Here is a 142406-nt window from a genome sequence, read left to right on the forward strand (position 1 = left end):
GGGGCCTCCGTGTAAAGAAGGGCAGCAGCAGCAGGTTAAGAAAGGCACAGTTGTGTGCATGAAAAGGGAGCCGCCTGAGAGTAGCTGGCGTTGACGTGGACGCCCTCTGCAGTGTAGCTGCAGCCGCAGGTCTTAGAAGGAGAGCTGGACAGATGAAGGGTGCGCAGCCATCAAGAGTGCAGAGGTGGTGGGCCTTGTGTGTTGGTTATAAGTGGGCTGGAGTACAGCCGGGTGAACAGAGAAAGAGGCTGCAGGTCTCTTGGGTAATGATCATCTTGTCATGGTGATTGGAGCAGCAGAGAGGGCTGCTATTAGGAAGGGTACATGAGATGTGGCTTTGGGCTAGATATCTGAGGATGCTGCGGTGAGCAGTGGGTTGTGGTGTTGAGGATTGTGCGAAGCTCTGGGGTTGGTGAGACTGCTGGTCACGACATACAGAGAGTGGGAGCTGCTGAGTGAAGGTTAGCTGGTGTGGGCGCCTTCTGGAGAGAGTAGCTGGTCTTGTGTGGGCGATGATTGCAGGCAGTGCGTGGATGCTGACCAGAGAGAGAGCCTTGGGTTTTTGTGTGGGTTGGATGCAGAAGTGGTGCTGATGTGTGGGCTGGAGACAGTGGGGCTCGCCTACGACAATTGGCAGGTAGCAGCAGACAGAGAGTAGCCAGGCTACAGAGAAAGTGAAGAAGGGTTGCTAGCGTGGGCGCCCTTTGGAGATTGCAGAGATCGGGAGACAGAGGCTTGGTCGTCAGACGCAAGGGTGTACTCCCTTGGCAGTAAATCCTGGCCGGAGTCCTGGTCTTTGGTGTATTTGCTGTGTTTATACAGTGTGTATGGTGTTGTGTGTTTGCTGAATATATCATCTGTTCATTGTGGTTCTGAGCTGTCTTATGGTGTGGGTGGGTGGCGAATGTTGAGAGAGTGTTCCAGCCGGTGGCTGGTGGTGCCCCGTTCGTGGTAGTTTTTCCAAGTTTGGGAGGTGGAAGAGCTATAGAGGCAGGTTCTTTCTTCTTTTTTTCACCTCACAGTGAACTCTTAGAGAAGGGTTTAGTGTTGTGCAACCAAGTTCCTCGCCATATTGTTCACCCGTTCTTCTTGTGCAAAAGAAAGATGGAACATTTTGTATGTGCCTAGATTATAGGAACCTCAATAAGATAACCATCAAAAATCAGTTTCCTATTCTAAGTATTGATGATATCTTGGACAAATTTGATTTTTCGTCATGTTTTAGCATTAAGGATTGGCTAGAACTTAAATCTCTACATGAGATTTGCAGTTTTCTTGGTTTATGCTCATACTACATGAGGTTCATATTTAACTTTGCAATGATTGCCTTTCCATTGCATGATCTAACCAAAGAAATGGGCTGCGTTTAAATGGACACAAGAGAAATTAATGCTTCTCATCAACTCAAGGATGTCATTATGATTGGGCCAATCTTGGAAATTCTTGACGTGCAGAAACCATTCATTGTGGAATGTGATGCATGTGGCAATTGCATAGGGGCTATCCTAAATCAAGAAGGACATGCCGAGGCATAACAGAGAAGGATATTGCATTATGTTGAGCTTTTTCTTAGCGTCTATGAGAAAGAGCTATTGGTTGTAATTCGTGCTCTTAGAGTATGGAAACACTACTTATTGGGAGCTAAATTTATAGTCAAGATGGATCACCAAAGTTTGCGGTATTTCTTGAAGAAAACTAAGCTTTCAAAGAAGCATATGAGGATGGCCAACGTTCTCTCTATGCTTCATTTTCAAAATTTTCACACCCCAGGAAAGAAGAATGTAGTGGCAGATGCATTGTCACGAAAGCCATATGTAGCAGCTATTTTGGTTGCCTCCCATGGAGATTTGTGTACCATGCGTGATTTGTATCATATGGATGCTGATTTTGCCACTATTTGGGCTGATTTGATGTCTAGTCATGCACATGCGTCATATGTGATCAAAGAGGATTAGCTTATGAGGAGAGAATTGCCTGTGTGATGGCAAACATGAGGCAAAAGGTTTTGGATAAGTTCCATGCTCCTCCATATTCTCGTCATAGAGGCATAATGCCTACCACACACATCATTGATCGGTAATCTTTTGGCCAGGTATTCGAGAGGACATAGAGGCACATGTACGTACATGTATCACCTGTCAAAAGGTGAAATTTGATAGGCAAAAGGCTCTCAATTTGCTTCAGGCTTTGACAGTTCCAAACCAACCATGGGAAATCATTGCCATGGATTTTATAATGGATTGGATTAATACACACTATTGGCAATGATGCAATATGGACTATTGTGGAATCATTTAGCAAGCAAGCTCACTTATTTTTATGGATTTTATAATAACGGATTAGATTCATACACACTATGGCAATGATGCAATATGGATTATTGTGGACTCGTTTAGCAAGCAAGCTCACTTCTTGCCTGTCAAAAAGACCATAAAAGCTGAGCATATGGTCAGAATATGTTTATGTCACAGGTTTTTAAGCATCATGGTATGCCCAAGTCAATCATAGGGGATAGAGATCCCAAGACAACAAGTCTCTTTTGGAGAGCTCTTTTTGGAGAGCTCTTTTTGACAATATGGGCAATCAGCTTAATTTTTCATCAGCATATCATCCTCAAATGGATTGACAAAGTGAAGCTACAAATTCAGTCGTATTAGATTTGCTTAAATGCTATGTGGCTGAACAAAAAAAATTCTTAGAAGTATTTGCCACTTGTGGAATTTGCATATAACAACACAGTGCATGCTTCTACAGAAAAGGCCCCATTTGAGGTCATGTATGGCAAAGTGGTATTGCCACCCATCCTTCGTAAAAGGATGAGATATTTGCTGAATTTGTTAGGGACCTTGATATTGCCTTTGCACAGCTAGCGGAGAGCCATTGAGCATTTTCAAAAGATGCATAAAAAGGTTGTAGATAAGCATAGAAGGCAATTGGACATCAAAGAGAATGGTTGGGTATTGCTGAAGTTCGCAAAAGCCAGACTTAGAAGAAAACCTGGAAAAGAGGTGATGTGTCCTAAGCTCTCTACTAGGTACTATGGACCATTCAAAGTCATTGAGCACATCAATGAAGTGGCTTTTTGCCGAATCATTGAGAAAGACATACAATATGTCTCTTGTAAGCCTCTTGCTGCGCAAATATGTGGACGGAGCCTAAAGATTCGGTTCTGGAAGATCCACCTCCTGAAGTGGATGAGTTCAAAGAGGTTATAGCCAGAGCAGATAAGAGCTACTTGTGGCAAGACACTGGGGATTAGGGAGTAAGATTCTTCTTCGAAAGAAGTAGTGGATTCATCCTCTTCAATGACACAACTTGTTTGAAGATGTTTTCATGTGCATGGATGTGATTGGAAATCTTGCAAGCATTTCCCATGAAGCTTATATGTAATCTACCTTGGTAATACAATCAAGTTACAAGGGGCATCGACCCTTTCCAGCCCTATTGCAGTGTCATTTAAATTTCAACATTGCTATCTCATTTGGTTTTGTGTCATTTCATCCTGTTTAATAGTATTAATAGTTTAAGTGTGTGATACAAGATTGTGCTCCTCCCTACTTACGGTTATTTTATGGTATTAAATCCTAGGATCTTCCTCATTTCTGTGTGGAAGACAATCCTATCTTGCATACACTAATTGTTAGTGCTTTTAAACACTATGGCAAACCATACAGGCAATGGAGTGAATGTAAACTCAAGAAGGCAAGCCCGTGGAGAATAGGTTGTCAAAGATGTACACCATGGAACTCAAGAAAATCATGAACACTATGCTAAAAACAAATAGACTTTCTTTTATATACAAAGGCCAAGAGAATCTTATAGATGCAGGCGAATTGGGTGACACTATTCCCATTGTATCGCATGTACAAATCAATAAAATAATCAAAAAGAGTGTTTCTTCGTACTTGGTTTTTGTACGTAATGATGTGGAACATAGCAATGTGCATGTAGATTCTCTTACTCCTGATAGGTTGAATTTTCTAAGTTATATAGACATTGTTTTGCCGATGCATTACCAAGAGTGAAATGCCTCCTATACAGCTAGAGGATCATTGTATTGAATTGATGCCAAGTAGTTCACCTACTAATCAGCTGGCATATCATGTGAGTGCTTGCCAAAAGGAGGAGATTATATAGCAAGTTGGTGATCTCTTATAGAAGAGTTTAGTGCGACCAAGTTCAACGCCATATTGTTCACCCGTTCTTCTTGAGCAAAAGAAGGATGGAACATTTCGTATGTGCGTAGATTATAGGGTACCCAATAAGATAACCATCAAAAATCGGTTTCCTATTCTTAGAATTGATGATTTCTTGGACAAATTGGATGGTTCATCATGTTTCGACATTAAGGATTGGCCAGAATTTACATCTATGCATGTTTTACATGGCATACTTGCATGTATGAAACTGTTTTACTGCCTTTGTATGTGTAGTTTATGCATAGGGGATGCCCGCCCATGAACCGTGCACGTGAATATGTATTCTGACCTCCTTGTGGACTATAGATAGGTGGTAGGTGTGCCTCTAAACTCTTTCTTCATTTAAGAGTTACAGCAAAATTTATTGTTTGTAGGTCCACACCTCATTTAAGTGTAGGCGGACAAGTTATAAGTGACTTTCATTCACACTTCATTAAAGGATGGAGGACAGCTTATAAGTGAGTTTGGGCATGGACATGGGTTTGGGCACCTAGTCAAGACCTGGCCACCCTCCCACGCTTGGAAGAGTTATGGGCACTTAGGAGGTGGCCGAATGCCAGAATTACACTAAGGCTTATCCTCTCTCTCTCTCTCTCTCTCTCTCTCTCTCTCTCTCTCTCTCTCTCTCTCTCTCTCTCTCTCTCTCTCTCTCTCTCTCTCTCTCTCTCTCACATCAGATGGGTGTATATGTGAAACCCTAATTTTATGAGACCGTAATTTTTGCAAAAACCCACCACATCACATTCACTCACATCCCATCCATTCGGACCACATCACATTCACTCACATTACATCTCATTCATTTTACCTCACATCTCATCCTAAGTTTTAGAATTTTTTCAACAAAAATACATTACTCAACCTTTGCTTATGCTTATCTCTACATATGGTGCTGCTGAATTCTGAAACCCTAAACTTCAAAAACCCTAATTTTTTTTAAAATCCTAATTTTGTTAAAAAAAACCAATTTCACGGCCCTAGTGTTGTAGAAACCCCGAATCAGCTGAAACCCTAATTTATAAGAAAAACCCCAATTCACCTAAAACCCTAATTTTTGCTGGGAGTACAATGTATAATTATATCACTATTTCAACCTAAAGCTAGAAGGATACTGCATTTGGCAACCGTTTTTGGGTAAGAGCTTCTTGTGTTCTCTAATCTACTCTAAATCTGCGTTCTTGGCCATTAAGGTCTCCTATGTCTTGGCCTAGCACACACATTTTCATGTGCATGGATGCAAATGGAGCATAGCTGCATGTGGCAAGACATTAGGGATTGGGGAGTGAGATTCTTCTTCGAAAGAAGCTGTGGATTCAACCTCTTCAACAACACTTGTTTGAAGATGTTTTCATGTGCAAGGATGTTATTGGAAATCTGGCAAGCATTTCCCATGAAGCTTGTATGTAATCTACCTTGGTAATAAGATCAAGTTACAAGGGGGGGTCGATCCTTTCCAACCCTATTGCAGTGTCATTTAAATTTCAAATTGCTCATTTGGTTTTGTGTCATTTAATCTTGTTTAATAGTATTAATAGTTTAAGTGTGTTACAAGATTGTGCTCATCCCTACTAAGTGTATCAAATAATAGTATTAAGTGTGTCAAATAGGTGCAATCCAAGATTGATATGAGCATGGGAAAAGACGGGTGGACAGCCACCTAAGAAGGATTTTAAGGATGCCAAGGATGCCCCGAAAGCTGAAAATAATAACGAGAAGAAGCCATGTCATAAGAAGGGCACATTTGGTTTGTTACTTTACAACAAAGAGTACAATACATGCGTGAAAATGTGGTAGGAAAGAGTACAATACATGCGTGAAAATGTGGTAGGAAAGACCACATATCGCCTCATTTTAATAACAAAGGCAAGAAGGAAGAAGAGCCTAAATTGAATGTAAATATGGTGCCATATGTGCAAGGTAATACGAGCCATGAAAGTAAAGATAGAATGGTATGAAAGACATGGTGGAAGCTCAAGGATCAGCCCGCCTTATTCATGTTTGACAACTTCTCTATCGATAACTTCATCTCCACCCAAATGGTTCTCGCCTTGGAGATTGAAGTGGGAGACATGGGACCTAAAATTTATGCATGTTCAGCTTTTGTTGAGAAGGATGTCCTCTCATTGAAAAGTTGTGAATTCACATCTTGGGTTATCTCGACCACAATAACTTTTTTATTGCACCTCTCAATGGATGTGATGTGTTGCTTGGCAAACCATGGCATGCACGCCTTGAACCCCACAAGAACTACAAAACAAATAAACTTTCTTTTATATACAAAGGCCATGAGAATCTTATAGATGCACGTGAACCGAGTGACACTATCCTCGTTGTATCACATGTACAAATCAATAATGCAATCAAAAAGAGTGTTTCTTCGTACTTGGCTTTTATATGTGATGATGTGGAACATAGCAATGTGCATGTAGATTCTCTTACTCGTGATAGGTTGAATTTTCTAAGTGAGTATAGAGATTGTTTTGTCAATGCATTGTCGAGTAAAATACCTCCTATATACAGCTAGAATTGGTGCTAGATAGTTTACCTCCTAATAGTCCGTCATATCATGTGAGTGCTTATTGCCAAAAGGATCACCGTATTGAATTGGTGCTAGATAGTTTACCTCCTAATAGTCCGTCATATCATGTGAGTGCTTATTGCCAAAAGGAGGAGATTATGAAGCAAGTTGGTGAACTCTTAGAGAAGGGTTTAGTGCGACCAAGTTCCTCGCCATATTGTTCACCCGTTCTTCTTGTGCAAAAGAAGAATAGAACATTTCGTATATGCTTGGACTATAGGGCACTCAATAAGATAACAATCGAAAATCGGTTTCCTATTCTAAGGATTGATGATATCTTGGACAAATTGGATGGTTCGTCATGTTTCAACATTAAGGATTGGCTATAGAAGTTAAATCTGTGCATGAGATTCAAAGTTTTCTTGGTTTATGCTCATAGTATAGGAGATTCATATTTAGCTTTGCAATGATTTCCTTGCCATTTCATGATCTAACCAAGAAACGGGCTGCGTTTAAATGGACACAAGACAAATTCATGCTTTTTATCAACTCAAGGTTGCCATTATGACTAGGCCAGTCTTGGTAATTCCTAATTTGCAAAAATCATTCATTGTGTAATGTGATGCATGTGGCAATTGCATAGGGGCTATCCTAAATCAGGAAGGACATGCCATTGGATACGAGAGAAGGAGATTGCATTATGCTCAGCTTTCTCTTGGTGTCTATGAGAAAGAGCTATTGGCTATAATTCATACTCTTATAGTATGGAAACACTACTTATTGGGAGCTGAATTTACAGTCAAGACAGATCACCAAAGTTTGTAGTATTTCTTGATGCAAACTAAGGTTTCAAAGAAGCATATGAGGATGGCCAACGTTCTCTTTGTGTTTCATTTTCGAATTTTGCACACCTCAGGAAAGAAGAACTAAGTGGCAGATGCATTGTCATGAAAGTTGTATGTAGCAGCTATTTCGGTCGCCTCCCATGGAGATTGGTCTACCATGCATGCTTTGTATCATATACGGATGCTTATTTTGCCACTATTTGGGCTAATTTGATGGCTGGTCATGCACATGCCTCATATGTGATCAAAGAGGATTACCTTATGAGAGACAATTGCCTATGTGTGGTGTCATGAGGCAAAAGGTTTTCGATAAGTGCCATGCTCCTCCATATGCTCGTCATAAAGGGATAATGCCTACCACCTACATGATTGAACGGTATTTCTTTTGGCTAGGTATGCGGAAGGGCATAGAGGCATATGTATGTGCATGTATCTCGTGTACGTGTGGGCAGAAGGATATAGAGGCACATGTACGTGCATGTATCACCTATCAAAAGGTAAAATTTGATAGGCAAAAGTCTCCCAGTTTGCTTCAAGCTTTGCCTATTCCAAACCAACCATGGGAAATCATTTCCATGGATTTTATAATGGATTTCCCTCATACAATAATACAATATGGACTATTATGGACTGGTTTAGCAAGCAAGCTCACTTCTTGCCTATCAAAAAGATCATAAAATCTGAGCATATGGTCACAATGTTTATGTCACTAGTGTTTAAGCATCATGGTATGCCCACGTCAATTGTAGAGGACATAGTGTTGGAATTAGGGTTAGGGTTGTAACAATGCACACACATAAGATAGAGAAGCTTGCGAGCACACAAATTCACTAGATTAGAATGAACAAATGTGTGCCAGATATAAAAGATAAGTACACACCCCAAAATGAGTAGATAAAGGGGTGTATATACGCACATGGAAAAAACCTCCTAGGAGGGAAAAAGTACCCCGGCGGTCCTAAGTGTGTTCACACACATCACTACTATATAATGCTACAAATCTCCCCTGGAGTGATAATGTAAACATATACAGGGTATGGCCGATCAATCCTGAAAAGGCAATAAGCCCAAAGCTTCAAACTTTTCACGAGGAAGAGCCTTCGTAAATAAATCTCCCATGTTGTCATGTGTAGGCACATAGACCAAGTTGATCTCTGCTATATAGAGATTCTTTCCTCGACAAAGTGGTAATGCACCTACTGTATATCTGGCCTCGTATTGCATACATAGAGAAGGGATCCAATAGCCTACTGATACAAAACTAGCATTAAAAGAGTCTCCTCCATCTTGAAGACTAAGTCGAGTACCTATCTCCATAGGTGTAGCCACAGGTTTTCAGTCTTCAAGATTAAACCTCTTCAATAGCTTATGTATATATTTAGACTGCAGCATAACAATGCCATCATTGCGCTGCATAAATTGTATCCCCAAATAATAATGCAAGGGTCCCAAATCTGACATCTCAAATGATGACTGCAAATCAGCCTTAAAGGTTGAAACCTAACTTATACCGGGTCCCGTGAGCAACATGTCATCAACGTATAGAACGATGACCAAAAATGTGTCCTTACTCCTCTTCACATAGAGGATACTGTCTGTTGGATAGTTGCAAAAATCATTTGCAACCAAGTATGCATGAATCTTCTCATATCATGCTCTAGGAGCCTGCTTAAGGCCATAAAGAGCCTTTTTTAACTTGCATACTTTAGACTCTTCTCCTTTCACACCAAAACCAAGGGGTTGCGATACATACACATCCTCATGTAAATCACCATTCAAGAATGCAGTCTTAATGTCCAACTGATGTACATTCCACCCATGATGTGCTACCAAAGCAATGAGACACCTAATGGTAGTCATATGAGATGTGGGTGCAAAGATCTCATCTCATAATCAATGCCCTTTTGCTAGGCAGACCCCTTTGCAACAAGTCTGGCCTTGTAGCAATCAATGCTACCATCTGCTTTGCGTTTTAACTTGTAAACCCACTTAGTACCAATGGCTTTCTTACCATGAGGTAGATCTGTCAAATACCAGGTGTCATTCTTGAGTATAGAGTTATACTCATCCTGCATAGCATGCATCCAATGATCATCATCCTATGCTTCCTCAAAGGAAACAAGTTCCTCCTCATTACATAAAGTAGATATGAGAACATGATCCACATGAGAATAATCTGCATGATGAGAACCTGCACAAGTTCTGCTAGGTAAAGGAGCTTCCAACTTGCTATCCCTCAATGTTTGCACAAGCCATTTTGACATACGCCTAGATTCTTCTATGGCTGATCTCTCCTCATCCACTACATCATCATTGCCTCATCAAAAGACTGATTTGCAGGCTGATTTTGCACTTGCAAAGGTTGAGTTTCAATACTTGGTTGAGCATTCAATGGCTCTACATATGGCTGCCCTCCATTAAAAAAAGGTAGGAGCAAATTAAACATGTCTTGTGAGGATACCTTGTGCTATTTTTTGCATGAAAGCACGGGCTGAACTGAGTTTTCGACAAAAACAACATCTCTACTTTACTGAAATCCGCTTTGAGGCTAGATGGTAGAGTCTATATCCCTTGCTTTTAGAACTGTATCCCACAAATATGCATTTAACTGCCTTATCATCAAGCTTACTGTGTTGTTCCTTAGGCACAAGAGCATAAGCAAGACAATGAAAAACGCACAAATGAGCCACAGAAGGCTTCTTGCCATGCCAAGCTTCATAAGGAGTTTTAGACTGCAAGGCCTTGGTAGGGCATTTGTTCAACACATAGTTTGCGCACATAGTTGCCTCTAATCAAAAACCATGAGGTAAATCTTGGAATTTCACCATACATCGTGCCATCTCCATGAGAGACCTCTTCTTCCTCTCTTGGGATTTCACCATACATCGTGCCATCTCCATGAGAGACTTGTTCTTCCTCTCTGCCACACCATTTTGCTGAGGTGTGTATGGCACTATACATTGATGCCTTATGCCCTTTTCAGCCATATATGTATGAAATTCCTTGCACATATACTCCCCCCCTCGATTTGAACAAAGGGTGCCAACTTTACATTCACATGCATTTTCAGCCATGGATACAAAGTGACTAAAGCATATAAAAACCTCTAACTTCTACTTTAATGGATACACCCAACTATATATGGAGTAATCATCAATAAAAGTGACGAAGTAGAGATATCCCCCAATAGATGGTGTCCTCATAGGACCACATACATCACTATGTATAAGCTGTAATTTCTTAATAGCTCTCACAGATCCATCCTTTGGAAATGATGCTCAATGCATTTTACCAAGAATACACCCCTCACATACATGTCTAGTAGGGGTCTCAAGAGTTGGCAACTCAGACACCATATCATACCTTTGAAGGCGTAACATAACTGCCATAATTCAGATGGCCAAATCGTGTAGCATGCCATAATTCTCCGCCACTCAAAGCACGAGTCGTGGAGATGCTAAATGCATGGATGAGGTATGCTTACAAGAGTATCCGCCGCAGCTCCCAGAAGCATTGTTGGAAGCTTTTCAGGTTCAGTCAGCTGCTTAGAAGCCGAGGGGGGATGTCACTAGTAGCTGGGCATTCTCTATGCTTCCAGACCTATGGATGTTCTCAATAGGTGTAAACACAACTTTTGCGGTGGGCAAGGGATTTACAGATACACCAAGGGTCATGTGGACTCGCACCTAATTTTCAAAGACCGTATTTTTTGCAAAAATCGTAATTTTACTTATGCTTATTTTTACATATGGTGCTACTGAATTTTGAAACCCTAAATTTTAAAAACCCTTATTTTTTTAAACCCTAATTTTGTTAAAAAACCCAATTTCAGAGCCCTAAAGTTGTAGAAACCCTGAATTAAAATAAAACCCTAATTTACAAAAAACCTAATTTCAACTTCAAGTACAATGGAGAATTTTTATATCACTACTTCAACCTAAAGCTGAATGAGACTTCATTTGGCAACCATTTTTGGATAAGAGCTTCTTGTGTTTTCTAATCTACTCTACATCCGCGTTCTTGGTCATTAAGGTCTCCTATGTCTCGGCCTAGCACACACATTTTGATGTGCATGGATGCCAGTGGAGCATAGCTAGTTGTGGCAAGACACTGGGGATTGGGGAGTGAGATTCTTCTTCGAAAGAAGTAGTGGATTCAACCGCTTCAATGACACAACTTGTTTGAATATGTTTTTATGTGCATGGATGTGATTGGAAATCTGGCAAGCATTACCCACCATGAAGCTTATATGTAATCTACCTTGGTAATACAATCAAGTTACAAGGGGGGTTGACCCTTTCCATCCCTATTGCAATGTCATTTGCATTTCAACATTGCTATTTCATTTGGTTTTGTGTCATTTCATCTTGTTAAATAGTATTAATAGTTTAAGTGTGTGAGACAAGATTGTGCTCGGCCCTACTTGGGGTTATTTTATTTGTATTAGAGCCTAGGATCTTCATCATTTCTATGTGGAAGACGATCCTATCTTGCATACATAAATTGTTAGTGCTTTAAGACACTATGGCAAGCCATACAGGCAATGGAGTGAATGTATACTGGTTGTCAAAGATGTACACCATGGAACTCATGCAAATGATGAACACTATGCTAAAAACAAATAGATTTTCTCTTATATGCAAAGGCCAAGAGAATCTTATAGATGCAGGCGAATCGGGTAACAATATCCCCGTTGTATCACATGTACAAATCAATAAAGCAATCAAAAAGGGTGTTTCTTCGTACTTGGTTTTTGCACGTGATGACGTGGAACATAGCAATGTGCATGTAGATTCTCTTACTCATGATGATAGGTTGAATTTTCTAAGTGAGTATAGAGATTGTTTTGCCGATGCATTGTTGAGTGAAACCTCCTATACGGCTAGAGGATCACCATATTGAATTGGTGCCGACGAGTAGTTCACCTAGTAATAGGCCGGCATATCGTGTGATTGCTTGCCAAAAGAAGGAGATTATGAAACAAGTTGGTGAACTCTTTTAGAGAAAGGTTTAGTGTAACCAAGTTCCTCGCCATATTGTTCACCCATTCTTCTTGTACAAAAGAAGGATGGAACATTTCGTATGTGCGTAGATTATAGGGCACTCAATAAGATAGCCATAAAAAATCGGTTTCCTATTCTGAGCATTGATGATATCCTAAAATAATTGGGTGGTTTTTCATGTTTTAGCATTAAGGATTGGCCAGAACGTAAATTTGTGCATTTTCTACATTGCATACTTGCATGTATGAAACTGTTTTCACGTGCACTATTTTACTGCATGCAAGTTCTGTATGTGTAGTTTACGCACAAGGGATGCCCACCCGTGAACCGTGCGCATGAATCTCTATTCTGACCTGGCTTGTGGACTGTAGACAAGTGCTAGGTCTGCCTCTAAACTCTATGTTTCTTCATTTAAGAGTTATGGTGGCGAAATTTGTTGTTTTGTAGGTCCACACCTTATTTAACTGTAGGCAGACAAGTTATAAGTGACTTTCCTTCACACTTTGTTAAAGGATGGGCGAACAGCTTATAAGTGAGTTTGGGCATGGACATGGGTTTGGGCGCCTGGTCAAGATTTAGCCACCCTCCCACTGTTGGAAGAGTTATGGGCACTTCGGAGGTGACCCAATGAAAATATTTTGCCGGAATTACATCAAGGCTTATCCTCTCTTCCTCTCGCTCTCTCATTAAATGGGTGCATATGTGAAACCCTAAGTTTACAAGACCCTAATTTTTGTAAAAATCCTAAGTTTTAAAATTTTCTCAATAAAAACATGTTATTCAACTTTGCTAATGCTTATCTCTACATATGGTGGTGCTAAATTTTAAAAACCTAAATTTTAAAATTCCTAATTTTTGTTAAAACCCTAATTTTTTTAAAAAACCCAATTTCAAAGCCCTAGTGATATAGAAACCCTGAATTCAGCTGAAAGCCTAATTTATTAAAAAAACCCTAATTTCTATCGGGAGTACAATGGACTATTCTTTCATCACCACTTCAACTGCATTTGGAAACCGTTTTTGGGTAAGAGCTTCTTGTGTTATCTAATCTACTCTACATCCATCCGCATTCTTGGCCACCATTAAGGTCTCCTATGTATCGGCCAGCACACAATTTCATGTGCATGGATGCCAGTGGAGCATAGCTGCTTTTGGGTAAACACTGCGGATATGGGAGTGAGATTCTTCTTCGAAAAGAAGTTATGGATTCAACCTCTTCAATGACAACTTGTTTGAAGATGTTTTCATGTGCATGGATGTGACTAGAAATTTGGCAAGCATTGCCCATGAAGCTTGTATGTAATCTACCTTGGTAATACAATCAAGTTACAAGGGGGGTCGACCCAAAACAAACTATTGCAATCTCATTTGAATTTCAACATTGTTATCTCATTTGGTTTTGTGTCATTTAATCTTGTTTAACAGTATTAATAGTTTAAGTGTGTGACAAGATTATACTCAGCCCTATAAGTGTATCAAATAACAATATTAACTGTGTCGAATAATAGTATTATGTGTGTCAAATAGGTGCAATCTAAGATTGATATGAGCATGGGAAAACACAAGTGGACAGCCACCTGACAAGGATTTTAAGGATGCCAAGGTGCAATCTAAGATTGATATGAGCATGGGAAAACGCAGGTGGACAGCCACCTGACAAGGATTTTAAGGATGCCAAGGATGCCTCGAAAGCTGAAAATAATAAGGAGAAGAAGCCATGTCATAAGAAGGGCACATTTGGTTTGACACTCTGTAAATAAAGAGTGCAATACGTGCGTGAAGGAAAGTGCTTCAAATGTGGTAGCAAAGACCACAAATCGCCTCAACGTAATAACAAAGGCAAGAAGGAAGAAGATCCCAAATCACATGTAAATATGGTGCCATATATGCAAGGTAATATGAGTGATGAAAGCAAAGATAGAATGCTATGCAAGGCATGGGGGTAGCTCTAGGATCAGCCCGTCTTTTTCATGTTTGATGACTCCTCTATAGATAACTTCACCTCCACCCAAATGGTTTCCGCCTTGGGGTTGAAGTGGGAGCCATGGGACCTGAAATTTATGCATGTTCATCTTTTGTTGAGAACGATGTGAAGGTTACTCCTCTCATTGAAAAGTTACGAATTCACATCTAGGGTTATCTCGACCATAAGAACTTCCTTATTGCACCTCTTAATGGATGTGATGTGTTGATTGGCAAACCCTGGCATGCACGCCTTGAATCCCACAAGAACTACAAAACAAATAAACTTTCTTTTATACAACAGCCAAGAGAACCTTATAGATGCACGTGAATCGGGTCACTATCCCCGTTGTATCACATGTACAAATCAATAAAGCAATCAAAAAGGGTGTTTCTTCGTACTTGGTTTTTGTAGGTGATGATGTGGAACATAGCAATGTGCATGTAGATTCTCTTACTCGGTGATAGGTTGAATTTTCTAAGTGAGTATAGAGATTGTTTTGCCGAGTGAAATACCTCCTATACGGCTAGAGGATCACCATATTGAATTGGTGCCAGATATTTCACCGACTAATAGGCCAGCATATCGTGTGAGTGCTTGCCAAAAGGAGGAGATTATGAAGAAGCAAGTTGGTGAACTCTTAGAAAATGGTTCAGTGCGACCAAATTCCTCACCATTTTGTTCACCCGTTCTCCTTGTGCAAAAGAAGGATGGAACATTTTGTTTGTGCCTTGATTATAGGGCGCTCAATAAGATAACCATCAAAAATAGGTTTCTTATTCTGAGGATTGATAATATCTTGGACAAATTGGATGGTTCGTCATGTTTCAAGAGTGGCCAGAGCTTAAATCTGTGCATGAGATTCGTAGTTTTCTTGGCTTATGCTCATGCTACAGGAGGTTCATATTTAATTTGCAGTGATTGTGTCGCCATTGCATAATCTAACCAAAGAAACAGGCTGCGTTTAAATGGACACAAGAGAAATTGATGCTTCTTATAAACTCAAGGATGCCATTATGATTGGGCCAGTCTTGGTAATTCCCGACTTACAGAAACCATTCATTGTGGAATAATGTGATGCATGTGGCAATTCCATAGGGGATGTCCTAAATCAAGAAGGACATGCCATTGCATAAGATAGAAGGAGATTGCATGATGCCGAGCTTTCTCTTGGCGTCTATGAGAAACAGCTATTGGTTGTATTTCATGCTCTTACAGTATGGAAACACTACTTATTGGGAGCTGAATTTACAGTCAAGACATATCACCAAAGTTTGCGGTATTTCCTAACGCAAACTAAGCTTTTAAAAAAGCATATGAGGATAGCCAACTTTCTCTCTATATTTCATTTTCAAATTATGCACACCTTAGGAAAGAAGAATGTAGTGGCAGATGCATTGTCTCATGAAAACCGTATGTAGTAGCTATTTCGGTTACCTCCCATTGATTGTGTCTACCATGTGTACTTTGTATCATATACGGATGGTGATTTTGCCACTATTTGGGATGATTTGATGGCTGGTCATGCACATCCCTCATGTGTGATCAAAGAGGATTATCTTATGAGAAAGAATTGCCTATGTGTGGTGTCAATCATGAGGCAAAAGGTTTTGGATAAGTGCCATGCTCCTCCATATGCTCGTCATAGAGACATAAAGCCTACCACACACATGATTGAACGGTATTTTTATTTAGCTGGGCATGCAGAAGGACATAGAAACACATGTACGTGCATGTATCACCTTTACGTGCGAAAGGACATAGAGACACTTGTACGTGCATGTATCACCTGTCAAGAGGTGAAATTTGATAGGCAAAAAGCTCCCAATTTTGCTTCAGGCTTTTGCAGTTCAAAACCAACCATGGGAAAGTAGTGCGATGATTTTATAATGGATGTCCTTCATACACACTATGGCAATGATACAATATGAACTATTGTGGACTGGTTTAGCAAGCAAGCTCACTTCTTGCCTGTCAAAAAGACCATAAAAACTGAGCATATGCTTAAAATGTTTGTCACATGTGTTTAAGCATCATGGTATGCCCAAGTCAATTGTAGGGGATAGAGATCCCAAGGCAACGAGTCTCTTTTGGAGAGCTCTTTTTGACAATATGGACACTAAGCTTAATTTTTCATCAATGTATCATCCTCAAAGGGATGAACAAAGTGAAGCTGCAAATTCAGTCGTAATAGATTTGCTTAAATGCTATGTGACCAAACAGAAACGTTCTTGGGAGAAGTATTTGCCACTTGTGGAATTTGCATATAACAACACAGTGCATACTTCTACAGAACAGGCCCCACTTGAGGTCATGTATGGCAAAGTGGTATTGCCGCCCATCCTTCATACAAAGGATGAGATATTTGCCGCCGATTAATTTGTTAGGGACCTTGATATTGCTTTTGTACAGGTGCAGACAGCAATTGAGCATTCTCAAGAGAAACATAAAAAGGCTTCAAATAATCATAGAAGGAAATTGGACATCAAAGAGAATGATTGGGTATTGTTGAAGTTCGAGAAAACCAGACTTGGAAGAAGGCCTGGAAAAGAGGTGATATATCCTAAGCTCCCTACCAGGTACTATGGACCATTCAAATTCATTGAGCACATCAATGAACTGGCTTTTCGGTTACCTTTGCCGAATGATTGGAAGATGCACAATGTGTCTCATCTAAGCCTCTTGCCCAAATACATGGGACTGGAGCCTAAAGAGCCAGTTATGGAAGATCCACCTGAAGTGGATGAGTTAAAAGAGGTGTTACAATGAGAGCTGATTGTGCTTCACAAAGACACTCCCTTGTGAAGTTCAAAAGTTATTCACCCATGGATGCTAAATGGATGGATGAGGTATACTTCCAAGAGTATGTGCAACTCCTAGAAGCATTCTCGGAAGCTTTTCAGTTGCAGTCAACTGCTTAGAAGTCAGGGGGATGTCACTAGTAGCTGGGCATTCTCTATGCTTCCAGACCTATGGACGGGCTCCATAGTGTGGACATGACACCTTGTGGTGGCAAGGGATTTACATATACACCAAGGGTCATGTGGACTGCACCTCATGGTTCTAGGTTGATGTCTACACCAATAGGCTGGACATGAGAGGCTGGGGATTTTAGTCTGCGCCCATGCCCAAATTACGATATTCTGGTTAGGATGGGGATGTATTGTCTACACCCGGAATGACCTTTTTTTACAAGTTAAATGAAAGGGAGATTGTCCAATACATTCCTATGCATAGCATACTTGTAGCTGGGCATTCTCTATGCTTCCAGACCTATGGACGGGCTCCATAGTGTGGACATGACACCTTGTGGTGGCAAGGGATTTACATATACACCAAGGGTCATGTGGACTGCACCTCATGGTTCTAGGTTGATGTCTACACCAATAGGCTGGACATGAGAGGCTGGGGATTTTAGTTTGCGCCCATGCCCAAATTACGATATTCCGGTTAGGATGGGGATGTATTGTCTACACCCGGAATGACCTTTTTTTACAAGTTAAATGAAAGGGAGATTGTCCAATACATTCCTATGCATAGCATACTTGTAGCTGGGCATTCTCTATGCTTCCAGACCTATGGACGGGCTCCATAGTGTGGACATGACACCTTGTGGTGGCAAGGGATTTACATATACACCAAGGGTCATGTGGACTGCACCTCATGGTTCTAGGTTGATGTCTACACCAATAGGCTGGACATGAGAGGCTGGGGATTTTAGTCTGCGCCCATGCCCAAATTACGATATTCCGGTTAGGATGGGGATGTATTGTCTACACCCGGAATGACCTTTTTTTACAAGTTAAATGAAAGGGAGATTGTCCAATACATTCCTATGCATAGCATACTTGTATGTACAAAATTGTTTTCGCGTGCACTATTTTATAGCCTACAAGTTCTATATGTGTAGTTTACACACACAAGATGCCCGTCCGTGAACCGTGCGCGAGAATCCATATTCTGACTTAGCTTGCGGGGTGTAGATGATGTACCTCTAAACTATATGTTTCAACATTTAACATTTATGGCTAAATTTGTTGTTTTGCATGTCCACACCTCATTTAAGTGTCGGCGGACAAGTTATGAGTGACTTTCGTTCACACTTCATTAAAGGATGGACAGACAGTTTATAAGTGAGTTTGGGCATGGACATGGATTTGACGCCTGGTCAAGACTTAGCCACCCTCCCACTCTTGAAAGAGTTATGGACACTTAGGAGGTGGCCCAATGAAAATCTTTTGCTAGAATTGGACCAAGGCTTATCGTCTCTTCATGTCTCTCTCTTTCATTAGATGGGTATATATGTGAAGCCCTAATTTTCGAAGACCCTAATTTTTACAAAAATCTTATTTTTACAAAAAACCTAATGTTTAGAATTTTCTGAACAAAAATAAGTTATTCAACCTTTGCTTATGCTTATCGCTACATGTGGTGCTGCTAAATTCTGAAACCCTAAATTTCAAAAATCATAATTTTTATAAAAACTCTAATTTTTAATTTAAAAAAACAATTTCAAGACCCTAGTATTGTAGAAAACTTGAATTCAGATGAAACGCTAATTTATTTTTAAAAAACCTAATTCAACTAAAACCCTAATTTCAACAGAGTAAAATGGAGAATTTTTTCATTACTACTTCAACCTAAAGCGGAAGGAGACTGCATTTAACAACCGTTTTTGGATAAGAGCTTCTTGTGTTCTCTAATCTACTCTACATCCGCAGCCATTAAGGTCTCCTATGTCTCGGCTTGGCACACATTTTAATGTGCATGGATACCAGTGGATCATAGTTGCTTGTGTCAAGACACTGGAGATTAGGGAGTGAGATTCTTCTTCGAAAGAAACTATGGATTCAACCTCTTCGACACAATTTATTTGAAGATGTTTTCATATGCATGGATGTGATTGGAAATCTAGCAAGCGTTGCCCATGAAGCTTGTATGCAATCTACATTGGTAATACAATCAAGTTACAAGGGGGGGCCGACCCTTTCCAACCCTATTACAGTGTCATTTAAATTTCAACATTGCTATCTCATTTGGTTTTGTGCCATTACATCTTGTTTGACAGTATTATTAGTTTAAGTGTGTGACAAGATTGTGCTCAACCTTAACTAGGGTTATTTCAAATATTTCTTTGTTGAATCTGTTATTAGGTCTGCCAATATAATTCTGCTATGTGTTGGGGTAAAGGCATAATGCCCACCCTTATAGTGTGTACAAGCCCATAAGTTATAGTACATAGTACACTTAGTACTATTAATGTACTAAGTGCACTATGTGTACTAGTGCAATATACATGTGTGATAGGGGAGTCACACACTCATGCCTCATGAGTTGACTTATCCCCACAACTCTCTCTCTCTCTCTCTCTCCCTTGTGCTTCTCTGTGTATGTCTCCCACATGACCTAACCCTCCTTCTCCCACACAACTGGTATCAGAGCCAGTCTGCAGCTCTCTGCATGTGCAGTATACTTCCAACATGATGGTGGAGCTAGGCGCCTATAGCTGTCTGTGTTGAACGTAGGAAAGCGTAGCTCTTCTCTCTCTGCAACTTACGTAGGCTTGCAGCAAGGCGCCTGGCCACATAAAGCGTTCAAGCGCTACTAAGCGAAGCAGGCACACATGAGCGAAGGTAGCCAACAGCTAATTAAACCAGGAGCGTAGCTGGAGGAGTCGGGCAGCCATTTCTACGTGTAGCATAAGCCACAAGTCTGCAATCGTGTCAGCGTTTCGGCAGTACAGGCACGCAGGCGTGTCAGCGCTGGGCAGCGCACGTACGAATTTCGAAAGCGAACCATTCGGCAACCTTGAGTCGGCGGTAGCTAGGCGATTCGGCTGGCGAAAACGCGTATTAGCGCTAATACGCGTTACACACGTAAGCCAAGGACACGGCGACGGCTGCAGGGTCTTTAGGCGTTTCAACACTTCACGCCCTCTTCGTAGCTATGGAAGCTGCTGTCCACCGTGTGTGCCATGTTCCCTGCACCTCCTACGTTTTCAATACGACTGTAGAAGCCTGACGAGCAGCAGCATCAATACAACAGCAGCAAATTCAACGCCCCTTTTCTGCAGAAATTTCAGAGGTATATGCTTCAATTTTATTTTTGGGATTTGCAATTGAGCAAGTACAGTAATCAATTGAGCAAATACAGGTGTCCAATTGCTCAATTTTTGAGCAAAATTGGCAAAATTGGGTGACATTGGTCACAATCAGGATCAATTTGCAAGAAATTGGATGTCGAAATTTGGGGCTTTTGATGTAATTGTGCAATTAAGCACTCATACATGCTGTATGATGTGAAAAATCGCACATTTGGGCAAAATTGTAGCAAATTGCAGTGCAAATCAAGGAACTTTTGTGCCGATTTGGTTGATTTGCATGCAGGCAATCGCATTTGATGCTGTGGATAATGTGTTGATGCCTTACAAGCACTCAATGTGCCTGTAAATCAAGGGGGTTTCATGTATTTGATGTATATGTGGCCAGGGAAAAGCATCGTGAACACTCTGGATGCGTTCATGTGCGTCAATGTACCATGTATGATCAAAAATTGATCTTAAATCAAGGGGCTTTTCAAGTTCGTATGCTTGTTGAGCTTGGCAAAGCAACAGGCAAGACATTTATGCCTTGAATCCTCAAAAATCAGCTTGCAGTCAAGGGGCTTTTGCCCAATTTCTGTTCGGGACTGTTGTATGCAGTGTACGGGACTGTAAAAGTCTGATTTTCACTCATTTGGACAGCCAGGAGAGCATTTATTGCTATTGTACCTGCTGGTACAGATTTGGCACAGCTTTGTGCAAGTTTTGGCATGGCTGTACACTGTTTTGAGTGACCAAAATGTTCAATTTCAGCTGCTGTACTTGCCGGTACAGGTTTGGTACATCATTTGTGAGCACTTGGTACTGCTGTACAGTACTTTAGAAGGGCAACAGAGCACATTTAAGGTGCTGTCCAAAATCTGCAACAACCAGATTTTGTTGATTTCATCACATAAAGTGGGAGAAAAGTTGCATTCTTGCTTCCGCAGTGGGAGATAAAGCTTGGGAGAATAACTGTGAGCACTTTGTGTGCCTTTTGGTGCAGTGTTTGCACATTTTGCAGGGAGTCAAGCATTGACAGGTTGCATTTTGCTATGGCAACCACAGGTGAGAGCTCTTCATTGCTTCACATCAAGAAGCTTGAAGGCTCGCATAATTATGATATTTGGCAAACCCAGTGCTACAATGTGTTGCTTCAGAAAAAGCAGCACAAGCCTATCAAAGAAAGGGGTGTAATGCCCGCTTCTCTTACTGCTGAAGAGTGGGAAGATATGGATGAGCTGGCAAGATCTACTATCATGTTGTCTGTGTCAGACTCATTACTTTTCAGCATTCGTGAAGAGAAGACAGCTTGGGAAATGTGGCAGAGATTGCAAGACTTGTATGCCCAACAAAGTGCCTCAAGCAAAGTGTATTGGTTGAAGAAACTCATAGGTCTTCAGATGAAGGAAGGGGCGTCTATGATAGCCCATCTAAATGAGTTTAATGGTATTGTCAGCCAGGTCATTAATCAAAAGTTGGCAATGGACGATGAGTTCAAAGCCACTTTTTTGTTATGCACTTTGCCAGAGAGTTGGGACACATTCAGGACAGCCACTAGCAATTCGCATGCTATGCTGTCATATACAAATGTTGAGGGTGCTCTTCTTCAAGAAGAGATGAACAGGAAAAACAACTCTGTTGGAAAGTCCAATGCAATGAATGCACGTGGGAGATCCCAGCAAAGGGGGAAAAGCCAAGAAAGGGGAAGGAGCAAGTCTCGCTCCAAAAAGGATTTGGAATGCCATTATTGTGGCAAGAAGGGACACATTAAAAAGCAATGCTACAAATGGAAAAATGATCAAAAGGAAAAGGGAAAAGGCAAAGACAAAGAGAAAGATGAAGCCAAAGATGTAAAGCCAAAGGGCAAAAGTGGAGTCAAGATTGAAGAAATCAATGTGTCACATGCAGGTGGCAGTGAGGATGAGGTCCTATTTACGTCTTCACTTGATGCCCATTCACTTCTTCCAGGTGGTCATGGTATGCACTCATGGATCATTGATTCAGGTGCCTCCTTTCATGTCACAGGTTGCAGAGACTTATTTGTCAGGTATACTGCTGGCAATGAAGGAGTGGTTTATTTGGGTGATAACCATGCATGCAAGATTCTTGGCAGAGGTGATGTGAGGCTTGTGTTTTCAGATGTCTCACTGCTTATGCTCCATGATGTCAGGCATGTGCCTGAGATCAAGAAGAATCTGCTTTCTACTGGACAGCTTGATGATGCTGATTATGTTACCACATTTGGTAGTGGAAAGTGGAAAATTAGTAAGGGCTCACTGGTTGTTGCCAGAGGCTCTAAGGTGGACACTCTTTACTTTATGCATGCAGGTGTTTGTCACCATGCTAATGTAAATGCAACCGAGCTGCCGGAAATTTCTATGTGGCATAGCCGGTTGGGACTCATGAGTGTCAAGGGAATGGAGCAATTGTCTCGTTTGGGTTACTTGCCTTCTCTAAAGTTTTCAAGTTTTCAGTTTTGTGAGCATTGTATATATGGTAGGCAACTACAGTGCCCCCACAAGAAAGCTCTTGGACAGAAAGATGCTCAGTTAGAGCTTGTGCATACAGATGTATGTGAGATGCCTCAGCTTTCTTTGGGAGGGGCAAAATACTTTGTCTTTTATAGATGATGCCACACGCAAGGTGTGGGTCTATCCTCTTCGTTTGAAGAGTGATACATTCTCAGTGTTTCAGAAGTTTGTTGCTCTTGTTGAGAATCAAACTGGCAGAACACTGAAGGCTTTGCGTTCCGACAATGGTGGAGAGTATATGTCCAAACAGTTTCAGGACTTTTGTGATGCTAAAGGCATCAAGAGGGAGCTCTCTACTCCTTATGATCCTCCACAAAACGGGACAGCAGAGAGGATGAACAGGACCATTCAGGAGAAGGTCCGTTCTATGTTGTCACATGCTGCATTACCTCATGGTTTTTGGGCTGAAGCTGTTATGACAGCCGTTCACCTTATAAATAGGTCACCTAACACAAGGCATGGTGGGAAAGTGCCAGAAGAGGTATGGACAGGGAAGCCTCCGTCATACAAGCACTTGAGAGTGTTTGGTTGCGTTGCGTACGTGCACATACGCAAGGAAATGCGCACCAAACTTGATCCAAAGTCTCACAAATGCATATTCCTAGGATATGGTGACAGAGGTGAAATGGGGTATAGACTTTGGGATCCCATGAATAGAAAGATCATACACAGCAATGATGTCATTTTTGATGAAACATGCATGTATAAGGAGCCTGCAAGGCAACAGGAGCCTGGCAGAGTCATCTTTGATGATGATGGACATCATGGACAACAACAAAGGGCTGTAAATCAGCCATTGCAGCAGCAAAACCAGCTCTTAAATGGTGCTGAAAATGGTCCAAATGGACAGCCAGAGATGGCAGAAGATATCCCTATGGATATACCACAGTTAGAGGAGATACTGGGAATGATTTTTCAGCCTTATGGCATGGAACAGGAGCCACCAATGGGTGATATGCAGGCTGGACAGCAACCTGCAAATGATGGTCATTGGGTACGGAGGTCCACTAGACCCTCCAGAGCCCCTGACAGGTTTGTTCCAGGGGTTGACTACTTGATGCTCACTGACTGTGGGGAGCCCTCATGTTATAAGGAGGCTTTACAGAGGGCAGACAAGGCTCTTTGGGAGCGTGTCATGAAGTCAGAGATGGATTCTCTGCACAAAAATGAAACATGGAAGTTGGTGCATTTGCCTGCAGGCAAGAAGGTTTTGCCATGCAAGTGGGTATACAGGCTCAAAGTTGCACCAGATGCAAAGCCAAGATACAAAGCCAGGTTAGTGGCTAAGGGCTTCAAGCAGGAATATGGTGTGGACTTTGACGAGATCTTCTCTCCAGTGGTCAAAATGACCACACTTAGAGCTGTGTTGGCTTTGGTTGCGCATGATGATCTGGACTTGATTCAGATGGATGTGAAGACTGCTTTTCTTCACGGTGATCTCCATGAGGAGATATATATGCAGCAGCCAGAGGGTTATGCAGTGAGTGGAAAGGAGAAGCTTGTATGCAAGCTGAAAAAGAGTCTTTATGGACTCAAACAGGCACCAAGAGAATGGTATCATAAATTTGATACATTCATGAAATCTCAGAAATTCAGGAGAAGTGACATAGATCACTGCTTGTACACCAAGAAAGCTTTGGATGGCAGTCTATTGATCCTCATCTTGTATGTTGATGATATGTTGATTGCCGAGAAATCTCGTAAAGAGATGGATGCCTTGAAGCAGAGGCTGCATCAAACCTTTGATATGAAGGATTTGGGTGATGCTAATCACACCTTGGGTATGCGGATACTTCGGGACAGAAATCAGCATGTGTTGTATTTGTCTCAGAAGGAATACATTGTGCTATGGACAGCCCACAGTCGGATAGAGACAGGGCTGATATGGCCAAGATTCCGTATGCTTCAGCTTGTGGCAGTCTCATGTATGCCATGGTTGCTACTAGGCCGGACATTGCATTTGCAGTGGGAGTGGTTTCTAGATACATGGCCAACCCTGGCAAGAAGCATTGGGAAGCAGTGAAAGGTGTCATGAGATACCTGAAGGGCACACAGGATATGAGCATTTGCTTTGGCAAACAGGATGCATTAGTGCATGGTTACACGGATTCGGATTATGCCGGTCATCCAGATAACCGGAAGTCTACTACCGGTTATGTATTTACATTCACAGGAGGTGCTGTGTCATGGATATCCAGGATGCAGAAGTGCACTACCTTATCTACTACAGAGGCCGAGTATATTGCAGCCACAGAGGCTTGCAAGGAGGCATTATGGCTATCTCGGTTAGTGGTTGATTTGCGTTATACAGGGGATATTCCATTGTTGCATTGTGACAGTCAGAGTGCCATTCAGTTGGCAAAGAACCCTGTTTTTCATGCAAAGACGAAGCATGTGGATGTGAAGTATCACTTCATCAGAGAGGTGATAGAGAACAAGCAAATTCAGCTTGTTAAGATTCATACGGATGACAATCCGGTTGATCTGTTGACAAAGAGTTTGCCTCCGGAGCTGTTTGCTCATTGCAGACACTTGATGGGCATTGGTGGATGAGGCCAGTTTCAGCCTTGATATGGCCTTGTATATTATCATGTACATGCTGATTTTTCTTTTCCTTTACTTAACGGCACTTTGCCTTTAAGTGGGAGGTTGTTGGGGTAAAGGCATAATGCCCACCCTTATAGTGTGTACAAGCCCATAAGTTATAGTACATAGTACACTTAGTACTATTAATGTACTAAGTGCACTATGTGTACTAGTGCAATATACATGTGTGATAGGGGAGTCACACACTCATGCCTCATGAGTTGACTTATCCCCACAACTCTCTCTCTCTCTCTCTCCCTTGTGCTTCTCTGTGTATGTCTCCCACATGACCTAACCCTCCTCCTCCCACACACTATGGCCTTTTGGTCAGCCCCGTTTGTTGGAAGAACAGCTATACCCAAGCATACTTGACTAGCCTCTGCTCTTGGGCAAGTACCTTCTTAAGAAAAAGTTAACCTACAGCTCACAAGGGTAATTTTCACCACAGAATCATCATTACGAGTAAATTAAGCTAGATGCTGAGGTTGCAACAAACTTTCCTGTTCAAAGAATCAGTGACCCCTACAATCACCATTACCTTCATGCAACCTCATGCAGCCCTGTCAAGAACCATGTGGTGGTGATGTGGTCTTTGATTAGGAGGCTCAGTATCTAAACGCTCAAGTCAGGTCAAAGCAATGGTTTGATATGAGCAGACTCTTAATTTGGCACATACACTTGGAGTAAACAGAAAATGGTATGAAAATGTAAATATCTATACAAATGACGACTGTGGAAATGCAACCCACACTATACCACAATTACAAGGTGTAGTTACATCACACAATCCCTCATTATCCATTCCAAATTTAAAAACATGCTCATTGGGCTTCAAAATAAGCACTGTTCAATAAGCCTCACAAGGCATGCTGCGAAGAAATGCAGCTCTCTCTTGCCTTCCAACTCTTTCTAGATTCGGATTCTGTTCTTCACACAGGCATAGCAGAGTACCTATTTGGACTTTCTTTGCATGCAACCTGTTCATCTTTTAGTGTACAACACACAATTCTGTCAGCTCTTTGAAGACAAAATATGTAAGAGCTTTGCACGCGAGGCCTCGGTTGGTAACCTTAAAGGCCTCGTATTTTGCGACCACTTTCTCAACAAGGCTTGGGAAGGACGTTAACCCCTCATCTTCATCAATTTTTTGGATCAGCAGTTCTAGACAGGCTTCACAGTGCATCGCTCCTATAGTATTGAGTTACAACTTGAGCTACCAAAAAAATAAAAAGACTTTCCATTTTCTTCGCTTACATACATGTAACTGATTTTTTTCATGGAGACCGAGCGGCACTGTATTTAGAATCCCTAAAGATGATTGGATAGTTTCCAAGAGAACTTTATTTGTTACACCGCAAATAAACGTATGGAGGTTCTCATAAGCCAGTCATAAACAATGTAGGAACCGAACTCCAGTGATCCCCCTGTTCAAACAACCAAATGAAAAGAAAATCCAAAGGAGTGCCTTAAAAAATTCTAAGGAATCTTAACCAACACCTCTCTCTCTCTCTCTCTCTCTCTCTCTCTCTCATTCATTTGTGGGGATGAAAGCAAGCTTTAAAGCTGGGCTTTCGTTACTGTGCTTTTCACTCATCCCATTGATAAGAAATCTCCACTCACTTCTTCTCACAACACATTGAAGCAAGTCTCGTCTCTTACTCGCTTGTGCATAAACACTTTAAGGGAAAACAAAGTGGGCTTTCTTGTGTGCAAGCTTTTAAGGTGCTTCTTACAGGCTAGCTTTCATGGAGGACAATGTGCACGAACAACAGATGGCTCAAAAGCATGTGGATACTAGTGCTAGACCCACTTTTGCACAACCTACGAGTAGTTCTCAAGGAGGCACAATGGGAACGATTTAACCCGGCTTTACCCTCCCTTGAGCAAAGACACACTGAACGGAATCTTGTATTCAGTTGTGCAAATGAATCAGCAACGGGCCCTATTTTGGAGATGGAGCTCCTGTTCATGATCAGCGGGAGAGCTGGAGCTCCCATTCGTGATCAGCACCCCCACTCCTCCCTTCTCCCTTGCCTCCCCCGGCGCTGGCTCATTCGCATCCAAGCGGCAGCCCACAACCCCTAATCCCTTGTAGCCCTATATCAGATCCCGAACCTGTTACTATCTAATGCTAACCCCATAGTTGTCTGCGGGATGCATACCGCACCAACGGCATGTAAAAAATGGGAAGGTAAAAAACAATTGCGGGACGTTTTTTTTTCCCAGTCACGTTTCGTTGCAGCCGTACAAAACGGTACATACCGTACCGTTTCATGAACGCACCGTACCAGATGTGAGAAAAGAAAAATGCCCGTTTCCGACCGTTTTTTTGTTAGTTTTTTTCAACTGTTTTTTTTTGTTGTTTTTTGTAGCCGTTTGGGGCGTGGGCGGCTGGGCCTTAGGCTCTCTTATATAAGCTCTCTCTCTCTCTCTCTCTCTCCCCCCCCCCTCTCTCTCTCTCTCTCTCTCTCTCTCTCTCTCATGCTCTTGAGTCTCTCTCAAGCTCTCTCTCTCTCTCACTCTCTCAAGGCTTAAGCCCCAAGCTCGCTCTCTCTCTCTCGAGTCTCAACTTTCAAGGCTCAAGCTCTCTCAAGTTCTCTCTCTCCCCCCCCTACCCATAGTCACAAGGGACAGGGGACAATAACGGGGGACGGGGACGGGAACGGGACGGGGGACGGCCATATGTAGGGAACAGGGACAAGGGTAGGAACGGCACTTAAAAATTACTTTGTCAGTACCACCCACTCGCCCATACAGGCAAAGCTTGCATGTCCATGGCTGTGCACCACCTCCATGAGGGTATGGGGTGTGATTGACCTCATCCCACCATGTCCATCCCATCGTCCTTCTACGGAAAGTTGGAACTTGAAGAGCCACTGCCACGAGGAGGATGCCATGGATGATGGATGCCTCCTTGTCACTTGATAGCTTGAGAGAGAGAGAGAGTGAGTGAGGCTTGAGGCTTGAAAGTTGAGGAAGAACTTGAGTGTGAGGGTGGGTGGGTGTGTGTGTGTGTGTGTGTGTGTGTGTGTGTGTGTGAAGCTTGAGAGAGTGTGTGTGAGGGAGAAGTGGTGCTGCTTGTGTGTGTGTGTGCGTGTGTCGGAGGTGCGAAGAAGCTCTCAGCGGCGCCTGCTCGACCTGCCCGCCCGGCTCGCCTGCTCGCCTGCTCCCTCGACCTACTCGCCCCCTTCTGTGTGTGCTAGTGTGGTGAGGCACGTGGTTCCTGAACTTTATCGGGCCTGCTTCCTGGATTGTGTCGCCCCTCCATCCCTTATCGTCTATCAGCCCCTTTTCCTCTCTTCCGCGTCCTGTGTGCGCCTGTACGAGTGTGTGTGTGTGCGGCTGTGTGTGTGTGTAGTGTGTGTTTATGCGCTTCTTCTTGTCAGTTCTTCGCACGCCATCCTCTCTCCCCGTGCAGCTTCGCCTTCCTTTTCAGGTTCAGTTCGCATCTGCAGATTTTCTACAGTTTGAAATCAGTTTCAGAATTCCAGTGTACAAACCTTTTTTTGATTCCCATCAGCAGAAGTCAGTTTCAGCATTCCAGCAAATAGAGCTTCTTTTTGATTCGCATCAGCAGAAATTTTTTAGGCTACTGTATACAGCATACAGCTTTCATAAAAAAAAATAAAAATAAAGTTGTTTGGCAGTGTTGTACAGACTTTACTCTTGCAATTATGTCTGAGACTGTTGTGACCTATGCTCGCCGGGATAATGCTGCAGACAGTAACAAGAGGCAACATACTGCAATTGAATCTGTCACCATGATTAAGCAAGATTCGTCGGATGCACAGTTTGTATATGAGGCTTTATGTGAGGACTTTGTAGACAGTCGTGTCAAATGGAAGGACCCGCCTCCTCCTTTCAGTTATAAGATTAAATTGCCGACGATTGTGTCTCCTCTGCGTAGATACTCAGAGAAAGGGATTATCCTCTTCTTTCCGGGCAAAATGCCTTCTGCGCAAGAAGTAGCTCAATGGATTCAGTCCATTCTAGGTGGACCCTTTGTAGATGGAGTTCACTTTGCAGCAAGGGGTTTTTATGATGTTTTACTGTCTGATGGTCAATATAAGCAGCAGATGCTTGAAACTTCTCCCCTTATGTTTGGTATACAGTTGGTACATGTGTCACCTTGGTCCCCGACCAAGGACTATCAGTCCTTGATTAGGCATCGTTGTCCTGTTTGGGTCGAGGTCGTGGATTTTCCGGAATATTTGAGGGAACATTTGCCAGGTATAGCAGCCACTCTGGGCAAAGTGGTTTGTGCACCTCGTCCTACAGGAAACAAAAACAGATTTTGCATCTTGTGGGATACGGACCATGAGCAACCACCTGCAATTGCTGTTGAAGTAGAAAATGTGCGTGGCATGGGTGCACGTTATTTCAAATTAAATTGGGAAGTCTTTGCAGGTGCTTGTTTCACTTGTCATAAGTTTGGGCATATGGCTTCTGAATGTCCTTCTCTACTGCATCCTCCGCCATTATCTGCTGTACCTCCCATTTCAGCGAATGTGCAGCCTACTCAAGTTAAGGAGATACCAACAAATCAAGCCACTCGAAATACTCAAAAGGAGAAAGAGAAAGGAAAAGCTAAAGTTATTCCACAAGTTGTTTCTTCTTTGGCCGTGCCTAATCAATCCAAGGATAAAGGAAAAGACAAAATATCTTCGGCTGAATGGAAAACTCCGAAAAAAGCTACTATGGTTCGTCGTGCTCCTATTCCTTCACGTAATTGGACTGCATCTGCCACTATTAAACAGTCTTCTACTTCTTCGACTATGCTTTCTAGAATATGGTCGGATGTAGTTCGAGGTGCTTCCTCGAGTATGGATGCTGATGTAAATGCTTTGGATATGTGTGTTGATACGAATATGCATGAGTCTCTCTTGATTCAGGGCGAGGGCTCTCTCCCTGATTCAGTTGTTGTTATGCAGCATTGATTTTTGCTGGCTGTTCACTGCATATACCTTTGTACAGATTTGATGTTTGATGCTCCAGTAAAATGTCTTTCGTACAATATTAGAGGACTTTGTGATCCTGGTAAATTTAGGCTGTTTTGGCACTATGTACATAAAATGCAACCTCATCTGGTGTGTGTGCAAGAACACAATCAGCATACCTTAGTGGGTCAATCAAGTCACTTTGCTGGTTATGATATATTTTATGCGGACACTCAGCATTACTCGGGAGTTTTTATGCTCGTTAAGCATGATCTGCAACCAATGTTGGCCTACAATGATTCTGCTGGCAGATGGATGGTCATTCAATGTTCATTGTATGGACAAATTTATGAATTTGCAGCAGTTTATGCGCCACAAAGCTCAGCTGACAGGGCAAATATATGGTCGCAAATGTTGGCTTATCCCTGGCTCCATAATGCATTCCTTTGTGGAGATTTTAATAATGCTCCATCTCCTGAATTTAATTCCACTGGAAGAACTCATATGCTTGGAGCTGAACGCAGAACATGGAATGATTTGCTCTCTTCCTGCAATATTTTGGATCTATGGCAGCATGTATTCCCTCGTCTGCAAGGGTTTACCTTTAATCACAATGCTTTTCCACATATCTGGACACGTCTGGATTGCTGGTACTTGTTACATGCAGACCAATACGATGATTTTGTTTGCAAGCTATGGATTGATCGCTCCATGTTACTCTCTGATCATTCTCCTTTATGGTTAGACCTTTATTTTGATATGCCACAGGATGTTTCTATTCTTTAGAAACATAGGCTGTTGCTTTTAAACAACAGTTATCTCAGCATTACTGACCTGTACGGACAGGTACAGCATCTCCAGTTGCAGGCAGAGCTTTTCCAGAGCTTGGTTGGTGCAAACAGTCAGGTGGTTGCAGGGGGGAAGAGTACAGACAGTCGTTGTCAAGTACAGACTGGTACGAATTGCTTCACGAGTGCAGAGCCACGAGCTGATTTGGTAAGCTCTGAACTTGTCCATCTATCTTTCTTTCCATTGGCTTATGTCTGCTGCAGAGTTGTGCTATCTGGCCCCTTGTGAGACACAGAGATTGGACAGTGAATGTATGTTTGTGCTGAGTTGTGGAATCATGTACATGAGATATGCCAGATGTATGCTCAAGGCTGTCCTGCTGAATGGTCTTGGCTGATCAGAGGGAAGCACAGAGTGTTGCTTTTGTGGGACACAGATCTGTGTGTGAATCCTCTGTGCTAAGAGGTATTGTGGGCTGCCAGATTGGACATACAGGTGTATTCTCCTGACTGGTTTTGTTGTACTCAGCTTTACATCTTTTTGAAATTGAATAAAGAAATACCGCAAGGGGCGCCAAGCTTTGGGGCCAACAGGTGTCGTTTTCATTTCAGATTTGGGGCACTCTAGCTCCAATCAAATTTGTTTTTATATCTAGACTACAAGTGGAAGGGTGACTGCTAGTCTACCGCACTTTGGTTTCTACTAGAGGCCGGTTTCAAGGTTCCGTCTCCGGGACCATCATCAACTTTCTTAAGGGGGTGAGCTCGTGGTTGACTCGAGGAAAGTCATCGCTAAAAAATTCAGCAACATGTCTGATACAGAAGACGAATATTTTTATCATGAAGAGGAAGAGCAAGAGACCTCTCCTGAAAGAAATGAATCTGAGGATATTCTTGCAGGAGAACAGGTTGCAGATGATGAGCATTATGAGGATGTAACACAGCCAGAAGATGTGCTTGGTAAAGAGGAATGATGATGCTCAGTTTAAAAATCGTTTGGCTGGTGTTATGGATGTGTTTATGCAGCTCACCCTTCCTCAGGGTCATAGTGGTGCCTTCCCACAGGATCCATCTTTTGGACAGTTTCCGAACATGCAGCATGCTTATGGTGCTAACTCTCAGAGTTCCTTCTTTGGACAGCCATCTATTCCTCAGCAGACTATGCATCCAGGTTATTTTGGTGGTGGCTCGGTGTTCCAATCTATGACTGGGGGTTATCCTCAGGGAGGCATGGGTATGCCAAGGACTTTTGGAGCTAATTTTCAGCCTGGAATGCAGGGGAATATGTATGGTGGTATGCAGTCCGGAATGCAAGGAAATATGTTTGGGAGCATGCAACCTGGAATGCAAGCAAATATGTATGGTGGCATGCAGTCCGGTATGCAGCCTGGTATGTTTGGAAACATGGCTGGAATGTATAGCATGCCAAGTGTGGGAATGGGTAATGTTGACCCTATGATGGGCATGAATGTTGGGGGCAGCAATCTTGCGAAGCCACTTCCATACGATAATCTAACGCCTATGGGAAAGGCGAAGATTATAAGGAAGGGGGAGCTGCTGTGAAATTTGATACATTCAGTGGAGCCAAAGATAAATTAAAAGCACTTACCTTTTTACAGCGGTTTGATGCTGCTTTTTCTGGTGGTAATTACACGGAATCCTCAAAGGTGAGAAAAGCTGCGACTTTTCTCAAAGGCAATGCATTGCAGTGGTGGTCTACTCTTCTTCTGCAAGGCATAGCACCAACTACTTGGGTGCAATTTAAACAGGTGTTCTCTTCCGTATGGCTCACATCTACATTTGGATGTTATGACTGCATGGCACAAGTTGGATGCATCAAAGTGTGATAATCTTGAAGATTATAACAAGAAGTTTTGGGAAGCTTTACTCCCAGTTACTTCTTATCGTGCAGTGCCTTTGTCTGAGCAGGTAGAGAAGTATTGTTGTGGGCTTGCCCAAGGAGGTGCGTGACTATTGTATCAAGACTCGAGTAACGAACATGTCACAGATGATAGAGAATGCTATGACAGCTAATGTGTTACTCACTGGAGGTTCATCTGGATTTAAAGGCAGTAAGAACTCGAGCAAAAAAGCTGAAAAATCTGGGCATGCTTCACGTGATGCTAAAGGGTCTTCAGAGACGCGGTATAAGAAGTTGCCAATGCCCAAGAGAACTTCTGAGGAAAGACAGGCTTTGAGAGATGCTCGGAAATGTTTTTACTGTACAGAAGAGGGACATATGTCATTTAATTGTCCCAAAAGGACTCTGACAATAAAGGAGAGCCCAAGTCAAAGAAACCAAAACCTTCTGCAGGGTTAGTTCCTGATCTTATTGGGGAACAGCCAGGTGGTGAAGAGACAGAGTTGTGCAGGGCAAGGGGCAAAGTGAGAGATCAGAATGCCTTGATATTCTTTGACACAGGTGCTAGAGCCAACTTTATTTCACCGGATTTGGCTGGCTGATTGGGGATTCGTGTAGAGGAGATGGGGCCGTTATATGAGGCTAACATGGCTTGTCCAGGGTATGCAGAACCCGTCACTCCTATTATTGGGAAGCTTAGGCTTCATTTGCAGGGTTATGTGGACAGCGAAGAGTTTTTCATCATGCCACTTGATGGATGTGATGTTTTGTTGGGAGTGCCATGGTGCCACAAAGTACATGCGGTGGTGGATACATACAATAGGAAGATCACTCTGACTCATAGAGGGAAAGAACATGTTTTGGATGTAAAACTTAAAGGGGAATCTGTTCCTATTGTATCAGCTTCGGCAATTTCATCAGTAATGAAAAAGCATCTTTCCGCGTACTTGATTTATGTAAAGGATGCAAAAGATGATGAGTCTAAGTCTAATTTATCTATGTTAGATAAGGACAAGACTGATTTCTTATGTGGGTTCCAAGATTGTTTTTCTGAGTCATTGCCAGGGGAACTTCCTCCGGAGAGGCCAGAAGATCATGTCATTGATCTAATTCCTGGTAGTACTCCACCAAATAGACCGTCGTACCGTGTTAGTGCAGCCCAACAAGAAGAAATTATGAGTCAGGTACAGGAGCTTTTGAATAAAGGGTTGATACAGCCTCGCTCATCACCCTTTTGCTCACCCGTACTCTTAGTGCAAAAGAAGGATGGTTCTTGGCGCATGTGTATTGATTACAGGGCGCTGAACAAGAATACCATCAAGAATCGATTCCCCATACCGAGGATCGATGACATTTTGGACTGCTTACAGGGCTCCACCGTTTTTAGTCGCATTGACTTGAAAAGCGGGTATCATCAGATACGTATTAGACCCGAGGATGTGCATAAGACAGCATTTCGAACCATGTTTGGGTTGTATGAGTTTTGGTTATGCCCTTTGGTTTGACAAATGCACCTGCAACATACGATGGAGGATAGCGCTCTCACTCCCCCCCCCCCCCCCCTTGCTCGCGCTGACTGCACGCCCTCCCCCCTTTTCCCGCCTTCGCATCTGCTCCCCCCCCCCCCGCCTGCCCTCGCGTTTGCCCCCCCTCCCCCGCCTGGCTGTTCTGCACGCCCCAGCGCTGCTGCGCTCAAATAGCCCTTAGGACTTAGCCAATATTTATAAGTGAGTGCGTTCCCACTTCATTAAAGTTTGGGCGCCCAAAAGTCACTTATAAATTATGACCGCTTCCAAGTTCACACTCACTGAAGTCCCGAGGTGGACAAGACTCAATGTCCAGGACCTGATCCTCCCTTTTTACTCATAAATGGGCATCTCCCCATGTCCCTTCACCTGATTGGACCCCAATTCACTTACTTATTAAGAGAAATTCGTGTTTTCTCTTCATGAGGATTTTTGGAGGCTGAAAACTCTGTTTTTCCACCATTTCTCTCCATTTCCAAGCTCTCCATAGCCATACCCAACTTGCTAGGGTGTTTTCCAAGCTTCCAAGAGCGTTTCCAAGTGCTAATCACTCTCCTACTCACTCCCAATGACTGAAATTCAGCAAAACAGCTCTCATTTTTGCTGTAATTTCTGGTCTTTTTGCTGAAAACCCTAATTTCAGCCTTCCTTTCTCAAGTTGAACCATAGGGGAAGCTTTCCCAAGGTTCCCTTCATCCTCTTGAAGACTTTTGTCGTGAAGGATTGCGGCAAAACGAAGATATCAACACTTCTAAAGCTTCCAACGCGAAGGCTTCCGCTTGCAACAACTTCTATGAAGACTGGTAAGCTAATTGGACAATGTGTTGTCATTACTTACTCAGTAGAAGGGCAGGACTCCTTGTTTAGCTGCCCTGTGTAGTATTTCTCTTGTCCTATGTGCTCTTGAAGATGTTGCTACCTTGCTTGGTAGAACATAGAGCCAATGGTAGAGAATATGGGCACTGAAGTCGGGCCGGGCATCAAGGCAGCTCCTTTGTGATCTACATCGACATACCATTGTTTTCTAAATGCTGAATTTCATATGCATTGGCATGGAGGATTTGGCAATGGATGCCCGTGAAGCTATGTATTGAATTTCTCCAATAGTAATACAATTTACTCAAGGGAGGGGTCGGCCGTTCCGGCTCATTGTGTGCCTCTTGTCAATTCAGCAATTTACTTCTTGTATTTGAGCAAGTGTCCTTCAAATCTTAGTGTATTTAAGTGTATTGATTAGCATTGTGTTCAACCAAGTTACATTGGTATCAGAGCATACGGTTCTCTTTCACTTCTATCGTAAGAGACGATCACCGTGAACACTAACTATCTCTACACTTAGAACATTATGGACAGCCATACAATGAATGTTGGAGATGCTAATACAAGTGGCAGGGACAATGAAATGCATGCCTCCAATGCTTTACAGGATGAGCAAACTCATGTGGTGCACAATAGGGAACATGAATATGTGGGACAGCCGTCTCGTGGCAAAGAGAAGATGCAAGAAGAAGAGTCCATAGTCTTGAGAGCTGAACTTACTCGTATGCAGGCTCTTCTCCATGCACAACAAGAAGAATTGAATCTCTATCGCCACAAGGATCCATTGGTACATGATCGTTTGAAGGCCAAGAAAGCTGAATCTTATATGGATCATGCAATGGCAATGATTGCTCAAGAGTTGCACATGCAACCGAGGGATGCAGCACGTGCATACTTGGCTCGTACCGAGGATGCCTATGCAGAAAAGGCAACCATCCCACATGTCTTGGAATCCCCACAAGTGTCCGAACAAGAAGTTATGTCTAAGAGGATGAATCTCCATGCTATGGGAGAGGAACAATCAGTGACTTCACGCCATGCAGGAATATCTCATGTAGCCCGTGAAGGATACAATGTTTATGGCAGTGGTCAAAATGTATGTCAAATGCCATTGCCGGCTGAAAATGTACATGCACAACACATGCAACATGGGCTGCAATTTTCTGTTGGTGCAGGTATTCCGCGTATCTCTCATGCCACTCATGCCTTCGAGTGTGCTCGTGAGGGAGAAGCTATGGCTGAAAATGTATCAATGCATGTTGAGGGGCCAGCCATGCCTCATGCTTACAGGGCACATGTATCTATGCCTTATGCATCACCTTTTGGTCCAAAAATGATGCCAATTACAGGGACTGTCCCAATGGACAAACATGGGGGAAAACATGTTGAGATGCACACACATGCATCAAAGTCTCGTGACTTCAAAGCCGGAGACAAATGTGTGAAGTTTGACACATATCATGGAGAATATGATGCATCAAAGGCACTTGCTTTTATTGCCCAGTTTGATATTACTTTCAGTGATGAGGATTTCACTCAGAAATCCATGATCCGGCATGTAAGCATGTTCATGAAAGGCACTGCTGTCCATTGGTGGCTCACGGAGAAGCTCTCACCGAATCCTGTTAGATCATGGAAAGAGTTCAAGGAGAGGTTCTATGCTCAATTCTTGCCTCCCAATGCATTGAATGAGATAACAATGAAGTGGGATTGGGTAAAGCAAAATGAGGGGGAATCGGTAAATGCATATGTACAAAAGTTTTGGAAAGTGCTTTTGGAGGTGTCTCCATTTATGCATGTCACCGAGGCGGAAAGGAAGAGAAGGTTTCAATCGGGATTGCAACCCGTGTACAAAGCGGGATTACAAATGTATCCTGGTCATACCTTACACCAATTAATCGCAACCGCCACCGCCACCGAGCAATTGGAACTCAAATTGAGTCGATCCAATAAGGCTAAACTCTCATTTCAAGGCAAAGAGAGGGCTGTCCAAAACCTGCAAAATGATGGACAGCCACCTAAAAGGGATCAAAACCAAGCCAAATCAGGTCCAAAAGCTGAAAATAAGTTTGCTAACAAGCGCCCTTATAAGCCGGCAAACTTTGGTCTTAGTGCTGAGAAGAAGGAGCAATATATGCGTGAAGGCAAATGCTTTACTTGTGGCAGCACTGAGCACATGGCAAGAGCATGCCCAAATAAGAAGAACAAAGCTGAAAATGCTAATGTACCGAAGCCTAATGTGCATATGGTTCCGGATGTGCAGGGCAACACTTCACATGATAGCAAAGATAGGGTTGTATGTAAAGCTTGGGGACAGCTCAAAGATCAACCCGCTTTGTTCATGTTTGATGATTGTGCATCGGAGAATTTCATATCCACTCAGATGGCAGCTGCTTTGGGTATTGAAGTGGAGGACATGGGTCCTCAAATTGAAGCAGGGGCTGCCTTTGTTGGTAGAGAAGTGCAGGTCATGCCTATTTTTGGCAAGTTGCGCATACACATTCAAGGCTATGTGGATCATGAGGATTTTCTTGTGGCGCCTTTGAATGGCTGTGATGTATTGCTTGGAAAGCCTTGGCATACACGTATTGATCCGTGCAAGGCTTACAAGACTAACAGGATCACCTTCATGCATAAAGGCCGAGAACGTGTAATTGATGCTGGTGAAGAGGGTGATACCATTCCCCTTGTATCTCATGTACAAATTAAGAAAGTAATGAAAAAGAGTGTTTTTGCGTACTTGATTTTTGTACGAGATCATGTTGAGAAAAATAATGTACATGTAAACACTCTTAGTAATGATAGGCTGAAATTTTTGCAAGAGCACAATGATTGTTTTGCTGATGAGTTACCAAATGAGTTACCACCTGTACGACCGGAAGATCATCGCATTGATCTTGTGCCGGGTAGCTCACCACCTAATAGGCCAGCCTATCGTGTAAGTGCATCCCAAAAAGAGGAGATCATGAAGCAAGTGAATGAGCTTCTTGAGAAGGGTTTGGTTCAGCCAAGCTCTTCTCCATATTGTTCACCCGTCCTCTTGGTTCAAAAGAAGGATGGATCCTTTCGTATGTGTGTGGATTATAGAGCTTTGAATAAGCTTACCATCAAGAATCGGTTTCCGATTCCACGCATAGACGACATCCTTGACAAGTTGGATGGATCGGCATGCTTTAGCCGAATTGATCTCAAGGGTGGATATCATCAAGTGCGTGTAGTGCCTCAGGATGTACACAAAACTGCTTTCAGGACAGCATTTGGGCTTTATGAGTATCTTGTTATGCCTTTTGGTCTTATAAATGCCCCGGCTACATTCAATAGAATGATGGATCGCATATTCCGTGGGTACAGGAAATTTACAGGTGTCTTCTTTGATGACATACTAGTCTTCTCGAAGACCGAAGAAGAGCATAAAGCTCATTTGGCTATTGTTTTTGAAGAGCTCCATAAGCATAAACTCTTCATAAATGCAAAGAAGAGTGAGTTCTTCTTGTCAGAGATACATTATCTTGGGCATATTGTGTCCAAAGATGGAGTGCGGATGGATCCTGCAAAGATTGATGCAATTCGGAATTGGCCCGAATTGAGTTCAGTGCATGAGATCCGTAGTTTTCTTGGATTATGCTCTTACTACCGCAGGTTCATTCGGCACTTTGCATGGATTGCTTCTCCTTTGCATGATTTGACAAAGAAGAAGGCCGTGTTCAAATGGACTAATGTAGAGAGAGATGCATTCCTCGCATTGAAAGATGCAACTACTCATGGTCCAGTGTTGATCGTTCCGGATTTGCAAAAGCCTTTTTGTGTGGAATGTGATGCATCTGGAAATTGCATAAGGGCTGTCCTTAATCAAGAGGGACATGCCGTGGCTTATGAGAGTCGTAGATTGCATGATGCAGAGCTATCTCTTGGCATTTATGAGAAAGAGCTCTTGGCTGTAATTCATGCACTTACTATATGGAAACATTACCTTCTTGGGGCTGATTTCACTGTGAAGACACATCACCAGAGTTTGAGATATTTTCTTACTCAAACTAAATTGTCAGAGAAGCATATGAGGATGGCCAATTTCCTCTCTATGTTTCATTTTCAGATCTTGCACACCCCGGGAAAGAAGAATGTAGTGGCCGATGCATTGTCACGAAAGCCGTATGTAGCAGCTATCTCAGTTGCCTCTCATGGGGACTTGTCTACCATGCGTGATTTGTATCATACGGATGCTGATTTTGCCACTATTTGGGCTGATTTGATGGCTGGTCATGCACATACCTCATATGTGATCAAAGAGGGTTATCTCATGAAAGATAATTGCCTATGTGTGGTGTCTGACATGAGGCAAAAGGTTTTGGATGAGTGCCATGCTCCTCCATATGCTGGTCATAGAGGCATAATGCCTACTACGCACATGATTGAGCGGTATTTCTTTTGGCCAGGTATGCGGAAGGACATAGAGGCACATGTACGTGCATGTATCACCTGTCAAAAGGTCAAATTTGATAGGCAAAAGACACAAGGTTTGCTTCAGCCATTGCCTATTCCCACGCAGCCATGGGAAAGTATTACAATGGATTTCATTATGGACTTGCCACGTACCCAACAGGGTAATGATGCAATTTGGACAATTGTGGACAGGTTTAGCAAGCAAGCTCATTTCTTGCCGGTCAAAAAGACCATCAAAGCTGAGCATATGGTTAAAATATATCTTGCACAAGTGTTCAAACATCATGGAATGCCGAAGTCCATTGTGGGGGATAGAGATCCCAGGACTACAAGTCTCTTTTGGCGGGCCTTATTTGATAATATGGGTACCAAATTGGACTTCTCATCAGCTTATCACCCTCAAACGGATGGGCAAAGTGAGGCTGCAAATTCAGCCGTGTTGGATCTCTTGAAATGTTATGTGGCGGATCAGAAGTCTTCTTGGGAGAAGTACTTACCGCTTGTGGAATTTGCATACAACAACACGGTGCATGCATCTACGGGAAAGGCCCCGTTTGAGATTGTTTATGGTAAGGTGGTTTTGCCACCCATCCTTCGCACAAAGGATGAGATATTTGCAGCTGATGAGTATGTAAGAGACTTGGATATTGCTTTTGCTCAGGTGCGGACAGCCATTGCAAGGTCACAAGACAAGCATAAAAAGGCTGCCGACAAGCATAGAAGGCAATTGGATGTTAAAGAGAATGATTGGGTATTGCTGAAATTTGAGAAAGCAAGACTTGCAAAGAGGCCTGGCAAAGAGGGTGCATATCCTAAGCTTGCAACTAGGTACTATGGACCTTTTCGAGTGATCGAGAAGATCAATGAAGTGGCTTTCAGATTGGCATTACCTAGTCATTGGAACATACACAATGCTTTTCATGTGAGTAGCCCAGTGAAATGGTCATTGAGGATCCACTAGAAGTGGATGAGCTTGAGGAGATCTTGCAGCCAGAGCAGATTGTGTATCACAAGGAACGCAAGCTTGCTGCAGGCAAAGTTGTGAGGCGTTACCTTGTGAAGTTCAAGAACTATCTTCCCATTGATACTAAATGGGTAGATGAAGAGTTCTTCAAAGATTGCCCGCATGTGCTTCAGACATATTTGGATGCATTTCAGTTGCGGACAACTGTTTAGAAGCGGGGGGGAATGTCACCATTTGGCCACCCAAATGGTTCACTCTCGCTTTCACACTATGTACATATTGGATTGGTGTCCATGGCTTATGGAATATGCCTATGCAGGTGATTGACACGTGTCATGCTGTATAGTTGGATATGATATTCCGCTGGGACTTGATGTTATCATGCCCGGAATATCTTGAGGACTTGGCTTTCCGCTGGGACTTGTGCCTTTGTGTACATGCCCGGAAACGCCTGGAGGACTTGGCTTTCCGCTGGGACTTGTGCCTTTGTGTACATGCCCGGAAACGCCTGGAGGATTGGCTTTCCACTGGGTCTGGTATTGCGTATACTTGCCTGGAAACGCCTGGTCTTATATGGTTTCATGAACGGAAATTGCTCATGCCAATGCTGCATTGCATAGCATCTTTATGTGCTTGCCTGCAAATGAAATTGCATGCTGTTTTCATGCCTGCATGACCTATGTGTAGTTCCGGGCTAGGGGACGCCCGCCCGTGAACCGTGCGTGTGAAACTGTCTGCTGACATGGTTGTGTGGCATGTGAACAGGTGGTAAGTATTACCCAATCTAGGCTCAAATAGCCCTTAGGACTTAGCCAATATTTATAAGTGAGTGCGTTCCCACGTCATTAAAGTTTGGGCGCCCAAAAGTCACTTATAAATTATGACCGCTTCCAAGTTCACACTCACTGAAGTCCCGAGGCGGACAAGACTCAATGTCCAGGACCTGATCCTCCCTTTTTACTCATAAATGGGCATCTCCCCATGTCCCTTCACCTGATTGGACCCCAATTCACTTACTTATTAAGAGAAATTCGTGTTTTCTCTTCATGAGGATTTTTGGAGGCTGAAAACTCTGTTTTTCCACCATTTCTCTCCATTTCCAAGCTCTCCATAGCCATACCCAACTTGCTAGGGTGTTTTCCAAGCTTCCAAGAGTGTTTCCAAGTGCTAATCACTCTCCTACTCACTCCTAATGACTGAAATTCAGCAAAACAGCTCTCATTTTTGCTGTAATTTCTGGTCTTTTTGCTGAAAACCCTAATTTCAGCCTTCCTTTCTCAAGTTGAACCATAGGGGAAGCTTTCCCAAGGTTCCCTTCATCCTCTTGAAGACTTTTGTCGCGAAGGATTGCAGCAAATCGAAGATATCAACACTTCTAAAGCTTCCAACGCGAAGGCTTCCGCTTGCAACAACTTCTATGAAGACTGGTAAGCTAATTGGACAATGTGTTGTCATTACTTACTCAGTAGAAGGGCAGGACTCCTTGTTTAGCCGCCCCGTGTAGTATTTCTCTTGTCCTATGTGCTCTTGAAGATGTTGCTACCTTGCTTGGTAGAACATAGAGCCAATGGTAGAGAATATGGGCACTGAAGTCGGGCCGGGCATCAAGGCAGCTCCTTGGTGATCTACATCGACATACCATTGTTTTCTAAATGCTGAATTTCATATGCATTGGCATGGAGGATTTGGCAATGGATGCCCGTGAAGCTATGTATTGAATTTCTCCAATAGTAATACAATTTACTCAAGGAAGGGGTCGGCCGTTCCGGCTCATTGTGTGCCTCTTGTCAATTCAGCAATTTACTTCTTGTATTTGAGCAAGTGTCCTTCAAATCTTAGTGTATTTAAGTGTATTGATTAGCATTGTGTTCAACCAAGTTACAGGTCACAGATCGTATGCGTACAGTTCTTGGTGCGCCTCTTTCAGAGGTTGAGCTTGCTAAGGCCTTGAGGGTCCTGCCGCGCCATAGTTGCCCAGGGGAGGACGGACTAACGCCTGCCTTTTTTATGCGCTATTGGGACCTTTTGGGGCCAGGCCTCCACAGGGGCTTTCAGTATGTTTTGGACACTGGGATGATGCCACAGAGCTTTTCAGAGGGCTTGATCTTTCTTATCCCCAAGGGGGAGGGAGTATCAGATGATATTCGGCATTGGAGACCTATTACGATCCTCAATACTATCTACAAGGTCTTAGCAAAGGCCTTGAGTTTGAGGATCCAGCCCTTCCTGGGGGAGTTGATTCATGCTACCCAGACAGGATTCGTCAAGGAGCGTAGTATCCTTGACAACATTTTCACCTTCTGGGAGGCGACGACCCGAGCTAGATTTCTTGGTGAGGCTTTGGTCGTGATGCTTCTCGATTTTGAGAAGGCATACAATAGAGTTGATTGGGGTTTCTTAGAGGGCACTATGCTTTGCCTGGGCTTTGAGCCAGGTTGGATTAGAGGGGTGGCGGCTCTGTATTCCACAGCTCGTAGCCAGGTGTTGATTGCAGGAGGATGGGGGCCGAGTTTTGAGCTGACCAGATCAGTCCGTCAGGGGTGTCCCCTCGCCCCTTTTCTTTTTCTCTTCTTTGTGGAGGCTATGAGCATGTATTTGACGACAGAGGAGGTTGGTTTGAGAGGACTCGAGCTCCCAGTCCAGGGGGAGGACCTGCTCGTGCTGAGTTTGCTGACGACACGGGCTTATTTTTGCATGGCCAAGAGGCCAATCTTCTTCGGGCAGAGCAGTCGCTCCAGGTTTTTAGTGCAGCTTCGGGAGCATTGATCAATTGGCGCAAGACAGTGGCCTTTTGGATCAGTAGCGCTCCCACTCCGGCATGGAGCCCGGACCCCGGTTTTAGATGGATTCCTCCTGGCACAGCAGTGCGGTATTTGGGATGCCAGATTGGACTAGATTTGTCACCTGAGCAGCAGATTGCCCCGCTTCTTCTGAGCATTCAGAAGAAGCTTTTGTATTGGAGTACAGCTCGACTATCCTTGGCTGGGAGGGTGGTGGTGGCAAATCAGGTGCTGTTAGCGACCATGTGGTACATTACGTCTTGCTGGATCTTCTCGAGCTCTTGCATCAGCCAGGTACAGAGGCTGATCAGGAACTTTCTTTGGTCTGGGCGGGACGGTCAGCCAGCCCGGGCAAAGGTTGCATGGGCAGTTATTACACTTCCGCTGGCTCAGGGAGGCTTGGGCATTATAGATCCAGTCGATCAAAGTAGAGCCTTATTGGGGAAGCTTATTGTTCGGGGGCTGCTTCCAGGCGCTGAGCCTTGGAAAGAGCTTCTCTTGCAGCGGCTGCAGGCTCGAGCTCCCCCAGCAAGGGGGCACTTGGGCACCAGAGATTCGATGGATCTTCATAGAGATGAGGAGGACAGGCCTCAGTAGAGGATGGGAGGACAGATTTGCCTTGAGCATCCTGAGAGCTTGGGAGCTGCTGAGACCGGGGCTCTCTCAGCGACCTCCTTCTTGTGTTGAGGAGCAGGCCAGACAGCCGCTCATCTGGAGCCCAGCGGTTCGCACAGAGCAGGGTCATATGCTGGGTTCTCGGCCTCGTCTAGCCTGGGGACCTTTGGCGGCAGGCCCAGCACGTAGCTTTGGAGACTGGCAGGCCTTCTGCAGTCTCCCAGAGGAGATCCAGGTGGAGAGGCTGAGTCACTTCAGAGGGGGGTTGATTATGAGGGATGACATTCAGGAGGCACTCGCAGAGGAGTGGTTCACGCCTATCGAGCTAGTGGCCCCACGGTGGATGGGAGCCTTTACACAGTTGGAGATCCTGATTGCTGTCAGAGCTTGCACTGAGGATGGCAAATGCCTCTACTATGAGATTCAGGATGAGGGCAGACTTCAGAGAGTGGAGGTGGAGTCACCTTTGGTTGCAGAGTGCACCTTTCAGAGGATACGGGTAGTGACCGCCGCTTCTCGAAAGTGGCATATTGACCCAGACCCTGCAGATGTGCTCCCGGATTGGCGCATATGGGCATATGCAGCGTGCCCCTTGGCCCGGCTCCAGTGGGACCCTGGTGAGTACGAGTGGCATGATCCTTATGCATCCCTTGAGGCCACAGATAACCTTTTTTCAGTATACTGTTCGGTTGGGGCGGCATATTTTGACGACGAGGAGGATGGTCTCTCCAGCTGCAGCGGGGCACTGGCGGCTACAGGGACTCTCACAAGAGTTCCTGGAGGATTTTTGGGCCCAGCTCTGGGCTAGTCGACAGGCCCGCAGGATCTCCACTTTCCACTGGCTGGTCGCCCACAGGGGCTCAGCAATTGGCACCTGGCTTGTCTACAGCGGTCTTCCGGCAGCCTGTGTCCGATGCGGCCACCCTATGGAGACACAGAGACATTGCCTGTGGGACTGCCCTCAGGCGCAGCAGATTTGGCTGCGGATGCTGCGTATTCTGGCCCCCCTCTCTCTAGAGGGTACGTATACGTGGGGTGCCGCTGCTTGGTCAACTTCGTCAGGGCCTGCTATGGGCTATGAGACGGAGCAGGACAGCCAGGCCATCAGATTCATTAGGGGCTAGCCTCGCCTTGTTCCTTCACCAGATTTCTCGTCCGCCAGCTGGACACAGGAGAGGGATCTACGATGGGAGCTCCTCAGCAACCTCACCATCTGGTTCACCTCGAGGGCCCGGTGTTTCAGGGCCTTTGAGGGGAGACTGGAGCCACCAGTAGAGACTGTTCGGGGGATTTGGCAGGAGTTGATCCACACCTTGCGAGGACAGTATGACCGCATCCGGGGCGACTCGGATGAGGTGATCTTGCGGCGCCAGGCCTTTCACACCACCTGGCGCAGCGGCCCCTTCTATACCCTACACGCGGGGTCCCCCCGTTGGCACTACAGGCCACCTGTTTGGCTTTTCCCCCCTCCTATTGTATGATATAGCCCCTCAGTTCTTTGTACTGATACTTGTACTTTTCAACACCTAGGGAGAGTCTCCCTGGCTACCTTGCTTTGTTCTCTGCTCTGTTTTTCTTGTGAGCAGGAGAGGATCTTTTGTAGCCCTACGGGCGTTTTTTATAACTAATGAAAGGATCTTTTCTCAGAAAAAAAAAATGCACCTGCCACATTTAACAGAATGATGGACAGGATTTTCCGGCCTCATAGAGCGTTTGTGGGCACATTCTTTGATGATATGATTGTGCATTCACAAACTGAGGAAGAGCATAGAAGGCATTTGGCCATTGTGTTTGCAGAACTCAGGAACCATAGGCTGGTTATTAATGGCAAGAAGAGTGAGTTCTTTTTGCAAGAGATACATTTCTTGGGGCATATTGTGTCTAAGCATGGAGTCTGTATGGATCCAGCGAAGGTGGAAGCAATTCTTAATTGGCCAGATTTGAGGACCGTGCATGATGTACACAGCTTTCTAGGGTTGTGTTCCTATTATAGGCGGTACATACGGTATTTGCTGAAATTGCTTCGCCTCTTCATGCCTTAACAAAGAAGGCAACTCCGTTTAGATGGGCTGATCGGGAAATTACAGCCTTCAAAAAGCTCAAAGAAAAGCTTACTTCGGATCCAGTATTGGTGTTACCAGACCTCCGAAAGGCTTTTGTTGTCCAGTGTGATGCATGTGGAAGTAGCATTGGGGCAGTTCTCATGCAAGAGGGACATGTGATAGCCTATGAGAGTAGAATATTGCAAGATGCTGAGAAGCATTTACAGGTTTATGAGAAAGAGATGTTGGCTGTAATTCATGCTCTTTCTACATGGAAACATTATTTGCTTGGGGCTGATTTCACTGTGCAGACAGATCATCAGACCTTGCGTTATTTCCTCACGCAAACTAAGCTTTCAGAGAAGCATATGCGTTGGGCAAACTTTTTGTCTATGTTTCACTTCCAGATTGTGCATGTGGAAGGCAAAAAGAATGTTGTGGCAGATGCTTTGTCACGCAAGCCACAGGTCTCAACAGTTTCACTTGCTTATCATCATAAGCTTGATGAAATGAAAGAGCCATATGCCCATGATGAGGACTTTGAAAGGTTGTATGATCAGATGTCTGAGGGTCAGCGGCATGAGCACTATACTCTCAGAGATGGGTTATTATTGATGCATGGCAGACTGTGTGTTACCAGGCCATTGCGCCTCAAGGTTATGATTGAAAGTCACGCTCCACCGTATGCAGGTCATAGAGGTATTGACGCCACAGTAAAAGCAGTGGAGACTTTCTTTTATTGGCCAACCTTGAGAAGAGATGTTGATGCCTTTGTTAGGCAATGCATCGTATGTAAGAAGGTAAAGTTTGACCGTCAAAAGACACCAGGGTTACTACAGCCTTTACCTATTCCAGATAGACCTTGGGAGAGCATTGCCATGGATTTTATATTTGATCTTCCACGGACACAAACGGGCAATGATGGCATTTGGACTATCATATGTAGGTTCAGTAAGCAGGCTCATTTCATTCCCGTGCGTAAGACAATCAAAGTGGATCATATGGTGAAGTTGTTCATGGCGAACATCTTCAAGTATCATGGCTTGCCTACGTCTATCATTAGTGACCGTGATCCACGGATGACGAGTTTGTTCTGGAGAGGGTTGTTTGACAACATGGGTACAACTCTCAAGTTTTCATCATCATTTCATCCACAAACAAATGGTCAATCGGAAGAGGCCAACTCTACAGTGTTAGATCTTCTCAAGTGTTATGTATCAGAGCACAAGCAACAATGGGAAAAGTATCTTCCTTTGGTGGAGTTTGCATATAACAACACTGTTCATACCTCGACGGGCAAGGCACCTTTTGAGATTGTGGAAGGAGGGAAGAAGGTACCACCCATTTTGCATACAAAGGAGAAGATCTTTGAGGCTGATCAGTATGTGGAAAATATGGATGAAGCTTATCGCAGAGTTAAGTTGGCACTCCAGAAAACTCAGCAGAAGCAAAAGAAAGCGGGAGACCGTCACAGACGTGCTTTAGAGTTTGCATTGGGTGATTGGGTTCTTTTGCGCTTTGAAAAGGCTAGACTCAAGAAGATGAAGGATAAAGAGCACTTATTCCCTAAGTTGAGCATGCGTTATTATGGGCCTTTTCAGGTATTGGAAAAGATTGGTGAGGTAGCCTATCGTTTGAAGCTACCAGATCACTGGAGGATTCACAATGCTTTTCACGTGAGTCTCCTTAGACCTTTCCGTGGGGATGTGCCTGAGGATGCATCAGATGAGGCTCAGTCGGAAGTTGAGGAACTTGATGAGGTTCTTATTCCAAAGCAGATACTGGCACATAAGGAAAGAAAGGTACAAGGAAAAGTTTCCCGCCGCTATCTTGTGAAGTTCAAGAACTATTCACCGATGGATGCGAAGTGGATGGAGGAAGGTGACTTAACAGATTCACCAAAGTTTTGCAGCTTTATCTCGATGCCTTTGAGTTAGAGCCGACTCTTGTTGTGGCTCATTCAGGTTCAGCAGAGCATGGGTCTGGAGCATTACCTGATGCTCAAGAGGGGGGTAGCACCTCCACTCCCTTGATACAGACAGGCTCAGATGACATCTAGAGGTCGCTTGGTGCAGTTTTTATCTCACCCGAAGGTACTGATGGCTGACAGTACATCTGTTTATGGGACTTCTATGATATATGTGTACTAGTCACATTGGATATTGTGGTTGTGTATGGTTCACAGTGGTATACAACTTGGACTACTACTACGCCATTGGTTTGGAGTGAATGATGTTACATGTGCATGGCTTAGAGAGATTGGGACGTTGATCTTGCCATATTGTATATTTCACTCTGAATATTTTGCTGTATCACCAGAATGCAATCGAGGACGCTTGCCATTTTTCAAGAGGGGGGTATGTCATGACCCTGTGAAAATGGAACAGCACAAGTGTGGGCATGGTGGTTGCTGAGCAAAAATATTAAATGATTCACATTTGGGGTGCCCGGAAAGAGATAATGATGTGTGGACATCTCCAGGTGTGAAGGGGGGAACAAGAACATTAATGTTTTAATGTTTTATTTATGGTTGCCCCTAGGCCTTAGTGGCCCCTAGGGAACTTTAATGTTTATTAAAGTTGGGGTCCTAGGACATTTTTGGAGAGAGACCACTCCACTTTTGGAGTTGCATGCCTCTCTCATCTCACTCTCTCTCTAGCTTTTTGGGAGGCGTGCAAGTTCTCATGCGTGGGAGAGAAGCTGGTCGACTGCATATGTTTTTGCTGCTGTGTGTGAGAGGACCAAACTGTTCTACAGACCGTACAGAGTTATACAACAGCAAGTACAGCTGTACGGACTGCTGCAAGTACAGGGTACGACTCTGCTGGTACGGGCGGCACTGACAGAGGCTGAGAGCAAGTAGAGGCTGCGCTGCAGGTTCTGGCGGTGGCTGTGCTGCAGGTACAATCGTACGGACAGCGGGTACAGGCGGCTGTACGACTGCTGACAGGCGGCTGGTTGCAGGTACAGAACTGTACCATCACGTACAGTCGGGTACAGCAGGCGCATAGGTAGACTCAGGTGATAGCAGCACAGTCCGTACAGTTCTGTATGGACAGATTTAGTCAGGTGTGCAGAGGCTGTACGGACAGGTACAGTAGAGAATTACTAACCTGTACAGACAGGTACAACATCTCCAGTTGCAGGCAGAGCTTTTCCAGAGCTTGGTTGGTGCAAACAGTCAGGTGGTTGCAGGGGGGAAGAGTACAGACAGTCGTTGTCAAGTACAGACTGGTACGAACTGCTTCACGAGTGCAGAGCCACGAGCTGATTTGGTAAGCTCTGAACTTGTCCATCTATCTTTCTTTCCATTGGCTTATGTCTGCTGCTGCAGAGTTGTGCTATCTGGCCCCTTGTGAGAGGAGGGGTTTGGCAGATTGAAAGGGTGGACACAGAGATTGGACAGTGAATGTATGTTTGTGCTGAGTTGTGGAATCATGTACATGAGATATGCCAGATGTATGCTCAAGGCTGTCCTGCTGAATGGTCTTGGCTCATCAGAGGGAAGCACAGAGTGTTGCTTTTGTGGGACACAGATCTGTGTGTGAATCCTCTGTGCTAAGAGGTATTGTGGGCTGCCAGATTGGACATACAGGTGTATTCTCCTGACTGGTTTTGTTGTACTCAGCTTTACATCTTTTTGAAATTGAATAAAGAAATACCGCAAGGGGCGCCAAGCTTTGGGGCCAACAGGTGTCGTTTTCAATTCAGATTTGGGGCACTCTAGCTCCAATCAAATTTGTTTTTATATCTAGACTACAAGTGGAAGGGTGACTGCTAGTCTACCGCACTTTGGTTTCTACCAAAGGCCGGTTTCAATAGAACAAACCAAGATCCAGGGTACCCTGAAGATAACGAAAAATGCGTTTGACTGCTTGCCAATGCTTTGTGCCTGGGCTATGCATGAATTTGCTCAACAAAGACACCCCAAAAGATATGTCTGGCCTCGTGTTACACAAGTAAATGAGACATCCCACTACCTGGCTGTAAATGCCGGCCTCAAAAGGCTCTCCAATATCATGCATAGTAAGCCGTACACCTGGTTCTACTGAAGTAGAAATGGGCTTACATTCATCCATGTGAAACCTTTTTAGCAAACTTTTATGTACTTAGTTTGCTGCATAACAATGCCATCATTTGTATGCATAAACTATATGCCAAGATAGTAGTGTAAAGGCCCCAAATCTAACATATCAAATTCAGCTTTCAAATCTGAAATCTATGCTTTTCTAGTACCTGTAATGAGCATGTCATCTACATACAAGATGACTATGAGAATATCGGCACCGGTTTCCTTCACATACAATGTGCTTTCAGCTTGACTATTAACATAACCTTGGCTGGTTAGATGAGCATGTATTTTATCATACCAAGCTCTTGGAGCTTGCTTTAACCCATACAATGCTTTGTGTAATCTGCATACTTTATGTTCCTCACCAAGAACTACAAAACCAATGGGTTGATTTACATATACTTCCTCCTGTAAATCCCCATTTAAGAATGCAGTTTTGATGTCCAATTGATGCACTTTCCATCCTTTATGTGTAGCCAATGCAATCACTGATCTTATTGTGGTCATTCTCGAAGTAGGAGCAAAAGTCTCCTCATAATCTATTCCCTTTTTTGGGAGTAGCCTTTAGCCACATGTCTTGCTTTGTACTTGTCAATAGTACCATCAGACTTCCTTTTGACTTTGTACACCCACTTTGTTCCAATGACATGCTTGCCTTTAGGCAATTCCACAAGATCCCAAGTATTGTTCTTCATGATAGAAGAGATTTCAGCTTGCATAGCTTGCACCCAATGCTCATTCTCATGTGCTTCTTCATAAGAAGAAGACTCTTCTTAATCAAAGAGACCATCCATGGCTAATGCAAGACTCCCCACGATGTATATGGCTGGAACTAGCCCTTGTTCTACCTGTGAGTGGAGTTGCAAGTTTGCTTTCTTGCAAAGTTTTCAGCAACCATCTTGGCACTGACTTGGCTATGTCTATGGCTGTTTGCTCTTCCCTGACAAGATCTTCCACTTCTTCCATAGAAGGGGGCCGAATGGCTGGCTATTCCACATGTTCTACATGAGGATTTACTTGTGTAGGGGCTGGCTGATCTGAATCCCCCCTAATTGCAATGGGTAATAGTCCATCAAACATGTCTTGTATGCCTGTATCATTACTTTTATACAAGCTGTACATGGGCTGTTCTGAATTTTCAGCAAATACCACATCTCTACTGACAAAAATCCTTCGTGTTGTTGGATTATAAAGACGGTATCCTTTGCTCTCATTGCTGTAGCCCACAAAAATGCATTTCATTGCTTTGACATCTAGCTTTGTTCGGAGTTGTTCTGGCACATGTGCATATGCCAAACACCCAAATGTACGCATATAATCCACTGTTGGCTTTCGGCTATACCAAGCCTCAAATGGTGTTATGGTTTTCAAAGCTTTTGTTGGACACCTGTTCAACACATGAGTTGCACACATTATAGCTTCCATCCAAAAATTGTGAGGCAACTTTTGTGCTTTCACCATGCATCTTGCCATCTCCATGAGAGATCTATTTTTCCTCTCAGCTACACCATTCTGCTGCGGTGTATAAGGCACAGTACATTGATGTTTGATGCCCTTTTGAAGCATATAATCCTTGAATGCATTTGACATGTATTCTCCACCTCTATCTGAGCGGAGTGTTTGGACTTTACATCCACACATATTTTCAGCCATTGCTACAAAGTGTCGAAAGCATGCAAACACCTCTCCTTTCGCTTTCAAAGGATAAACCCAAGCAAACCTGGAGTAGTCATCAATGAATGTGACGAAGTAACGATGCCCCCCTATGGATGGTGTCCGCATTGGACCACATACATCACTATGTATGAGCTGTAATTTACTTTCAGCTCTAAGAGCTCCATCTTTGGGGAATGGTTTTCGTTGCATCTTTCCCAAAATACACCCCTCACATACATGTCTTGGTGGAGACTCCAGAGGCAGCATATTATCAACCATATGATTCTTCTGCAAAAGCATCAAACTCCGAAAATTTACATGCCCAAAACGAGCATGCCATAGCTCTGCATCATGCATAGCAGGAGTGTGGGCAACCACTGTATTTGCATCATAAGTACGCTTGTCATAGCTGTCCAGCTTATACAAGCCTTTGTATCATGTTCCAGAAGTGACTATTTCATAACCCTTTGTTGATGGGTCTTTTACCATACACTTCCCATCTTCAAATTCAACCTTTAAACCTTGGTCATTTATGGCTAAGAGGAGAGCAGATTTTTCTTTATGCCTGGAACATATAATACATTTTTCACATATATTGGCACCATTGGCTACAATAAGTATGACATTGCCAATTCCCTTTACTGGATATGTGGTATGATCTGCACATGATACAGTGCGGCCATTTGAAGCATAAACCAAGTGTTGAAATACATCTTTGCATGAAGTGATGTGGCTCGAAGCACCACTATCAAAATACCATGATACATCCTGTCTATCAGATGCAATGCAAGACATATCATTGTCTGAAGCACTTGGTGTGTCACTAGTGCATGTGACCAAAAAAGTGTACTCTTCCTGAATTACATTAGCTGATTGTTGTGCTTTGTCATCAGAAGAGTCTGCTACTGCATTGCCTGCTTCTTTCCTTTTCTCTTTTGCAATGTGCTTCCTACATTCACTAACTCTTTCCTTTTCTCTTTTGCAATGTGCTTCCTACATTCACTAATGTAGTGTCCAGGCTTATGGTAGTAGTGACATTTGCCCTTCTTTTTGGGCTTGTTTGCATCCCCTTTGTCAGACTTTTCACCACCAGAAGAGGGCTGTCCATGACCAGCCTTGCTAGACTGTTGTCCCCCATGCTTAAAGCTCTTTGCTTTTTACCCTTATCCTTGGTTGTAAATGCCTTGTCTCCACCACGGTTGCTCGCTAAGTTTGCTCTTGTTTGCGACTTTTCACCCCAAAAGAGGGCTGTCCATGACCAGCCTTGCTAGACTGTTGTCCCCCATGCTTAAAGCTCTTTGCTTTTTACCCTTATCCTTGGCTGTAAATGCCTTGTCTCCACCACGGTTGCTCGCTAAGTTTGCTCTTGTTTGCTCTTCCTGCAAGAGTAAACCCACCAACTCTTCAAAAGTGACGGGATCACCACCTCCTCTCATAGAGAGGTTGAGAGGTGTGTGAAAGCCCAAGTAGGAAGGTGGTAAAGAATGAGAAGTGTTGGTGACCAGCTGTCTGTCTGGGATAACCTCATCAATGTTGAGCAATTGTTCCTGCAAATCTTTCAATTTGGTGAGATGATCTGCCATGGAATCACCCTCATCCATAGAAAGAAGATCCAATTGCCTCTTCAAGTAGGCAACTCTTGCCTCGTTGCGTACCTGATACATTGCTTCCAATGTGTCCCAGGCAAGCTTCGATGTCTTGCAAGAACGAATGTGCGGAATAATAGTCCTTTTCACTGAAAGGGCTATCAATGACATGGCCTGTGCATCCCTAGAGTCCCATCTCTTCTGCTCTTGTGTGGGAGCAGGTTCTACTTCAGGAGCTCTTTGAGCACCTCCCCTTTGAGGCGTGGCTGGCTGTATGGTAAGTGGGTGTGTGTCATCACCACACACGATGCCCCAAAGCCCTTTGGCGCCCAGCAAATTACGGATCATGAAACTCCAGAGGGAGTAGTCAGATCCATCCAACTTGTCCTCGTGGGTGAGCACACCAAATACATCTCTAGCATTTTGAGCCATGTCAACAAAATATACCTGCAAGCAAACCAAGCACCAATGTGCACTGCCAAGCAACCAAAGGTCCTGTGCAAATGTTTACCTGCAAACTGAAGCAAGTGTAAAGCTGCACCAAATTGTCCAATTACACACAATGTGTATACATATGCGACAAATCACAACTGTAATGCCCAATTACATGCTCCAATCTGAAAAGCCCCAATTTTTATGCACTCCAATCGCTTCAATGTGCAGTTAATTGGCCAATTTTCACAAAAGCCCCAAATTTCTGCAACTGAAAGAGGCTCAATTTGCTGATTTTGACCTCAATTTGGAAAACCCCCAAATTCCAACCCAAACAGCATGAATGGCACCACCTGCAATTTTTCTGGCAAAGGGGAATCTTGGCAAACCCCAAAAGATTGCTGAACCTCCACCAAAATGCCTGAAAACTCTTTTTTTTTTTTCTTCTGAAATAAAAGTACCTGCAGCGGGGGACCACGGAGCTGCAGGCACGAGTGTGTCAGCCCACGGCCTCTGCGTGCACAGTCAGCTGCAGCCACTGGGCCAGGAGGAGGCGGAGGTCTGCGCAACAGGTCGGCCGGGACCAGGCCGCGGCAGTCTGTGCACGGACGTCGTTGAGGAGGCAGGGCGGACGTCGCTGAAGGAGCTGGGCGGAACGAGCGGCGGCGGATGTATGCGCACTAGCGCCGCCGAACAAGCTGGGCGGAACGTTGACAGCGGAGGGCTGCACACTAGCGCCACCGGCTGGAGTGGGAGGTGCCGCCCGCGGGGTGAGTGGCAGCGGTGCTCTCCCTACTAGTGCCGCCAGCAGCTGTTGGCGGCCGGAAGTAGCAGCGACGGACGGACAGGCTCTGTCGACGGAAATTCGCAGGCGATGAACCGACTGCGCCGACGGATTTTCGCAGGCAGTTGCAAGGCCAAGACTAAACTTCCAGAGGGGCTTGGACTGAACCTCCAGAGCTCTGATACCAATTGTTGGTGTTGGACTCACACACTCACAACACACAAACCTGCACATTAGGGTTAGGTGCAGGATGGAGAAGCTCACACAGAAATGAGAGAGAGAGAGAGAGAGAGAGAGAGAGCCAAAAGTGTGGTAGCCACAAAATGCAAGTCAACCCTTGCATGTGTGTCACATCCATATAATATAGAAGTACAAAATATTATATGTAGAGTGTCCTTTCACACTTGATATCCAAGGGGAAAAACCACATGGGAAAAAGTGCCCTTGGTTAAGCCCTGTTCATACATAGCACTACCATAAGTGAGCATATGCCTACAAATCCTACATTAACATGAACAAAAATTTTAATCCTCCAATGATCTGAAGTTGCCACCTCTAATAGCATCACTAATCTCTTTGTTGACTTGAGAAGGTCCATAGTTTCAAGCAGCTAATTTAGGAATTTGGTGCTCTTTTTCTTTGGATTTCCTAAGTCTGGTTTTATCAAACTTTAATCCAATCTCCATCCTCAATAGTAAGAGTCTTCCATGCTTATCACTCCTTTCTTCTGTTTGGCTTGAGACCTTTGTATTGCTCTGTTGACCTGAGCAAAAGCTGTATCCATATCTCGCACAAACTCATCGGCGTGGAAAATTTCTTCTTTGGTTCTAAGTACAAGTAACAAGAGTGGCTTGCCATAAATGATCTCAAATGAAGCTTTACCTGTAGAAGTGTATACTATGTTATTGTAAGCATATTCTACCAATGGTAGGTACTTCTCCCATTGTACTTTGGCTTCATAGCAATAGCACTTCAATATATCCAAGATGGTGAGATTTATTATCTCACTTTGTCGATCTGTCAGGGGATGATAAGAAGAAGAAAAAGTTAGCTTCGTATCCATGATTCCATGTTATCAAAGAGAGCCCTCCAAAAAAAGATTAGTAGTTCTCAGATCTCTGTCTCCCACAATGGATTGTGGCAATCCATCATGCTTAAAGATTTACTGGATAAATAACTTAGCCATATGGTTTGCCTTGATAGTTTTCTTCAGTGGGATAAAATGAGCCTGCTTGCTGAACTTGTCAATGATGATCCATATCCCATCATTTCCATTTACTGACTTTGGCAAAAATAAAAATAAAATCCATAGCAATACTTTTCCAAGGCTAGTTGGGAATTGGCAATGGCTACAGAATTCCAACTGGTTTCTGTCGATCAAACTTGACCCTTTGACAAATGAAGCGTTTCCTAATATACTGCTAAAAATGTCTTCTTATACTTGGCCAAAAGAAATACCTGAGCTGTCGTTAAAATACCACAATGAGCCATGTAAGAAGAAGCATGACATTCCTCCATCACTTTAGACCTGAAATCCTTTGTCACACATAACATGTCCTACATTCATAGAAATTCATCCTTGATGGCATAAGAAGTCACTATTTCGCCATGCTACAATTTATCCCACACGAAATAAAAATCTTCATCAAAAACATACATATCCCTCATAACAGTAAAATCTATATGATAGATTATGGAGACAACATGTATTTGGGGTCTTCTTGAAAAAGCATAGGAGGACATGGGTCCTCAAATTGAAGTAGGGGCTGCCTTTGTTGGTAGAGAAGTGCAGGTCATTCAAGGCTATGTGGATCATGAGGATTTTCTTGTGGCGCCTTTGAATGGCTATGATGTATTGCTTGAAAAGCCTTGGCATACACGTATTGATCCGTGCAAGGCTTACAAGACCAACAGGATCACCTTCATGCATAAAGGCTGAGAGCATGTAATTGATGCTGGTGAAGAGGGTGATACCATTCCCCTTGTATCTCATGTACAAATTAAGAAAGTAATGAAAAAGAGTGTTTTTGAATACTTGATTTTTGTACGGGATCAAGTTGAGGAAAATAATGTACATGTAAATACTCTTAGTAATGATAGGCTGAAATTCTTGCAAGAGTACAATGATTGTTTTGCTGATGAGTTACCAAATGAGTTGCCATCTGTACGACCGAAACATCATCGCATTGATCTTGTGCCGGGTAGCTCACCACCTAATAGGCCAACCTATCATGTAAGTGCATCACAAAAAGAGGAGATCATGAAGCAGGTGAATGAGCTTCTTGAGAAGGGTTTGGTTCAGCCAAGCTCTTCCCCATATTGTTCACCCGTCCTCTTGGTTCAAAAGAAGTGTGGATCCTTTCATATGTGTGTGGATTATAGAGCTTTGAATAAGCTTACCATCAAGAATCAATTTCCGATTCCACGCATAAACGACATCCTTGACAAGTTGGACGGATCGGCATGCTTTAGCCGAATTGATCTCAAGAGTGGGTATCATCAAGTGCGTGTAGTCCCTGAGGATGTACACAAAACTGCTTTCAGGACAGCATTTGGACTTTATGAGTATCTTGTTATGCCTTTTAGTCTTACGAATGCCACGGTTACATTCAATAGAATAATGGATCGCATATTCCATGGGTACAGGAAATTTACAGGTGTCTTCTTTGACGACATCCTAGTCTTCTCTAAGACCGAAGAAGAGCATAGAGCCCATTTGGCCGTTGTTTTTGAAGAACTCCGTAAGCATAAACTCTTCATAAATGCAAAGAAGAGAGAGTTCGTCTTGTCAAAGATACATTATCTTGGGCACATTGTGTCCAAAGATGGAGTGCGGATGGATCCTGCAAAGATTGATGCAATTCGGAATTGGCCCGAATTGAGTTCGGTGCATGAGATCCGTAGTTTTCTTAGATTATACTCTTATTACCGCAGGTTCATTCGGTACTTTGCATAGATGGCTTCTCCTTTGCATGATTTGACAAAGAAGGCCGCCACATTCAAATGGACTAATGCAGAGAGGGATGCATTCCTCAAATTGAAAGATGCAACTACTCATGGTCCAGTGTTGATCATTCCGGATTTGCAAAAGCCTTTTAGTGTGGAATGTGATGCATCTGGAAATTGCATAGGAGCTGTCCTAAATCAAGAGGGATATGCCGTGGCTTATGAGAGCCGTAGATTGCATGATGCAGAGCTATCTCTTGGCATTTATGAGAAAGATCTCTTGGCGGTAATTCATGCACTTACTATATGGAAACATTACCTTCTTGGGACTGATTTCACTATGAAAACAGATCACTAGATTTTGAGGTTTTTTCTTACCCAAACTAAATTGTCAGAGAAGCATATGAGGATGGCCAATTTCCTCTCTATGTTTCATTTTCAAATCTTGCACACCCCATGAAAGAGAATGTAGCGGCAGATGCATTGTCATGAAAGCCGTATGTGGCAGCTATCTCGGTTGCCTCTCATGAGGACTTGTCTGCCATGCGTGATTTGTATCATATGAATGCTGATTTTGCCACTATTTTGGCTGATTTGATGGCTATTCATGCACATGTCTAATATGTGGTCAAAGAGGGTTATCTCATGAAAGATAATTGCCTATGTGTGGTGTCTGACATGAGACAAAAGATTTTGGATGAGTGCCATGCTCCTCCATATACTGGTCATAGAGGCATAATGCCTACTATGCACATGATTAAGCAGTATTTCTTTTGGCCAGGTATGCGGAAGGACATAGAGGCACATGTATGTGCATGTATCACCTGTCAAAAGGTGAAATTTGATAGGCAAAAGGCACCAAGTTTGCTTTAGCCGTTGCCTATTCCCACACAGCCATGGGAAAGTATTACAATGGATTTCATTATGGACTTGCCACGGACCCAACAGGGTAATGATGCAATTTGGACAATTGTGGACAGGTTTAGCAAGCAAGCTCACTTCTTGCCAGTCAAAAAGACCATCAAAGCTGAGCATATGGTTAAAATATATCTTGCACAAGTGTTCAAGCATCATGGAATGCCAAAGTCCATTGTGGGGGATAGAGATCCCAGGACTACAAGTCTTTTTTGGCGGGCCTTATTTGATAACATGGACACCAAATTGGACTTCTCATCAGCTTATCACCCTCAAACGGATGAGCAAAGTGAGACTGCAAATTCAGTCGTGTTAGATCTCTTGAAATATTATGTGACGGATCAGAAGTCTTCTTGGGAGAAGTACTTACCGCATGTGGAATTTGCATACAACAACACGGTGTATACATCTAAGGAAAAGGCCCCATTTGAGATTGTTTATGGTAAGGTGGTTTTGCCACCCATCCTTCATACAAAGGATAAGATATTTGCAGCTGATGAGTATGTCAAAGACTTGGATATTGCTTCTGCTCAGGTGCGGACAGCCATTGCAAGGTCACAAGACAAGCATAAAAAGGCTGCCGACAAGCAAAGAAGGCAATTGGATGTTAAACAGAATGATTGGGTATTGCTGAAATTTGAGAAAGCAAGACTTGCAAAAAGGCCTGGCAAAGAGGGTGCATATCCTAAGCTTGCAACCACATACACAATGCTTTTCATGTGAGTCTCCTTCGCAAGTATGCAGGGCCAGAGCCCAATGAAACGATCATTGAGGATCCACCAGAAGTAGATGAGCTTGACGAGATCTTGCAACCAGAGAAGATTGTGTATCACAAGGAACGCAAGCCCGGAAATGCCTAGTGGATTGGTGTTCCATTGGGTCTGGTACTTCGTGTACTTGCCTGGAGCACATCTATTTTGGTATAGTCTCATGAACAGGGATTGTCCATACCAATGCTGCATTGAATAGCATCTTTATGTACTTGCTTGCAATTGAAATTGCATGCTGTTTTCATGCTTGCTTGACCAATGTGTAGTTCCGAGTAAGGGGATGCCCGCCCGCCCGCAAACCGTGCGTGTGAAACTCTCTGCTGACATGGTTATGTGGTAAGTATTGGTCATAAACCTAGCCTTAGAAGTTAAGGCTAATTTATAAGTGAGTGTGTACACACTTCATTAAGTTTTGGGTGACCAAAACTCACTTATAAATTATAACCAACTGATGTCCCGAGGTGGACAAACCCCAATGTCCACCGCCCAGACCTTATCCCCTTTATACAAAGGGAGTAACCAGCCATGTGTCCTCTCTAGTTTGCTCCACAAAGCACCTGCCTGCCACCTACACTAGACAACTCACCACCTCACTCCTCCTCCTCTCTCTAGAGGTAGGCGCCTCTTTCATGAGGGCATTTGGGCTGTATTTTCTGCACTTTCTCCTTCCCAAGTCCATATCCAAGCTTGCTAAGGTGTTTCCCAAGCTTCCAAGAGTGTTTCCGGGTACTAATCACTCTCCTATACACTCCCAATGACTGAAATTCAGTAAAACGGCTCTCTTATTTGCTGTAATTTCTTGTCTTTCTGCTAAAAACCCTAATTTCAGTCCTCCTTTCTCAAGTTGAACCATAGGGGAAGCTTTCCCAAGGTTCCCTTCATCCTCTTGAAGACTTTTGTCTCGCGCAGAAATGCGACAAATCGAAGATCTCATCACTCCAAGGACTTCCATCCGCGAAGACTTCCGCTGTCATCGACTCTACTTGCAATTGGTAAGCTTTTATGCTTAAATATGGAAGCAAGTAGCAAGAGGGAGGAACCGGATCACAAGATCACACCCTGTGTAGTGTTCTCTTGTCCTACGTGCTCTCTTGCAGATTGTTGCTACCATGTGTCGGTGGAAAAATAGACAGCAGATGGTAGGGAACATGGGCACTTGAGAGGGTAGTGTGAGTTGCAAGTCTACATCGACAACCACTTGTTTGCAATACTGTATTCATATGCATTGGTATGGAAATCTGGTCAAAAATGCCCATGACACTGTACTTGATTCTCCCAAGGTCAATAAACTTTATTTGAGCGAGGGGCCGGCCGTTCCGGCTCATTGTGTGTCTCTTGTCAATTCAGCAAATTACTTCTTATATTAAGCATGTGTCCATCAAATCTTAGTGTATTTAAGTGTATTGATTAGCATTGTGTTCAACCAAGTTACAAACACTGCAACCCATACCATTTGCAGCACGTCCTCTTCGTATGCGTGTCTTTGTCAAGTTTATATGAACAACTTATAGAGCTCGAACAAACATGAACATCAAGGCTATGATTATATTCGACGTGAGGAATCAATGGACATCGACAAAGATCTCAAGGTACATCGCAAGATTGATAATTCCAAATTCATTACCACATTTGAATCTGAGTTACACGTCATTCATCAAGTCAAAGGATTTTCATGCTTGTTTGTGTGAGTGAAGTTTTTTTTTTTAAAACTATACATAAAGTATGGCAGGGAGTTAGCACAGTTGTCCCCAAAATTTTATAAACATAGGAGAATGTGCCCTTCCCTCGTTTCCCAAATAGCACTTTCGATATCGAAAGTGGACCAAAACACCTTCAGTGTTGAAGGTGGCCATTAGTCCTACATATTGATTCATGATACAAAACTCATTTTCAAATGTGGTAATGAATTTGTAATTTTCTAATTTGCGAGATACTTTTGAATCCCTATCGAACATAAGAACAAGCTTCAAGCTCATCGACAGATGTCAGTCTAGTTTGATGTCATGGACAAGGAGAAGCTTCTAGTTGTTGTCATAGCCATTTTTAAAGCGCCCCTCCACTTAGCACCATTGGGCGTTTCGCCGGCTATACGTAACAAACCACAGATATACATACGGAACTCTCTCTCTCTCTCTCTCTTTCTTCTCTCGGTTGCCATCAGCAGCTTAGAGACTTTGGCACCATCGTCCTAGATAGAGCGCAAGAGGTGATTCTTGCTCCTAGGGAGGCCCAGGTTGGCTTCCTCAGCACGAAACCACCTACTTTTGGATCCAGGTATGGCCCTCTCCGCAAGCACCATGCCAACACGCATGCAGGCCTCGGCTCGCTCACTCGCCCCCTGGGGTACATGAGCAAACCTCATAAACAAGTGATACTAGATGTACAAGGGCAAACAAGGAAGGAAGAGAAATTAGGCCAAAAGCAAGGAAGTGTATTGATATAGCTCTGCATTGAGAGAGAGAGAGAGAGAGAGAGAGAGAGAGAGAGAAAGATATATTAACGTGTACGAGAGGCCAAAGTCGGCCTATGAGACACAAAAAATTCATACAATTGTGTTCTTCCGGTCATCGGAAGAAAAGAAAGAAAAGAAAAAGTGTGCCTGTGTTTGGATACAACTGTGAATCATCATGGATTGGTGGAGCCCATATACAAACAATATAAGGGGGGTTGGGGATGTGGATGGAGTGCTAAGGCAAGATGCATCTCTATATGCTGAAGGGGTAGTACAAGCATGCTATGCAGATCTATGTCTAACTCCATCCAGTGCCATAAGAGGGATATAAGATATCATGAGAGAGAGAGAGAGAGAGGGGGGGGGGAGAGAGAGAGTGACACAACTAGAAGGATGCATTGTAGCAAGCACAGAGAGAGAGAGAGAGAGAGAGAGCACCTGATCCAACACGGTTGAGAAGATTCTGCATGGAGGAGTTACTTTGATCGTTCAAGCAAGAAAAGTACCTGATCCCGCCTGTACTTTAAAGGCAAGGCTATACAAATCGCAATCAAGAGTACACACAACATGGGGGAGCACTGCGTATACCTTGAGCCAAGCCGTAGAGAGGGGAAATAGGATCGGACCACGATGTCAACCCCCCGCATCTGCATCCTACATACGATATTGGTCAAGCATAAGTTGCTGCACGACAAAGAGCCCCCCTAATTCCCTTCCCCGCACCCCTCTCCACACACATGCGTGCGTGGCTACCAGGAAAACGACCCGAGAATTGCCCGCTTCTTGCAGACCGTGGGCCGAGACACCATCACCCCGACCTCCAAGGACATGTTTCGTGCCCTGAGCAACCGCCCAGCCTACGTCTACCACAACTTCCAAGGGCTAGGGTGCTTCGAGGCCTCCCTGCTGCAAGCCCTTCACCTTTACAATGCCACCCACGGCTACGCCACCTTCCAAGGCAGCCTCCCACGTACAAGCAAACTTTGCACTGAAGTACTGAATAATATATTTTGATAATTACACTGCGATGGGAGAAGAGCAAGAGGATGTGTACGGCCTACTGGGAGGAGTTGTTTTGATCATTCAAGGGGCTCTGTGTCGTGCTCCACCTTAGAAAGAGACTTTGTCAAAAAGAGCCTGTCACTTTGCTTTCTCACAGTCACTCGAAACCACTTTGCTTTCTCACAGTCACTCAAAATTCCTCGTGCATGAGCGCGAGAGCTTTTCTGTAAGCCCAACGGGGCGTGCCGTGACAGACTCAACCACATGTCCAAGAGATAAAGATATAGAGAGAACGGGGAGAGAGAGAAGGGAATAGGGATCTTGCACAGTATACCACATTGAGCTGGGAACAAACCCCGCCACCTTTGAAGAATTTATTCAGGAACAATCCACAGGCACGTTGGCTAGGATCAATACAATCAATGAATACAAAACAAACAGACATGCTGACGTAGGATATTCAAGTCGATGTCGATGTCAAGGCACGAGATCTCTGATGCTGAGCATGCCACGAGGATGACCCACAAGTATCTCTCACCGGGTTAGTACCAAATCTAATATCCAAATCCAAATCCAATGAATCCAATTCCAAATCCAAGTCCAAGTCCAGATCCAATTCCAAGTCCAGATCCTAGTCCAAATTCCATGTTCATGTCCAAGTTCCATGTTCATGTCCAAGTTCCATGCCCATGTCCAAGTTCTCCATGTTCATGTCCAAGTTCTATGTTCCATGTCCAAGCTCTATGTCCAAGTTCATATCCAAGTCTATGTTCAAGTAGTCCAAGTTCCCATGAGTAATCTCCACAACTCCTACAACCTTGTCGATGAAGAAAACCATGGAAAAGCTCTTTCTGGTAAGAAAACTGATATGAAACTTATTATAATGGTTTTGGACAATAAAAACTTCCAAAAAGCAGTATATAGGGTTTTTGGAGGAGTTTTAGGGTTTTTAAAATTTATAGGGTTTTTGAAATTTATGTCTGTACATGTCCGCATAGCTCCGTACACGCGTCCATATTGCCTACAAGTCTAGGGCTAACCATACATCTAAAAAGCAAGTTGGAGAAGGTGTTGATGGCGAAGAAGAAGCTCTCCATGATCACAATGATGCCCACACATACACTCCACGATCTCCTTCATGATGCTACAAGAGAGGTTCAAGCCTTTTTATACTTGAAGAGGGCTTTGCTTTTTGCCAAAAGCTTAACCAAGCTTTTGCTTTTGTCTTTTTCCCTTTGCTTTCCACTTTATAATAAAATATTACTCACTTTTATCAAAGTTCTTAAACTTTGCTTTTCTAACTTCAGGGCCTTGCTTTTTGGCCCTAGAGCTGCTTTTTGAGAAAGCGCCTTTTAGCTTTTTGGTCCAACTCAATCTCCTCTTTCCAATGGTGCCCTTGGCTCGCGGTCAAACTTGTTTGACTTTTTGCTTTTTTCTGCTTTTTTATCAAGAATGGTGCTTTTTCTTAATCAAACCTTATGGACCCTGTCCCCATGTCTTGTTACACCTATCTAGTGTCCGGGCATGGGTTTCATCATGTGAAATAGAGCTAGGAGGGCCAAATAGTTACATTCCCTCCCTCTTACATCGCAGTTGTCCTCAACTGCGGACCGCCAAGTGTTCCAAGCATATCCATATCTTCCAAGTACATCCATACGTCCCTAGTATATCCATATATTCGTGGTGCATCAAGTATATCCATATGTTTTAAAGTACATCAAGTACATTCATATGTTTCAAGGTACTAGCCCCATCTGGTGAGCTTGTGCATCTGGTCTTTCCCCATATCTGTGGTGTCATCTACTCATCTAGCAACATCGCAATGCTTTTTCTTTGAACGATGTCCTTGTTCTTGATGGTACATCTTCATGGCCTGTCACATGTGTTAGGGGAACTTTCTGACCACTGTCTTTCCGCTTTTTCTCACATAATGAAACACAATCTGTTCTAGCTCTTCCACCCCTAGTGGATTCTTCAAAACAAGTTCCTCGGGGGATAACATGGTTTATCTTCTTGGTATCTTGAAAGGTCCATATACCATCATTCCCCGATTTTGGCAATCCAAAGATAAAATCCATAGCAATATTCTCCCATAGATCATTCAATGGGTGCAATAATCCTGCTGGTGTTTGTCGATCAAACTTGACCTTCTAACAAACCAAACATTCTCGAATCATAAAGTTCAATGCCCTTCCTCATAGTAGGCCAATAGAAATAGCTCTCCAAAGCTTGAAGTGTAGTCAAGGTGTCTCTATGCCCCATGTAGGGAGGAGCATGGCACTCTTCCTTTACTTTGGCCTCAAATCCTTATGTTACACATGACCTGGGTTTGCATCATAAGAAAAACCTTCTTAATGACATAAAAAGTCACCAAATCTGTATTCTACAATCTGTTCCAAACATCTTTGAAATCCTCTTTGGTAGCATAAAGATCCTTCATCAAAATGAAATCCACAAGGTAACCCATAGAAACCTCATGGCTCAGGGCTCTCCGAGATAATGCATATGCTACCTTGTTGTCTTTGACGTTCATAGGCCACAGCATGGCCTTTTTGGTTCAAGACTACTCCAATGCAAGCTCATCATGTTCAACCACAAAAAAGGTCTAGAATATCCAACACTGGTCCTTTGCTAGCATGAAGTCTCAATGCTTCAAAAGGATTCTGTTTCAGCTTTGGTCCACAAAGATCCCATGGCTTTATTTGTCGAAATAATGGGCTAAGCATCACTGCAAACCATTTGTCAAACTTCCTGGCATGATGTCAATCTGATGATCTTCCGATTTCTCTCGCTTCTTTGCCTTCCTTTCCCTTACCTGTCCTGAGGAAACTGCATCTGAAAGAGTAGGCCTAGGAGTAGCTTCCTTGTCTTCTCCATGATAAATAGAGCAGGTAGCTCTAGATCCTCCTGCAATGGTGACTCCTTTGGCCCGAAGATAGGCTTTAGCAGCTTCAACTCCTTCGGCTTCGGTGGCTCGATCCTTGATGAAATCTTCAAACATTTGAGCCCTTCTTTGGCCCTTTTTCTTCCTAGCTCTCCAAGCTAGGACTTCTTCGTCTTTCAGAAATCGTCTGTACTGCTGAAAGTCATGGTACTCTTCTGATGACCACGATTCCCATCCTGAAGTCTTGGATCGACCTCTTAGTTATTCCTTTCATGAGGCCCTTGGTCTCCCTCCGCTTCGAGGCCTCCCTACTACGGGCCCTCCACCTTTACAACGCCACCCACGGCTACGCCACCTTCTAGGGCCACCTCCCACACGGCCTCAAGTACAAGCAGACTCTGCACTGAAGTACTGAATAATATATTTTGATAATTACAATGCGATGGGAGAAGAGGAGGAGGATGTGTACGGCCTACTGAGAGGAGTTGTTTTGATAGTTCAAGGGGCTCTGAGTCGTGCTCGACCTCAGAAAGAGACTTTGTCAACAAAAGACTTTGTCGCCATAGCCACTTTGCTTTCTCACAGTCACTTCGAAACCACTTTGCTTCCTCACAGTCACTCAAAATTCCTCGTGCATGAGCAAGAGAGATTTTCTGTAAGCCTAGCGGGGCATACCGTGACAGACTCAACCACATGTCCAAGAGATAAAGATATAGAGAGAGAGGGCAGAGAGAGAGAAGGGAATAAGGATCTTGCACAATACACCACATTGAGCAGGGAACAAGCCCCGCCCCCTTTCAGGAATTTATTCAGGAACAATCCATGGGCACGTTGGCCAGGATCAATACAATTAATGAGTACAAAACAAATAGATATGCCGACGTAGGATATCCAAGTCGATGTCGATGTCGATGTCGATGTCAATGTCGAGGCACGAGATCTCTGATGCCGAGCACACCACGGGGATGACCCACAAGTATCTCTCACCGGGCTAGTACCAAATCTAATATCCAAATCCAAATCCAATGAATCCAATTCCAAATCCAAGTCCAAGTCCAGATCCTAGTCCAAATTCCATGTTCATGTCCATGTTCCATGCCCATGTCCAAGTTCTCCATGTTCATGTCCAAGTTCTATGTTCCATGTCCAAGCTCTATGTCCAAGTTCATATCCAAGTCTAAGTTCAAGTAGTCCAAGTTCCCATGAGTAATCTCCACAACTCCTACAACCTTGTCGATGAAGAAAACCATGGAAAAGCTCTTTCTGGCAAGAAAACTGATATAACACCTGTTTTAATGGTTTTTGGGCGATAAAAACCTCCAAAAAGCAGTTTTTAGGGTTTTTGAAATTTATGTCCATATTGTCTATATAGCTCCGTACACGCGTCCATATTGCCCATGCATATGCGTATACAAGTCTAGGGCTAACCGTACATCTGAAAAGCAAGTTGGAGAAGGTGTTGATGGCGAAGAAGAAGCCCTCCATAATCATAATGATGCCCACACATACACTCCACAATCTCCTTCATGATGTTACAAGAGAGGTTCAAGCCTTTTTATACTTGAAGAGGGCTCTGCTTTTTTCCAAAAGCTTAACCAAGCTTTTGCTTTTGCTTATGTCTTTTTCCCTTTGCTTTCCACTTTATAATAAAATATTACTCACTTTAGTCAAAGTTCATAAACTTTGCTTTTCTAACTTTAGGGCCTTGCTTTTTGGCCCTAGAGCTACTTTTTGAGAAAGCGCCTTTTAGCTTTTTGGTCCGGCTCAGTCTCCTCTTTCCAATGGTGCCCTTGGCTCGCAATTAACCCTGTTTGACTGTCCGGGCATGGGTTTCATCATGTGAAATAGAGCTAGGAGGGCCAAGTAGTTATATTTTCTTGCACTCGCGCTATTCTAAAGGTGTTTATTTTATTGCATTGGCACATGGACTTCTATTTTTGCGTTTCTTTTTATTTTATTGCATGCCACGTGGACTTACATCCTTGCTTGCCTTTTTGCAAGGATGTTAGGCTACCCAAGGTAATGAAGTGTGTACTAGGATAACGCTTGAGGTGCATTGGAGAACAAGCCTTATCCAAGTACAAAAGAATAAGTGTGTGTGAACAGCCTATAAAAGAGCAACATATGTATGTGTCTGTGAACCCACTCTTAGAGTGGTGCAGCCAAATATCTAGATGTATCTATACTAACTTAAGCAATGATGTCATGCAGGAGAGGCTCTACACCTATAAAAGCATTGTACTTGAGTGAAGAATTACAACACAAGTCACATCATTTGAGTCATGCAAATCTCTCTCTTTATTTGTGCATTGTCTTTCTCTCTCTCTCTTTGCTCCAAAGCCATAGCCATGTTTCACTACAAGCCACCGTAGCTTGTGTGTAGGCAACTAACCCTACGCCTGACATGTATCCTTCCCACAAAGGTCACAGTTGCATGCCTGTTAAAACGAACTTTGTAACAAATTATAACAAATTCAATTTTTTTCTCCTGTTTGTAAGTCATCACAACATTATTAAACACCCCTCAAAAAAGAGTGAAAAAAATGAGAACAACCAATTAAAAAGTAAAACATGGAAAAATACCTGTTGCTGCTCTTGTATGTAAACCTTGAACCTGTTCCCTGACAGGGAAATGTGGTTGGTGTATTGAGATAACAACTTACAAGGAAATGTGTTCAAACTTTGTAGAAGTGGCCTATGCATAACCATAAGAGATGCTTCCACGTCCAAAGAATCAGTCTGTTCTGTCCTCAAAACCACAGTCTGCATGTCTTTGCAGTATATATTTACAATCCTCCAATTTGAATTTTGAAGGCCAGACCAAGTACGTAAAGTAGCCAATTAGACATTCTTACATCTAGGATTCTAAGTGCTGCCTGGATCTGCTTTTCCTCCAGCTCTTTTGAAGCACAAAATTGAGAACATTCACAACAAATACAACTTGGTAAAACCTGTGAGTCTTCTTAATGAGTGAACCTTGCTAAAGTTCAACCTCCTGCAAATCCGCATAAGTGCCTTCTTGCACACTGCTAGGCATTCCAGATTGCATATGCCCTTCCTTTGTTCCAGATAGGCTACTCTCAACACCTATATAAGACATAGGCGGTTCGATGGCTGGTGGAGATGGTAGAGAAGTATTGAAAACATGTGCAGTTGGGTGCATGTATGCATCTGCCTTCATACCTGCTAAAATGTTTTCAGGTTCAACTTTGCTACCATTTGGCAAAACTGGTCTTTGTGTTGCAAGTCTGCCATTAAGGTTTGTCACAGATTTAGTTGCGTAAGCACTTGGTGAATCACCACTCCATGAGACATCTCTTGCCATGTTTTCAGACGTAGAGTAGCCATTTTCAGACATGAATCCAACCATGCCTTCTGTTAGCGCTGTATTGGTGTTTCCATATGCAGTTACGTTGCTAGTGCTGGAATGTTTATGCATGGAAGGAACTGCATTGAAGCTTGAAGACAGGTTTTTTGGCAACAAAGCCACCTCTTCAGCGAGTACTTGACCATTCTTAGTAGTGCTGCTTGCACTCAACAATAACCGTGCGTCAGCATTGTTATACTGACCATTGTCAAAAGCTTGGGTGAGATCACTTGTTGGTGTTGCTACAGTTGCAGGCATGAAAAATTGAGTTGAAGGAGGAATCATTCCCCATCCTGCAGTAGGGACAATAGGTGACTCTGTAGACTTTGCTGGTAATGCTCCTCCTTTGTTGAAGGTGTCTACATACCTGCATTTTAAAAAACAACAATGGTTAGAGTAGTATCCTTTATTATAAGTACTAAATTGTAATTAAAAAACCACAAATTAGTTTTCTTATCCTGGTTTGCACAGCATTCTATGATTTTTGACATGCATAAACAGTAGGCATAAGCTACTCTTCAAATCCAATCGAAGTATTTCAGCAATCAGAGAAAATCCTGACTCATGGTTTGAAAAAGTTTTATTTCACACCCCCAAGGAATTTTGGACCACCAAAAAGAATGTTAACAACTGGACTAAAGTAAGACCCAAAATAAAACTTCAGAAATATTACAGGTTGAAGCTAAAGTTGCCATCCAATTGATTGCTAAGAAGAGTCTACCACTAAAGGTATAGGATTGAAGCATATGGCTATTTGAATTTGTCATTTCTAGCTGTTTTTTTATGTTACCTGTGTGTAACAATCCTGTAAGGAGAGGTGAGTTGAGAAAGGCCCCAATCTGTCAACCAAAGACTAACCATAGACCTGACTCGCTGCATACACGAGAATCCATTGGAGGACAATCATGTACAAGTGGAACTGAGGCCCCAATCTGTCAACCAAAGACTAACCATAGACCTGACTCGCTGCATACATGATAATCCATCAGAGGACAATATGTACAAGTGGAACTGTGGCCCCAATCTATCAACCAAAGACTAACCAGAGACCTAACTCGCCGCATACACAAGAATCCATCAGAAGACGATCATGTACAAGTGGAATGGGCCAGTAGAGGTCTCTAGTTTTACCACCCTTTTATACAGCCATCAAACTGTTCCTCTAGACTTACACAACTTTAGTTGATAGCTACTACATTTACAGCTACACACATCGGCTCAACCTTGTGGCCAGCTGGCCAATCATGATGCACATGGCATTTGTATGTATCTCGGGATCACAATGATCCCTGAAAACTGGGTTTCGTGCCAAGCTCTGAGGAAGGAGACACTTATGTCTAATGTATGTAAAGCTGCAGTAGATCCAACCAGATGATCCAATTGATTTCCTGCCGTGAGCGGTCCAAGAATGGAGAATCTAGACTACATCGAACAGGGAAACGGTCCATCTGGAGGCCGTGCGCATCAAACCAGTCGACTACCTCCGAGTACCATGTTGGCAAGGATAATGATGGCAATGGTGCGGATGAGGTGGACGGCAATCCAGCCAGCCTAACCCACTCCTCTCCCTCTCCTGGTGTAACTGCATAGATTCCTCATCATCTGGATACATCATCAAGATTGGAGGGTACAAAGTAAAATGAAATGAACCGGTAGAGTATAGAGATAGCTCCAAAAGTGGGTATAAAAAGCATCATCATCCTAGTGTGTTTGAAGTTTGAACTTTGAACTTTGGGTCTTGAGAAAGGCTTAAGGGAGGGAGGGAGAGAATGTATGAAAGAGGGAGAGAGAGTGTGTGTGAGAGGGGCTGCCTTGGGCCTTTAAAGCCCCCGTCTAAAGACTCAAACCAGCAAAAAAAAAATGTGGACGCCTCAATCAGGCAGTCGTACGCATCGAACGCCTCGAACTGTTAGAGGCGCGCCTCATAACAACTATGACTGTGGACTACGAGTGTTCCAAGCACATCCATATGTTCCATGTATATCCATGTGTTCCAAGTACATCATGTATCTCCATATGTTTCAAGATACTAGCCCCATCGGGTGAGCTTGTGCATCTGGTCTTTCCCCATATTTGTGCTCATCTGGCAACATCTCTTGCCTTTTCTTTGACCAATAGCTTTATTCTTGAAGGTACTTCTTCATGGTATGTCACATGTGCTAGATGTAATAAATGCATACTTACCTTCTACAAAAACTAGACAGAAGCTAGTCAACAAACAAGTATGTATCATTCGCGTCTACTGGGTAATCCAGGTACTGGCCAGGTAGTCTAGAGCCCAATGGACTATCACATGCCATAAATCCAAGCATTGTTCACACATCAACAACAACACACAAAGTCAAAGAAATTCAAATATACATGCAGTGCACAAGTAATGAGCCTCTTGTTCATGGATTGTCTTGTCTAGTTTCATCAGAAACCATGCTGAGCTATTTGGCTCGCAAGGGACACCGCTCAGACTATCGCTCAAGGCCATCTGGTCAATAGGACCACCCGAGAATTCATCAATAGTCATCTGGGTCATCTAGTCGCATTGACCGCCCAGCTATGAAATCCAATACAGTCATATGGGCCATCTGGACGCAATGACCGCTCGATTGCAAAATCCAATGCAGTCATCTATGCCATCCGGTCGCCAATGACCACTTGACAACGAAGTCCAATACAGTCATCTCGGCCATCTGGTAGCAATGACTGCCCAACTGCGAAATCCAATACAGTCATCTGGGCCATCTGGCTGCAATGACCGCTTGACTGCGAAATCCAATACAATCATCTGGGCCATCTTGTCGCAATAACCGCTCGATTGCGAAGTTCAATACAGTCATCTGGGCCATCTGGTTGCAATGACTGCCCGATTACAAAGTCCAAGATATCTGGCATCATTGCCGTCAATGGGTCATATGGCATCGTTGCCTCTCATATACAAATCTCATTCTGGCATCGTTGTCGTCAATGGGTCAGTGGCATCGTTGCCTCCTATATATAAATCTTTTTCCTTGGGCTATCGGGCATCGTTCCCACCCAAACTAGAGCATGTCCAAGTAATCATTATATAAGCAAAATAATGGTCAATTCTAGTCCAATATATATATACAATGAAGAGGGCTAGAGGCACAATCCTTACCTCTTGAATCTATCTTGATCACAAGATGTCTATATGCCTGTATTTCAAATATATCCGGACCAACCGCTTCCTCATAAGTTCGAAGTATATCTGGATAGTCCGAGAAGTACTCCTCTGGCATCCATTTCGCATCCAATAACGAATAATTCTAAAAATTCCAAGAAAAACTTTTTGACCACTGTCTTTCCTCTTTTTCTCAAAGAATGAGAAAGAATTTTTTCTGGCTCTTCCACCCCTAGTGGATCTTCCAATATAGGCTCCTCTAGGGGTAGCCATGTACATGGTTCAATAAACTATCATGGAAGGCATTATATATCCTCCAGTGATCTGAAAGGTCAACACGGTTGATCTTCTTGGCTTCTTGAAGAGGTCCACATACCATCATTCCCTGACTTTGGCAATCCAAAGATAAAATCCATAGCAATACTCTCCCATAGAACATTCAATGGGTGCAATGATCCTGCTAGCTTTTGTCGATCAAAGTTGACCTTCTGACAAACCAAATATTCTCGAATCATAAAGTTCAATGTCCTTCCTAATAGTAGGCCAATAGAAGTAGCTCTCCAAAGCTTGAAGTGTAGTCAAGGTGTCTCTATGCCCCATGTAGGGAGGAGCATGGCACTTTTCCATTACTTTGGCTTGGGTTTGCATCATAAAAAAACCCTTGTTGATGACATAAGAAGTCACCAAATGTCTATTCTGCAATCTATTCCAAAACATCTTGAAATCCTATTTGGTAGCATAAGAATCCTTCATCAAAGTGAAATCCATATGGTAACCCATAGAAACCGCATGGCTCAAGGGTCTCCAAGATAATGCATCTGCTTCCTTGTTGTTTTTGACATTCATAGACCACAACATGGCCTCCTTGGTTCAAGACTGCTCCAATGCAATCTCGTCATGTTCAACCACAAAAAGGTCTAGAATAACCAACACCTGGTCCTTTGCTAGCATAAAGTCTCAATGCTTCAAAAGGGTTCTGTTTCAGCTTTGGACCACAAAGATTCCACGGCTTTCTTTGTCGAAACATGCAATGGGCTAAGCACCACTGCAAACCACTCATCGAACCTCCTAGCATGATGTCAATCTGATGATCTTTCGATCTCTCTGGCTTCTTTGCCTTCTTTTTCCTTTTTTCCTTACTTGCCCCGAGGAAGCTGCAATTGAAAAAGCAAGCCTAGGAATAGCCTCCATGTTTCCTCCACGAGAAATAAACTGGGTAGCACTACATCCTTCTGCAATGGTGACTCTTTTGGCCTGGTCTCATCGGTAACGGATCGACGACCCGAGTTCCCATCTTGAAGTCCTGTATTGGCCTCATAGTTGTTCGCTTCATTAGGCCCTTGGTCTCCCTCTGCTCTCGACATGGCTCTGTCACCCCAAGAAAGTTTCTTCAACAGAAATCCTACTCTGATATCATTGTAAGCCCAGCGGGGTGTGCCGTGATAGACTCAACCACGTATCCAAAAGATAATGATAGAGAGAGAGAGAGGGGGGGAGAGAAAAAGAAGGGAATAGAGATCTTGCACAGTACACCACACTGGGCATGGAACAGGCCCACCTCCTTTCAGGAATTTATTCAAGAACAAGCCACACGCACGCTAGCCAGGATCAATTCAATCAATGAATACAAAACAAACAAATATGCCGATGTAGGATATCCAAGTCGATGTAGATGTCGAGGCACGAAATCTTTGATGTCGAGCACACCACAGGGATGACCCACATATATCTCTCACCAGGGTAGTACCAGATCCAATATCCAAATCCAAATCCAATGAATCCAAATCCAAATCCCAAGTCCAAGTTCCAAGTCCAGATTCAAGTCCAAGTCCAAGTCCAAGTCCAAGTCCAAGTCCAAGTCCAAATCCAAGTCCAAGTCCAAGTCCAAGTCCAAGTCCAAATCCAAGTCCAAGAATCACTCGCTCATCCCATGAGTAATCTCCACAACTCCTACAGCCTTGTCGATGAAGAAAACCATGGAAAAGCTCTTTCTGGCAAGAAAACTAATATAAAACCTATTTTAATGGTTTTCGGGCGATAAAAACCTCCAAAAAGTAGTTTTTGGAGCAATTTTAGAGTTTCTAAAATTTTTTGGAGCAGTTTTAGGGTTTCTGAAATTTTCAGCTCCGTACATGTCTGTACAATTTCATACGGCTATATGGGTCCGTAGTTGTACGGACAGATGATGACGTTGATGTGTCGAGGAAGTTTGCGTCTATAGCTCGTCGGAACACACCACCGTAGGGGGGAACACTATCAACTAGCACCACAACACCAACAAAACACAAATCTAGAGTCTCAATCTACTTAGCTGATATCCTCTGTCCTTCAGCTAACACAGTCCGACACCTCAAAACCCCTCAAACTGATTCAGCTAACTCCTCTAGCTATCCTCCGAGGCCAGACCTGACATCCCACAACTCTGATCTTCATTCCTAACTCCTCAATTGACCTCCTCTGACACCCAACTGACCAAAACAGCTCTCGGCTGACACTCAACTGATTAATTGTTGACTGTAACCTAAATCAGATACCTATTGCTGACCCCAGTTAGATATTTGTCCTCCAGGCTCCTTAAAAAATCCTCCAGCCTCAGCTACCTTCAAAATCCTTGCCCCAGAACCTCATAGAACCTGTCAACACCCCCCTGTTGACTTCTTGCTAATTGAAATCTGACCTATCTACCTCAGCTAACTCAATTCTGCATCAGATCTCACCACCCCAGTGTCCTCTGATACTTCCACCCTCTCAAATACCTCAGATCCCACCAAGATTCAACTCCACAAACTCAAAACTGATAGCAACTAACTGTCAGCTGCTAGTAGAGCTTCCCCTTCTACTCTGCAAAACTGATTGCTGCTGCTGACTGACCTCTGACAGTCAAACCTAACCCTAAACCACTTCCCTTCAACCCAAAAAGATCATATCTACCCTTCTACATCCTCAACTGACTGCTTCTGATACTCAGCTGACCCTATTTGACTGACCTCTGACAATCAAACCTAACCCTAAACCACTTCCCTTCAACCCAAAAAGATCATATCTACCCTTCTACATCCTCAGCTGACTGCTTCTGATACTCAGCTGACCCTATCTAACACTTACAGATTTTCAGCTGATGCTATTCAAACCTGACACAACAGACTTCAAATCTTCACTCACACGTGTTTTTCTCTCAACAATCTCAAACAAAACAACACATACTAGAGCATAAAAACTCATCAATCCAAACTCATAGGAAGCCTTTTGCATATAGTTGAAATCGAGCCAGTCTCAACAACCTTGAGACATGGGGTTCAAACAAAAAAGAAAAACCACCAAGAAACAGACGGATCCTCCACAAGAATATCCCAGCAATAGCTCTTCAAGCCTATGTCTTCATTTCCACAAAAGCTGCATTCCCAGAGATCCTAGGACATCTCAACCTCCTACAAGATCCTATGTTTCCTTTGCACCCTCTGCTCCGGACAGACCCAAGCTTCCTCACTCTATTCCCGCGTCTTCTTCCGAAACAAAAACTGTATTCACAAGCTTCCACAGAGCTTCTTCACAATCCCCAGCTGAAACCGGCCTTCAGAAACTTGATGGGCGGTGAAACAAACACTCGCACACAAAACACTAGCACTCCAGACGAACAGGTTTGTGTCACCATACAGACTCGCGCTAAAGCCCTTTGTGCGCCTGCCCATGAAAGAACTCTGCAGCCTGCCTCTTAGCCACATCTCGCCTCCTCAATCACAGTCCCGAGAGCACAGATCCAGAGAGTGCCGGGCAGCCTCTCAAGCCCACGAGGCCCGATGTGACGCTAGCAAGAGACAAAATAAGGCACATGCGAAGGGGGCGAAGGGTGCCCGGAGAGCTTTTCCAGAAGCCCGCTCCCATCCTGCTGGTCCAAGGACCCAAGCCTGTCCGGTCTGGCCTGGGAGATGCCCCAACGATGCGGCCTGCTCCACGCTGCAGAAAGCCGCCCCTGTCATGGACTCGAAGAAGCTCGCTTTCTTGTGCCCGCCTTGCTTTTCACCAAGAGAACACCCTGCCCTGTAGTTGTGGGTGTCGCCTGTGCTCTCTAGCGACCAGCCGTCCAAGGAGAAGTGCGCCCCTCGACTCTACAACCCTTCCCCTTTTAAAAATAAGGAGGCGCCTCAAAAACAACCTGCTTTTCTCCATAAAGCAAAAACTAGAAGCAATAGCAAAAAGCACATCCTCCAAAAATATTATTATTTTTTAAATCATCAAAGGTTATAAAACCTTATAAATTAAAATCCTTTTGTCCCCTTCACACTTGGGGCTGTCCACACATGGGTTTCCTTCTCAATTCCAAACGGATGCCATTCACACAGTCCACCATGTCCCCGTGCCCACCAAAATGCTGCGCATCTCTTCCTGGCTGGCTGGGCATCAGGCGCCTGATTTAGGATAGGGCTGGGCACTGTTTTCGACTGTTTTGGGGACTGGGCAGCCTGTATGGGCTGCCCCATACTTGCCCTTACAGCCATAATTGGCTGTACAGCCTGTAGGCTTCCCCTAGCCTGCCCTTAGGGCTGTCCTACAGCCTCTCCATGGCTGGTGGGTTCAGCCAGGGCCTTCCTGGCCCTCATGGGGGTGGTTTCACACCATCCCCATGCCCACACTAAGACTTGGGGTAGCTTATTATGTGCATGGATGCACCACTGGGTGTGACTCCTGCGGGATGGCCATGAGACATATGTGGGAAGTACTTAGTGGATGTATTGTTTGGATGCATTGAGTGCTTTCATATGCTCATGTTGTACCTACAATCGTGGGTCCTGCGGGATGTCCATGGGCGTAAGGCTTGCGAGGAGCAGCCCTTAGAGTGTTACTTTAGAGTAGATAGAGCATCTTGAGGAGCATAATGTTTGCGAATGCATATGTGTGTCATATGTAGAATGATGCATGATTTTGTTTTTGGCTAACACAGGTTACGTGTTTCCACTTTGCTTTTAGACCTTTGCTGCAGGTTCTGAAGGAACAAGCAAGAGTTGTTTGTCACATTGACGTGACGGTGTGGCCTTATTGTGCAAGATGATTGTTTCATCACCCAGATGCACTTGAGGGCCATTGCTTTTGTCATATGGGGAGTCTTTGCTCATACGATGCCTTGCTGTGCCATTGAGTGCAATCAAGGACGCTTGCCATTTTTCAAGAGGGGGGTATGTTACGACCCTGTGCTTTTCTCTAGACAGTATGCAGGTGGGCACGGGGACATGGTGGACTGTGTGCTTAAGTTTAGGCATAAAGAATTTTTATATTAAAAGAGGAAGTCTCACCATATTTTTATGTAATTATTTTTATACATAATTTTAAGAATGCAAAAAGAGGAATTTTCACGATATTCTATGCATAAAACATTTTTAAATGCTAAAAGACGGATTTTTGTCACATTTTTTAATATTATTTTGTCATATTTTAAAATAGGTATATTCATGGTATGTATATACATGGGTATTTTTATTTATTTATTTATCAAAAGAGGGCATTAATACTAAATATTCAATCGTGGGCAAGAATAGAACTAGCCGCCTGGTTTTAGTACTGGCCGACTGCTTTATTGTATAAGTATAAATAGGAGAACCACAATCCCATTGTGTTATCTCATATTTCACCAAGTGCTCAAGCACTGTAACATGCGGAAGCTTCGGGGGAAATCGGTAACTTCAATGCTCAGAAATCAGCACTCTTTTCGTGACGGAATTAACGCACAAAACTGAATGAAGATGTGCAGAAAATAGAGAGAGAGAGAAAGAAAGAAAGAAAGAAAGATTTTATTAACGTCTTCCGAAAGACCGAACTCGGCCTATGAGACAAATCGAAGTACCTGTATGGGGTATCCTCTGTCATCCCAACAAAATAAAAAAGTACTGAACAACAAAAAAAAAGCTGAATCTGGGTGTGCAGGGGATGGAGCTCTACTACTAGGAGAGAGAGAGAGAGAGAGAGAGAGAGAGAGGGAGATGGAGAGGACACAGTACTGGGTCCCAAATACCCTCTGTAGGGTCCCCACCACGGATGGTGTATTTGCTTTATTAGAATGATGTAAATCTGAAAAGAAAATACAGAAACTTTACCTTTCTTGGCTTGGAAATCCCTGCCCTTGACCTTCAGTCCTTCACCCCTTTGCGTTAGCAAGCCCTTGGCTGTCTCGGCCCTTGGATTGCTTGAGCACTTGGTGAAATATAAGATAACACAGTGGGATAGTGGATCTCTTATTTATACTGATACAATAAAGCAGTCGGCCAGTACTAAAACCAAGTGGCCAGTTCTATTCTTGCCCACGACTGAATATTCAGTATTAATGCTGAATAAAATAATATAAATGCTACGCATCTCTTCCTGGCTGACTGGGCATCAGACGCCTGATTTAGGATAGGGCTGGGCACTACTTTAGACTGTTTTGGGGACTGGGCAGCCTATATACGCTCCCCCATACTTGCCCTTACAGCCATAACTGGCTATACAGCCTGTAGGCTTCCCCTAGCCTGCCCTTAGGGCTTTCCTACAGCCTCTGCATGGCTGGTGGGTTCAGCCAGGGTCTTCTTGGCCCTCATGGGGGTGGTTTCACACCATCCCCATGCCCACACTAAGACTTGGGGTAGCCCTATGGGCTGGCCCCTTGTTCTAAAAGCAAACCCTAACTAACTACACAGTGATCTGGCATCCGGTACCATACCAGTGTAACACACTGAAGCTCTGGGGAACTTCTTTCAGCCCTAAACACTCTTGGCAACATGCTGATGCAAAACGCAGATATATATATATATATATATATATATATATATATATATATATATATATATAGAGAGAGAGAGAGAGAGAGAGAGAGATGCTGGAAATTCAGTATATAGATATAGTACAAAAAGGTACTCTTACACACAGCCCTAGGCTGCCTTGAATAAAAGGTGAATAACACCCAAAACTGTCCCCCTATGGGACTCCTACTGACCCAAACCCCTAGAGGGTTGAATGCCTTTACAATGAGCTTATGCGCCTATTTATAGGCCTTGGAACCATTGTAGAACTGGCCGACTGCTGGTCGGCCAGCAGTCGTGGGCATAATCCATACAAAACCTGCGTTTGAATCTGATCTGGACCAGCCGCCTCTAATCTGGTCCACCCGCCTTGAACTGGTCCAGCCGCCCACCTTTGCAAGCAGCCGACAGCTCCACCTTTTCCTTCCAGGCCCCTGCTACAAGTCCACACTGGCCTCTGCTGCACCAGATGCTCCTAAATCCTAGTTCTACTGATCGTTTACTAGCTGCCCCCTTCTGGATTAGCCCTCAGAAGGTACATGGCATTGATCATGCACATGACATTCTCCTCCGCTAAACTTGATGACGGGATTCCAACCTGCTCTTGGATGACTGTCATCATCCCTAATCTTTTCCCGAAGTCCCTCTGTCATCCATTTATCCTTGGCAACCCTTTTTTCTAAAAGCCCGGCCTGTTCTCCAAACCGCTCTATCTCAAACGAAGATCTATGCATCTGTTCCATCTAGTCCACAATCCATTCCTACCCTAACTCTGAACACCGTCTTGGTCTTCATTCCTAAGAAATGAGTCTGGCACTCTCACATCACCCTTGGAGGATAAACCTCCCTTGGGACCGTTGCCCGAGGGCCGAGAACCTATCTGGCTCACAGGACTGCCATCCCCTCTGGCTTTGTGGAACACCACCAACAAACCTCCTGGGAGCTCTTCCCGATTCTCTGCTCCTTGCCTTGGGCTTCGCATCCGTGTACTTTCCTGTACCTTGGACCTTTACACCATCTTCTGGGACTTATTCAGTGTTTAGTTTTGCTGAGCCTGATGCTCTGATACCAATGTAACACGCGGAAGCTCTGGGGGTCTTCTTTCAGCCCTAAACACTCTTGGCAACATGTTGATGCAAAACGCAGATATAGAGAGAGAGTAGAGAGAGAGAGAGAGAGAGAGAGAGAGATATGCTGGAAATTCAGTATATAGATATAGTACAAAAAGGTACTCTTACACACAACCCTAGGCTGCCTTGAATAAAAGGTGAATAACACCCAAAATTGTCCCCCTATGGGACTCCTACTAACCCAAACCCCTAGAGGGTTGAATGCCTTTACAATGAGCTTATGCGCCTATTTATAGGCCTTGAAACCATTGTAGAACTGGCCGACTGTTGGTCAGCCAGCAGTCGTGGGCATAATCCATACAAAACCTGCGTTTGAGTCTGATCTGGACCAACCGCCTCTGATCTGGTCCAGCCGCCCACCTTTGCAAGTAGCCGATAGCTCCACCTTTTCCTTCTATGCCCCTGCTACAAGTCCACACTGGCCTCTGCTGCACCAGATGCTCCTAAATCCTAGTTCTACTGATCTTTTACTGGCTGCCCCCTTCTGGATTAGCCCTGAGAAGGTACATGGCATTGATCATGCACATGACAACCAGATACACAGAATCACTGTCATCATTCCAGAGGGAGACTCACAGCGCAGACTAGCACTGTTTCATGTGCAGGACAGTGCACACCTGACCTTGGACTCCTGTGCAGGACAATGCACACCTGACCTCGGACAACTGGGATGGATCCCTCGCTGACTCGTCCCGGACTGGGGCTCACATGGGACCAGTTTACCATCCCATGTCCTGCACCTTCTGCACCTTCTGTACAGATATGTCTACGTACCATCCAAGTGCGGGATGCACGTGACATCCCCTTCTGCTTAACTTGACGGAAGCTGCATAGCCTCCAAATAATCCGTCAATAACGCCGGATAGTCTTCGAAAAACTCTTTGTCAAGCCATACTGCTTCATGGGTCCCTCGGTCCTAAAACTTCGTGAGGAACTGTCTTTGTCTTCGGCCTAAGCCATGCTTGAAACGGTGCAAAAGGATCTGTTCTCGAACCATAACTTCTGCTTCATCAACAATATCTGGTTCCGCCTCGTTTTTTACTTCTGAAGGGATTGGACCTGCATATGGCTTTAACCAACTGACGTGAAACACATCATGCATAGTCCAACTCGGAGGTAACTTTAACAACTGCATAGACACCTCATTAATCTTCTTCCTAATGGGAAAAGGTCCGAAGCTCTTGAAAGACAACTTTGGGCATCGCTTGCCCACCTGTCTCAACCTTTGCTTCATAATCTGAAGATAAATCCAATCCCCTTCCGAAAACTTCATATCCCTTCGGTCTTTATAGGCCTGTCGAGTGTAGGCCTCTTGCGCTTTAGCCAACCTGTCTTTAACTGACTCTAAAATCTCCTGGTAAGACTCCGTCACTCTGTTCGCTTCAGGTATTGAAGACAAGGTCCTGGTCAACAATGACTGGAAAGGTCTTCCAAATGCTGCCTCATATGGAGTCCTGCCAATAGCTGAAGAAAAAGAATCATTCAAAACAGCTTGAACTAAAGGCAAATAAGATTCCCACTTACCTTGCTAATCGTGGACATAACACTTCAGCACATCAAAGGTCAACTGGTTGTATATCTCTGTCTGGCCGTCCGTCTGTGGGTGGAATGCACTGGAAAAATTCAATTTAGTACCAAAGTTATCAAACAATGCCCTCCAAACATGACTGGTAAACTTGGCATCTCGGTCTGACACTATGGTCCTAGGAATTCTGCCAATCGGGTACCAATGCCGAATGAACAACTAGGCAACATCCTCGGCAGTCACATTGGCCCTGCAAGGAATAAGCATAACAAATTTGCTAAATCTATCAACAATAGTTAAGCACTGCGTATTACGCTTACTCGGACTGGGAGCCAGATTCATGACAAAGTCCATTGAAATATCTTGGAAAGGACCCTCAGAAATTGGCAAGGGCTGTAACAACCCTATCTCCTTTCCACGAGGAGCTTTCACCTTTTGACAAATATCACAGCGTTGTACATATGTAAACACACCTCGCCTCATCTTTAGCCAATAATATTGCCGTTCCAATTCCTCCAGAGTCAAATTCATGCCCCTATGAGCACCAGTAATGGCGTCATGTGCATCACGGAGAAGAGCTGCCCTGAACGACTTGATGACACACAGTCAGCCTTTGTAGAAAAGCCAACCATCGCGTATCACAAAGTGGCATGGTCCTGTGACATCCAATGCCTATTCCCACTGTGTACCAAATTCCTCAAAATCCGCGTACGTGTGCTTCATGTCATCTAGTCCTGTACCAACAAGATCGAGTCTAGTGGTCTGAATCGAAGTCACTTGTCCCTTCCTGCTCAAAGCATCGGCCACTGGATTGGCCTTTCCTAGAAGGTACTCAATCATACCACCGAATTGCTAGAATATCTGGCTCCAGCGGTGTTGTCGGTCACTCCACTGTGCACTTGGCATTGTCTGAATCCAGCGTAATGCCTGATGGTCAGTGCGAACCTCAAAGTCACGGCCATACAAAAAATGTTTCCAATGTTTCAAGGCCTGTATAACTGCTAGGAGTTCACGATCGTAGACTGAGTAATTTTTCTCTACGTGCAGTAACTTACGAGACATGTAAGCTACTGGATGACCATTCTGTTGTAACACGCCTCCAATTGCGATGTTACTCGCATCGGTGATCACCTGAAATGGCTCGTCCCACGAGGCAAGTGCTAAACAAGGCGCTTCTGATAAAGCCACCTTGAGGTTCTTGAATGCCTCCAACGCTCGTGGAGTCATTCGAATCTTTTGCCTTCTTGTCTTCACACCCTTTAGCAAATCGGTGAGATCCGCCGAGAGATCAGAAAACTTGTCTATGTGGATGGAGTATGCCTGGCATATACCCACAAAGAATCTGATGTCATAGGTTGTCTGAGGTACTTCCCAATTGACAATCTCGGCCACTTTAGCCGGATCAAGTCGAATGCCTTCGGCACTAATTATGTATCCCAAGTAATACACCTGGAACAGATAAAATTCCGACTTCTTTTCATTGACGTAGAGCTCGTTGCTTTCCAGCAACTTAAGGACTTTCTCCACATCAATGTCATGCTACTCAACCGTAGCTGAAAATACCAGTATGTCTCCAAAAATATGAACACACTTTCCAATCAAATCCCGGAAAACACGCATCATCATGCGGTTAAATGTAGTTGTGGAGCATTCGTCAAGCCAAATGGCATGACCACAAATTCATAGTGGGCCCGTTCCGTACGGAAGGCTGTCTCGGGGATGTCCCCCTCCACAATCCTCACCTGGTGGTACCCACTCTTTAAATCAAGTTTCGAGAACACCTTTGCTCCATTCAGCCTCTTGAGAATACAATCAATTCGAGGCATCGGGAATCGACTCTTGATAGTCAGCTTATTGAGTGCACGATAATCAACACACAATCAAGAAGACCCATCTTTCTTCTTGACAAATAAGATCGGAGCTGCAAATGGCGACACGCTGGGGCGGATGAAGCCAGATTGCAACAATTCTTGGAGTTGGCGATCCAACTCCGATTCCATAGCCTTGGAAAGGCGATACGAAAACTTGCTCGGGGGTTCCGAGCCTAGGAGGAGGTCAATCTTGTGGTCCTTTGGTCTGGACGGGGGAGCTAGGCAGGGAGATTGTCCCCAAGAAAAATCTTCTGGAACTTTTCATGGAGAGCCGAGTACTTCTCGGAAGCACTGGCCACCGCCTGGGCTGTCTGGATGTATATCATCGCACACTGTGCGCCTTTCCTGACTGCTCGCTTAGCCTGCAATGGCTTATGAGCGGAAAGTTTGGAATTCCTGGCTCACACTTAATGGTCACTAGGGTGTTTGACACATTCCGATTGATCTGGAACGTGTGCTTGTCCCACTTGACATCTAGAAGAAACTTGTGAAACCACTGAATACCCAAAATTATGTCTGCTCCTACAAGAGGGGCAATCATAAAATCAAAGGCAAATTCTATGCCCTAAATAACTAACTTAGCACCTAGAGCTTCATACTTGACGCTCGTTGTCGTGCCTGTGCTAAAACCCTCAACCTGTTTGTCCACCGAAGCCAGGTCGAAACGGGCACGCCTAGCAGCCTGTTCCGTGACCACATCCTCCGTGCTGCTGCTGTCAAACAAGACGACGACTCTCTGGCCACCTATGTAGCCAAAGGACTTGAGAAATTCGTTGGGCTCATACTCTTGGTCATGGGCGCCCTTCTGCTTATCTTCGAGCTCCCGACTAATAATTGCTCAAACTGAAGCCCCGAGATTTGAAGAACTAGGAGCAGCCACTGGGGTCTGTGTGGGAGCCGAGCTCACCACGGAAGCTGTGGAGGCAGTGGCGGCTAGCTTTGGAGGCTTCTTAGGACACTCCCGAGAAGTATGTCCTTTTGTATGACAAAAGAAACATCTACCCTCCCTCTTGTACTGAGAAAGCTCCTCAGCACTCAACTTGCCACCTGTCTTGCCTGCCTCCGCTTTCTGGTCTGGAGTAAGCTTAGACACATTGTTCGAGTTCTTGGAGCCAGAGGCTCCTGGGCTCTGTCCTAGGGAAGACCCCGTCTGGTTCTGGCCTTTGCCCCCAAGGCGGTAGCCTTGGGAGAAGCCGGCTGGGAAGTCTTGGGCTTGCCACCATTATGTTTCATTTCTGCACTCTGCGCAACCGAGAGTGCGTCTTCGAAGGTGGCTGGCCTAAACATACGCACCTCCCATTGGATTTGCGTGTCAAGGCCATACAAAAACTGCCCTTTCTTGTCCGAATCAGATAAGCCTAATTGCAAACATAAAGTCGAAATTCTGTTGGCAAACTGAAGGACTGGTTGCGCGTTTTGACGCGCTCCCCTGAACTCTTCGAGTCGCTCAAGGTAGTGGGGCGGTAGAAACCGCTGCTTAAGGTCGTGGACAAACTCATCCCACACATAAGCTGCCATACCTAATCTGGTGTGGGCATGAGCCCACCGAGTCCACCAAGGAATGGCCTCACCTACCAAGTACCAACTAGCTAAGATCACTCTGTCAGTATCTGTCTTTCTAATTGCGGCAAATTAAGCTTCAAACTGATGCAACCATGAATAGAGAACTGTGGGGTCGAGTTTACCATTATACTTACTGAAATTCATTTTCTCGGAAAAATGATTCGAGGGCGCCGTCGGTGTCAATCTGGCGTCCAAAGCTTTGAGGTAACGCTCGTGTTCCACGCGTCGTATGGCTTCGTCTTCTCGTTGTCGGATCTCCAATGCACGCATCTACAACTCAAGCAAAGAGCCCGGCTGCGGTCGTGACCCTACGAGAGGGTCCCTATGTCGAGGATCTGGAATCTAGGATACGGAAGGAGAGGGAGGAGGAGATGGAAAACGCAACGCTGGAGAACGGGTATGTTCTTCCAAAGGCTCAATCTGCGCCTTCTGCTCTTCCAACTTGGTCGTCGGTCTGTGATTGCTCGCATCATCTGCTGGAACATATCTATAACACTCAAGCCTGGTGCCCTAGCTGGGCTGCCTGGTGCACTCTGGTCCCATGGTTCTTGGTCTCTCTCATCATTGAAGCTCGCCATAGCATGAACACGCACTTCCTTTCCAGAGCCCAATCTGACCATCCACTATGTGTGTGGGAGACGTCTGGAGGCTTCCGGAGGCTGAAAACCAACCATCCTTCGAGGGATAGGAGTCACTCCGAAAGGGGTAGTCCACCGGCATCTGAAAACCAACCACACGACCGAAAAAAAATTCTGGTTTCTTTGCTGAATCCTTGCACTTGAAGTAGGCTTTGATACCACTGTAACATGCGGAAGCTTCGGGGGAGATCGGTAACTTCAATGCTCAGAAATCAGCACTCTTTTCGTGACAGAATTAACGCACAAAACTGAATGAAGATGTGCAGAAAATAGAGAGAGAGAGAGAGAGAGAGAGAGGGAGAGATGGAGAGGACACAGTATTGGGTCCCAAATACCCTTTGTAGGGCCCCCACCACGGATGGTGTATTTGCTTTATTAGAATGATGTAAATCTGAAAAGAAAATACAGAAACTTGACCTTTCTTGGCTGGGAAATCCCTACCCTTGACCTTCAGTCCTTCACCCCTTTGCGTTAGCAAGCCCTTGGCTGTCTTGGCCCCTTGGATTGCTTGAGCACTTGGTGAAATATGAGATAACACAATGGGATTGTGGCTCTCCTATTTATACTTATACAATAAAGCAGTCGGCCAGTACTAAAACCAAGCGGCCAGTTCTATTCTTGCCCACGACTGAATATTCAGTATTAATGCTGAATAAAATAATATAAATGCTGCACATCTCTTCATGGCTGGCTGGGCATCAGGCGCATGATTTAGGATAGGGCTGGGCACTGTTTTAGACTGTTTTGGGGACTGGGCAGCCTGTATGGGCTGGCCCATACTTGCCCTTAAAGCCATAACTGGCTGTACAGCCTGTAGGCTTCCCCTAGCCTGCCCTTAGGGCTGTCCTACAACCTCTCCATGGCTGGTGCATTCAGCCAGGGCCATCCTGGCCCTCATGGGGGTGGTTTTACACCATCCCCATGCCCACACTAAGACTTGGGGTAGCCCTATGGGCTGGCCCCTTGTTCTTAAAGCAAACCCTAACTAACTACACAGTGATCTGGCATCCGGTACCATACCAGATACACAAAATCACTGTCATCATTCCAAAGGGAGACTCATAGCGCGGACTGGCACTGTTTCATGTGCAGGACAGTGCACACTTGACCTTGGACTCCTGTGCAGCAGGACAATGCACACCTGACCTCGGACTTACCATCCCAGGTCCTGCACCTTCTGTACAAATATGTCTACGTGGCATCCAAGTGCGGGATGCACGTGACAAGTCACACCCAGTGGTGCATCCATGCACATAATAAAGTACTTGATGTATCATACCAACATACATGCCTCACACGACACAATCCAGAGTATTACCCAATGTATTCTCAATGGTACCAGGATCCAATGGCACCAGAATACAATAATACCTCAGAAAATGTATGCATACATGCACAAATAGAGTTCAATCCATATATCCATGAACCAAACCAACTCTAGGACTACTCGCAAGACTTATGCCCTCCATAGAGTCTCGAAGTGTTAGCTCACCTTGTCGCACACTTTGAGCTCAACCAAACCATGCCATTCCAAAGGAGATCAACGCCACAAATAGCATCATCTCAATATCCAATTGACCAACACCCTGGTCAAGAATAGCCAGAACCATATGACAAAGATCAACATCCCAATCTTCCACAATCAAACTTTAGTTCCAGAGGCAAAAACCATCCATAGTTGCAATTATAGTTCATGGTGCGGCCGACTGTGAACCATACCCAACTTTACCATCTCATGTGACTAGTACACAATATCATAGAAGTCCTATAAGTAGATGTACTGTCAGCTATCAGTACCTTCGGGTGAATACAAAGATGTCACCAAGCGACTCCTAGATGACAACTCAGCCTGTCTGTAATATGGGAGCGGAGGTGCTACCCCCCTCTTGAGCACATCAGGCAATGCTCCAGACCCCAGCTCTGCTGAACCTGAATGAGCCATAGCAAGAGTCGGCTCCAACTCAAAGGCATCAAGATAAAGCTGCAATACCTAAGGTGAATCTGCTAAGTCACCCTCCTCCATCCACTTCGCATCCATCAGAGAACAATTCGTGAACTTCACAAGATAGCGACGGGAAACTTTACCTTGTACCTTTCTTTCCTTGTGTGCCAGTATCTGCTCGGGAATAAGAACCTAATCAAGTTCCTCCGCTTCCGTCTGAGCCTTATCTGATAAATCCTCAGGCACCCAAAACCTACTTGCACTCCACCCAAGTGGTAAGCACAAGTCCCTCATGAAGCATAGTAGACCACCACTGCTATACATAGAAAGAAACTGCCTTCCGAACCCCATGATGCCTCCGTGAAGATACCACCGGTGACAGTGTCAAAAGCCATAGCCTTCAACTCATCTCTTGCACCATAACAGTTCAACTGCTTCTTGTTCCTGGCTAACTACTTCTTGTCCTTGGTGTCTTTTCTCCTGAGCTTCATCTTTAGCTTTTGCTCTTCACCTCATATAGGCAAAGACACACAATCTTGCACTGGCTCCTGCACTTCCTTTTCACTTTCCACATGTTGAAGCTTTTGATGTGACAACCATGGGCTCGCCTCCTCGAGAAAGTAGACGATGTCCCGGCAACGGAACCATGAAACCAGCCTTCAGAAACTTGATGGGCGGTGAAACAAACACTCGCACACAAAACACTATAGCACTACAGACGAACAGGTTTTTGTCACCATAAAGGCTCGCGCCGCAGCCCTCTGTGCGCCTGCCCATGAAAGAACTCTGCAGCCTGCCTCTTAGCCACATCTCGCCGCGTCAATCACAGTCCTGAGAGCACAGATCCAGAGAGCGCCGAGCAGCCTCTCAAGCCCACGAGGCCCAGTGTGACGCTAGCACGAGACAAAAGAAGGTGCATGCGAAGGGGGCGAAGGGTGCCCGGAGAGCTTGTCCAAAAGCCCGCTCCCATCCTGCTCGTCCAAGGACCCGAGCCTGTCCGATCTGGCCTGGGAGATGCCCCAGCGATGCGGCCTGCTCCACGCTGCAGAAAGCCGCCCCTGTCATGGACTCGAAGAAGCTCGCTTTCCTGTGCCCGCATTGCTTTTCACCAAGAGAACACCCTGCCCTGCAGTTGTGGGTGTCGCCTGTGCTCTCTGGTGACCAGCAATCCAAGAAGAAGAGCGGACCTCGACTCTACCACCCTTCCCCTTTTAACAATAAGGAGGCGCCTCAAAAACAGCCTGCTTTTCTCCAGAAAGCAAAAACTAGAAGCAATAGCAAAAAGCGCATCCTCCAAAAATATTATTATTTTTTAAATCATCAAAGGTTATAAAACCTTATAAATTAAAATCCTTTTGTCCCCTTCACACTTGGGGCTGTCCACACATGGGTTTCCTTCTCAATTCCAAACAGATGCCATTCACACTGTCCACCATGTCCCCATGACCACCTGCATACTATCCAGAGAAAAGCACAGGGTTGTAACACCAGCTCTCTCTCTCTCTCGACTTCTCCGGCTCCTATGCTCTCTATGTAGCATTAGGTGCAGTTCTCCAGCAGGACAATAGACCCGTGGCCTACTACAGTAGAAAATTGGATGTCGCCGAAAAGAATTATTCGGTTTATGACAAAGAGCTTTTGGGTGTGATCACATCGCTCAAACATTGGAAGCCTTTCTTTTATGGACAGGTTTTCATAGTCAAAACAGACCACCAAGCGCTTAAGTGGCTTCAAACCATAGTCACAGGGGACGGAGGGGACGAACCCTTGGAACAGGGGGACGCCGTCCCGGGAACATTGTGGAACGGGGACGGACGGACGTCCCCAGCTGGGCGTCCCTCACAAGGGACGGCGTTCTGGGGACGGATCGAGGAGGAGACGGTTGTGGGGTATGGCTGCATGGGAACGCCGCAGGTTACTGTTTGGGCAATGGTCACATTATTGACCTTTTTTGGGGCCGTTTGGGAGGGGCTTTTCGTGGGCCTTTAGCCTTGGCCCATAGGCCTTGAGCCTTTGAGGCTTTGGGCCTTGGCCTCTCTCTTGCCTCCCTCCCTATAAGAACACACACACACACACACTCCCTCTCACACTTCAAGCTTTAGCTTCACACACACACTCTCTCTCTCCCTCAAGCGGCAAGCCTCAAGGACCAAGGTCTCAAGTTTCAAGCTCTCACACAAGCAAGCTGTAGCCTCTCAGGACACACACTCTCTCCCTCACACACACTCTCTCAAGCTTCACACACACACACCCCCACCCACCCTCACACTCAAACCTCAACTTTCAAGGCTCAAGCCTCACTCACTCTCTCTCTCTCTCTCTCAAGCTATCAAGTGACAAGGAGGCATCCATCATCCATGGCATCCTCCTCATGGCAGTGGCTCTTCAAGTTCCAACTTCCCGTAGAAGGACGACGGGATGGACATGGTAGGATGAGGTCAATCACACCCCATCTCCTCATGGAGGTGGTGCACAGCCATGAACATGCAAGCTTTGCCCGTATAAGCGAGTGGGTGGTACCGACAAAGTAATTTTTAAGTGCCGTTCCTATCCTCGTCCCCATCCCCTACATATGGCCATCCCCCGTCCCGTTCCCGTCCTCCCGGTCCCCCGTTACCGTCCCCCGTCCCTTGTGACTATGCTTCAAACCATGCCAAGTGCTCAGTGGAGTGATCGGCAAGCCAAATGGAGTCAGCTCTTCCAACAATTTGGAGGAATGATTGAGAACATCCCTCGTAAGTATAACCCAGTCATAGATGCTCTTAGTCGAAAGGCCAACATCCAGGCACTGCAAGAGTCTACCATTCTCGAAATCATTGGGAAAGACTTAGATAGCATGAAAGACCAGTATGTTGACTCCCCTAAGTTTGGTACTCAATACAATTTAGCCCTCACCTCTAAGCCTGGTCATTACTCAGTGCAGAACGGTTGGTTGTTCTACAAGAACCGCCTCTGTGTCATTCGGGAAAAGCGAGTAACTCTTCTCCATGATGTCCATGACTCCTTAGTTGGAGGACATAGAGGTATCAACAGTACCCTCGAGAAATTGGAACGGTCCTTTTATTGACCAAAAATGAGATGTGATGTATATTCACATGTTCAAGCCTATAAGATTTGTCAAAAAGTTAAGGTTCCACATACGAAAAAGACTGGGTTACTTCAACCTTTGCCTATCCCCGATGGACCTTTCATCGACATTTCTATGGACTTTGTAGGGCCTCTACCAGCATCCACTGGATCCCGTAACACTCAGTGTTTTACCATTGTGGATCGCTTCAGTAAGTTCTGCATACTCATCCCATGCAAGCATACGGCCACAGCTGAGACTTTTTCTCAAGCATTGGTATCCCATTTGTGGTTTGCCTAGCACCATTACATCAGAAAGGGATTCCAAGTTTACCTCGCATTTTTTAAGAGCATTATTCGAAAACTTTGAAACCAAGTTACAGTTATCTAGTGCATTCCATCCACAAACAGATGGCCAGACAGAAATCTATAACCAGTTGGCCTTTGATGTTCTCAAATCATATTGTCATAACCACCAGCAGTCCAAATGGGAACATTATCTTCCATTGGTCCAAGCCATCTTGAACGATATGCATTCATCCAGTGTCGGACAGACTCCGTATAAGGCAGCCTTTGGTCGCTATTTCTCTTCTCTTTTGATGAGAATGGTATCTCCATCTCTTGAGGCTAACAAAACGACGAAAGCTTTTTCCGAAATCATTGAGTCAGTTAAGGACCGCTTGACCAAAGCACAAGAAGCTTATAGCAGACAGGCAAATAAGTCAAGACGAGATGTCCACTTCAAGCAAGGGGATTGGATCTATTTGCGCATCATGAAACACAGATTAAAACAAAGTGGGCAAACGTTATCCCAAGCTTTCATTTCGTAGTTTTGGATCCTTTCCTATAGTTAAAAAGATTAGTGATGTCTCCATGAAGTTAAAGTTACCTAACAGTTGGACAATGCATGATGTTTTCCATGTTTCTTGGCTAAAACCATATGTTGGACTAGAAGTGTTTGATGTTTCAGACAAAGAGCTGCCAGACGTGGTAGACGAAGCAGAAGTTATTGAGCCTAAGCATATCCTTCTTCATCCTTGGAAACATGGTTCCGGTCGAAGAATGCGTCAGTTCTATACGAAGTTCCAAGATCGAGGTACCCACGAAGCCGTTTGGCTAGACGAGGAGTTCTTTCAAGAGTATCCCCAGTTGTTGGCGGACTACTTGGAAGCCATGAACCTGCCGCCAAGCTAAGCAAGAGGGAATGTCACATGCACTCTGTACTGTAGTGCATGGTGACAAGATGGCTCATCATCATCAGTGCAACATCGTACAGTATTGGCACCCTTTAGGATGATATTTGTCGTACGCTGTGACCCCATTGTAATCCTCAGTCCAGGATATGTCAAGCACGAGCTACATAGATCATTCTTCAGCCTTAGAGAGTCAGTCAATCAGTCAAGTCCCTTAACCCACTTGGAGAGAATCATTCATGCATGTAGAGTCAGTAGAAACCTTAGGATTTACATTAGAAAGCATTGTGCATATTGCATATCACTTATCCCATATGCACGTAGATCACATAGACCATTGTAGAGCCTTAAAATATCATCTGGTATTTTTAGGATATTTATTAGCATTTATCTGGCATTTTTCCCATATTTTCCAACATTATTTCAGCATTTAATACCATTATTCATCATAAACAAGTCATGTGGCAAACATGCTACAGTCGGCCAACTTCACAGCCAACCGACCAACACTTGCGACAATATAAATAGGCTTGCTTTTGCACCATTCCATTCATCTATCATCAGCGTTTCAGCCATCAGCCTATTGGAACATCAACACATGAGCATCTGGGAGCATACAACCAAAACGCACCAGCCTGCATTCAGCCAAGGAAGAAGCACTACAGAACCTGCGTTTTCAGCCTTGAAGTAGTTTTCAGCATTGCATAACATCAGCGTTTTGCCACAGCCCCTTGGGTGAAGGAAACATGCATGCATACATTCATTTTCAGCATATATTCACAGCCCAGAACAGTCCCAATCATCCCCTTCTCTCAGCCTCATATCTGCAGTCTTCCTACATTCCATTGGAAGAGTGCATAGGCTTGAGATCGGTGATCATTGGTGCTTCTACAGTCGTGTACAGTTCAGCCCGACTCTTGGTCCTCCGAGATCTTGCGTTTGGCTTATCGTCAATCCAAAGTCATTCTCTTCAAAGTAATAAAAGCAAATACTATTCCGGTAACGGGATAGGGGGCCCTTCAGTGGGTAGGGGACCCAATCTGGTGTACAGTTTCTCTCTCTCTCTAAATCTCTTAAAGTTTGAAGTCATAAAAGTGGATTGCTAAACTCACAAAACTCAGGATACAGAAGGCGGTGTGAGACTCGTGTGACAGGATCCTTAATTACGAATACTTCCGCGGCATGTTACAGCTAGTGGTGAGATCATCCCCCTTGTACACCTCTGTGCCCTTGAGGGCAGCCCGTTTGTCTAGGAAAGCCTGTCTGCTGGTGGCATCAAGGAAAAGATGATGAGGGGCCTCTCTCATGTCATATCCTTGCTTGCCCTCCATGTATCTACAAAAGGGGGGGAAAGGGGGGGAAGGGAGGGGAAGGGGGGGCGATCCCCTATCATCTGGCAAAGCGTCATGGCATCTACCTTGGGGGAACCCCCCACCTATAGCCTCCATGCTCGCACATGGAGGGCCCTATCCTTCCTGCGTTCCTCCTCCTCAAGAGTCCCATGTATGATGCTCTGTGGGGGTTTCTGCTTCGTCACCACCTCCACCCAATCTTTCTTGGTGGTCTGTAGTTCTTCCCGCAGCTTATCACTCACAGCCTTCAGCTGCTCCAAGTCCGTCCTTAGACCCTCCTGAATATTCAATTCCCCTTCCTCCACTGTATGGTCCTTGACAGTAGCCTTTAGGGCTTCCATTTCTGCCCACAGTTCCCCTATCACTGGGGCAGCCTCTGGCATTACCTGTTGTTGCATCCGGGTCTCTTTCAACATCCAAATCTCCTCCTCCTGTTGGTTCACCTTTGCTGCCAATTCTTCAATCTTGTTATTCTTGCCATGTATCTCCTTGTGGAGGCCTTCCAACTCCTTTTCATGTTGGTTCAGGACCCTGTCCAGCACCTTCTTCTGCTCGCCCAAGGCCTTCTTGGTGTTGTCCTCCACAGTCTTGATGTATGCTTCCAGCTCTTGTAGGTTCATCCCGACTATTTCCCTCTAGTTGCTGCCTTGGGGGGTGGGATAAGGGAGGAGGAGGGGGCATAGTGCAGCAGGTCAGCACAGGTGCGTGCAGCGCAGCAGGTCAGCACAGCAGAGGGGGCACGGCGCACAGCAAACAGGCGGAGGGGGTGCACACAGCAGTGCAGCAACCACCAAGCGGGGGAAGGGGGGGGGTGTTTGCGCACAGCAGCGTATGCAGCAGGGTGGCCACCAGCAGCACGCAACGTGAACAGAGGGAAGGGGAAGAAGGGGGGGGGAGGGGCGCACACGAAGGTGCTCATGCCAAGAGAGAGAGAGAGAGAGAGAGAGAGAGAGAGAGAGAGAGATATTAAGCATCTACTAAACACCCAATGGGCCTATGAGACCAAAGAGATACAATAATGTCCATGGCATATCTCATCATGGAATGGGAAAAAAACAGAAAGAAAACATAAACATAGCTATCTCGCTGGGGTGATACAAAACTGTCCATGGAAACTCATCATGGAATACTAAGAACATAGAGAGAGAGAGAGAGAGAGAGAGTAATAAGCAAACCAATACTTGTGTTCTCATCGGCACCCAAGCATAAGTTGCTCAATGGGTTTCAAAAGAGTCCAAAATTTCATGGGTGGACCCAATGCTTACTAAGAAGTGAAATTGAAAAGTGAAAGATAAAAGCAAATGGAATTCGGGACCAATTTTCCTCAAGGAATTGTCACTTTCATGTAGATGTTCAGCCCTCATCACCATTATGAAGAAATATCTAAACTCCCACTCCCTGAAAAGGGGCTCATATTGCAGAATGTGAATACACCTTTTAGAGTCAAGACTTACAAGATGATGAGATGAAGGCTGAGGATTCAAAACACAGGTACAGAAAAAAGGAAGGATCTTTGGCCTCACTCACTCACATTCACATGCAGCATAGTGAAAATCCCATATCAGGTGTAAGGTGGCTACAAGCACTCTATCAGAAAGCCCAAGAACAAACCAGTTTATAATACCTTGATCGTACACCATGAAGACGGCCACGAGCAGAGAACTGATTGACACTTGGAGGCATGGGTGGCATTTCTGCGGATGAGCTGAGACTACCCGCAGCAAAGACACCGTGGCCCTCAGTTCCAGTACCGAATTTCGCATTCAATGAAGCAGTTCCAGAATTAGCACTAAAACTTGCAGCAGTTGGAGGAGGCGGAGGAGCGAATTCCTCCATAGTCTGTTCCGCACCTTCCTCAACCCATCTTTTAAGTTCTTTGTTGTAGTAGAATTTATTCTTGTCTCCTAGCTTTGCCTAGCATCATCACAACTTGAAACATTAAAGGTGCAGTCACATGCAAACAAGTCAACCCACAAAAGCTCAAATTTCTCTTAAAACATTGCTGCTTTACTAACCTCTTTTTTATTTGGTTTCATAAATCCTACTGCCTTAGATAGTAACTGGCTTCCAAAGCGTCCAAAATAGCCACCACCAAGTGATTCACTCTTACTCTCTCTTGGTGAAGCAGAAGCAAGTTCTGAACCTGTGGCAGAATTTTGTTTTTCCTGCAACAAATCCATTTATAGAAATGTCAAATATTGAGGTTATGTAAATGCACATGTGCCTACGTGCATGTGGGGAAAAAAGTATATATTACTATGTGCATCTGTAAGGCACCTTTAGAGGGCTCCAGCTCAGGTTAGGTTCTGATACACTTCGGGGCGGTGCCTCCACTTGTTTATTATTGGCATTGACCAGATTGTTATTTGGTACTGATGGGGCAAACGGAACTGTCTTAGTGAGTGTAGCTGAGTTACCCATTCTTTGACCACTTGAATACCAATCCCTGGGATTCTTGTTCAGTGAAGGCTCTGAAGCCTGCCGCTGGGGGGGACCACCAATAATCCTGTGTATTGTACTATCAATCGTCCCAATAAATTTACCGACGAGCTTTCCTGTGGCAAAATTCAAACCATATCCACCCTGTCCCAAGCAGTTCACAACCTCCATTAACAGGATAAAGCAGAAGCAGCTTAATGAAGTTTAAATGTAAAAACAATTTTCTGTACAACCTGAGAGTGTAAGCGCAAGCGTTCCTCTAGAGCTAATGCAGATAGTCTGCAAAACTCAATTTCTGGGCCGCGGCCTGCATTTTTTAAGGTCTTTGTGACTGCTTGACAATATCTGTTCAATAAGAAAAGCTATAATTTCAGATGATGAGAAAGATTCAAAGAAAAACAACCATGAAAATAGGGAGTCCGTGGCATGACTGTGCAATAACAGCATTTCTACAAGACAAACTAACCTGCGAGCTTCAGAAATCTTTCCAGCTTCTACCAGCATATATGCATACAGTAACTTGTAAGGTTGAAAAGGAATAAGTATGAATTGCGGGTTTCCCATAACTTTGGCATACTCATAAAGCTCCGTCCTCTGACCTCAAAAAAGTACAGAATGTTAGGGAGATCTTGGATGGTGTATCCAGAATGTTTCACTTGAGCACTTCAAGCCCATCTAAATGATGAAGAACTTCATGCAAACATGAGCAAATGCACAAACCAACCTTTACCTGTATTGTATCCAGAATGTTTCACTTGAGCACTTCAAGCCCATCTAAATGATGAAGAACTTCATGCAAACGTGAGCAAATGCACAAACCAACCTTTACCTGTATTGCTGTAGGAGTAGCAAAAGTACGCTGACACTTGAAATGATCTGCACCAACTAAACACAGCCTGGCACTATCAGAGAAGGACTCAAAATTGGCATCAGCAACTAGGTAGCATGTATGTGCTCCGGCAACCTGCAAATTTTGTCAGCATGAGCTGACCATGTCGATATGCACACTAAAAAACCACATATGTACATTGAGCATGTAACTGCAAGGATGGGAGGAAATCTACTCATTGGCAACTTAAAAATCAAGGACTCGACTGAGACAGCAAATCAGGCATGTATCAAACCTCGCCATGATCCTTCCATAAGCAGTCTCCAAGATGTGTAATCACTTGCTCATCTCCTTTAGTTGGGTTTGCAGCAATGATGGATAAATTACCCAACCAGTCCCCAAGCATGCCTCCAGCACTGTCCTGCACAGCATGACCAAGCAGAGCAAGTAAAAGGCTGTACCATTTTACTGCCACAAAGCAGTAGAAAGTAAGCATCAGGCACACATTGTTTTATGAAAGTCAAATTTTCCTGTTCTACAAATCCATAGTTATGAGAATTACAGCAACGGCTTCTATTTTTTTAAATGACATCTACTAAAGAACAGCTATCAAAACTGTGTACTTAGCTTAAGCTAAGTTTTCTACAAGTGCAAGCAATGTAGTATGTCAATACAAAAGTAAAGCTATCTTTCCCCAAATATCTATTCCTTATGGACTTTTATAAAATCCGCGTACTTCATAACGCATTGAGGTACCATCGCATTCAACCAATGGTTGAGCAACTTATCATCCTAAGCCTAGTAATGAGAATGCACATCTTCACCCATCTGGAACATAGCATCACCCAATAGTTCGGGTGCTGCCAATCGAGGAGGAGGCAGCCAACCAACTATTAAGAACTCAATTTGCCATCTTCAAACTGACTACCAGGCCTTAGTAACTAGATAAAGCTCTCCATGTCCTACCAGACAGGCACCCACATCCGATCCCTTGTTGTGCACGGCTTCACCATCCTTGTTAACATACTGATGCAGTGCCAGCAGTTCTCACCAAACACCAAAAGAGTGAATTGATGTGTAGAGGAAGGCAGCACCCCACCTCTTGAAAGTCTGAATGGCTCCCGTAGACAGCGGCCTGGCCTGAGTCCACCTAACACCTAATTTGAATTCAACACCCTGGTGATAAGAAGTCCACATGCATTCATCCACCCATAAGGTATACTGAGCTGTAACTAGTATGATTACTGTACAAGCTAAGGAGACACAAATGAACTAGAGAAGCCAAGTCTTGTTTCAAACAGGACACATGTCACACAGTCATCTTGCCTGTTGAAGGAGTGCTTGCTGTACTGATACAGACAACCCATAAGCTGGAATCGCATGAAAAAATCAGGCACACATGGACTTCCTTTCCAACTTATCAAGCTTAAGGAGATTAGTTCAATACCTTTACAGTATTATAGGAACCCGGTAAATAAGGACCTGCAGCTCCTGCTGGAGAAGGCAAACCCTGAGTGGTAAAAAGCTCTGTTGTTTGCCCAGCAAACAATAGAAACAATGTTCGCAAAGGAGAACCCGGCACAAACTGCTGTCGAGCCATTTGCATCACTGTTTCTGCATATGCCTGCAGTACCAACATAAACATAAGATTGCTCTCTCAACAGCATGCCAGATTGAGCTAAATCATTCAAGAGATTTGGACTAACCTCGGTTTAAGGGATTTCTGAAAAAAGGGAAGGTAGAAAGAATAGGGAGGAGGCCAAAGTGAAAGGAAGCAAGGGAAAAAATAATAACCAATACAATCTTCCACTCACCTTCTCTCCCAACTGCCATGCGAGAACCAAAGCTGGGCCCCACAGCTGACCCTGCTGTGCAAGTTGAAGAGCTTCATTCCTTTTTCCATCTATCAAACTCCTTTTCATTTCAAGTGCAATTGCCTACGAAAAAAAAGTTTCATCAGTCCGGCCTGAAAAAAGGCTGCCCACCACCTCCAAGTCAGATATGCTGAGAAGCAATATAAAGAACTTGACTTCGTGAAACACCTGTAATTGATGTTCCGAGGGCACTGATTGCAAGGCATCTGGAGATGCAGAAATCCCCTGATTCCAGTGACTCTGGCTCTTCGCAGCAGAAAGCAACCTTCCTAACGCAACCTCAGGTCCATCTTCAGACTGGTTATAAGAGGAGATCCTTTCATGTTAGAATCCAATATATACCTAGATGAATCCAGGAACATGCCCAAAAGAAGCCTGATCTAGCCAGCATTTGCATCTGGGCAATGTGTTTTCTCTCTGCAACTTGGACTGAGATCAGAGTGTTGATCACCTCGTAATTCAGACTTTCCCTTGTACATTCTTCAAATGTGTATAATGCAAGTTTAGAGTAAGTTACTTGTGTGTGCTTGAGTGTGCATAAGTCCTCCAGTGCATATTGCTCTCTATCCACACTCTCAAAAGGCACTAGTCGTCAAAAAATAATACAGTAAGGCAAAGCTTCCAGCAAGTCATACCTGTGATTTAAGGCTAGAGGAACCAGTCATAGACCGTAATTTGCCATAATGAAGACAGGCAACCTTCAACACACTCCAAAGTATGCGAAGAGCTTCTGAACTTGTGCAGTAAGGATCTTCCAACTCACAATGGGCAGCCCGATCATCAACCCACCTCAATAATTCTTTGGCCGTAATCCCGCCTCCTATTAGAGGGCCAGTTAACCCTCCACGATTGAGAGCAGAAAAATATAAAACTCCATTGTTTCGGCCGCTGCTGTCTGCAGCTAAAACTAACTGATTCAGGTCATGTAAAACAACTGCCTCAGGAATCTCACCAGATGTTGCCTGCAAGATGATAATAGTTAGACAGTAACTCATCAGTTGCAAACAAAAGCAATGAGCCTACCTATGTAGTCACAAGACTGGAAAGACAGCCAGCTTCATGTATTAAAACTAGAGGTAAAGCGCTTGGCAAAAATAGGTTTTAGTTGCCAATTCAGGCAATATCCATTCTACAAAAAGCATGCAAAATGTGCCCAACCACACCTTCATTGTGATGAGCTTCCCACCAAATCCAAAAGCTACCAAAGCATGTGATGGGCGTCCTGCGGAAGATTGCAAACCTTCTGTGACTGTTCCAGGAGCATTATGTGACTGATAATACTGTTGTGGATGGTGAACATTGAATGAAAATTGGTTGCCATAAGGTGTTTCTTGTTTCACCGGTGTATAGTCTGTCTCAAGTTGGTTGTAAAAATGAGGAACACCATTTGCATAACCTTGAAATTCATACCCAGAACCATCATTGCGAAACTGAAAAGCCTCTTGCACCTTGTCAGTATTAGCAACAACAAGATCATTTGAGTTAGTGGCCACAGCAGATGCTTCCCAAGCATGGAATGACATATCCTGAACCAAGGTAGCGTTGTCACCACCACTGTTGTATAGACTGTCACTTCTTTCTGGCCAGTGCATATTCTTGTTTATTTCATGCTGATGTTCAGGCTGGAATTGTTGTTCCATCCAAACACCTTGAGGCATTGACAAGGAACTGATGCTATGACTCAAGTCCTCTGCAACTTGTACTGCTTCTATGTTATTGTCCTGACCAGGTACCCATGACTGACTGCTGTCGACTGCAGTCTGCTGCCATTGTTGAGACTGATAATCAAAATACCAACCAGGATATTGCTCTTCCCAGTTGATTTGTTGCTGAGACCCTGAATCATCATCAGAAGTCCGTTGTTCATGCACATCCATATCACGACCTTCCACTCCCTTGATGGATCCTGATGCAGACAAAGGAACCTCTTCTTGCCTAGTCTCCCAGGTTGAACCTGCATGGGAGGGCTGTTCAAGGATCTCACTTCCATATCCTGGTTCAGGTAAAGAAACCTGTCCTGGACCAGTCTGCAAAGTTAGCTCTGTAGCACCAGTCTGATTCATCTCCAACTGAGAAGAAAGGGAATCTGCTGCACTGGAAGGAAAGTGACTAAGGAGTGTACTTCCAACAACCTGATCCTCCATTGTGATTGATCCAGTATTGAAATCCCAACCCTCGATTTGTTTCCATTCATTACTTGCATAATCAAAGTACCAACCAGGGTACATATTCTCCCAAGATTGTGGTTGACCAACCTGCTGCTGAGTCTCATAATAGCCATTGGTCATGGATGAACCTTCATGGAGCTGGCCGCCGCCTCCTGATAATATATCTTGAGCTACTGACTCAGTGGGTACCACTTTGGACTGTTCTAGCTGATTTTGTACCCCTTGTTGACTAAAAAGACCATAAGCTCCTTGTGATTGTATGCCTTCGCTGCTGTAATCACAGAATTTTGCATCACTCACATTTACCTGCCCCTTCCCCCCTTGTTCATTGACCATACCATGGTCACCATGATGCTGTTCACCTGTACTAAAATAGCCAAAACCTGCAGGACTAGTTGACTCTACCTCAGAGTGACGTGTCCCTTGTTCATTGAAAATGCCATAGACACCATGTAGCTGTGCCCCTGCAATGTGATCACCCGAACTTGCAGGACCAGCAGGCCTACTCTGGACGGCATGGCTTTCAGTTTCAACCCCCCACTCAGACACTGAACTACTGCTTGCGAAAGGTGCTGACGTTGACGAGCCAAATTGATAACCAGGCTGAACTCCAAAACTCAGAGTAGGGATTGCCCCTGTCCCTGAATCTAGCTCTGAGAGAAGGTCGCCAAAGGCATCAGGTCCTTCTTCAGAAGTAAAGACCTCGCTGAAGCTGCTCCATTGCAACTCTTTGATGTTCGGTATTGAAGGCTGAGGTCTGGTGACTTCATGAGATGCGAGATCCGACTGCAAAGATTGGGATCCCACTGAAGCATTGGTGGTAACTTCTGCATCTACATTTTTAAGAGCACCATCGGGGAGGTCAAGATCAGAAGCGATACCCTCTTCACCGATGGCTAAGTTTGGGATAGAAGATTGATGTGAGGCGTCGTCTTGAGGATCGCCATAGTGTGTCTCTGAGGGGGGAAAAGGGAGGGCACCAAAAGGACTCGCGGCATCAGTTTCCGGCAAATTTCCAGCTGCAATGGATATCCCAGACGAAGGATTCGCTGCAACGGCGAAAGTATCCGGCGCAATTCCATTGCTGAGCCCTGTCTCCTGCAGCCAGAATTCATCTTCTGCAGCATCACCTCTTCCATTCTCCTGTGCGATCTCAGAAGCGGCCACAACAGGCCCTGCACCGCTTATGGTCAGCTTGGAGAAGACCTCGTCGAAGCTTTCCTCTTTTTGCTCGCAATTCTGATGCAGGCGATCTCCATTGCCAAGATCGTTGGCAAGCTGGTCGAAGAAATCGACGTCCTCCTGATCGTTCGGTTGGAAAGCCAGCGGCGGCCCAGCGAGAGCCATCCGAAATTCAGCAAACCAGCAGGACAGAAGAAAAAGAAGAAGCTCTGCACCTGCGTTTTCCAAGTCCCAGACGCTCAATTTCTGCCGGACAAGGCGAAGAACTGGCGAGCATCTTACGCACGGACAGAAACTTTTACTGCAAATCACCGACGGAGATCCGCAGAGAAGCTCGCGTTCCGGCAGGATTCAGAAGAAGAAATGCAGAGACCTGCGGCAGGAAACCCTAGCACCATTCAATTCATTCAGTAAGCGGGAGGAGAATGCGCAGCCAGGGATCGGTTCAACTCACATGAGCTAGCTCTTTTAGTGGCAAGAATGATAGGGAGAAAGCCCATCTACCTCTAACTTAAGCAAGATGATCACTACAAAGGAATATATAACAATGTTCAGGTATGTAACAATGTTGCGGGTTCGAATCTCCCCTCCCCTCGCTCCGCACAGTTGTATCGTAAAAACAAAATCAATGCTATGGGCCAAATGTGTCCACGAAGGAAAGAAAAGGCCTCTTAGAGCTTTCCTACATGGAACCCAAAGATATGGAAAGCCTCTTAAAAGCTCCCCCAAAAAGGAACCAAAGATAAGGCCTCGCCTCTTAAAGCTTTCATACAAGAAAGCCAAAGATATGGAAAGCCTCTTAAAGCTCCCCTCGAAAGGAACCAAAAATAAGGCCTCTCAAAGCTTTCCTGCAAGGACTTGGCTCCCTCTTAGATCCTTATTTGCAAATCCTGTGTTGGATCCTTTGATGTCATATCAACGGAGGCTAAATGTGTGCAAGAAGAAAAGATAAAGCCTCTTAGAGACTCAAAGTTACATTACAAGGCATTAGATGCCTTTAAGGTCCTTATTTGCAAAATGTGTGTTGGATCCCATGTTGAATGGAGCATTATATTGATGAAAACAGAGAAAAGGACCCAAAGTAACTGCTACATGGAGCAAGGAGATTGAAGAGTGGTGCCTCAAAAAGCACCTAGTTGGAGCTCTTTGTAATATTTAATGAGGGATAACACAAAGTGATTTCAAGAAAGGCACCTTATTCAAGGTGAAGATATGTAAACCAATAGCTCTTTTTTGGGTAGTGAGATTGGAGTATCAATTTTGAGGCTGCAAAAGTTTGGTTAATTTATATTATGCCCTTAATATGTTAGCTTAAATAAGAGAGCTTGATACAAGAAAGTTTGGTGGGCTCCTGTTACTCACACATTATGGTCGTGTCCTTTCCTGTGGTCATAATAAAGGTAAACATGCGTAGAAATCCACTACTTTGAGTTAGCACTTCAAGATGTTCATGTAATATACACAAGGGTGTTGGTGAAGGGTTACAACATGTGAATAGATGGTTTAACATGAATAGATGGTATAATATAAAAGATGGGTTAATACTTGCATTTAATTTTTCATGAGGTCAAATTCCATTCCTAGTCACACACGGGAATTTCACCCGGCACACCATACTACTCACCACACGGGACGAACCCCACAAGTTAGTCGCTTAGCTGATTGGAGTGTACACCCTACATAGCTTTGGTAGAACTGAGCATCACAAGTTGAGTCACCATCTTTGATGTCCATGGCAACTAGCATCCCTGATCCGAATTGTGATCTTGAAGGGCAAGCATTGCACACTGCTATCGTCATAGGATCACCGAGATGAGGAGTGTGGAAGCAAGCGCCATGGAGATCAAATGATGACGCCTAAGTTGTGTGCATGGCAACCTACGTGCCCACCTGCATGCGAACCTGCATGGCAACCTACGTGCCCACCTGCATGCAAACACACACTTAGTATGAGGTGTCCCCCCAAGAGGATGTGGATAAGTAGTCTTTAGCCCATTGAGCACTTTAACTTCGTTGAAACATTTGTCATTTTGAAAAGAGGCTTGTTTTTTAATGACGTGAGCACTTTAACTTTGTTGGGATATTTGTCATTTTCAAAAGAGGTTGTTTTTTAATGACATGATTAACTATATAACATATAATGCCATGTATTATACACAATTAGTTGTGAAAATGTCTTCCCATTCAAATGAAAATTAGTTGTGCCCATTCAAATGAAAATGTCTTCCTGTGAAAAAAGAAATGTACAAGGATCATGGAACCCATGGAGAGTGCTAATGTAAACTACCCCCAACACACTACCCCTCCCCCCCCCCCCCCCAAATACACATACAAAAACTTTAAAAAGGGGAAGCATGAGATTGAGAGTGCAAATAAAAATCCATCAAAGTATCACATGCCAACATGTGAAACTTTCGTATGCATGCACCTAGTGAAAGAGGTGTGATAGAAAAAGTGAACAAGAGTAAGTAGTTTAGAAGTCAACTATTCTGAAACTAGAACCAACAAAAGATTACTAGCTTGTGTACGTTCTATGAGAACTTGTGTAGATACCTTTCATTTTCCAACTTGGTGTGAATAATGTAATCCCAAAATAACTCCAAAGAAAAAGTGATGAGTATTTGTGCCATAAAGAAAAGAAAAAAGATCAAGGGTCATGCTAAATGACCAAGTTTTGTTGGATGGGGGAGTAGCTACACACACACACACACACACACACACACACACACACACAGAGTCATATCAAGCTCAGAAGCAAGAGAGACGAGATGTGATAGCTAGAAGTACTCGATAGAATGATAAGAAATGAGTGGAGTACAAGATACTTATACACGAGGAAGAAACCCTTGCCAGCACAGGGTAAAAAGTGCCCGTGAGTAAGTTCACACGAGGACTTCCCGAAGCTAGAGGCTAACAACCCCCCTTGAAGTGAATGGCGTGAACGAGAGAGATGAGATGTGATAGCTTGAAGTACTCAATAGAATAATAAGAAATTAGTGGAGTACAAGATACTTGTAATCCTAGGGCTAACATGCCCAACAATGTGTTCACACAGGGAAAAAACCCCTACTAGCATAGGGTAAAAAGTGCGTGTGAGTAAAACTGTTCACACCAGGACTTCCCAGATGCTAGAGGCTAACAAGTTCAACATAAAGATTAGCATGTCTCATTTATTTATATGTAGGTCCCATGGGACAATACTTTAACTTAAAAAAATAGCAGCACTTCTATCTAAACTTGATTGAATTAATTCATTTATTTATATGTAGGTCTCATGGAACAATACTTTAAGTTTTAAAATTTTAATAGCGTTTCTATCTAAACTTGATTGAATTAACATAATTATGGGTATATATCATATTAACAAAATTGTTGTCTTGCATAAAATTGAGCTCTTTAATGCCTCATGTTAACTAGACTCCCATAATAAAGAGAAGGTAAAGCTAAGTGGCCTCAACTCCTTTCCCCATGTCCTCCATGTAGCATGGATGCTCTTAACCCCCCCTCCTGCCTTTATCATGAAGTCTCCCAAAACTATTACCAAGTCCTCCATGTAGCATGGATGCTCTCAACCCCACCCACACCTATCATTTCTCCCATGAATTCTCCTAACCTCACCTATTACCCAAGTCCTACATGGAGCATGCATCATTGCCACTTTCCATGCAAACTCTATCATGTAAACAATCCTTCCCACCATCCTAAAACACCACAAAAAAGATACCATATTTGTCAGAGTTAGGATCTCTCTCTCTCTCTCTCTCTCTCTCTCTCTCTCTCTCTCTCTCTCTCTCTCTCTCTCTCTCTCTCTCTCTCTCTCTCTCTACCCAAAAATACATGGAAGTGATTCTTAATTAAAAACCAAAGTGATAATTTTTCACACTTCAATAGCAATGTGTGTATATATATACTTTAGCATGTAAATCTATTTCACATGTACTCTTCTTTTTATGCCCGAGAGTTCTCAAAGTATAGGTGTGGAAAGCAATCAATAAAAATACTTTTCTGATGGTGAGATGGCTCACTAGGGGCAAGAGTGATCAAAAGAAAAAAGTGAGAAGGGTTGGTTTTTTGGTAAACAAAATGGTAGAGATGACTTTTGCCACGTGTAGAAAAAGGCACAAAGTCCCATGTGTAGAAAGGCAAGAAGCCTAAATGACAAAATTTCTTCACTTTTTACCTCTCTAATGTTTGAACTCATATAGGCATATACATTTTTGTTTGAATTCTAAAGGGAGGTTGGGAGTTTGAATACATAGCCCCCAATGAACCTTCCTTGTCTTCTCAAGTAATTCAAGGGGAAGATGCAACTTTTTCTTGTCTTCTCAAGTAATTTCTAAGAAGGAAGATCTCTAGTCAAAGTTGTATTTCACACATATGTGTAAAGTTTGTTACTAGATGTTAGGGGAGCCAAAAGTAAGAATGAAGATCTTAAGTCAAAGTTGTATTTCACATAGATGTGTAGAGTTTGTACTACATGTTAGGGGAGCCAAAAGTAAGAAATGACACTCTACACATGATATAGAGCGTATTGTATGAGGTACTGATTGGTCTATGATAAAGGGCTATGGCTATATAGTAAAGGTAATGACCTATGGGCCAGGGTAATGGCTATTTGTACCTAGATACTCCAAGGCTCAAATTAAATGGCCCAAGACAACCATACAAAATGGTAAAGACAATGACCTATGGGCCAAGGTAATGGCTATGTGTGCCTAGTACTCCAAGGCTCAAATTAAATAGCCTAAGAGAACCACACAATGACATGCAACCAAGATTTACATGAGACATCTTGTTACCCCATGCCTTGTACTTGATATATAGACTCTCAATGCAAAGGCATCGAGAAAAGCCTTTACGGATAGATTTAGATAATGTTCCTACTCAAATGCAAATTTTACAATGGATTATCCTCTAATGGATTACCCTTTCTTTTCATGTAATCAAAATGGATTACCCTTTCTTTTCATTTAATCATCATTATGAATTCACATACCTAGGCACATATACTTTTGTGTTTAGTTTCTTATTTCCTTTTCATGCCAATATGTATGTTAGCTATACTTTAGATGCATTACCATTGTCTCATGGACCCATGAGCATGACACAAGAAGTTACAAAATGGCAACTTGTCTACTCCAATCAACACCTTTCCTACACAACAAACTAAGCCTCTCACTCCATATATAGAACAACAAAGCTTTCCCCCTTCACAATCCCATAAGGCACCACTCCATAGAATGGATGATACAAATGAATAAAAGGCCTTACAATGTGTTAACCTAAGGTTAATGAGGACCACCTACATGCATCAACAACAACGGGTCTACAACAATGGACATGTGCATTGGCCATGAGTGAAGACAAGCCATCTACAACAAGCTAATAATAGGTAGAAACACTTGAGAGTCACCAAAGGATGTACATACATCACTTAAAAGATCTTTGTTTGCCCTCAAGAATGTGTTGTCCACCCAAGTGGGAATTAATAAGTCTTTTCAATCCTTGTAATTCTTGTGTGATTGCACTTAATACTCAAGGGATGATTGGGCCAAATAAAAGAGCTAGCATCCACCCAATGTGTGCTTAGACTAGCCTAGATATGGTTAGGCAATAAGTTGGGTATCCAACTTGTTGGGCATGGCATCCAACTAGTTATTAGGTGTGAACACCCAAGAGAAAGGGAGAATCCCTTGAGTGTTTAATGAGAGTGTTCTCTTGCTTCCTTGTGCCCAAGTTCTCTCTCCCTCTTGCCTCTTTATGTGCATGCTATTACTTGTGTGTGAGTGTGTGATCCACTCGCCTTCTTTGGCTTGCATATTAGTCGATGTGTGAGAGAGTGTGAGAGAGAATTGCTGTCTTGAGAGGCTAGCATGGTCTCTTCTCTCTTATGGCTCCCAAGCTCTACATAGAAAACTCATGCGGTGACAACGGGAGGTGGGTCCTCTCAAGTGCCTAGCGTTAACGCGGTTGCCTCTTCTCCAAGATGGTGGGTGAGCATCCAAGTTTCCCACGACAAGAGAAAGGTAAGTGCACTTCACTTGGTTAGTCTTGTGCTAGTGAGTATGGTGTGTTTGGGCTTTCCATTAGCACTGTTGCTGGGAGCACTCTTGCTTTACCTTAGCATTTGATTAGACTCATGTGTAAAGCTTGTTTTTCTTATTGCCATTTGGTGAAATACTTGGTGTTGAGAATGAAACCTCTATGTCCACAGGTGGGTGGTTGATTGGAATCCTTAAATAGATTCAATCATGCATGAATTGGATATATGTGGATGGCAACTAGCAAATCTATGAGATTGTGCAACCTGAAGGGGTAAATCCATAAAAGTTGGTTGACCCCAAGGTTGGAAGATTCACTAATTGAGATGGTTTTAGGATGTACACTGACATGTTCGAAAACATTTACCACCCAAAAATCCTCATGGGAGAGACACACGTAGTTCATGCTAATGCGCTAAGAAAGAGAGAGGATCTCTATCATGTTAATGGATGGATTGCTAATCATTGATGCCAATGACTGGCCCCTTGAAGAGAGCTTTATTGGATAAACTTGATCCTCTTGTTTTTGACCCCCAAACTCACATGCGGAAGCATCCAACTTTCAGGTCACCATGCTAGGATTGGCTAACATTCAAGTGAGTTCAAGATATCCCCACACTTCTCAATCAAATTATGATCCCTTAGAAACCTAGCTAAGGCTTCATCTATGTTAGGATAAACATTTAGGATTTTTAGGATTCTACACCCTCAAATTGGACCAATCTGAGACCTAGAGCGTTTGTTGGAATACCCATGAGTAGTATGGTTGTTCCTTCACCCAGAATGGTCACCATAACTAAGACCTCTATATATTCCACCTCATGTGCTTGAAATTTTGTTAAACCATATGGTGCCTCGAGTATCACCAATATCTCCTTTTGGATCAGCAATCTCTCTAGAAATGCTAGCTTTGCGGAAGCTATGGGTCAAGGTTTGAGGACAAGAATAACACTTGTTTCTCCTAAATAATCTCAAGAATAACACATGTCAAAAGCTCAACAAGTTATAAGCTTGATAAATAAGTAAACAGCACACATGATGCACTGGACTACTTAGAAGTTTTTGAGCAAGCGTGTGAAGGTGTAGGTGTTAGTGACAAACCTACCCAAATCTTAGCCTTTGGCTTGACCTTGGATGGAGTAATTGGATGTTGGTTCTAAACCCTAGAGCCTCCTTACAAGGCTATGCATGTTGCCTTGAAAAATTCTTGGTGGGATTTTCAAAATTCTTGCATAAGAACCCCATGTGATTGAAAATGACCTTAGCTGGCTTTGTTACAACCAACACTAATGCCTACCTTCTTATGCAAGGTTAAACCTGCTCAACCCCAATAATTGAAAATACTTAGCCATTTGACTAGGTGGAAATGGAACTAGGAGTTGGCAAGAAAAGATAGAGAAGTCAAAGCTAGGATGAAAGATTTGGCAAAGGAAGAAGAGGAAGGAAATTCAAGGCATGTTTTTGAGTATTTTCACAACTACAACATAGGAGAGAGAGTCATTCGAAGTGACAAGGCTAAGCAATTCCTTGGGAGAAATCTAGAAGAAGTTTTTTAGAGCTCACCAAGGAGGTAGATCTAGCTGACCCTAGGGAGGAATCCAAACCTATGTATATAGCCAAAGACCCAATCACCTGATGAAGTAGAAGATCTCATTGATCTTCTCAAGGTATATGGGGACCCGTTTGCATGGTGATACTTTGACATGAAAGGAGTAATACATATAATTCAGATTGTGGGTGAGTCAAGACTGTCAGGCAATGGCCACGTGAAATGAATCCAAAATATGCTTGGCTCATTGAAGAAGAAATTCAAAAACTCTTAGATGTGGGATTTGTCGATGAGATTGAACACATAGAATGGGTCCCTAATTGTGGTTATGTACATCGATATTAAGAAGGTAAACACTACCATAGTAGTGAAGGATACCTACCCACTCCCCTACACTAAGTATGAATTAGAGAGAGTAGTAAGGAAAGAGGCCTACAGCTTTCTTAATGGTTATTTTTTCTTACAAAGTCATGCCCTTTGGACTTACTAATGTTCTTACCAGGTTCCAAATACTTATGAGTACAACTTTCAAAGATCTCCTCCGAAAATGCTTAAAAGTGTTCATAGACAATTTGTGTGTGAATTCCTCTTAAAAGGAACACATAGATTGCCTTAAGGAAAGGTTTGATCTATGCAGGCTATATTGGATTTCTCTTAACCCCAAAAAGTGTTAGTTTATGTGGATGCCATGGTATAGTTCTTCGACACATTATCTCCAGGAATGGCATATCCACTTATGAGAGTCAGATCAAGGTCATTCTTGAGCTTCCAAGACCCCTTAACTTTAAGGGTGTCTAGAGATTTATGGGTCACTGTGGATACCATAGAGGATTCATTTTCATGTATGTTGAATTGGGAAGACTTCTTTATAGGTTACTTATTGTTTTTGTGTGGACTAATGAAATCAAGGAATTATTTGAAAAACTAAAGAAAGCATTAGCCTTAGCTCCCACTCCTAAGCCACCAAGATGGGATGTGATTTTTGACGTGCACATTGATGCCTCTGCATTTTCCCCATTGGTTGTATCATGGCAATGACCATGGAAAGATAAGGTTTAGCTATGGTTGCAGAAATTTGAAAACTACCTTCTTGCTAACAAATTTGTGTTCTTTGTGGATCACCAAGCCCTCTTGTATTGGTAAACAAACTTTGTGCCACTAGCTATATCACTCCATGGTGGTTGTTGATCTTATTGAAATTTAACTTTATGGTTATGATTAAGAAGGATTCTCAGCATGTTTTGGCTGGCCATTTGTCTCGAGTTCCTAATAGTGATGCTTCCATAGGTGTGGAAGATGACCTACTTAATGCCTGTTTATTTCACTTGAGCATAGTACCAAATTTGAGTCATGAGATAGCTCATTTTTATCCATTGGTTTTTGCCCTTGGATAAAGAAATCATAGTAGCTAGTTACTTGTATAAGGAAGGTAAGAGTAATGTTTTGAGGCTTTGTATCCATGAAGATCATTATATAGAAATCTTAGGAGAAAGCATATGCATGAGTATATGGAGGCCATTTTAATGTAGAAATCATACCACGAAGGATTTTGGAGGCTATTATGTGGTGGTGGCCTACCCTCTTTGGGAATGTAGCAGAATTTGTCAAAAGATGTGATATGTGCCAAAGTGACTCAAAATAGAGACAGTATGCCCATGACTTTCATCATGTCCTTATAGTTGTTTGTTAAAGGGGGTATAGACTTTGTAGGACTTTGTAGAACCCATTAGTCTTGCTGCCACGGCCATACCCAAGCTTGCTACATCATTGTGGCCACATGCTATTATACCAAATGAGTGGAAGCTAAGGTAACACCTGATGCCAAATTAGTGGCAAAGTTTCTTTATGAAAACATCATCACCAGATTTGGTTGTCCATGCTGGAGATTGTTTTAGTAGTGACCAAGGTTTGCACTTCCTAAATGAGGTAGTAGCATTCTTTAGATAATTTCATGGTAATCCATAGGAACTCAACACCTAAGTGAACAAACAAGCTGAAAGTACCAAAAAGGTCCTTTGTTGAATCCTTACAAAAGAGGCAGTTGAGAAGCCTCGCACAACACAGACTAGGAGTAAAAGCTTTCAACTACTCTTTGGGCTTATCGTACAGCTTATAAAACTATAAAAAAAGGCATAAGACCTTTTTGCCTTGTTTATGGCGTAGATGCTATCACCCCTATTGACCTGTTTGTTGATCCCTACACTAAGGGCAGCAAAAGAAGCCAATCTTAATGGAAAAGCTGGAAGAAGAAGAATGGGAAGCTAAGCTCGGCCAATTAAGGATGAAGAAGAATGGGGGAAGCTAAGCCCGGCCAATTAAGGTTGCATATGCCAGAGGGTAACAACTTTAATAACTTTGTATGCAACCTAGTTGTTCTAGATCACAGTGCAAGCCACAACCTAATGTCTTACAAGATGCTCTTATTGGGAAGAAATTGGATGGGCCATTATAGATGCACGGTGGAATGGGATTCTAGAGCTGCTTCATTGAAAGTCTTCATTCAACGAGTCAAAATTCTTCTATTGGGGGACGAAACTGTAAACCTGCATGATGAAGAGACTCTTTTGGCTGTGCCATGGAACACATTACTAGCACCCTCTAAGTGTGAAAAACCTTCCACCCTGACCACCACTGAAGGCTTCTAAGGATTTCTTGGACTTGCCAAGTTGTAGTCGAACATTTCACATAAATAAATCATCATTGAGGCTTCAGTCCAAACAAAAAATTCTAAGGAAACCCAGCCTTAAAAATCACAATGGTGGTGGCTACCTAAACATCTTCTTATAGCTCAAAATTGTTTCCTAATGACTTGATTTGGGTATCATGGAAGATCTCACAGGAGAAGAACCAAGCACTGCAAATTGAACTCCACAATACACATGCCAAGTTGGAAAAAATTATAGTCGTCTAGAACCGGTTGGCACTTTGGAAAATTAGAATCACATCATGAGCCAATCTCTGGAGGCCATGTAACAAGATTTGTGCCAGGTGAAATTTGATAAAGAGAAGTTACAAGCGGAGCTTCTGGATGTATAAAAGAAATATACTATTGTAGAGCTCTGGGCAAATAAAGTTTATCAACAAAAATTATTTTCCATGCATCAGATAGAGGCTACTGCTCAGGAAGACAAATCTTAATTGCATATTCTAAAGAGCTGGATAGCTGAGATGGAATCAAAATAAGATTCATATGTTTTTAGGAGTTATCCACAAAAATGTATATATATGAAGCCTGCCATAGACAATTTTTACATGATGCATATGATGGATATATGGAGCAATTTTGGATTTTACTTCTATAGTAACCAATCGACTGGATGCTTCGATAATCCAAAATCCAGAAGATGGATCCGATGGATCCAGGGGCCCTAGTGGTGCTGCTGAATAGTCTGAAGAGCAAACAAAGAATACAATTGGAACTCATATAGTAACATAAAAAATAGCCTCTCAACCGTCTTCATCCAATAAGAGTAAAGAGTTTGTAGATGAAACAAAAAATCTGAAGCATTTTAAAGATTTATAGATTATACATGAGCAAGCTCTGGTTTACACAAACGGAGTAAAAGAACTGAATGATAAGAAGCTAGCTCTTGAAGTAGCTTACTAACAATTGGATAAAAATTAAGCACATATGATTGAATAATAGAAAAAAAGAAGATCTTATTCAACAACTCCAAAAGATGCTTAGATCTTCAAAACAGAATAATGCTACAATCAAGAAGTTGGACAAATATGAAGATAGAATGAAACCGATGGAAACATAATTTTTTGAAAGATTAGATAATTTATAAAACATAAATAATGTGCTCAAAGAGCAATCTAATTTTAGTGCAAAGATCGTTCAAACATCTAAAAGGCAACTTAAAAAATGTTCCACATATACTCAGCATACAAATGAACTTCTTAGAAAAAATTAGATATAGATTCTTGAAGGATGGAAATTGATTGTTCATCATTATGGTAGAGGACAACCACAAGCAGTCTCTCCGTTGGATCAACACCCACCCCTTCAAACACATCCTCAATCTATTCTAGCACTAGAGAATCCGTTCGGATTTCATTGGAATCTAACTTGAACACAACATTGAAGAGTCTTTTGACTCTTTGGCCAAGTCAATCAAGCAATTCCAAAGAGTTTAAGAAGAAGAAGCAGATACAAAACAGACTGCTATTGTTGGAGGCCAACAATCTTTTTAAGCTTATCTTAATCAAAAAGTTTAAATTTTTTTAAGAAGGTACCCAGATGCATAAGTTATTGATGTGCAGTTTCAACATCGCAAAGAATCGAGATAGGATATTTTGATTAGGACTTTAATCAAGAAGTTACTCCATCCAAATATATTCACTTATCCATAGGATTCTCATATGGGTCCAAACTTTGTTCGCGGGGCGGCGAACAACCCACCATTGGGTGTGCCATGTGTTAATCCATAATATTACCCATATAGAATAAAAACCTTAGTCACCTTATTACTTCCACACTTAGATATCAACCGGCATACTGAAACAATATGTGTCACTTTATATCTTTAATTATTATCGTATAGCGCAAAGCATAATCTTACAATGTAATGATTGATTATCAATAGTCAAAGAGAGCTTTTACAGTAATATAGAGATATGTTATGCCATCATTGCTTATCTTGTAAATCTCTAGTATGCATTGATATATTTTTACGTTATCACTTGATTGTAATGTATTAACATGTTAAACCGTATGTGTTAGTCATCCCACCACCAACATCTATGGCTAGAGCAAGCTATAATCATATTGTGACTTGGATAATTAAGAAAAGGAAGTGGGTTGTTGATGACCACTACATTTATTTTTTATTTTGATGACCAGCACATTTACTTTGTTATGTGGCATTATTTTCTAAGTTCTAGTGAGTTAAGCACATTAGTAAAATAACTAATCCATGTGATGTCATGAACTAACACCACCTCTTCCATAACAAAGGGCACAATATAAGAGTCACTTGATCCTTCCTTATTGTAATAATTTGTTTACTGGCGTGGAATCTAGATCATTAATAGATAGAGGATATAAGCATGGGTCAAACACGTTTTTTATGATAATAATCCATGTTAGACAATATCTTCACATTTACAGCCATCATTGAAGAATCCAAAAATTGAAACAACTTTGGGAGTTGGAGATTTGACAAAGCTTCAAATATTCTCTTCCAAGATTGAATTACTGTGTGATCAAAAGCTTGATAACTCAAGGCTAAGCACAATAATTTATGAAGCAATCAACATTAAATAAGACCCCTTTTCCCATGAGTATACGGAAGCTTTGATACCATTGACAACTTTGGGATGTGATCAAAAGCTTGATAACTCAAGGCTAAGGACAAGAATTTATGAAGCAATCAACATTAAAAAAGACCCCTTTCCCATGAGTATACGAAAGCTCTGATACCATTGACAACTTTGGGAATTAGAGATTTGACAAAGCTTCAAATATTCTTTTCCAAAATTATATCACCATAATAAAAAAGATTGATAACACAAGACTAAGCATAAGATCATGACACAAGCGTGGTGTACAATTTTTCCCTTAATGTAAGTGGCTCCATTTCCCTCACATGGATATTTAAATATATCGATTTCCAATTTTAGACCCTTGGAGCCACTAATAGCTTTCATCGGTTCTTCTTTAAAAAAGTAACCTTAGTGCCCTTGCACACTACCTTTACACTTAAATACATTATCCTTTATATATCTAAAGTGTGATAATCATGCGATACATATCTAAGCCAAAATAAGGTGAATAAAAATTGGCATAATAGGCACACAGTGTAGCTTCATGCTACATAGCCCCTCATGATACCTTGATTGGTACCCTTGTGTGCATCAATTGGGTACCCTTGCACTATTCTCATCCATAAAATACCACAATTTTTACCCTCACATTGCTCATTATAGAAAACTTAATAATAAAATATGATATATGTATGAATAGCCCCTACTTGAAAGTAGGTTGTTAGGGAACAACTCTAGTTTAATTACTCAAAGTGTACCACACTCCTCTTTTTTTAATTAATTCTTTTATTCTTATGTAATGCTCTTTGAAAGCATAACCTCAAAGAGTATGCTCAAATGAGTTTAAGGATAACCTTAAAGAGTATGCTCAAATTAGTTTGAGCATAACCTTAAAGAGTATGCTCAAATTAGTTTGACTTCCTAGTTACTTGCTTTTTTTTAAAAGAACTCCAAGAACATAGAGCCAGTGAACATTTGTACTAATATGTAAGACAAATTTTCTACTTCCTCAAAGTATACACTTCATATGAACCTATACCTTCTCAAATTGGTAAAAAAGAGTAAATACATATGAGATAATGTGATAAATACTATTCTTTCAAATGGCTCTAAATAAATTTCTCTATATTTACCCATTTGATAACATTACAAGGTAAAGCCCTCTTTTAAAAAATTTAACCTCTTTGCTTAAATTTATTGGTGATGGATAAAGAGCCATGCTTGGGTATTACAAGCAACTGAAAAGAAACTTCGGCAAAAGCATGACTCGGTGAAGCCATTGTTTGTAAGGTTCATGGAAAATTTCCCATAGTGGTAACTTTCTCAATCAATAAGTTTGCATTTACATAACATAATTTAATAAACTCCATGTCTAAACTAATCTACACATTCTAAATACTAGTTTGAGACTAAAAGATTACAAATTTAACTATGCCATCTTATTGTTAAACCATTGTAAATGAAATTTCTAAGTGAATTATGTATCTTAAACTGTATAGGATATTCAAATTTATTTCAAAACATAAAAAATTATTATATGCATATATACAAATCAAATGTTTATTAAAAAGTTCAATTAATATGCTTCTCATAAAATAAACAAAATAAGTAGCATTTGCTCAAGTTAAGAGGGTGTGCAATGTTATGTTGCATTTCCTTGGACACATTAAAGGGCAAGCTTCATAACTTTCTCTAGTGTTAAACAAATTGGAAAAACTCACTCGTTACTTATGGAGCTATTGCATGATAATGTAGTAGATAGTGCCTTTGTTAAGCCCAAAATGGGATTAACATCCTCCCCTACCTGATGTAAGTTTCATACTTGATACTTCTTCATGGCCTCAATAGGATTAAAATCCTCCCCTACCTAATGTAAGTTTCATCCTTGATACTTCTTCATGGCTTGAATAGGATTAACATCCTCCCCTACCTCATGTAAGTTCCATCCTTGATACTTCTTCATGGCCTGAATGCTTGGTCGTCCCCAATCTTAAATTTATAATGATTCCTCCATGATTGTAGCTTTCGTAGTGTTCTCTTGAAATATGGATGTGTCCATAAGGATGTGTCTATCATGTCTTCAAATGTAATGTGCATGTATCCAGGTAAGCACCTAAGACAATGATAGATAATACAATATTTGCTACACTTTTGGACCCCTATTCATGTCAAAGCATAATACTTTCTTGTCAAAATTTTCTATGGCATCTTTCTTTTGGTTAGTAGTACCATGATCAATACCACGATTAGAGCTTCATGGAATTTGCATGATGTAACGATTGTTGATCGGGTATTATGCACCAAGCTCGTATCCATAAGAGAAGAGCTTACCTTTGACTTTCTATAGATCAAACGATGGAAAATTATGACATATATGGGAATCTTTTCATTGCGCTTAGTTGTGAATTTTTATGGGGTGAACCTCCTTTTGATTGGCATGAATAGAGGATCCACCCTTTGCATTGGTAATGTCCATATGTAGTTTTGCTGATATTCTTGTATTGTAAGAAATTTCTTTCTCCTCTCAGGCTAAATACCAAATTCTTCAATATTCACGTTAGCATCTAGTGTCTCTATCTTCAAGTAGCCACCTCATGTATGTACTAGATTTTCCTTTTTCCATCTCCTATAGTTATAGCTATCCTATATCAAACTATCTTGATCTATATGTGACTATCTCCGGGTTAACATCTAGTGTCTCTATCTTCAAGTAGCCACCTCATGTATGTACTAGATTTTCCTTTTTCCATATCCTATAGTTATAGCTATCCTATATGTGACTATCTTGATCTCTAGAAAATCTTGTAATTATGGGATATCAAGCTTTGAACTTATAACCATGTTCTCCCATAGTGTGCCTTCCCCTACCATGGGCATAAGTTCCTCCCATTTTGGTATTGGTGCCTTGATTGGATATGCCATATATGGGAATTTATGGGGGGTTGTACTGTATGCATTTGGAAACAATCTTGTGGTGGGTTTAAATGGTGTTCCCTTCATTAGCACCTTGGAAAATATATTGGGCCGCAACATCAAATTTCTAATTTTGATTAAGCTTCGTATTCTATGACAGACAATTTCTCTAAAACATCTTGGTTAGTACATTCTTTTGGTAAAGGAGCAGGTAGTGGTGTTACCTCTATGTAGCCACTTGTTTTGCTAAGCCTGGTGCTAATTAATGACTCCTCGGGCAAGAGTGTGCAAATCAAAATGGAGAGAAGAAGATGTTATGTTAGTGGGTTAGTCATTGTTAGTTTCAAGGGCAGGTTCATGAGATGGAAGGAGTTTAGAAATGAGAGGTCTATTAAGCAGATAAGAGTGTGGAAATGAAAATGGAGAGAAGAAGATGTTATGCTAATGGGTTGGTCATTGTTAGTTTCAGGGGCAGGTTCATGTCATGGAAGGAGTTTGAAAATGAGAGGTATATTAAGTGGATAATGATTTATGTTCTCTTCCTCTCTATCCCCCTCAGATGCTGGGGGCGGTGGGGGCTTGGTGCTATTAATAACATATCTATATAAGTTTGATCTCTTAGGTTATTGTATTGATCACTCAACCCCAATGCTATAATAGAGAGAGGATTTTCATCTTTTGCTATCCTAATAGATTCTCCCTCTTTTGTATTTGGATATTTTTCTCTCCCATTGGCTATTTTTCGCAATCCCTTTTTCATTAAAACAAATTTCACCCTTGTTTACCAGGGATCGGAGCTCTTGCAGTCAAATCTATCAATTTTATAGGACTCCATGATGAATTAAATGATAAAGAAGGGGGTATTACCTCTTATATCTGAGGTAAATACGCTAGCTTCATCAATTCTCGTTCTCTATACTTCTTCTTAGCTGCTTGGCCTGTAGTAGGCATTTGGTTCACCGCTTTAGGTATCAGCACCATGGCATTCAACTTAAATGGTTATTGGTTATTGCCATATATATAGGCATTGATGTGTGTGAACACGCTTAGGACCGTCGGGGCACTTTTTCCCTCTTTAGGAGGTTTTTTCCCCCGGCTTGTATATACGCCCATTCTTCTAGGGCTAACTTATCTTTGTACATTGACACAATCTAATACACTGTGTGTTGTGTGCATTTTTGCTTCTTCTTCTCCAAGCCTTGTGTGCTTTCCTGCAACCCTAATTCCAACAATTGGTATCAGAGCAGGCATTGGCTCCTAGGGCTACATTGCCAGCACCCTCTGACTCACGTTCTCCAATTGAGGTGAGCTTTCACGAGCGCTTGCAGGTCCCTATACTCTGCAGATAAGCCCAAAAAGATTTGCGTTCTCAAAAATTGCATCTGAGGTCGTTTCGGGCTCCGTTTTTGCATTTCAAGTTCTGCACAGGTGTTCGTCGTTTTCTGCAGAAATTTCGACAGTGCAGTTTTCTGCAAAACATGCATACATATTCTATTGTGGACCGTGTTACATAGCACGAGTTGTTTTCTGTTCAGTCTTTGCTTCATTACAGGTAGCTTTTGCATTAGTTTCAGTCAGTGGCCATGGCTGATAACAATAATGATGTATTTCGTATGTTGTCTGCTGCTGATGACAAACTGGATGGAGACAGCAACTACCCACTTTGGGCATACATGATGCAGCATGTTTTGGTTGTAAAAGAAGTGTGGAACATTGTGCAGGGTATGGATGTATGTCCAAGTTCTATGGATGTAGGATCTGTTGAGGATGTTGCAGGTTCTGGCAGCTCTACTGTTGCTGCTGTTTTACCCACTGCTGAACAAGCTCGTTGGGATGGTAAAGATGCGTAGGCTCACGCCTTGATTGCACTTTCTGTCAAACGTAACATCACCCCACATATTCGTTCAGCTAAAACAGCAAAACAGGCTTGGGATATTCTAGCTGGTTTGTATGCAAGTCATAACGAAGCAAAAATCTCTTACCTGCGTAAAGAGCTAGAATCGAAGATTATGCAAGAAGATGATGATATGAATGTTTTTCTTGCTGAGATTAAAGATCTCAAGGAACAGTTGATTTCTGCAGGTGAGATTATTCCTGATCATTCTCTTGTGCAGACTGTTCTTGATGCTTTACCTGAGTCATATCAGACTTTTGCTTCCACGTGGAGACTTGTTACTGAGGATAGACCTAATGTTGTCAAGTATGTTAATTTAGTCAACAAGCTCTTGCAAGAAGCGCAGTCCAGGCAAAACAGGGCTAGGCAGTGTGCAGTTGATCAGGCATTTGTTGCTGCCCAGCAGAGAAGAAGTGGTAAGGCAGCCCCTTCCACTGTTTCTTCTCCTATTAGTAGGTCTGCAACTTTTTCTCCTTCCACAAGTAGCAACAATAGGTTTGAGAAGGCTCTTGATAAAGGCAAGAAAAAAATGAGGTGCAACTATTGTAAGGCAACTAATCATGTTATTAAGAATTGCCCTAAGCTAAAGGCTAAAGAGGCAAAGAAGAAAGAGTCAAATGCAGCCACAATAGCGGATGCTTCTACAAATGCAGATTCTGCAAATGTTGTGCAGGATACAGAATGGGCGTTTAGCGTGTATTGCCAGTATGACCCATCTGTACATGATGCATGTTTGGCAGTTTCTGTTGACTCTGATGTATGGTATTTTGACAATGGTGCTACAAAGCACATTACCTCGCATCGTGATATGTTCACTTGTCTTGAGGCTGTCCCTAATGGGAATACTGTCACATGTGCCAATAATGCTTCTTACCCAGTGAAGGACATTGGTAAAATTATGCTTACTGCTTCTGCAAATGGCAGCGCTTTCACACTTTCAGATGCTTTGTATGTGCCAGGGATAAAGAAGAGTCTATTGTCTGTCTCTGCGCTTGCTAGACTTGGACTTGTAGTCAGATTTGTGGATGACAGATGTACTGTTCATGATTTGACTTCTGGTGATACGATTATTGTATGTGGCACCTTGTTTCGTGGGCTGTATAGGCTCAATTCTTATGACAAGTGTGTGGAAGATGTTTCTGATGAAAAGGCAGTTTCAGATGCAAAACTATGGCATGCTCGTTTTGGTCATCTAAACTTTGCTAGTTTGCTGCGTTTTGCAGAAATTTGATATGGTTGCTTCATTGCCCCCTCTTGAGGCACCATTGAAACATGTTTGTGAAGGCTGTATTTTGGGCAAAATGCAGCGTTCTGTGTTTCCAAAGGATGGTTATGTGCGGGCCACTCGCAAATTGTAACTTGTACATAGTGATGTATGTGGGCCTATGCAAACTCCGTCATTTGGTAAACACTTGTACTTTGTGACTTTCATTGATGATTACTCAAGGCATGCATGGGTATATCCACTAAAGGCAAAGTCCGAAGTGTTTTTGTACTTCAAACAGTTTTTACTTATGGTTGAAAATGTATCTAATTGTACTGTGGGCACCCTCCATTCTGATCGAGGGGGGGAGTACATGTCTAAAGAGTTTGATGCATTTCTGGCTAGTCGTGGGATAAAACACCAATGTACAGTGCCATATACCCCTTAGCAAAATGGTGTTGCTGAGAGGAAAAACAGGTCACTTATGGAGATGGCACGATGTATGGTAAAGAGCCAAGCTTTGCCACATGCATTTTGGCTTGAGGCTGTCATGTGTGCTGTATATGTACTCAACAGGTGTCCCACTAAGGCCTTGTAGTCTATTACTCCATACGAAGCTTGGCATGGCAGGAAGCCTTCTATTGGTCACTTGCGTGTCTTTGGTTGCTTGGCCTATGCTTTAGTGCCTATGCAACAACGTAGAAAATTGGATGATAAGGCTGTCAAATGCATTTTTGTTGGTTACAATGCTGAGAGCAAGGGTTACAGATTGTATCATCCGCAATCAAAGCGTATCTTGATTAGTCGAGATGTTGTTTTTGTGGAAGATGCTGTGCAACCTTTGTTATCATGTACCAAAGAGACAGGTATGAGCACATAGGATGTATTTGATACATTGTTGCCTCTATTTACAGGTGGGAATTCGAATGTAAGTCCTAATAAGGCAAATATTCAGCCTATGCAGATTTCAAACGACATCATAGATCAGCCTATTTCTGATGCAGATTTACAGGATGTAATTTATGAGGATAGGCCTGAAAATGAGCAAGCTAGAGGTATGCCTACATGGCTGGTGCAAACCTTGCGTGATAGTAAAATTGATGCGCCTATGTCTAGTCGTACTCGTTCAAGTTTTCAGCATGCCTCTTATGCATCAGATTATTATGCTTTGGCTGTGTCTAGTATGTGTGAAGAGGAAGAACCTCTTTCATTTGATGAAGCACAAAAATCAGAAAATTGGTTGGCTGCAATGCAAAGTGAATATGATGCTATAATGAAGAATGGTACATGGTCTTTGTGTGATTTGCCTATTGGTAAAAAGGTCACTGGATGTAAGTGGGTTTTTAAGTTGATACGAAAGCCAGATATGGTAGTGTTGATCGTCGCTATAAGGCTAGACTTGTTGTAAAGGGTTATGCTCAAGAAAAGGGCATTGATTTTGATGAGACCTTTGCTCCCACTTGTCGTATGACTACCATTCGTAGCATTTATGCATTGGTAGCTTATAATGGTTGGAATGTACATTAGTTGGACATAAAGATTGCATTCTTGAATGGAGATTTGCATGAGGAGGTGTATGTATCGCATGGTTTTGTTCAAAGAGGGCAGGAAAACAAAGTGTGCAGGTTGAAGAAGGCTTTGTATGGTTTAAAGCAAGCTCCACGAGCTTGGTATGAAAAGATACATGCATATTTGACTGCACATGGTTTTCAGAATAGTCCAACAGAAAGCACTTTGTATGTTAAACGTGTGGATGATGTACATCTAATCATTGCTCCCTATGTCGATGACATGCTGCTCACAGGACCAAATGAGAGTCATATTGCTGATTTTAAGACTGATTTGAATGCCTCTTTTGACATGTCAGATTTGGGGCATTTGCGTCATTATTTGGGGATACAATTTAAGCAGTGTAATGGAGGTATTGCTTTGTGTCAGACAAAGTATATTGAGACATTGTTACGGAGATTTGGCCTTGAAGACTGCAAGCCTATTGCTACTCCAATGGAGACAGGTTTGAAGTTGAGTCTTCATCATGATGCTAGAGATCACTTTGATGTCACACTCTATCAAACAGCTGTAGGTTGCCTCATTTATGTATGCATTACGAGGCCGGACATTCAGTTTGCAGTCTCACAGGTGACCAGGTTTATGCATAGCCCAGGGTCTCAGCATTGGAAGGCAAATGCATCTTTCGCTACTTGAGTGGCACCATACATCTTGGGCTGTTTTATCCCAAGGCACCATACATCTTGGGCTGTTTTATCCCAAGGGGGGATCGTTGTCGCCAGATTTACATGCTTTTTCGGACTCAAATTGGGCTGGTTGCTATGACACAAGAGTGTCCACAAGTGGTTTTTGTTTCATGCTCGGTAGCTCATGCATATCTTGGTTGAGCAAGAAGCAACCTACTGTGGCCACTTCTAGTTGTGAAGCTGAGTACATGGCAGCCTTCACAGCTACGGTTGAGTGTGTGTGGCTCAGACGGCTTGTGGCTGACTTGGGTGTTGGACAGGAGTCTGCCACCTCTATCTACACTGATAGTCAGAGCGCATTGGCAGTTGCGAGAAACCTAGTTTTTCATGGTCGCACAAAGCACATTGAGGTGCATTATCACTATGTCAGGGAGAGACTCTCAGCAGGAGAGATCAGCTTGGCCTATGTGCCAACACAGACAACCTTACCGATCTTTTCACAAAGGCGTTTCCTCGTGAGAAGTTCGAAGCTTTCTGCAAAGCTTTGGGCTTGCTCCCCTTTGTGGACTGATCTACTTCGGGCATGGCACTTCCCTATACATAAGTGCCAGCTCTTGTTCACACCATCACTCCCAGGGGAGATTTGTTTCCATATATATAGGCAGTGATGTGTGTGAACACACTTAGGACCACCGAGACACTTTTTCCCTCTTTAGGAGGTTTTTTTCCCCGGCTTGTATATACGCCCATTTTTCTAGTGCTAACTTGTCTTTGTACATTGACACAATCTAATACACTTTGTGTTGTGTGCATTCTTACTTCTTCTTCTCCAAGCTTTGTGTGCTTTCCTGCAACTCTAATTCCAACAGTAATGTCTACCCTTTTTTAAAAATAAGATGAAAATGAAACACCTAGACCTCTCCTTCTACATACATATGCATGTGGTTACATAATGTTGCCATATATATAGGCAGTGATGTGTGTGAATGCCGGGGCACTTTTTCCCTCCTTAGGAGGTTTTTTCCCCTGGCTTGTATATACGCCCATCATTCTAGGGCTAACTTATCTTTTGTACATTGACACAATCTAATACACTGTGTGTTGTGTGCATTCTTGCTTCTTCTTCTCCAAGCTTTGTGTGCTTTCCTGCAACCCTAATTCTAACAATTGGTATCAAAGCAGGCATCGGCTCCCAGGGCTATGCCGCTAGCATCCTCCGACTCACGTTCTCCGATTGAGAAATTTTGACAATGCAATAAACAGCAAAACAAGTATACGTATTCTATTGTGGACCGTGCTACATAGCACGAGTTGTTTTCTGTTCAATCTTTGCTTCATTACAGGTAGCTTTTGCATCAGCTTCAGTAAGTGGCCATGGCTGATAACAACAATGATGTATTTTGCATGTTATCTCTGTTGATGACAAATTGGATGGAGATAGCAACTACCCACTTTGGGCATACATGATGCAGCATGTTTTGGTTGCAAAAGGAGTGTGGAACATTGTGCAGGGTATGGATGTACGTCCAGGTTATGTGGATGTAGGATCTGTTGAGGATGTTGCGCGTTCTAGCAGCTCTACTGTTGCTGCTGTTTTACCCACTACTGAACAAGCTCGTTGGGATGGTAAAGATGTGCAGGCTCATGCCTTGATTGCTCAAACCATACCACTTAACCTTGTATGCTAACTTCATAACATATCATGGACCATCCATCACTTTCTAACTCAGCAGTAGCTTCGTTACCAACTTAGGTGACATGGGGGCACGTTCATCACCACCATTAGAAAGAGGGATATATCAATTACTTTGTAGGTAAACATGGTTTCGCATGTCAGATCTATAATATAATAAAATAAGAAGCTACTTTGCCATCTTACCCACTCGAATGGGCACCTATCTTTTGTAGGACGGCCCTAAAATATATAAAGCAACCTTACCCTGAGCTTAATGTCAAATAGGGAAAGTCTAAGGACTTCATGTACATACTTGCTTAAGACTAGTAATAGTGGCCATAGCATTTTTAAGGCTAGTAATAGCGGCCATACCATTTTTAAGACTAGTAATAGTGGCTAGATAATTTTTAAGTTTAGCTAAACTAGTGTGAAAATTATTTACTTATATATAAGTCATTTTTGACACTAAAGAAGGAACATTCATTCCCTTGCACTAGAATACTTGAGAGCTCTTCTCTTCTCTACTCTTTCCTACATGTATGCTATTGAATCTTGCTTGCTTGCATGACGTTAGATAGGTTTTTTTTATAGGTTTGCCTCTTGCATTAGCTTCTTCTTCTCCTCCTCCTTTTTTGTGAGAGAGAACCATCACAAAGGCTATCTCTTTTTGCCTCCATCTAGGCATAGGGAGATCTTCCTTCACCCTATTGGTGGCCAAGGAGCATTTTGGTGTGACAAAATGAAGTAATGATATGATGGAACTAGTACAGCCACATTGGGGAGTTGCATTACGAGACTCAAAGTCTTCACATGATTCTTCAAAGTCTAAGGTAAGCTCTTAACTATTGAAATATACAAGTTCAATCCACATGATTCGTCAAAGTCTAAGGTAAGCTCTTAACTATTGAAATATACAAGTTCACACCATCTCTAAGGCATGCAAAGCCTTGGGAAAATACACACATGATGTGTGCTTGTTTGGTGAAAAGTATTCCTACATCAAATGAGGAATTGCAGGTCGCATTCTTCTCAGGAGAGGCGATTCTACAGAGTTCATCTAACCACCAATTTGGCTGACTAGAAACTGTAGATTTTTGGTTGCACCTACCTATTTACATTGGCGGCAAGATTACGGAGATGAACCTTTCATGATTCGTCTATCTACCATCGGTGGGGACGACAAGCTATTCAGCTACTTGGATCATTATATAAGCTTGTATTGTATGCAAGCTACTGCCTGATAGTAAACAAGATAGTGAATAGAAGCCACTTGCTGAGTGTGTAGCCTAAGCCTAACACTCACTGCACTGTATGAATTGTCAGATCTAAGCTGATTGAGCTCCTTACTACTAGGATAGGGTTTTGGGGATTAGCCCATCCACCACAGTAGAGTTAGAATTTATCATTTCTTGCACTTCATCTGATTCGATAAGATAAACAATGCCGATTCGATCTCAAACTTATTCATTCTATTTGATTGCTAGTCATCGTGTTGTATTTCCTCTTCCCCACCATTTTAACATGGTATCAAAGCCTCGTTTATTATCGCTCACGTCTACTGCTATTGTGTAGAGTCTGCTTAGGCACCACCTAGCCTCTGAGATCAAGCACACTAGCATCTACATCAGCTTCAGTCACATGTTGTCTCAGATCTACAACTATACTACTCAGCATTGGCACTGCATAACTGTTAAGTCAATCTTCTACATTCTAGAATTTAGCATTATGCACTTGGATTATAGATTCAACATCAACCACTTCTACTTATAGACTTAGATATGCAGATCTGTATCAGCTTCCAACCTACTGATGCCATGTTATCTTCCGACCTACTGAAGCCACGCCATCCTCCAACCTGCTCATGCCACATCATCTTTCGACCGTCGAAGTTATCTATCTAAAACAGCTAACTGAATCTGCCATCTGAAATAGCTATTAGAGCTAGTTATTTGAAACAGCTACCGGAGTCAGCTAACAAAATTAGCTATCGAAGGTAGCTATTTAAACTAGCTATTGAAGGCAGCTGCTTAAATTAGTGCTATCAAAATCACCTTCCCTCAATCAGTTACAGAATTAGCCCTCTAAATTATCTTTTGGAGTCACCCATCTAAGTCGACCTCTGTTAACTGACAAGCCGTCGACCTGCTCTACTAACAAGCTGTTGACCTCTACTACTGATAGCCAAGGTTGACCTACTGTCCTACTGCCTGATAACCAGCGACTTTTCTCTAATGACAGCCACCGCCTGTTTCCACAAATCTTTTCACGTTTTGTAATTTGGCTAGCATTCAGCATTTGGCTAGGTTTACTCGTTTGGTTGGATTTACTTTATTAGCCAGACTTACTACAATCAAAATCAACTTTTAGAATCAGCTTTTGGAGTCAGCTCTATCAAAGTTAGCTCCAGCTATCGAAATCCAAAAGTGGAATCAACTACTTATTCTACTAACTCAATGGCACCCAACTTGAGTAGCCTACAATAATACAAACTATGCAACATGGAAGCTAAAGATGGAGTCACTATTATTCTTTTAAGATTCTTGGGAGATGGTTTCTATGGAGAGACCAACTGATCTAACTATTGAAGCCCTAGAAAAATGGGATAAGAAGGCCATGTTTGTTGTCCACATGATAAAGTTGAGTGTGAACGATGACATCCTCAACCATTTGAGGGATGTGTTGACTCCCAAAGAAGCTTGGGATAGTCTGAAGAAGAAGGTGTATGAGTCTAAAAGCACTTTAAGGCAAATTATCTTGAGAGTTGAACTCACAAATGAAACAAGGAAGCCCAATGAGAATGCTACGGAATTCATCAAGAGCGGGTGAAACACCTACAACAAAACTAATAGATGTGGGAGATAAGATGTCTGATAATGAGCTCTATAATCATCATCCATGGGCTGAATGAAGGTTTTGTTCAAGTGCTCATCATTCTGAGGAAAAAACCCTCACTTTTGACGAAATGGAATAGATCCTTAGGGATGAGGATCAAAGCCAAGTAGCTATGAAGAACATCCATGGTAGTAAAGCAGCACTTCAAGTAACAATGACAAAGGCCTTTTCACAACAAGAGGCAAAGGAAGATCTCTTTGATGAGGAAGACATAACAACTACTATCCCAACATCAACAACAACAATGATCAAGGTACTCATGAAGGTACTTATTCTTCTAATGGTAGAGGTGGCTATTCCTCTAGAGGTAGAGGAAGGGTGAATTTCCCATAGCTCCATTCAATGTTAATACTGTAAAAAATATGGACCTTTTAGGAAAGATTGCAAGAAAAAGCAAGCTGATTTGAAGGGAAAATCAATCAGCTATGCTGAAGATGGAAGCTCTCAAAGCTTCACAAATGCCAACACTTTTCTCTCTATTGAAGAGATCAAAGAGGCCAACCATGTAGACCATGGTAGCAAGCAGGAACCATGGTGGATTAATAGTGGGATAAGCTCCCACATGACTTCTCATGCTGAATACTTTTCTAAATTGGATTCTACTCATGATGATTTGATTAATACTATAAATAGCACTCCTAATTCATAGGTAAAGGAGAAGTTTCCCTTGAGCTGAACACAAGGGAAAGGAAGCAGCTTGGAGATGTTCTCTTGGTGCCTTCACTCACCATGAACTTACGCTTAGTTGGAGCCACGGTGGATAAAGGCTTTAAAGTGGAATTTGAAGGTTAGCAATGTCTAATCAGAGATCCTCAACACAACCACAAGGTCGTACAAAGCAGATCAGAACCATGGCAAACTCTTTAAGTTGAGTAAATCAGTAGAAAATCTGTTAGTAATGTAAGGTGATAGGTCAGCCTCCTTAACCTCCATCAAAATTATGGCATAAAAGGTATGGTCACCTGAATTTCAATAGCATGTGTTTGCTAAAATCAAAAGGCATGGTTTTGGGCATACCATTTTTACAAAAAGTTGATAAAGTATGTGAAGCATGTTACATTGCTAAGTAGTATAAAGCACCATTTTCTAGAAGCACGAGTAAGAGGAGTCCTTAACCTTATTTACACAGATGTTTGTGAATCAACCCACACTCCTTCACTTGGTGGCAATAAATACTATGTTTCCTTCATGGATGATTACTCCAAATACACTTGGGCTTTCTTCATGAAATCTAAAGCTAAAGTATTTAGCATTTTCAAAGAGTTTCATGTTATGGTTCAAAACATGACAGGTAGAAGAATCAAGGTCCTCAAGTCAGATAATGGAGGAGATTACCTCTCAAAAGGCTTCACCAAATACCTTCTTGAGCATGGCATAAGAAGGCAATTGACCTGCACCTATACACCTTAGCAAAATGGAGTTTTTGAGAGGAAGAATAGAGTCATGTTTGAGTTAGCCAAGTGCATGCTAAAGGAGAAGAACCTCTCTAACACCTCCTGCTAAAGCTATCAACAAAGCATGCTGCCTGATAAACAGATCCCCAAACTGAAGCACTCCAAGGCATCACCCCATATATGAAGCCTTTCATGGACTCAAGCCTTAGGTACATCATCTCAAAATATTTGGTTGTTTAACTTTTTCTCATATTCCAGATGCAAATAGGAAGAATCTTAATGACAAGTCAAGAAAGTGTGTGTTGGTTGGATATGGTAGTGAGCAAAAGGGCTTACAAACTCTACGATCCAATAAAAAAGGGCTTACAAACTCTATGATCCAATAAAAAAGGAAATAGGTGTTAAGGGATGCAATCTTTGATAAGACTGCCAGTTGGTGGACCTCAGCTCATCCATCAAATGGAGACACTCCTTTTTCATCAACAACTAATCTCAAAGGAGAGATAACACATTTAGAAGACTCCATTGAAGAGCTAGAAGAAGAAGATGATGCCCACCAAGAAGCCCTTAGGAGGTCTACCAGAGATAGAAGGAAGTCCCAAAGGTTAACCTATCACAGAGGTAACAATTCAGACTTTGAACAAACAAATTATTCTCTCTTAACATCATTGATGCAACATGATGAACCCCTCTTCTATGAAGATGCCTATGATAAGAAAGATCGGACAGATGCAATGGACAAAGAGATGACTACGATAAGAAAGAATGGATAGATGCAATGGACAAAGAGATGACTACATTGCACAAGAATCACACTTGGGATCCATGTGAGCTTCCACCCAACAAGAAAGCAATAAGTTGCAAATGGATCTATAAGTTGAAGTACAACAAGGAAGGGAAGATAGATAGGTACAAAGCAAGACTTGTGGTGGCTGCTGAAGGCTAATAGTTAAATTTAGCAAGGAAGGCTAAAAATAGATAGTGACCTAATTGCATCATCAAATTAGGACCAAATTTAACATATAGGAAGTCCTAGTTTCCGTGAGCATTATTTCATACTCTGATATGAGTTTCATTGCGTGAGGAGAGAGATAGAGATAGGCATAGGGATGGAAATCAAGGAGGCTTTTGAGTCCAGTTTGTTCTCTCACACCTGTGAGCTATGCTGTAAAGTGACTAGGCAAGACTTAGGTATGGGATATGGAACTCCCTTGTGCAAAACCCTGCCTAATTTGAATTAATGGGCTATGAGTTATGGCCATGCATGGAAATGCTTGATTTTTGCTCTTAAACTCTAGAGTTAAAATAATTTTCAGCCAAGAATCATGCAAGTTCACGGGCTTTTGATAGGGTCCGAAATAGGATCAAATTTTGTTAAAAAGATACAAGATTTGATATGCCAATAGTCCATACCATGTTTACCATTGCCACTAGCTCGGACTACTTTTTCTCTAGCAACATGCTTGTAAGATTCTTCCCTCTCGCTTTTGAGGTGTACAGGTGTAAGAACCTTCCCTTCTGATCTTATAATTATTCCCCTCTCTGAAATAAAAGAAAGATCATGTTTTACCATGTTTTGGCTTGGAGAGAGAAAATATCTAGAGGGAGGTAATTCAAAATTGAGATATTTTTAGATATAAAAATCCTCCTAGTGTCTAAAATGGTTTTCCTTGAAATAGAAATTCAAAAAGAACTTTTCAATGTGCAATTGAAATTAATTGAAAATAGGTATAAAGGACCTTAGCCTAAAGGTCGAGATTTTCAAAAAATTTTGGATTATGGTTCTTATGGGCCAATAGGATTAATCCAAGTGTTGGGATGAGATAAATCCAAAGAATAACAGAAAATATCCAAAAATGAGTAAATGCTCACATAAGATGAAGAGTTGACTGAGTACAAGGTTTACTAGTTAAAAATTAAGAGATATTAGTTAAAAAAGGAGATATTTAAAGGAAATGATGCATTTTTGATACCTCAGTATGGGGATCTTCCCTCATGAAGTAGGCACCTTTTTCTCATCATTATCCCCAATTTTTAATCAATAAAATGAGATATTTTCATCTCTCCTCTCTCCTGTTTCAAAACTAGATCCAAAAAGTAAGCTGAACTGACCCAAAAATGGTCAAAATTGACCAAACTGATCTGGAAAATTCTAGAATCAGTTTGCTTGGTTAGAGGCTCACTTTTTCCTATAAATAGAAGCCTTCTCCTTTGTAAAAGCTTAATGGTGTTTATGCACTGTTACTCTACTCCTTTCCTGAGCCATCTACATTGAATTTTTTAATAATTCAATTGTTTTTGGCCTAATCCTCTCCAAAGTGAATTGGTGGCCACTCTTGCTTCAAACAAGAGTAGAACCCTCAATCCCTCAAGCCAAAGGAGAGCTTACAAGCTCCATGTAAGCTAATTTTCTTACTTTGTTTATGAATTTTATTGAAAAATCTATGGTTTTCTTGATTTTTATGTTTTATAGATGATTGAATTAAATTCAAATGTTTTATAGATGATTGAATTAAATTCAAATGTTATGCCTTTGATGAAAAGGCCACCCCCTTCTCTTCTTTACATTCCAACCTTTCTTAATCTAGAAAGATTATCTAGTGATTAATTAAACTCTTCTTATTGTTTACTCTCTTGAATTTAGAAAATTGTGTAGATTAGAGTTCTATAATTCTAAATTGGGTTAATTAAGTTAAGAGAAGAAAGATAAAAATGAGAAATGGTCAGCCATACAAAGGAGGTTATGGCAAAATTTTCCAGAATTTTGAGAAAAAGAAAGTTTGTTTTTAAGTTATTCCAAAAGAGTAATTTCCACCATTTTTGCATCTAAAAGAAATGTTCTAATTACTCCATGTACATATTCACCTATAAATATGCATGGATATCACTGATATTAATTATTAAATTTGATTTCTATGCATAGAAAGATGCATAATGGATTTTTTTAATTACAAAAGTGTTATTCTTATTAAATTTATTTTTTATGCATAGAAAGATGCATAAAGAAATTCTTTTAATTACAAAAGTGTTATTCTTATTAAATTTGATTTTTATGTATAGAAAGATTTATAAAGGAATTTTTTAATTATAAAAGTGTTATTCTTATTAAATTTAATTTTTATGCATAGAAAGATGCATAAAGGAATTTTTTCAATTACAAAAGTGTTATTCTTATTAAATTTGATTTTTATGCATAGAAAGATGCATAAAGGGAATTTTTTCAATTACAAAAGTGTTATTCTTATTAAATTTGATTTTTATGCATAGAAAGATGCATAAAGGAAATTTTTTTATTATAAAAGTGTTATTCTTATTAAATTTGATTTTTTATGCATAGAAAGATGCATAAAGGAAATTTTTAAATTAAAAAAGCGTTATTCTTATAAGAATTGATTTTTATGCATAAATAGATGCATAAAGAAATTCTTTTTATTTTAAAAGTGTTATTCCTATTAAATTTGATTTTATGCATAAATAGATGCATAAAAGGATTTTTTTATAAAAGTGTTATTTCCATTGAAGTTGATTTTTATGCATAAATAGATGCATAAAGAATTTTTATATCAAAATTAGAATTCACTTAAATTCTATGTTTAAATTCTATGAGTATTTGATAAATGAGTAATTAAATACTCTAAGAGAGAAATTTCTATCGTTTTATATTCACACCATACGGATTGTAAAAAAAAAATTTAGGAAATCTATCGAGATCAAAATATTAAGATAAATGATTAATTTATTCCTCATTGGAATTTTTAACTAATTTAGAAATCAGTTAAGTGAATATTCAAAGAAAAAAAATTAGTAAAATAGTAACTAAATTATCTGACCTTTTCGAGAAAGATAGTCCAGGAAAAATCTTATCCGACTTGAACCTTGAATCAGACTATGACCAAGACCAAACTCTTTTGTCAGTTTCGAGGAAAGAAGGTGTGACCAGTTTAGAAAAATATACTCAAAACTCCGCCAAATCTGAAACTAAGTGGAGACCCTTCGAATTGATCTGTGGATCAAGGTTATAGAATTCGAGGAATTTTGGTATGAAATTTTGAATTCCGATCAAGAAGTTTTAAGGATATTGATTCAAGAAATACTCCTTGTATTCAAAAGAAAATCAAATTGAAAACTCACATAGAAATCCTGTTTTCCTAAAGGACACTCTTACGCCAGAATGCTGGAAGGAGCATTTGGTATATGTTTTTCTAAGGGAAGTTCGGTTACAATCAGCTGCAGGGAGTGTTCAAAGGACGGCTCACGCGGCAAAGCCTGCCCAGGTCTTGACCAACCTTGGTATGGTTGAAAAATGGTGCGCTTCTGGTATGATGGGCGAGGGCCGAGGAAGCGGTCCCTAAGTAAATAGATGTGATGACATGTGAATCAGATAGATGTGAATGAATGGATGAGATGTGATGTCATGTGAATCGGGATGTAAATGAATGATATGGGATGTGAATGGATGATATGTGATGAAAATGGATGTGAATGTGTATGTGAAGAATGGATGTGAATGTGTATGTGAAGAATGGATGTGGGTGTGTGTGTGAAGAATGGATGTGGATGTGTATGTGAAGAATGGATGTGGATGTATGTGAAAGAATGGATGTGGATGTAAAGAGATGTGATGTGACATGAATATATGTGGATGTGAAGTGATAGATATGAATGTATGGATAGATGTGGGTAGTCATACATGATGTGAACGATTGGATGGATGTGGACGAATGAGATGAGATGTGTATGAATGAGATATGATGTGGATAGATGTGATGTGATGTTATGTGGATAGAATGTATGTGATGGGATGGTGATGAGAATGAATGTGATGGATATGAATGAATGTGATGTGATGGATGTGAATGGATGGAGGTGATGTGATGTGAAATGGATAGATGTGAGTGAATGAGATGTGATGTGAATCGGGATGTGAATGAATGAGATGTGAATGAATGAGATGTGATGTGATGTGATGTGAATTGGGATAGATGTGAATGAATGTGATGTGAGGTGAAATGGATGTGATGTGATGTGATGTGGATCGGGGTAGATATGAATGGATGAGATGTGAATGAATGTGATGTGATGAGATGTGAATATGGGTAGATGCGAGTGGATGAGGATAAATGAGGAAAGATGTGATGAGATGAAAATGATGTGATTAGATGAGAATGGCAATACATATGAAATGGATGTGGATTAAATAATGTGGATTGATGTGGAACAATGCGGAAAGACGAGAGTTCGTTATAGAAACTGTATTTATGACCTGTTTTTAAATGATTGTTTTATGTCAAGAATGCTAGGGAAGTATTTTGACCGTCTTATGAATGAGATCATGGAGACCTAGCTGATAAAGTTGCAACAGCTGACTTAGAGTCAACGGAGGATGTCTCACGTAGCAAAGTCGGCCGGCCGAGGTCGTGACCAGCCTCGGTTCGATTTAAATGGTGAGCTTCCAGTATAGTGGATGAGGGACCAAGGAAGCGGCCTATGAGTGAAGCGCTAGGTGACCTGTAAAGGATCTTAGAGGGTGCTGACCATACGGTGCTCGGGCTCTGGGTCACTGAAGATACCCACACGTGCATCGGGGAAGATATTTGGATCAAGGAGTAAGAGTTGTTTTCTGAATTCAAGCATGGATCATTGACCTTGCTGGTCCTCAACGGATGAGTCCATGGCTCTTTTGTATAGATTTGTTGGTTGATCTTGCTAATCTTCAAGGGAGATTCCATTTTGATTTTTATAAGTGAATATATTGCCAGGTACTATGAGCTAGGAACTATCGAAAATGCCCCTGAGTGGACAGGTAGTGAGCGTTCTGGTTACCAATAATGCCATAGGTACACCGATGAAGGAAAAATTAGAAATTAGGATTTAATCGGATATTTTGGAGGATTATGGTCAGTGATACTATAGTTTCATTAAAAGATTGTTTTAAAGACAGCTGAATCTATGAAAAAGACAATTTCATATTGGGTGTGTAAGTGGTGTGACTAGTTTTAAGTTTGCATGAATATCCGGCTAGGGAGCCTGGGAACTCTTTTCCCTGGTACCTGGGACAAAACCTAACCAAATTCTTAAATGGATCCCATCACCATAGTGGTTGGGCGGTTGACTAACCCACGGGACTGGATGGGGTTAGGATGGATTGATGGATCCCTAAATGAGACTCAATTCTGTTATGGTATGATAGATGAAGTAAATCCCGAATAAAAATTATTCTATGGAAAAGAATCAACGGCCGTGCCTCTCAATGAGGAAAAAAGCGTTAGTCTCTATGATCCAAGTGCAAGTCTTGACTATGGGACTTAAGGGTTCGGTCAGATTGGTTCAGTTAGTTAAGGCTCTTGACTACGTTAGAGTAAAAATATCCTGGAGGAATCGCCCGTGCTTTCCGGGCGAGGGAAGTTTTTTTCGGGTTTGGTTTTGGAAGAACCGAGGGATTAGTCTCTTGTCCGGATATACGTGGGCGAGGCCCCGAGTGAGGGACCCTGCCCCGCGCAAGAAGTGCTACTTCCGCTGCTAGCACCCCAGAATTTGTTGCGCGGTGGGGACAGGGATCTTTCAATGCTAAAAATAGCCAAACATGGAAACCAAATGGGGTGGGGGTGCCAAGAATAGCCAAAATCTTAAACTTGTTCATCAGAATGGGGCCAAACTTGGTAGGACCCTAGTGCCAATGTGGTAGGTAACACTATGCAAACGTCTATTCCAAGATCAGATCACTAGGGGGTAGGAGATATTAGCAGGCATGGAAACCTGGCCTTATGGGTCTCCAAGAGCCAAATGAAAGTAGACTATAAATCAACCCAGAAATCCTTCTAAGCTAACTTTGTTTTCAGCCAACTCACTTAGATGTGAATAGACCTGGATCGAATCTATTTCAGGGCCAAACAATGTCCAACTAGCACAAGTTTTAATAGGTAGATTGTTAGTACTATGGTTGACACTATTGGTGCATTAGATCTACCTTTTTGTTACAAAACTACTATTTTTAGCTAGCTAAAAAAACTCAACAAAAGGTCACCAAAAATAGCAATATGCCATATTTGAGCATTTAGTGCCAAACTTGATATGCGATTAGGTCAAGCACCCCCTTTAGCATTGCCCCAAAGTCAGTTTGTAGAAAACGTTCATTAGGTAGCTTCTAACTTTTGACCAGCCAAGGTCAGGGTATGTGAATAGGGCCTCATTTGTGCAAAATCCTATCAGATTTTGGTCCACTAGTGGAAAGTTATAGCCACTCATAGAAATCCATAATTTTCAGCTAAAAGATCTTTCTAGACCAAAATTTGAGCCATGACAAAGTATTTCATAGGGTTTTTAATCTAGTCAAATAGTGTCTGTTTAGTGGCACAAGATCAAACTTGTAGATTATTTGTATAATGTTTAACAATGTTGTCACCTCACACTCACTTTCTCACTCTCCACCTGCTATTTTGAGCTAGGCACAAAAACCAGGTGAAACAAGGCACTAGGATCACCCAAATTTTAAACTTGTCCATTTGGGACTAACTTTGACACAAGGCTGATGCTACTGATAACACTATGGAAAAGTTAGTATCCTTTTTGGTGAATTTGACAAGGAGATATTAGTAGGCATGGAAACTGATAAGGCTTATTGGTGAATCTGATAAGGAGATATTAGTAGGCATGGAAACTTGGCCTTATGGGCTGATTTCTAAGTCTAGACTATAGAAGGCTTATAAAAGAGGATTAAATCCTAAAAATTTTAGCCCTTAAGCTTTGAAAAAGCTCAGGCTTTTGACTCAAGTACAACAAACTCAAACTAATGGATAGACTATGTTGTAAATGCGGAACATGCATGCAAGAAACCACAAGATTTTTCCAAAGGTCTAACTCAAAGTACATCTACCATACCAAGTTAATTACCTAAGAAGAAACCTAAGTAGTAATGAACCATAAGACTTTTCAAAAAGTCTAATTCAAAGTACATCTATCATACCAAGTTAATTACCTAAGAAGCAACCCAAGTAGCAAAACAAGAAAGCAATTTCCGTAAATGAATCAAGAGCAAAAACTTGAAGCTTAACAAGATTTAAATAGGATGCTACGTACTTGAAGTTCTTCAAGCCGGTGCTGTGTAGAATCCATGAGTCTCAAAGCCACTCTCACCTCTATTATCCCGCAAATCTACTTGGAAGGGATTGAGAACTCAAAACATGATAAGTCCACCAAATTCAAAGCATAGTTTGTGAATCCATGACCATTCTCATGGACTCTTTGAGGGCTTACAGAGCAGGGACTGTAAGGTATGTTGCATGGTGGGTGAAAAGAAGGATAGTAAACCTAATAATACTTACCACCCCACACTTGTCTTGCCACCACTTCTTTGACTATGAGATAGCTCAAAAGTTAAGAGTCAATCCACAAATAACCACAACATATGAGGTATGCATGCTTGGAGATATTTGAATAATCTTCAAGCTAAAAAGATGCATGTGCACGAGAAGGATAGATTTTATACCTTAACTTACATCTTGCACTATACGTTCTAGTAATCCACAATCACAACAATAAGATAGATTCAAAAGCTCAAAAGTTACCAATTATCAAGGCTAACATACATGAAGAATTTAAGTACAAAGCCAAGCAATCATGCTCTAGAGCAGTGTGATAGGGTTAACAAATAACATATCCATGCACAAACACCTAAGCACTGTAACTAAATAATGACGGGTTAAGCTTCTAAACCAAGAGTGTTTTGTTGAGAAATGTGGTGTTGACTCATGTTTATGGGGCACATGTGTGTTTGTCAAGCAATGACTATGTATTTGGATGTGTGAAAACCTTAGGTTATGGTCTAGCCTAAGGTTAGAATGAGCAGTCAATGTAAATGGTGAAGAAGAGTCTAGAATGTGGTAAAAAAGGGGAATATCTGGTGATGTACGCAATGATGTATGAGGGCAAGTGGATGGTAGCTAGCTGTCAAGAAATATTCTCGAACCTAAGCTACTATGGAGCTCAACCCAAGCCAAAGACACCTAGCAAGAGAGATGCTCAAAACTGTCAACTCTCCTTAACTCGCAAAACCAAGCCCAACAAGAAAAGGATTTATGGCTGGAGTGTGTATTTTCTCTATCAAGAGTATGCAATGCAATCAAACTCAACCCTCACGTGGACCTTTCCACAAATGATATGTGATTAATATTTTTGTAATGTTTATAATGTGTCATGCAAATCACTGAAAACAATCCAAGTTTTGAGTATAAATATTACAAACTGAATTTACAGTGGTGATGTTGACAAGTGTGTTTAAAAAATGTGTATCACAAGAATTTGGAAAAATATTTAAGATGTGTGATGATGGAATTTTTAATATTGTGGTTTATCAATATTTATCACAAATGTACTTTAGCTCGAATGAAGAGGGAAAAGAAAAAGGCTTATCTCTTGAATTTTTGCCGAATTTGTTTGTGTGTTGTCGTCGATGTTGTTGCCTTTGTCGAGTGTGTGTATCCTCTCAATGTTCAAGATACACAAAATCAATATAATTGTACAATTTTTGTCAAGGCCTTTGTGTGTGTGTGTGTAAAATCACAAGAAAATAAGTATGTGTGTCTTGTTTTTCTTGAAAGGGAGGGGAGTTTTCTCAAACTGCCACACTGCTGTGGGATTTATCCATGTAGTGTGGAGAGACTTTATAGTTTGGAGTATATATATCACAATTTATTTTCATCAACAATGAGAGAGAGAGAGAGAGAGAGAGAGAGAGAGATGGTTTACTCTCCTGCGTTAGATTTCTGTTGTGGTGCCCTGTGCTAAGATCTTGCCCACCGTTTCGTTAAAAGGAAGGGGGGGGGTGGGGGTGGTTGCTTGCTGTTTCCACCTTCTGGCTATTGGTGGTGGGCTCTGAGGCACGAGCTACATGCTTCTTTCTTATGTGGCACAGCTGCTCGCATTATTACGGATGGGACGGACTCTTACTTGTCTTTCTTGCGCATGCTGGGCTATGTTGTGCTGGGCAGTAGTGTACGCCTTTTTTCCCCCCGCGGCCATCCTTCCCAAATGGCACCGTTTCAAAATGCCTTTCAAAAATTGTGTTTCCTCTAAGGATCCCCCTTCCTTTCTCGTTTAATGGTCTCCAAAATATCCCCTTCTTTTACGGTTCGTGTGTCCCCTTCTTTTGTGTACAATGATTCTTCCTCAAAGGATATATACACCATTTTTGTGCTTCTTTTTAGGAATGCCCCTTTACTTTTATGGTTGGTGAAACCCCTATCTTCGCGGGCTAGGCGCCCTTCTTTGTGCCACCCTCCTCCTTTTCATGGACTAGGTGACTCTTTTGTTTTATTTGCTAATACTCCCTATTGTGTAGAAAAATCACGCATTGCTTCTTTTTGCTGGCCACTTCACCTCCTATCTTATGTGCTAGGCTATGAACATCTCTTCTTCTTTGAGTATTGTGCAAGATCAGTACGTGCATGTCTCCTCTCTATCACCGTGAACCATGCAACGCTTCATAGGTGAAGGGAGTGGAAGGTCTCAAGTGTGCGCCCCTTCACGTGTTTTTCCACTACAAGGTTGGCTATACGATGCTCCACCCCCTCCTCTCAATTTCCCATCCCTTTTATCAAGTGCTTGATCTTCCTCTTCTTGATGGGCTTGCATACCTTTAACATGGTGTATCTTTTCTTCTTCTTTTTGTGAGGTTGCACTCCATCTTGTGCTTGCTTTTGTGTTGGATGATCTTCATCCCTATCAACATAGCTCCTCAAGGATGACCAAGTGATCTAAGATAAGTATTATGCGAGATGCACATAATGGTAGTAAATGGACACGTGCAGACACAAAACACATATATGCATGCAATTCTCACACAATAGCATGCTCCTGAGGATCCAAAAAAATGCAACACTAGCATGTGGCTACAAATTGATATACCAAGCTCATTTTTAGCATGCAAGTCATGAGTATGTGATTAGCCTTGATTCATATCTTGATTATCTTCATTAGTGTTAACTATGTCTTCTTCCATCTTCCACCACCATAGCTCTCACTTCTCATGTTTATGCACTCAATACTCCCACTTCTTTTAGCATAGTATCATAGCCAGTGTCATTCCTTTCATCTCATTATCATCCCACAACACTAGAATTAGCAGGATTTAATCTCTATTAGTGAATAATTAGTCTATCAACCCTAGTCTTATCCATAAAAGATTGTGGCCAAAAAACTACCTGCTGCTATAGTGGAGAAGTTGCCATTGCTCAACCCCTTTACCATTTGGCAAACCCTCTTAGAAGGGTGTGGAGCACCTTACAACAAATCTACTATGAGGAATTAGACAAAAACAGCGTGAATCGTGCGTAAAGTCAGCACTTCAAATTTTGGGAAAAATTGTCCTAACCGATGGCTCGCACAACAAATATCTAATTCCACAAGGGTTTGGGGGTTTTTTGAGGGTGCTTTTTAACATGCTAGGAGGAAGACAGTTTTGCAAATGGTTGACTTTGGGAAGAGATCCAGACACCTGCTACCCCTTTTGGTGAGATTTTTATTAAGTTTTCATAATCCAAAATTAATGGTTCTAATCTTAGTTAACAGAGGCCTAATCTCACCTTCTCCTACCATTATTTCATTTTTTGATTTTTGATTGACTCATGCAGTTCGCGTTCATTTATATCTCCACAATGTGTGAAGATGCTTGGTATTAAGGCTAAGGTGACTAAGAAATAATTGAAGGTAGAAATGGCCCAGTGGTTGCCTAGAGTTCTCTAAGTGAAAGATAGATGAGATTCCATTTCTTCTTGATGGCCACCCCACCTCTCAAGCTTTCAAAGTTATTCCTTTGGGAATCTTTCATGGTATTTTGGGCATGGATTGGCTTAGTAGAAATGATGTTAACATTTATTATAAATCTGGGTATGTGTCTTTTCTTGATGTATCATCCAATAGAGTACAAGAAAAATGTATTAGTTGATTCTCTCATTAAAGTTTTACTATGGCAGGGTCTCGATGCCTGCTAATCCTCTTCCATAACAAATTAAGGGTCTTCTTAATCAAGATCCTTATTTTCAGCCAATCTTGGAAGATCTCAAGTTAGGTCATAGGAATCCAAAGCTTGATGGTTTTAACTTAGTAGAGGATAAATGTTTGTTTTATCATAAAAGATTGTGTATTCCCCTCACAGAGGAGATTAGAAAGAAGATCCTCTTTGAAGCTCATGATATCCCTTTTGCAGGTCACCTAGATTATGTGAAGACTTATACTTGTGTTAAAAGGAGTTTCTATTAGCCAGGTTTAAAGAGGGATGCATTGAATTATGTAAAACCTGCCTTTCTTATCAAAAGAGTAAAGCGGAAAGAGCTAAGCTTCCACGGAAGACATTCCACAAATGAAGTGGTAATGTATAAGTATGGATATCATCAATCGGCTTCCAAATGTGCAAGTTGGATATGATTCCATCATGGTTATGCTAGACAGATTGACTAAGGTAGCCTATTTGCTACCTTCGTCAAGAAGACCTTTTTTGCTGACATTGCCCATATTTTTATAAAAGAAATAATAAAGCTTCATGGGTTGTTACCTCATTGCATTGTAAGCGAGACAATATGTTCACTTCTCAATTTTAGACTTCTTTATTTGAGGCTATGGGTACTCATGTATGGCATTATAAAGCTTAGGAATGTATCCCTTTAAAGCTTTATATGGATAATAATGTATTACACTCTTGACTTGGTATGATACCTTACTTAGAGTTGAGGCCACTAATAAGTAGATGCTAGACAAAATGGATTGTCAAGTCATCGACAAGATTTCAAAGCTACTCAGGATCGACAAAAGAGTTATGTAGACATAAAGAGATTTGAGAGACTATTCCAAGAAGTAGACATGGTGTAATAGTCTATAAGCCAGCCTCTTCTAACTCATGACATATGGTAAATGATATTCCAAAAGGATTTTCACAATACAGAGTCGATATTAGCCATCCTAAATTTGGGTCCAACCAGCCCATCCTCTATCCCCAAGTATATCTACTTCATGTTCTTAAATTTGTCGAATGGTACGGATGCACTTGTAGATCATATATATACACATATATGTATATATAAGTATATATACATACATACAAATGTACATAAATACACATATATATAAACATAAATATATATCAACACATACACATACATATATTATACACACATAAGATAACTCTATATATATTACTACACAAACACACAAATATAAAAGATAAACATAATTACATAAATATAACACATATATGTGAGTGTATATATACATATATATACACATATATGTATATGTATAACTATATATACATACATACAAATGTATATAAATACATAGATATATATAAAGATA

At 42.6% G+C, this 142406-nt stretch overlaps 1 protein-coding gene across 1 annotated transcript; it reads right to left on the reverse strand.

The window, feature by feature from the left end:
* Positions 1-26405: 26405 nt before the first annotated feature.
* Positions 26406-102550, reverse strand: LOC147642011 (protein transport protein SEC16B homolog). Its single transcript, XM_086802140.1, has 14 exons — positions 99851-102550; positions 99323-99649; positions 98856-98984; positions 98628-98750; positions 98261-98437; positions 97109-97234; positions 96814-96948; positions 96451-96578; positions 96218-96329; positions 95823-96128; positions 95561-95710; positions 95170-95459; positions 68582-69732; positions 26406-27151 (listed from the first exon to the last, which is right to left on the reverse strand). Exons 1-13 carry the CDS (start codon positions 102200-102202, stop codon positions 68979-68981), a joined length of 5109 nt encoding a protein of 1702 aa, XP_086658266.1. The 5' UTR covers positions 102203-102550; the 3' UTR covers positions 26406-27151; positions 68582-68978.
* Positions 102551-142406: the final 39856 nt, after the last annotated feature.

The sequence above is a fragment of the Cibotium barometz genome, chromosome 1, assembly GCF_041138505.1.
Source record: "Cibotium barometz isolate CiBa-2024 chromosome 1, ASM4113850v1, whole genome shotgun sequence".
NCBI lineage: Eukaryota > Viridiplantae > Streptophyta > Polypodiopsida > Cyatheales > Cibotiaceae > Cibotium > Cibotium barometz.

Excerpts from the sequence above, each read along its gene's own strand:
- LOC147642011 (XM_086802140.1), bottom strand. The coding sequence starts at position 102,202 with ATGGCTCTCGCTGGGCCGCCGCTGGCTTTCCAACCGAACGATCAGGAG. Across the intron at positions 99,650-99,850 it reads GGAAGCTCATCACAATGAAG|GCAACATCTGGTGAGATTCC; the intron begins GTGTGGTTGGGC and ends ATCATCTTGCAG. Across the intron at positions 69,733-95,169 it reads CTTCATGGTGTACGATCAAG|GTATGTAGACACCTTCAACA; the intron begins GTATTATAAACT and ends TTTAAAATGCAG.